At 45.9% G+C, this 144,179-nt stretch overlaps 2 protein-coding genes and 1 long non-coding RNA gene across 6 annotated transcripts in view; 1 reads left to right on the plus strand and 2 right to left on the minus strand.

Annotated features, from left to right (window-relative positions):
* The window catches only part of KCNH6 (potassium voltage-gated channel subfamily H member 6), a 125,915-nt gene extending 97,131 nt beyond the window's left edge, over positions 1 to 28,784 (minus strand). The window contains exons 1-2 of one of the 4 annotated variants that reach the window (XM_081837623.1): positions 28,170 to 28,784; positions 7,655 to 7,885 (exon numbers count right to left, since the gene is read on the minus strand). In XM_081837623.1, coding sequence (XP_081693749.1) covers positions 7,655 to 7,885; positions 28,170 to 28,245 — 307 coding nt within the window. In that variant the 5' untranslated portion in view covers positions 28,246 to 28,784. Of the gene's footprint in view, positions 1 to 7,654; positions 7,886 to 8,494; positions 8,682 to 28,169 lie in introns of those variants that run through there. The other 3 variants (XM_081837627.1, XM_081837625.1, XM_081837624.1) reach the window with 3 other exon arrangements.
* Positions 28,785 to 40,250: 11,466 nt separating this feature from the next.
* Positions 40,251 to 42,448, plus strand: LOC309328308. The gene is made up of 2 exons (XR_014150760.1): positions 40,251 to 40,521; positions 40,935 to 42,448. It is a non-coding gene; the product is annotated as an uncharacterized lncRNA (long non-coding RNA).
* Positions 42,160 to 107,432, minus strand: ACE (angiotensin I converting enzyme). Its single transcript, XM_081837607.1, has 25 exons — positions 107,180 to 107,432; positions 90,289 to 90,456; positions 84,365 to 84,458; positions 83,019 to 83,162; positions 81,980 to 82,171; positions 79,656 to 79,753; positions 78,626 to 78,798; positions 77,266 to 77,489; positions 75,038 to 75,182; positions 71,657 to 71,755; positions 70,151 to 70,273; positions 68,829 to 69,040; positions 62,214 to 62,350; positions 60,544 to 60,702; positions 59,553 to 59,640; positions 56,545 to 56,688; positions 55,552 to 55,743; positions 52,790 to 52,887; positions 50,839 to 51,011; positions 49,599 to 49,822; positions 48,592 to 48,736; positions 46,201 to 46,299; positions 45,129 to 45,251; positions 43,205 to 43,392; positions 42,160 to 42,894 (listed from the first exon to the last, which is right to left on the minus strand). Exons 1-25 carry the CDS (start codon positions 107,402 to 107,404, stop codon positions 42,707 to 42,709), a joined length of 3,855 nt encoding a protein of 1,284 aa, XP_081693733.1. The 5' UTR covers positions 107,405 to 107,432; the 3' UTR covers positions 42,160 to 42,706.
* Between the last annotated feature and the right edge of the window lie 36,747 nt (positions 107,433 to 144,179).

A 144,179-nucleotide genomic window follows, 5' to 3' on the forward strand; every position in this document is an offset into this window, starting at 1 on the left:
GCACTCCTGTCTTCCACTGCCTCCCACAGCTTGGTCAAACTCATGCTGGTAGCTTTGAGAACACTGTCCCACCATCTCGTCCTCTGTCGTCCCCTTCTCCTTGTGCCCTCCATCTTTCCCAACATCAGGGTCTTTTCCAGGGAGTCTTCTCTTCTCATGAGGTGGCCAAAGTCTTGGAGCCTCAGCTTCAGGATCTGTCCTTCCAGTGAGCGCTCAGGGCTGATTTCCTAAAGAATGGATGCGTTTGATCTTCTTGCAGTCCATGGGACTCTCAAGAGTCTCCTCCAGCACCATAATTCAAAAGCATCCATTCTTCGGCGATCAGCCTTCTTTATGGTCCAGCTCTCACTTCCATACATCACTACTGGGAAAACCATAGCTTTAACTACGGTATTCGGACCTTTGTTGGCAACGTGATGTCTCTACTTTTAAAGATGCTGTCTAGGTTTGTCATTGCTTTTCTCCCAATAAGCAGGCGTCTTTTAATTTTGTGGCTGCTCTCACCATCTGCAGTGATCATGGAGCCCAAGAAAGTAAAATCTCTCACTGCCTCCATTTCTTCCCCTTCTATTTGCCAGGAGGTGATGGGACCAGTGGCCATGATCTTCGTTTTTTTGATGTTGAGCTTCAGACCATATTTTGCGCTCTCCTCTTTCACCCTCAATAAAAGGTTCTTTAATTCCTCCTCACTTTCTGCCATCAAGGTTGTGTCATCTGCATATCTGAGGTTGTTGATATTTCTTCCGGCAATCTTAATTCCGGCTAGGGATTCATCCAGCCCAGCCTTTCGCATGATGAATTCTGCATATAAGTTAAATAAGCAGGACTAGCTAGTTGAGGACTAGCTGCCAGGAATTCAGATTGGAGCACATTGTTCCCTGCTTGGAGCTGAAATGATCAACATCTGCCTCAGTGACACCTATTCCCAGTGGTAGCTAGTCCATTACAGCAAGTGGAGCACTGCGCCACCACGCTTGACCTGCCCTCTGCCAGCTTCTGCTTGCCCACTTCCTTGCTTCCAACCAATCTGAGGGGCAGAACTGGGTCTCTTAGCAGTGGCGGACTTGGGTACTATATAAAGTTCACAGATCCTCAGTGTGGGCAACTTGTAGCCAAAGGAGGCTGCAGGCTTCTCTCTCTCTACCAACAAACTATTGCCACTGTTTTAGCATCACAATGCTAAGATGTTCTGTTCGACGAACCTAAATGGCTCAGCAGATCTAGCAAGCAGAAATATAAAAATCGGAAGGATAAACACCCACTGTCTGTTATACAATGGCCCAAGGACCTTGCTGCCTTTGCTACATTATTTTATTATTATGCTGTCTGATATTATGCTTTGTATTATGCTTTTATTATCAGGCTCTGTAAAATGTGTTCTTAATGTTCTTAATGTTGTACACCACCCTGGGATCTTTGGATAAAGGGCGGTATATCACTCAAAACAACAACAACAACATGGCGCCCTGCGCCAGGCAACAATTTGCCCCCTCTCCAGCCCTTGAGCTACCTTCCCAAAGGTGGGTAAGGAGGCACCCAACTTTAGGAAGGATCCGTGAGGCTCTGGCACAGTCCTAGAGCCCTCCTTCCTCCTTTTTCCCAGAACTGGGGAAGCGCTAACTAGGCCTTGGGAAGGAGGCAGGAGGCGTCCAGGACCCTATCAGAATCCACATGCCTCCTTCCAAAAGCCAGGCACCTTGCTTTCTGGGCTTTGAGATGGCGACCCCTCTCAGCTCAGCGCCCAGTGTGTACATACCACTCGCACAGCCCTAAATCTGCCCGTGCTCTCAGCCTCCTCAGTCTTAATGTTGCCCTTGTAAAACTCAGGAGGGAGAGTGGGAGGGCAAAAGTAGAATTTGTGTCTCTGCCTCCCATTGGCTTCTCATTCTGTAAGGTGTTTTCTTTGGATCTCCCTACCTTTTTGCCCTACCATCCCCACTAATGACTAGTGTGATGGCCTGCGAATCTGATTCAGAGGCTGAACCTGAGGAATCCCAGCCTGCACAGGAGTCCCCGCCTCCAGGGCCGGCTGAACTGGGGCAGGGGCTTGAATCAGAAGGGCCCTCACCTGTGCCAGATCCTCAGGAGCAGACACCAGCTGAATCCACTCTGGCTCCGGAGGTGATCGAGGACCCATTGCCTGCGGGTGCTCCTCTCCCAGCCCTGTCAGGGGAAGGTGAGGTAGCCTCTGGGTCCAGTAACCCTCCAGCCTCTCCTGAGCTGCAGAGGCTCAGGGCAGAGAGGCAGAGGGAACTAAGTTCTCTCAGGAGGAGTGCTCGCCTTAAGGCCAGGAGAGGCGAGTCACCTGTGGGCCGGGACCACCCTAGGCCTCAGAGGAGATAAAGGCCAGTCAGCCCAGTCCCAGGTTGCGGGAGCAACATCGTTGGTATCCTGTTCCTGCCTTCACCCTGACCTGCTCTCCTGAGTTCCTGACCACGCCTGACTCCTTGCTTTGGACCTCGCTTCACCCCTGACAGACAGCCTCCTTACCCACAACCTAGGACCGGACTTAGACCACGCTACATGGTAACCCCCCCAGGACCAGCACAACTAGCCTTCACTGCCTACTTTCCATTCCTTACATTCATTTGGCCCTGCAAGCCCCATCCTAACCTCCTTCCTTCCTTCCCACCCACAGCCCAAGATACCATATATGCGCTCACACATAGGAAGGTAGATCTACATTTGCCTCTCTTGCTCTGCTTCCTCCTGCTGCTCCAAACCCCTCATTATCCATGTCCCTGTCTCTTCTGGATATGTTTGGCAACCTGCCGACTGTTTTTCCTTTGCCACTGGAACGAGCTGCTGCCTCTGAACAGCCGCCGCCACTCGCTGTTTTGTCTCCAGTGGGCTGCAAAAGCAAGGAAACAACCTTGCAAGCCGCAGAGCAATAAACTGCCGAACGGGGTCTGGTAGCGTTATGAAACACGGACCAGACGGACTGAAGGTCCGGCTGTCTAATTAAACCTTGGCTGCCAACAACACAGGGTCTTTCCCCTGCCAATAACACTACTTTATAACAGTGGAGCGGGCAATCACAGGCAGAGGGTCGAGCGGAGACAATTATATTCCTCATGCTAGCAGAGCAAGGGTTTTAAAAATAGACATGAAGGCCTCCTCTGGTCTGGCAAAGAAAGAGAGGAAGGAGAGAGAGCTTCACGATTTGAATGATGAACCTGTTGCTCCTCTTTCGCAGCCAGAAGCATCTCAAAGAAAAGCAGGCCAGCATCGGATCTGGGAAGAGCTTGCCGCACCGTACCTGGGAGGGGAGAATCTCACCTGCTTGTCTTCAGCAAATCCATAAAAGAAGAAGCACACATGCCTTAACTGTCAGTGACTCCCCTGATAGGAAGCATATATATTTTTTAAAAAATTGCAGCTACAACCTCTGATCCCCGGATTCTTTTGCTGGGTATGACTGGATTTGACACTGTTTGACCTAGCATACCTCCTCCTCCTTTCTTTTTCTCTGTGCTACTTTCTCTGTGCTCTCTTCCGCTGCTGCAGTCCCATTTACACATGCAAACGTGGCGGGCTAGCCTAGTGATGATTTGGAGCATGAAAGTGTGCAGGATAGACAGCCTTAAGAAAGCAGATGGAAGGCGTCTGACGGCCACCTGCTCCACATTTGAACGGAATATGAACAGTGCTTCCTGGGTTGTCTTCTGAGCCCTGATGGTTGAATTCAGGCTCCGCAGAATGTGTTGGTAACTGAACTGCCTTATTTGCAAGGTTCGTAACTCAGGGCTGCTCAGAAGTCTGAATACTTGGGCCATACTCAAGGGGAAAATTCACCATTAATTCACTGTACCCAAATGCAACATACATAAAGAAAACAGGAGTATTGTGTCACTGCTGGCAATGCCTAAGGCCATGATGGCATTCAGTTAAATCAAAGTCCTTCCACATTTGGGGGTGGGATTTAAACACCATAGTGTGTCTTATATTGTGTCTATGGCAGTGCAGTCTAATAAAGACATTGCTTATTCTCCTTTTGATGGGGGTCCTGGTGCCTTTGTGGGGCAGGTGTCCAAGCGGGCATAATACCCACTGGTTAGTTCCTACATCGCAAGTGCACTTTTGACCATGTGCAGATCTCAGATGCTTAGGTGGGCAAGAGGCAAGGATATGGATCTGCCTTTCATCGTTCCAAGCCAGGAAGGAAGATGAGCAGCCACACACACATACTCAGGCTTTTCTTTTGGTGTTCTCTGCTGAGGCTCATCCTCCACTAGCTCCATTCTTATTCTTATTCTTATTCTTATTACCGTATTTTTCGCTCTATAACACGTACCCGACCATAACACGCACATAGTTTTTAGAGGAGGAAAATCCGTAGGCATGCCACCCGTAGGCATTCCCTCCATAACACGCACAGACATTTCCCCTTACTTTTTAGGAGGAAAAAAGTGAGTGTTATGGTGCAAAAAATACGGTAAGTTGTGGGTGAACATATCAGACGACACAGCGATTCTCCAAACAGCTCTTGTTTATTCACAGGCCAGAACAGAACAGAACTGAACTGAAGGGTTCAGCCAGCCTGCTTATATAGAGCTCCACTACAATGCAACAGTAACAACTTTCTGTAACTATCCAATCACTGAACGTCACTTTCAATTCCTTATTTGTATATGTGGACCTGAGTGGAAACTATCTACAGTATCCCCCCGCTGGCCCAGGATGAGAACTTCAGTACATAATTATTATTATTATTATTATTATTATTACTACTACTACTACTACTACTATTACTATTACTATTACTATTATTAATTCAATTTATACATCGCCCTATACCCGGAGGTCTCAGGGCAGTTGAAAAACAAGACCACAACATATAAAATCAAACCCAAAAAATAACCCAATAACACCCCCCCCCAAAAAAAGAACCAGGTTCTAAAAGGGTGCTGGATGTCAATAAGATCAACCAAAGGCCTGTTTAAAAAGGAACGTTTTTGCCTGGCACCTAAAGGTATCTGTCAGGGACGCAGCGGGAGCGCAGGGAGGGGAGGAGATGGAGAGCGAGGGGGAGCAATCCGAGGGCAGTGTAGGAGAAGATGACAGTAGCCCGAGAGATTCCATGAGCCTCTCCAGCGAATCGGAAGATTCACAGAAGGGGGCGCCGGTGGCCAGGGCAAGGGGGGCCCCAAGGGGGACACCCCAGAAGCAAGGGGCCAGCGGGGACTCCCAGAGCAGCAGTTGGAAATCAGGACCAGCTTCCCCACCAGAGCGTAGTGGGGGGGGAGGAGTCCCAGGTATTGGGGCCAGCGTATTCACCACCAGCAGGAGAAGATGAGTCAGGATTGACCACGCCTCCATCGGAGAGCGAGGGAACGGTCAAGAGGAAGGTTGCCGGCTGGGCGCGCGCGCCAAGTTCAAATGTACAGGCGAGCGGCACAGCAGGTAGCCCGGATAGGGAACCAGGTCCTAAAGCCCGCCGGAAGGAGGGGCAAGAATCAGGGGGGTCAGCGTCAGAAGAGTCCAGAAAAGGTGAAACCCCAGCGGGCAGGAGGGCCCAGAGGAGGAAGGAGCTAAGGAAGAGGTGGAGCAAGGCTAGAGTCTTAAACTGGTGTGGAAGGGGAGGAGACTCAGACAGAGCTTCGCCGGTCTAGGGTGTAAGACGTAGGGCTGCGCGCTACGGCTTTGAAATGGAAACTGAACTTCAATAAAGACTTTTGTACATAACCATAGCCGGGCGTTGGTCCTCTGTGAGCTGGGACCTAAGGGCGGCTCTGACAGTATATAACGAAGGCGCCAGGTGAACTTCCCTGGGGAGAGCATCCCATAGACAGGGAGCCACTGCAGAGAAGGTCTATCCTCGTGTTGCCACCCTCCGGACCTCTCGAGGAGGAAGCACACAAAGGAGGGCCTCAGAATATGATCTCAGGGTCTGGGTTCATATGGGAAGAGGCGGTCCTTGAGGTATTGCGGTCCTGAGCCGTTTAAGACTCTATAGGTCAAAACCGGCTCCAAGTCCTAGGCTCTGTGGTTTAACCCACAGCGCCACCCGCGTCTCTTTTGGCATAGAGTAGGACCCACTATACCAGCAAGGTACCTACATTAGGAACCTGAAATCCTGACTTCCTCCTCACTTTTTGCCTACCCACACATTAGTTCATCCCATTGTCCTTTGTACAGCAGAACTTCTATCTTTGAGGAAATGCAACAATCCATCATCTGCCTGGGGTCATTGGACAGGCACGCGAAGGTGTCACCTTCCTGGATGATGGCAGGAAATAGTGCCAGAAGGAATCCATATTGCTTGCCACAGTAGAAAGCAGATAATAATAATATAATAAAAATAATTTATTATTTATATCCCACCCATCTGGCTGGGTTTCCCCAGCCACCCTGGGCAGCTCCCAATAGAATCTTAAAAACACAATAAAACATCAAACATTAAAAACTTCCCTAAACAGGGTTGCCTTCAGATGTTTTCTAAAAGTCAGATAGTTGTTTATTTCCTTGACATCTGATGGGAGGGTTTTCCACAGGGCAGGTGCCACTACCGAGAAGGCCCTCTGCCTGGTTCCCTGTAACCTTGCTTCTTGCAGGGAGGGAACCGCCAGAAGGCCCTCAGAGCTGGTCCTCAGTGTCCAGGCAGAACGATGGGGGTGGAGACCCATCTGCTTCATCCAACCAACATGCCAGGTGAAGAACACACAGGGATGTCAGGAGAAGCAACCTTTAAATCTGACTTTATATACTAATCAGATGACTTGGGGTCACAAGGCAGAAGTAGGTCCAGCCGCTTGGCTGGCAATGACCGCTCCCCACTTAAAACGGGGGGCGCCTTTTGCGTGGACGTGTGCAGCCCTGGATCTGGAGTGGCCCCATCAGCATAGGCTTTGCCTTCCCCCAGGTGGGATACCTGGAGGTCCCCGCCTACCCCAGCGAGTTGTCCAATCCCACCTGGGGGAAGTGTTGCCAGGGAAACCAGGCCAGGTAAGGGGAGGGATTACCTGCCCACACAATAGAGGGTGGATCTTAATTGTTAATCCTCACTTGGCTCCAGAGCTTCTCCCACCCTACCCACCCTCAGTTAATGTCTTCTTTTGCAGGTTAACTTTTTTTTTTTTTTTTTCATAGGTTTTGCAGGTTAACCTGTCTCCACAGGTATGCGGGCGCTGCTACGATAAGGTCGCTGTTAAAGGGCCGGAAAGGAATTTCCCTGCATTGGCAGGTTTCGCCTTTCCCGTAGCAAAACGTCACAACTTTGGCGGTATCAGGCCTTGGGCGGAATCCTTTAGTCCATCTTCCTCTTTGCGGCGGCGATACCAGGGTTCCCCGTTAAAGGGGTTTTTGAAGGGAGGCTTTGGCCGTACGCCGAAAGGTCGTCATTGCTCTCCCCTGCGGCGGCGTAACGGGGGCGGCTATCTCTGCTTGAACATATGTTCTCCAGAGCCGGCCCATCCCCCCCCCACACACTGGATAACCCTGATGCTCCCTAGGTCCCCGGCTGGGGACTAGGGAGGGAGAACGCCCAATGCCTGAGCCAAGGTCTACCCACATTTGAAATTTAATAAAGTTGTGGCCAATTTAATCCCATAGCACGTTGTCTAGAGTCGTTATTCCACATGACGGGGGGACCACTCGGGATCTGGGGACTCCGCCTGTCCACGCAAATAAATGCATAAATAAAATAGTTGCTTACTGTCTTTCCTGTAGTAGAGGATCTCCAGCTTACACTCATCGGTTCCCAGCAGTGCCTGCCCCAGCTGCGCAATGGAGTTGTGCGTTGTGTCCGGCCCGGTGAGGAAGTCGCAGGTGCAGGGGCGCTGCATCACCTCCACCCGGGAGTAGCCAAACATCTCGCAGAAACCATCGTTGCAGTAAATGATGGCACAGTTCTCCATCTGAGCATTGGCAATAAGGAACTTGCGGTCTTGGGGTAGAAATAAGAGAGACATGCCAAGGGTTACTGTTATGTACTAAGCTTGGCTCCTAGAACAATAGGCAAGTAGGATCCTAGAATGCAACAACTGATTGGCTTGCAGGAAAAGACCAATCAGGCTCCAGGAGGAAGTTAATCAGCCTATTAGGCTGGTAGGATCATAGACTGCAACAACTGATTGGCCTGCAGGAAAAGACCAATCAGGCTCCAGGAGGGAAGCAGAATCAGCCAATCAGATGGGACTCATTGTGTAAATAATGTATATTTACATTATTACATTATGAGGTTGCGGGGGGGGCAATTCAATCGCTGTTTTACAAACTGCAATAAAGAGCATGAAATCACTACAGGACTCTGAGTATATTTCAGTTACCATGAAGCCATCAACTGGGCAATGCAAAAGATGGATCTAGAGGCTGCTGGTGTCAATTCAGAGCATGGAAGTTTCTCTTTTATTTTCTTAAGTATTTATTACATTTATCGGTCACTTTCTCTTGCCCAGGAAAACACAAAGCGACACATGCAAACAAACAAAACCCCAAAACCCCACATGTATAAAATAAAATGAAGGGGGAAAGAAATACATTAAAAACATCGCACCTAAAAGGCCAGAGTTAATTAAGTGTCCCAGGCCTAGTTATAGAGGAAAGCTTTTTGCCTGGTGCCTAAAGATATATATTGGTGGTTCAGGCGAGTCTCCCTCTGGAGAGCAGTCCACAAATTGGGAGCCACCATAGAAAAGGCCTGTTCTCATGTTGTCACCCTCTGGACCTCTCATGGAGGAGACACACAAAGAGGCATGCAAAGAAGGGCCTCAGGTGGTGATTCCCTTCCAACTCTATGATTCTATGACAGACAACAGAGAGGCAAGCTGCATAGAGGAAGCAGATTGTGTAGAGCTTGACCCATGTTGTTAGACAGACAGGTTTCCTCATGATTTTCTGAACTTAAGGCAAGAATGGTAGCAATAAGCACCAGCCATCTCTTTCCTGTGCCCATCTTCTCATTGTATTACTCAGATTTACCTGTTCTGGTGGTAGATGCATGTGATTGGGGGGAGAAAGTGTTCCTCACATGTTAAATGTTTTTATGTGTTTGTTTAGTGTTGATTTCGTTGCAATGGTAGGGAGTACTCCAAAAAAATAAATTCAAAATGGCATGTGGTATATGGCTTTCTTTCTATATAAGATGTATTTTTAAAGAAGATGTGAATCCTTTTAGTGAGGCAATGGCATAAAGTAAAGGTAAAGGTTCCCCTGACTGTTAGGTCCAGTCGCAGATGACTCTGGGGTTGCGCGCTCATCTCATTCTATAGGCTGAGGGAGCCGGCGTTTGTTTTTCCAGGTCATGTGGCCAGCATGACTAAGCAGCTTCTGGCGAACCAGAGCAGCGCACGGAAATACCATTTACCTTCCCACCGGAGCAGTACCTATTTATCTACTTGCACTTTTGACATGCTTTCGAACTGCTAGGTTGGCAGGAGCTGGGACCGAGCAACAGGAACTAACAGGGATTCAAACCACCGACCTTCTGATCGGCAAGCCCTAGGCTCTGTGGTTTAGATCACAGCGCCACCCGTGTTCCGTAAAAGAAGATGTCAATCCTTTTAGTGAGGCAATGTCATACCATGGTACAAATCAGCTCAGCATCAAATCAGAGCCTGCATCTAGCTTTTAGATGCCAGTGTGAGAGCCAGTGTGGTGTAGTGGTTAAGAGCGGTAGTCTCGTAATCTGGGGAACCGGGTTCGCGTCTCCGCTCCTCCACATGCAGCTGCTGGGTGACCTTGGGCTAGTCACACTTCTCTGAAGTCTCTCGGCCCCACTCACCTCACAGAGTGTTTGTTGTGGGGGAGGAAGGGAAAGGAGAATGGTAGCCGCTTTGAGACTCCTTAAAGGGAGTGAAAAGCGGGATATCAAATCCAAACTCTTCTTCTTCTTCTTCTTTTAACTCACAGTGACTCTCATTTTTACGAGGCTGCTCTAACAACTGAGCTATCGCAGCTGAGAAGAAGCTTGCAGATAACCAACGCCATGTGGAGAGAAGCCAGGGACACATGAGCAGAATATCTCTTTCTGCAGGGAACAGGGGTACATAGACACCCACACACCCCGGTACAGGTAACTTCGGTGTAGCATAACATAATGTAAACTCCACAGATTTACCGTGGGTGATAATCGCCTAATAAGCAATTTAATACTGGAGACATGGGCATATTTATTTACTTTACAAATTTATACCCCACTTGACAGGCACACACAGATCAAAGCGCTGTATGAAAATATAAAACAAGAAAGCCAAGCACAATTTACAACAGTAGAATAAATCATACAAAAAGTTAAAATGCTAAAGCAGATTAAAACTATCACAACTCTCTAAGCATCTGTCAAAATAAGAATGTTTTTAGCGCCCCTGAGCAAACACTCTGAAGGTGATCTTGAGATGTAGAAAGAAACCAGGAACGGTGACAAAGGAGAGGCACATCCCCCAGCCCAAAGAATCGTGGGAATTGTAGTTCACCCCATCAGAGCTACAGTTCCCAGGGTTCTAGGGGTGCCTGTTTGCTTTAAATACCTGGGATGTGTGTGCAGCCAAAGTGTTGTAGCAATGGGCTCTGTTATCCTCGTGGACAATTATTCATAAGGATCAGCTAAGGAGATGTCAGGGACGCGGGTGGCACTGTGGGTTAAACCACAGAGCCTAGGACTTGCCAGTCAGAAGGTCTGCGGTTCGAATCCCTGCGACGGGGTGAGCTCCCATTGCTCGGTCCCAGCTCCTGCCAACCTAGCTGTTCGAAAGCACACCAGTGCAAGTAGATAAATAGCTACCGCTCCGGCAGGAAGGTAAACGGTGTTTCTGTGCGCTGTTCTGGTTCGCCAGAAGTGGCTTAGTCATGCTGGCCACATGACCTGGAAGCTGTACACCGGCTCCCTCGGCCAATAAAGCAAGATGAGCGCCGCAACCCCAGAGTGGGCCACAACTGGACCTAATGGTCAGGGGTCCCTTTACTTTTACCTAAGGAGGTGTCAAGTGAAGTAAACATGTGACTGTGTGGTACCACCAATCTGCAGTGGACCAAGGTATGTATGTATGTATGTATGTATGTATTTCCCGCCCATGTATGTATGTATGTATGTATGTATTTCCCGCCCATCTGGCTGGGTTTCCCCAGCCACTCTGGGCAGCTCCCAACAGAAGATTAAAACACGATAAAACACCATACATTAAAAACTTCCCTAAACATTGAAACCAAAGACAATTCTTTCAGGCTAAACAAGGGTAGCTCTGCTGCAGCAGCTGACAAAAGACTTCAAATAAATGGAAGAACACCCAAAAGGCTAGATCTCTTAATATTGTTTTAACACACAGCTTTGCCTTGGGAACTGGGAAAAGAAATAGTTTTTAACATTTGTATTGCTGAAGTGAAATTTAGCTCTCCACCGTGACCATGTGCTTTTCATCATCTCTGTGTTGCATGTCTTGAATAGCCTCATCATTTTGATCTTTAGAGGAAAAGCTGCTTTCTTGTTTCCTGCTTGCTTTGCTTTTAAGGTACAGCCAGGTCTCAACAAAGAGGCAACATTTTATTTTCGGTACAATCAATGACTTTGCTTTAGATTACTAGGTCATGGAACTTGCCAGAGGAGAGGCAACCCTAGACTTAATCCTAAACGATGCCCTAAACCTGGTGGGACACGTCAGTGTTGCCAAACCAAATCAGAACAGTGACCACGGTGCTATGAAATGCAGCACATAAACCAATAGACTGTTACTTAGGTCACATCAGATTTCTAGGTCACAAAAATAAGAACCCTAGCTTCTAAAGAATAAAGGGATCAGCTTATGCAGAGGTACATGTGTTCCCCCAGGCTGTTTTGGTGAGGCCCTTCCCACCCACCTGACCTCATACATGATATCAGATGTGGAACAGGTACTGTCAGAGCTGCCTCTAGGTCCCAGCTCACAGAGGACCAACGCCAGGCTGATGTTATGTACAAAAGTCTTTATTGAAGTTTAGTTTCCATTTCAAAGCCAGAGCGTGCAGCCCTACGTCTAGACTCTAGATCGGCGAAGTCCCGTCTGAATCACCTCCCCTTCCGCACCAGTTTAAGATCCTAGCCCTGCTCCACCTTCTGCGCTGCTCTCTCCTCCTCTGGGTCCTCCTGCCCGCTGGGGCATTCCCCTTTCTGGACTCTTCCGACGCTGAGTCGCTTAGCTCCTCCCCCTGCCTCCGGCGGGCTTTGGGACCCAGTTCCCAATCCTCACTCTCTGCTGTCCCGCGCTCCTGTACATTTGAACTTGCTTCTCGCGCCAACCCAGTGACCTTTCTCCTAACCGTTACACTACTTCTATCACTGCTTCCCTCTTCCGTGACACTGGCCGGATCTGACCTCCCCTCCGTTGTCTGACTCTCCGAGGGAGGCGTGGTCAGCTCTGCCTCGTCTTCTCTCCCTGGTGGGGAAAGCACTGGCCCCGATGCCTGGGACTCTTCCCCCCCACTCTGCTCTGGTGGGGAAGCTGGTCCTGATTTCCAACTACTGCTCTGGGAGTCCCTGCTGCCCCCTTGCTCCTGGGGCGTTCCCCTTGGGACCCCCCTGCCCCTGGCCACTGGCGCCCCCTTCTGTGAATCTTCCAATTCGCTGGAGAGGCTCATGGAATCCCTCGGACCACTGTCCCCTCCTACGCTCCCCTCGGATTCCTCCCCCTCGCTCTCCATCTCCCATCTTCCCTGTGCCTCTGCTCCTGAGCCCCTGACATCCATGTATGTGGCTTCAAAGGAATTACCAGGAGTTTAACAGGTGCTCCCAGCTGCTCTTTTACTGGAACCAAGTGCACTCGCAAATGCCTATCAGCTGACAGGTGGTAGGGATGCATCTTGCGAAAGGAGGAGGAAGCAGTTTGCATTTGATGGAAACTTCTTCTTGCTCCCAGTCCTGCTGCTTGAAGCCACCTCCTGCAGATCCTTTCAAGCTCTGATTTGGGGGGCCCTGGAGCTTGAACTGTTTTGGGTGCCCCTTCACAGCCAGCAATGAGGCTGTTATCAATGGGGTTGTTCCATGACAGATCACTGCAAATTTTACGCACGTTTGAGTTTTTGGGTATCCACCTAAGTACTTTCGTGAATTCACTGTTATTCCTCTAGGGTCCTGAGCTCTGATAAAAGGGTGGAGGGGCTGACATTAGCCACAGCAGAGCAGCCAACATACCGCAACACACTGGTGGATGAAGGTGGGGGCAGGGGGAGCGGTCCGCACTGGGTGCCATCCAGAGGGGTTACATTGCGGCTGCCCCCTTGGGACACGAGCTGCCCGCCGCACCCCCTGCGACATGCACCACGCCCCCTGTAGGCGGCATACCTCCTAGGACGTGCACCAGCCCCACCCCCGCATGTTCGCCGGTCTGGGTGCTGGAGCATGTAGCTCTGCCACTGCCGCAACACTCAACCTTTACAGCATGAGAGCCAATGTGGTGCAGTGGTTAAGAGCGGTGGACTCGTAATCTGGGGAACCGGGTTCGCGTCTCCGCTCCTCCACATGCAGCTGCTGGGTGACCTTGGGCCAGTCACACTTCTCTGAAGTCTCTCAGCCCCACTCACCTCACAGAGTGTTTGTTGTGGGGGAGGAAGGGAAAGGAGAATGTTAGCCACTTTGAGACTCCTTCGGGTAGTGATAAAGCGGGATATCAAATCCAAACTCTTCTTCTTCTTCTTCATCTGCGCTGCTGACTCTCAAACTTTGGGATTGTTGAAACATATCCAACAAAAAATTAATAAATTTTGCCTCATGTGACTCAAATTGGGTCTCCTAGACCCAAATATTTTAAGCAATGTGGAATGAAGTCACTTCTAAGCCCCCTCTGGGATTAGGAGCCCTGAAGCTTAAGCCTTATTCATTTCATAGTAGATCTGCCCCTGGGTGGATCTTGCAAGTAATAATAATAATAATAATAATTTATTTATATCCCGCCCATCTGGCTGGGCTTCCCCAGCCACTCTGGGCGGCTTCCAAAAATAATATTAAAATACTGTAATACATCAAACATTAAAAGCTTCCCTAAACAGGGCTGCCTTCAGATGTCTTCTAAAAGTCTGGTAGTTATTGTTCTCTTTGACATCTGGTGGGAGGGCGTTCCACAGGGTGGGCGCCACTACCGAGAAGGCCCTCTGCCTGGTTCCCTGTAACTTGGCTTCTCGCAGCGAGGGTACCACCAGAAGACCCTCGGCGCTGGACCTCAGTGTCCAGGTAGAACAATGGAGGTGGAGACGCTCCTTCAGGTATACTGGACCAAGGCCATTTAGGGCTTTAAAGGTCAGCACCAACACTTTGAATTGTGCTCGGAAACATACTGGGAGCCAATGTAGGTCTTTCAAGACCGGTATTATATGGTCTCGGGGGCTGCTCCCAGTCACCAGTCTGGCTGCCGTGTTCTGGATTAGTTGTAGTTTCCGGGTCACCTTCAAAGGTAGCCCCACGTAGAGCGCATTGCAGTAGTCCAAACGGCAGATAACCAGAGCATGCACCACTCTGGCGAGGCAGTCCGCAGGCAGATAGGGTCTCAGCCTGCGTACCAGATGGAGCTGGTAAACAGCTGCCCTAGACACAGAATTGACCTGCGCCTCCATGGACAGCTGTGAGTCCAAAATGACTCCCAGACTGCACACCTGGTCTTTCAGGGGCACAGTTACCCCATTCAGGTCCAGAGAGTCCCCCACACCTGTCCACCCCCTGCCCCCCCCAAAAACAGTACTTCTGTCTTGTCAGGATTCAATTTCAATCTGTTAGCCACCATCCATCCTCCAACCACCTCCAGACACTCACACAGGACCTTCACTACCTTCACTGGTTCTGATTTGAAAGAGAGGTAGAGCTTGAAGTCTTCCCTTGCTCCCTGTTTCAGCCTCTGACTTTTCTCCCTTCTTGCAGCAGCAGTGGTTAAAAGCAGGGCTTCCCAAACTTTTCATGCTGGTGACACACTTTTTAGATATGCATCATTTCGTGACACAGTAATTTAGTTTTACTAGCAAACCGGAGGTTAAACTAACCTCCTTTAAGAGTGCGGGGAGCATTTGTGCAACACACCGACACATGGCAACTGACACACTAACGTGTCGCGACACACCGTTTGGAAAGCTCCGTATTAAAGTGAAGCTGAAAGGGAGATACCCTTAAAAATGGGCAAGAAGGACAAGAAGAAGTTTGCAAAACATATATGAGGTGATGAGGCAAGTGGAAAGAAGCCTGTTTCTGATATATTGAAATAATTGTTGGCCTTTAGCAATATGTTCTTTGATTGGTAAAAAATTAAGATGAAGAATAAGTAGCTATTTCAATACATAAGAAGCCAGAGAATGTGTCAGAGCACCAGGCTAAGAAAGGAGGTTACAGCGATTGCAGAGAAGTTCCCATCCATCTTTACTGTGAAAAATATTGGACAGATTCCCATTTCTAAATCACTTTTTCCAGAAGGGTGTTCAGAGAAATGAACCAAAAAGAGGCGATGGGAGATAAAGTTCTAGGGCTAACTGCCAAATTAAAACAAACAAATCACCAGCTCCCGATGGCATATACACGCAGCAGTTCTCAGAGAACTAAAATGTGAAATTGCTCCTCTCCTAACAAAAATATGAAGCATGTCACTAAGATTGTCCTTCCTTTCTAGAGCGTTGGAAGAAAGCCAACACAATGCCAGTCTTTTTTTAAAAAAGGCAGTCAGCTAGCTCAATGTCTGTTTGGGGGTAAAGAGGTGGAAAATATTTAGCATTTTAGAAGAGCAGCTTCGCCCAAGGAGGAATCAATGAGTTCGCCAGAGGGAAGCTTCACCAATCTTGTGTCGTTCTTTGAGAATGTCAATAGGCATGTGGGAAAGGGTGATGCATTAAACAACAGTAAACCCAAACTTCCAAAAATCGTTTGGCAAAGTCCTCCTGAGTAACAGCCATGGAATAAGAAGACAGGTCCACTTATGGATCAGGAACTGGTTAAAGAACAGGAAATAGGATAAATGTAAGAATGCAATGGAGGCAAATAAGCAGCGGGGTCCCCAAGGATCTGTACTGAAACTAGTGCCATTTCAATCAGTGTTATTCGTAAATCATTTGCCAAGACCAGCAAGGAAGCCAACTGAAATATACTCAGAGTCGAGAGTGGATTTCATGCTCTTTATTCAGCTCATAGTGGGAGGAGGAATGAAAGTTTCCCCAAGTATCTGCTTTATATACATTATTTACACAATGGGCTGCACATGATTGGCTAATTCCGGAATTCTCCTGTAGGCCAATCAGGTTGTGGATTCACTTCCATCTGGAGCTGGATTGGGTGGCTCCTGCAGACCAATCATACTGCTGCATTGTTCTAGGACCAATCAGGCTGCTGCATTTTGGATCCTATTGTTCTAGGACCAATCAGACTGCTGCATTTTGGATCCTATTCAACTCAGTACATAACACCAATACTGTGGATGGTACCATTTGCCCAGCCACCAAGATGGAGAATATCGACGCAGGCCCCATTAGCTAAAATGGTGCTTCAGGTTAAGAACAGTTTCAGGTTAAGAATGGACCTCCAGAATGAATTAAGTTCTTAACCCGAGGTACCACTGTATTGTGTGAGGGGAGTGGAAAGTAAGAACTTTCCCTCCTTCTCCGATAGTCCTGGAACTTGAGCTCTCTCCATGAACCTCAAGGGAGCAGGATGGCAGTAGATTCGGGACAAACAGGCAAAAGTACTTATGCATACAAAGCATATTGTTATAGATGGAGGGGGGAGCTCCCCTTTCCCCTATAAATGAATAAATAGTAGGATTTGGGGGTTTGATGGGGGAAATACAAGCTGAAGAGGAATTCCTGAGCTTTGTTGTTGTTTAGTCGTTTAGTCGTGTCCAACTCTTCGTGACCCCATGGACCAGAGCACGCCAGGCACTTCTGTCTTCCACTGCCTCCCGCAGTTTGGTCAAACTCATGCTGGTAGCTTCGAGAACACTGCCCAAACATCTCGTCCTCTGTCGTCCCCTTCTCTTTGTGCCCTCCATCTTTCCCAACATCAGGGTCTTTTCCACGGAGTCTTCTCTTCTCCTGAGGTGGCCAAAGTATTGGAGTTTCAGCTTCAGGATCTGTCCTTCCAGTGAGCACTCAGGGCTGATTTCCTTCAGAATGGAGAGGTTTGATCTTCTTGCAGTCCATGGGACTCTCAAGTCTCCTCCAGCACCGTAATTCAAAAGCATCACTTCTTCGGCGATCAGCCTTTTTTATGGTCCAGCTCTCACTTCCATACATCACTACTGGGAAAAGCTAGCCTATGCAAAAGGACCTGGCCAGTCTAGGGCCATTAAGAAACAATACATCGAGAGCCACTGACAATGCAAAATATCTGTTCTCTCCCCCCCCAACCCACTTGCCCTGAGGTGTGAACCGAGGATGGGGTTTGAAAGGTTGCCAGGGTAGCTGGGTGTGAGGCGACAGGAAAAGAGAGTTTTTAAGCAGAATGTTCTGGGAAGAAGAAGGAAGAAGAAAGACTGGCACCCATCTTGGGCAGGCTGGCTGAAGGCTGGCTACACTGCTGTGGGGTACAAGCCCCTCTTGAAAAGACCATGCTGTAAGATCTGGACTCCCTCCAAGCGGACTGGAAGTGTAAACAGGTGAATAGACTATATTTCTTATCACTACAACAGTCTGGCACAGGGATTCCTTGTCTGGCACAGTTCTGCCGCTTGTAGTTTCATCCATATTCCAATTAATCAAAATCCTTCCCCTCCCCATCTATAACAATATTAAGACTCCAGACAGCATGCGACCACATCATTTCACTTTCCCCCAGCTTATAAAACTATAGCACACAACTGAGAACTTGAGTGATGGAAATGGTGGTGAAAGGGTACTTTGTACAATGGGAGGACTCTGCTGAAGCAGCAAACAGCTAGCTAAAGTCTTCCCTAACTTAAGAAGAGACCTATGGAAAGGTATGCTAAAGAGACTCATTTATGCACAAATGTGGGTATCCTGGCATTCTGAAGTCTACAGCGGAATGATCCCCCCCTTCTATTTCATGTTGTTGTTGTTGTTGTTGTTGTTGTTGTTGTTGTTGTTGTTGTTTTGTCGTTTAGTGGTGTTCGACTCTTCGTGACCCCATGGACCAGAGCACGCCAGGCACTTCTGTCTTCCACTGCCTCCCGCAGTTTAGTCAAACTCATGCTAGTAGCTTCGAGAACACTATCCAACCATCTTGTCCTCTGTCGTCCCCTTCTCCTTGTGCCCTCCATCTTTCCCAACATCAGGGTCTTTTCCAGGGAGTCTTCTCTTCTCATGAGGTGGCCAAAGTATTGGAGTCTCAGCTTCAGGATCTGTCCTTCCAGTGAGCACTCAGGGCTGATTTTCTTAAAAATGGATAGGTTTGATTTTCTTGCAGTCCATGGGACTCTCAAGAGTCTCCTCCAGCACCATAATTCAAAAGCATCAATTCTTTGGCGATCAGCCTTGTTTATGGTCCATTTCTTTATGGTCCATTTCTCCTTTATGGTCTATTTCATAGGTTCCACCAGTTTTTGCAGCAAATTAATTAGTGGCTTTTGGCTCCATGCAAGAGGGATTTTCAAATCATTACACTACATAACAATGTTGTGTATGTTATGCTGGCAGCACTGCTTCCAAACAACATTTCTGACCATTAGCTGCTATGGCAACAAATCACCTATACCAGGCCAACACCATAGGTATTCAAAGGCCTATTCTCTACTTAAAAGAAGCTGGATGTTTTTGAACATGATTTCTGATGTAATAAAAGTGTAATGGAAATGTCTAAATGTACCACCTTGGACTCCTTGGAGTAAAGGTGGGATACGGCTGCAATAATAAATGAACATAAAATCAAGATGTGGGGAAGGATGTGGGGAAACTCTGTACAGGCACCGGGGGTGGGGGGTGGGGTATGACTTGAATTCTCAGCCTGGGATACTCATCTGGACCAAAGCAATTTTTCCCCCTCCCCACTGATTTTGTCAGCCATAAAATCAAAATGAATGTTGTGCGCCCAGCAGCATGGTGCAGTTCAACAGTGTATTGGACCAGGAGATGTATTGGGTGCAATGTATTGGACCATGAAGCGTATTGGGCCAGTTACACTAGCTCTCAGCCTTAACCCACATCACAGGGTTGTTGTAAGCTTAAAACCGGAAGAGGGGGAAGAACCATGAACCATGCCCAGAGCTCCTTGGAGGAAGGGCGTGACACCATAAATGTAACAAATAGGAAGCTAATGGCTTACCATTAACAATAGCCATCTTCCCTCTCCATGCCTGAGTGCCTCTTATATGCTAGCATCTGCTTTGGCTGGAGCCGTAGAAAATTATTCAGTACCGAGAGGCCATTTGGAGGAGGCTCTTAGCACAATCCTTAATTAATTTCTGATTACACGTACTGAATTTATCCATCCGCAGTGCAATTCCTTCCAGCTTCCATGCACTCTGCTTCTGCGTAACATTAGGAGCTGAGTTATTTGTCTTTCTCAAAACTCCGATACAGACGCTGCTAATGGGACAACTCAGGATGGAGCAGCTGCATGCCCTACTTTACAAAGGACATGCCTTTGTTTGAAGGGGCTGTCCTGCCCAGCCCAAGTCCGGTTTAAAAGATAAAGAACCAAGAAATGTAGAGTTGGAAGGGACCACAAGGGTCATCTAGTCCAACACCCTGCAATGCAGGAATCTTTTGCCCAACGTGGGGCTTGAACCCACAACCTTGAACTTAAGAGTCTCATACTCTACCGTCTGAGCTGTCCAATGAGACTTGTTGCAGCCTTCCACAACCTGGTGCCCCTCCAGAGGTTTTGAGCCTGCAACCCCTATCAGCCCCAGCCAGTATGGCCATTAGTTAGGGATGATGGGAGTTGTAGTCCCAATTTTTTTTTGAAGGTTTCACTACTGGGGAAAGCTGTTATAACACGTATTTCTAAATTTGCATATGCAGACATGTGTCTTCTCCTATGTTGGGTTTTGACCCTGTATTTCCCTTTTGCATTAAATGGTCACCTTAACTCAAAAGTAAGTAAGCATTTCTGGCTTGCAACCCAGAGAGTCATGTAAAACTACCAGCATTTAAGGGGTGCTGTGTTCATGCTTCTTGGAGGTCACACCCTCAAAGCCTTTCCACCCAGATGTGTTGAAGGCTGACCCTGACTACTGAGTCTTGCGGGAAAGGCGGTCTTGCCACTGCTGAGAGGCACTCTCCTCTTTCTGAACACTTCACACATTCAAGAGTTGAGTGCTGGCACTGCAGAGAGTTTCTGGGAGCGAGCCCTGGTGATTGTGAACTCAAATTCAGAGCAGATGTTCCCAGATCCCAGATTGAGCACAACCTACAAGCTGATGCCTATGACTCCAGAGCCATTGCCAAAGACAAAGACCTTTCTAAGCTCATCCATGCAAGACAGATGGTGGCTTGAGGTGAACTCATGGTTTCCCACCAATAGCATTTCAAACTTAGACTGGGCATACTCTTATTATTAGCACAATTTTGGTGGCCATAACCCAGTCCCAACCCCCCAAAAAGGTTGACTCAGAGAAGCAAGTCTTCAGAGTTCAATAGGATTTAATGGCTGTCAGCCTAGGACTTGCCTAGGTCGGTGGTTCAAATCCCTGCGATGGGGTGAGCTCCCGTTGCTCAGTCCCTGCTCCTGCCAACCTAGCAGTTCGAAAGCACGTCAAAGTGCAAGTACATAAATAGGTACCACTCCGGCGGGAAGGTAAACGGCATTTCCGTGCGCTGCTCTGGTTCACCAGCAGCGGCTTAGTCATGCTGGCCACATGACCCGGAAGCTGTACGCTGGCTCCCTCGGACAATAAAGCGAGATGAGCACTGCAACCCCAGAGTCGGTCACGACTGGACCTAATGGTCAGGGGTCCCTTTACCTTTATCTATGTATGCTTAGGGTTGCAGCCTTTAGAGGATGGAGCTGTAGCTCTCCAGCATGGGCAATGGTCAGCTGTCATGGGCTGGATGGACAGAGGAGTGGTGGGAGGAACCAACTGGGGAACCCCCAAGGGAAGAAGGCTCAGAGCCTGGGGATTTGTGGTAGGACAAGGATGAGTGGTCAGTGGAAGAAGAGGGAGCAGACTGAGAAGAGGAGGTGTCAGAGGCTGAAGGGGTAACAGGGCTTAGTGAGCTGGGAGAGTCTGGGGCAGAGAGAAGTCAAGAATCAGAGGCAGAAGTTGAAGCAGGTGAGCAGGCAGAGAGAGGACAAGAGGCAGAGATAAGTGAGGCTGGTGAATAGTCATGGGGGTCTCCCCCTCCTGCTGCAACAAGATCCCCTGCTCTCCCAGAACCAGAAGAGAGCTGAAACAGGTGGAGCAGTGGCAGGCTTCACGCAGGCGCAGTCTCTGATTGCTTGCAAGAAACCCTGGAGAGGAGAATACATAGTCGGCTGTGGGGAGGCAGGAACTTTTGTTCTCGGCAACTGATTTCATGGAGCAAGACCTACAGGGCAGGTGAAACTTAGCCAAGATTGTGTTTTCCTAATGAAGAGTTAGCTCCAGCTTGGAACTGTGTTATTTACTGACTGGCTTGCTTTGTGACATCAGTGATGATGGAATCCAGCAAAATCTGGAGGACCAAATGTCCCCCTCCACTGTTTTAGAGGTTATCACTTACTGGAGGGAATCATTACTCAGTGAATATACGTTTATACATCTATTTACAAGATTATATATAAGGACATAGTATTGCAACATAATATAATTTCTCTATATCCCCCTTCGGTTACCGTGTCCTCTAGAGTATGGAGAACAGCACCCAGAGCATAAGATGGTATCTACAGGACCTCAAAGGCTGCCTTTTCCCATACTTTCTTCCCCCTCATGCTGAGGAGGATGTTCTCCAGATTCTGCTTAATGGTGGTCAACTACTAGGCGCAGAGTCTTTTCATTAGTGCCCCCCAAGCTTTACTGTTTTTGATATAGTTGTTCCTTGCTGTTTTAGGGCTTATCTACACCTTTTTGCCCCACCACTTCCCCCTGTGGAAATCCAATATTTAGCAATGAATCAGAACAAATGGCACTTGGGTTATCTGCAGATTGCTGTTTGTTCCGATTTAGTGACAAAGAGCAGGTTTTCCAGGGGAAGGCATTGGGGCAAAGGCAAAGCCACTTGGATTCATGCCTATAATGCATGAGACAAAGTGAAAACTGCTTGGACCCATGCTTTCTAGACACGGGAGAAGTGTGGACTAGCCCTTAGTGATGTTTACTTCAGTAACTGATGGTTGAATTTGATGCTATGATGTAAGGTAAGCCACCTTGAACTTTGTGGAAAAGGCAAGGTATGAGCATGTCAAATTAAAAGAAAAATGAAATAAAGCATGGGGATTCCTTTGGGATTATGTGTGCATCTTGCACATTGCTGGATAGGTTCTGCCCCCCATGCCAGAGAAGGTTTTTGCACCGCTTGTACAACCCGCGGAAACCTGTTTCCGCATGCAGCTGGGTCAATAAGCAACTTTTACAGATAAATTGGACCTTAGAGAGAGTCCAGGTGAAAGCTCTGTGCTGAAGCAGAGCACAGCCAAATGTTATGGCCACGTTTGCTTAGCATGGCTTCCAGAAGTGCAACATGCCAGAGGCTGAGAGGAGGGTATTCCTGCCCCTCTTCCCTTTGGGGCATGGCCACAGCTGTGCTTGCTTGAGCACACTCATTTTGCAGCCAGTCCCCTTTCTCAAAGGGCAATTGCAGAATGTTATCCCTCTGCCCACCCAAATGCATTGCTGCTAAGAAGCCAGCTGGGCTCTGCTCCACGTATCTTGGCAAAGGCACCAGGAGCGGATTAGGGTGCCTACCAATATTTCAGTGAATTAGAGCTTAAAGCAGGGTGGGTAAGAGAGTGGGCAGCTGTGTGTGTGTGTGTGTGTGTGTGTGTGTGTGTGTGTGTGTGTGTAGGGGTGGGTGGGGGAAAGGGATGTTGATTTTGAGGTTGGCAGCACAATTCTGTTTACAGAGAAATTGAATTAAAAGTCCTGGACTGGAAACCACAGGCAATGCAAAGCGTCTGCAGTGCATGCTCCTAAATGCTTCTTTATTTATTGGGGCGGGGCGCATTATATCATGTCCTTCCTTCGTATTCACAGCACCTCGCAAAACATTTATAACAATAAAATGAAACAAAAATTAACAGCACAATTAGGAACGGAAACAGAGAGAGACAGGCATTACCGGTAAAAACAGCCATTAAAAACCACGTATCAACCTGGCAGGTCAAGTGCATGCTAGACTTTTTCTGGGTAGATCAGAGAAAGTTAAGGAAAAAGTGGGGCCAAATGGCCAGGAGTTTCATAATATTGGCACAGCCACAAACATGCAACCAGTCCAAATGGGTGCAATACGATCTGATAGGCAAGAACTCATCAAGACCCTCACTGCGCCAACTGAGATTTCCAGAGGCTTTTCAAAGCATTATATTGCAGGAAGCTGATCTGGATGGTCAGGTCCGACATCAGGAATTTATGTAGTTAGTGAATTCTGGTGCTGGAGGAGACTCTTGAGAGTCCCATGGACTGCAAGAAGATCAAACCTCTCCATTCTTTAGGAAATCAGCCCTGAGTGCTCACTGGAAGGACAGATCGTGAAGGTGAGACTCCAATACTTTGGCCACTTCCTGAGAAGAGAAGAATCCCTGGAAAAGACCCTGATGTTGGGAAAGATGGAGGGCACAAGGAGAAGGGGACGAAAGAGGACGAGATGTTTGGGCAGTGTTCTCGAAGCTACCAGCATGAGTTTGACCAAACTGCAGGAGGCAGTGGAAGACAGAAGTGCCTGGCGTGCTCTGGTCCATGGGGTCATGAAGAGTCAGACACAACTAAATGACTAAACAACAACAGTGTGCCTAGCTGGGCACACTAGCTAGGCAAAAGCATCCCTCGCCACAGCTACTACCTGAATATTCAGGAGCAAACCCAGGCCCAGGAGTGTTCTTCCTAGATTACAAATATGAACCCCCCCCCTGCAAAGGAGGTGCTGCTTTACACAAAGCAGACTGCGACACCTGTCCTTTGAATTGGCCGCTTTCCCGTCCAGGAGCAACTCTGTGGTGTCTGGAGCAAGCTTCAATTTCTTGGCTCTCGTCTATTCCATTACCACCTCCAGGCACTGATTCAAAACATCAACAGTGTCCTTGGAATCCAATGGGAATGAGAGGTAGAGCTGTGTGTCACCTGCATATTGATAACAACACACGCTAAATCCCTGGAAACCTCTCTCAGCAATTCCATGCACACGTTAAAATAGAAGGGAGGATGGAATTCCCAGGTCATCATAGGTCAAATGCAAATAAATGAGCAGGAGTCCCACAACACTCACTAATGGAAATTCCCATTCAGGAAAGACTAAGACAAACATAAAACAGTGCCTCCCATCCTGTCCAGGTCATGCAGAAAGATATCATGGCTAATGGTACTGGGTGCTGCAGAGAGGTGCAGCAGAACCAACACTAGTATAGTACTCTCTTCCAAACTTAAAACTGGAAAGCATAGTGCTGGTGGTCAACAAAAGAGGTTTAAAGACTCTCTCAAGGCAAATCTTTTAAAAATGTAGTATAAACACCGACAACTGGGAAACACTGGCCTGCGAGTGCTCCAATTGGAGAACAGCCTTTGCCAAAGGTGTCAGGGGTTTTGAAGATGCTTGAACTCAGGACGAAAGGGAGAAACGTGCTAAGAGGAAGGCACACTTGGCAAACCCTCACCATGATCAACTCTCACCTGGAAACCTATGTCCCCACTGTGGAAGGACGTGTGGATCCAGAATTGGCCTTCACAGTCACTTACGGACTCACTTTTTAAACCGTGTTCATGGAAGACAATCTTACTCGGCTACGAGTGATCGCCAAAGAAGAAGAAGATGGCAAAAGTGGTCTTGGGTCTAAAGCCAGGCCTAGACTGGAATGAGCCTAGAGAATCCGTTCGGTCCAAGAAACTCTGAAACTGAGCTGCCATCACATGTTCTGGTATCCTCTTCAGAAAGCGAATGCTGTAGACTTGCTAGAAATTATCCAACATAGTGGGATCCAGAAAGGTGGCTTCAGTATGGTAACGTGGAAAGACAGTGTACAGGCAACGGCCATTTTGCACGCATTCAAAGCATTTGCAACCATGCGTGCGTGCATTAGCCACAAACCTGGAAGTGGCAGGGAAAGGGGGCGTAACAGGGCTTAATGGGGCAGGGTATGCTCTGTTGTGTGCAAATTGGGGGTTGCTTGTACAAATTAAATATTAAATGGAACAACAGTGATCTTAAGGCTGAATAGAAGCACTCTCTTCTCTGTGGTGGGAACTTTAATACAACAGCCTCTGGAAGGCACACCTTTCACTAACCCTGATGTACAGTCTACACTCTTGTAGACATATCAACTGCTGGTATGTGGCCCTTGAGTCATGATTGGAAGAGTAGAGAAGCCAAAACAGACTTTGCAGGATTGGTGCCTTTTCCTCCTTGAAGCCCATTCTCCACATCCAGGGAACTACTTTGTTCTGCCTTAAAAGATCTCCAAGACAGCTTCACACATAGATACCAGGTTGTAAAGCCCTGAAGATATGAGTGGCGGTTGCTGGGGTACTAATGAGAGACTAAGCAATATATTTTGGTTCCATGGATATTATGAGATTCTGCTTCAAGGCAAATGGCTTGACTGGAGATTCTTTAAGGTAAGCCTATCATTTGCTCGGAGCCCTCAAGAGAAACATTGAACAGATGATTCTCAGGGGGCAGCCTAGATGGATTTCTGAGCTACAGGGCAATATCAAAAGACCAAAATAAATCATGAGGTCTTTTTTTCTGAATTAGATTTCAGAGTCTGACTGACCTTTGTCTTATCCAGAAAGTTATTCCATCTACCCTACCTTGGCATTACATACCCTGCAACAAAAACATCTTGTTCCACCTCTAATGGTCATAAATGTGACCAGCACATAAAATAAAAGCCCACTCATTAAGACTAGCTCCAATAAAACAAATAAAGGAGTATAAACTTCCAAAATGAGATACATTTTCTTTGTTTGCAGTTTATTTAATGGCTCTAAACTCAATATCAAGAGCAGATGGGTACAGCTTCACATGCACCAATGTTTGACACACAAACAAGTCAGTAAGCTCTTTATAATATTATTCAACAACTTCCAGTCACTTCAACCCAAAGCGTCTTCTTCAGTGGCTCAGAGTTATAAGCAATACATAAAGAGAACATTCACATTCTCTCACATTTTTACAGGGGCAGCTACTTTTTCTTAAGCCATCAGGATTCATCTAGGCAAAGCACCTAAGGGAAACTGATGTGTATTGATCAACTTAAAAACTTATATAAAAATGAATGTAGAGTAAGGCTGTGATTCACCTCAGTGGACAAATGAAAACTCCCATTGACTTGAAATGTGTCTGACACACACACACACACACAGAGCACAGGTGCGCACACACATGACATTTAAACCACATATAAGCCCTCCCAAAGAATCATGGGAACTGTAACTCTGTGAGGAGTAAACAACAGCTCCTGGGAATCTTTTCTCTTTAGGGCTTGGGTGTGGAGCAATACATTTTAAATGTGCTTTATACGTCTGGTGTGTAAGCAGCCTGTAAGTCACAAGTTGGGCAGGATGATATCTACCCTTAGTTATTGGCAATAAGTGCCTGAAAATTACGCTTCTGGGTATCATAAAATAAATTCAGCTTCCATTGCTGATCTAATTCTTTTTCCTTTCCTTTTCCCCTGGCATTTCATGGCTTCCAGTAGCCATGTGTTCCACATGTTTAACTGTGTTCAGGTTGAAAAAGAGAGAGCTCCCTTTCACTAGCTGGCAACTTCACTATTTATTTCACTTGAGGATGTGTACAAATATTTTGGGCTCTATCCAATGTTAGTCCTGCTCAGAGCAAGCCCATTGAAATTAATGGATGTGACTCACTTAAGTACATTAATTTCAATAGGTCTACTGAACGTAGCTGGATGCTAGGCTTTATTCTGATGCCAGCAGACCCCCCTGTGATTCAGATAAATAATAGGACTACATTTAACATTTATACAGTATTGGTAGCTTGCATCTTTATTAGCCTCCCAATATCCCTGTGAATTAGGTTATTACAAATCTGATTTTTTTTGAGATGGGAACCTGAGACTTTTGGCAACCATGCTGGGATTTGAGCTCTTGGACCACATTGTGACATCAGCATAGGCTCTTTAGGAGATTTGGGTTTTATGTGGTACAGCAAATGAAATTAACATAGAAGACACAGATTTCCTCAGGCCAGTCTCCACAGAAGTATGCTGCCACATCCTACAGTCCACTAACGTATGTAGGAAAACCCAAGGCTTAGTCTGTATGTCCATGCACTGCAGATCTGGCAACATATAGGTAGCCTTCTGCTGATCCTGCACTTATCCAGCCAGAATACAGGAAATTCAGATATTGTGCACAAGAAAGAAAGAAAGAAAGAAAGAAAGAAAGAAAGAAAGAAAGAAAGAAAGAAAAGTTTGGAGTTGTGTATGTACAAAAATGTTCAAAAAATGTGCCATAAGCAGGCATGCTCGCAAGTGACAGGCTGATTGCCTGTGGCTTTGTAGTGGTGGTGTTCAGTGAAATTAGACAGTTCTAATGTTTGGGCTAAGGGGCAGGGCTTTCTGCTGTAGTGTCAAGCTGCAAAACTTTAGCGGTGCCGTTTTAATGGAAAGTTCTGACTTATGGGATTATTTCTAGCAAGCAGCAATATTATGAAAGGAAAATACTGAAAACATGAGTTACATGGCTAACCTTTCCCACTCCCCACAAAACTAAGATCCAGTAAATTTATTGAATAGCATTCCACCACCACCCAAAAGGCCAGAAGAGAAGCCTCATTGCCCAGAGATAGATTTTTAACGAAACAGACATTTTTGTTATTTTTGTTTAATTGGATACATTACCCAAAGTCTGTGCTTTTAAAACCAGTGGGATTGATTCCAGGTTTACAATAAAAAACCCGAGACAGTCCCTTTGCAACAATCTGTCACAACACAGGTGCGAGTTGGGCAATGCCCAGGGAAGCAGGCTACCTTAATATCCTGGAAGTTTTAAGCAGCAGTACCCAAACTAGAATGAGGAATGCTCTGAAATATACCCAGGCATCAAGCCCCCCCCCCCTTGTTACTGCCTGCCCCACATTCCACATCAATATCGGCATTCAAAAGATGGAGCTTCCTCGCACTTGCTAGTTCTGACCTTCAAGCAAAGCAAACACAGAGAAGGAAATGGAAACAGAGACGCGCTACTCACTTTGTCCTTCAAATTTTCTGATGATTGTATCCAAGTAGGTATTCTGGGGGGCAACGTGCCCCCTCCTGACAGGCATTGTCGAACTGTCGTTCACATCCAATGGCTAAAAAGAAAGTTCAGCTCTTCACAAGAAGATGAGCTGGCCCTTGGTATGTCCACGCAATTTCTCTCTCTCTCTCTCTCTCTCTCTCTCTCCTGGGTGGGAGAAGAAGACGCGGATCTGTCCTGGAGAAGGGGGAAGCCCTCCCGCCCCCTCCTCTAGGTTCCCTTAGTTTGTGGCCAATGCCATTCCATCAAGGGCGGGGGTGGGTCGCTGTGAATCAAGGGGAAAAGATGAGCGCCAAAGGGAAAGAGATGGGATGGGAGGCACCACGTTTGATTGGGTCCCCCCTCCCTTAAAAAGAAAACGATGATGATGCTTAGTCATCAGTGTCCCATTCCATATATGTCTCCCGAAGAGAGTTGTCAGCAGCAACAGCTGTTAATCTGACAATAGCCAGCAGCCAGCTCCCATCCCTCTTCTTTGGGATGCTAAATAGGCAAGGACCATAAAGAACTCGCTGCCTCTCTGCTCTAACAGCTCAGCACCGTGGGTGCTGGAGGGGAGGCGTGGGGCTGCCTGGGAGGAGGGTGCGGGCGCGTGGGAGGGGTCGGGTGCGAGCGCGTGGGAGGGGTCTCCTCTCCTCTCCTCTCCTCTCCCCCCCACCCCACCCGTTTCGCCTCCTTCACACAGCCAGAGGCAAGGCAATGCTTCACGACCCAGATGAGAGCGGGAGCTGTCCGCAAGCTGTGGTGCTGAAGCGCCCGTCCAAGGGAGGATGCCGCCCGGGTTGCCGGCTGGTAATCCGGGGGCGGAAGGAAGAGCCGGTGGGGTGGGGCGGGGGCAGCGGGGAAAAAAAGGGGGCAGGGAAGCAGCGGCTGACTCCCAGCAGAAGAAACTTGGGAGATGACATTTTGCTTAGTCCGCTTTGTTCAGCATGCTTTTTTGGCACTGCGCTCTCAAGTCTTTTGCTTGGGGGGGGGGTCAGGGAAGGAGACGTGGAGGAAACAAAGGATTCCTGCCCCCCCCCATCACTCAAGAAGAGATGGAGATCTCACCCCCGCTCCTCAAGCAGACACCTCGCCGTCTAGCACTTGGCATCCATCGTAGATTTCTATAGTAATAAAGCTGTAACAAGATTCAGGGTTTGTTCTAAACATGCTGCTAAAAGCATTTTGTGCAGTGCGGGGAAACTGCAATGAGAACTAAGTTTTTGTGCTGTGGAGCTTATGGGATTTGAAAAGGAGCTGTATTTGTTTAAAAAGATGATAAAACATGTTTGCTCTCAACCTTCATAACCTTATTATTAATAGAAGGACGTCATATTCTTCCACCCATCCAAACCTCAACTTTGGTGCTCCTATGACTATCACTTCCACAGTGAAACAGAGACGTCCCAAAACCACAGAATTGTCTAGTTGGAAGGGACCCTGAGGGTCATCTAGTCCAATCCCCTGCAACGCCGGAAACTTTCACCCAATATGGGTGAACCTTTCACCCACTATTCATCCTGAGATGAAGGGTCTCATGCTCTGCCATTGGTCTGGGTGCATTGGTTTGGGTCCTACCCTCTGGAGCAGGAGAAAGCAAGCCTGTTCCATCTTCTATGTGACAGCCTTTTAGATATTTGAAGGTGGCTATCATATCTCCTCTCAGTCTCCTCTTATCCAGGCTAAACATACCCAACTCCCTCAACTGTTCCTCATCAGGCTTGGTTTCCAGACACTTCATCATGTTGGTTGCTCTCCTCTGCACACCTTCCAGCTTGTCAATATCCTTCTTAATTGTCTTCCACATCATCTTTATCTTTGGCGATCACTCATAGCCAAGTAAGATTGTGCTCCATGAATATGGTCTTAACAATGTGTCGGTAGGTGACTGTGGAAGCCCATTCTGGATCCGCACATCTTAAATGTAACAGGGTAGCAGTCTCTGCATATCTTGGGGACTCCCCAGATACAAAGAATGGTGTTAGTTTGTAAATCATAAAGAAAACAAGTTACCCTCATTTCCCAAACAGCCAGACAAACATCTGACCTCAGCAACTTCAAGCCCTATAGAACAGTGTTTCCCAACCTTGGGTCTCCAGCTGTTTTTGGACTACAACTTCCATCATCCCTAGGTAGCAAGACCAGTGGTCAGGGATGATGGGAATTATAGTTCAAAAACAGCTGGAGGCCCAAGGTTGGGAAACACTGCTATAGAATACTGAGGGTGAGTTGTGGGCAGGGGCAGGCATTGGCTAAGATGAGTCCCTAGTCATTTTTAGTATCCTGGGTGAGGCAGATCAGAGTCAGTATAATAATAATAATAATAATAATAATAATAATAATAATAATAAACCTTTATTGTCACTACACCACCTGTGTGTCATGAAGCTTATAAACTCTTCTCTGCACTGTAAGGGGTGGAAGAAAAGGAAAAGGAACAACTTTTCCTTTCCCCTAAATATGAAAACATCCTCCCTCAGATTTAATAAAACATTAAACATTACAAAACTTCCCTATACAGGGCTGCCTTCAGATGTCTTCTAAAGGTTCTCAAGTTACTTATCTCCTTGGCTCGGAGGTCGCATAATTCCATACCCTCCATGATTTCTCCAATGAAAATAGGGACGTCCTAAAGAAAAGCATCACATTCCAGGATCAAATCAGAAACTGGGGTGGGTTCTGTAAATCCAGGACTGTCCCAGGAAAATAGGGACACTAGGAGACTTCTACATACATAGAAACAATAGTTTGTATGTTAAAGAAAAAGAAAACAAAGAGACAGACAACATCCGGAAAAAGCTTTTTCTCTCCATCCTTCATTTCACTTCGTTTTGCTCTCTTGCTTTTCTTCCTTCCTGTGTCTCTGACTCAGTTTCTCTTCAAATAAACCCTGGCAAGTTTTGGCTGGAACATTTACTTAGGACTTTGGTATACCAATCACCTCTGGAATTGGAGCATTGTTGGTTCAAGTTCAAATCCATTTGCAGATTCTCACAAAAGAATTCTCCTTCGGCCTTCCTTTCTAATATTATCTTCACTTCTCTTTTCTTTCAGTCCAAGATTTATGTTGTTTTCTGCACAGTGTCTTGCCAACAGTGTTGAAAGAGGGCAGGAACAGACAGGTCCAGTATGGCAGTACTAAATTATGGAGGGAAGGATTTTATCCTTTCACTGCTGGGTGTACATATTGTGGGAGCTGGGGCAAAATATGCAACCTACTAACTAGATTCCACTTAGTTTCATCATCGCTGACTGAGATAAGCTAGTAAACAAGCACGATGGGGGTGGGGGGTGGGGAGAAAAACAGCTTGTCAAAGAGCCTTGAAATTGAAGCCAGAAATGTTTTTCATTGCATCTGACCCCGTTCAACAGCAACAGGCTTTGACCAATAAAACTTATTACCCAATTTCCTTTCCATCATGCCTTCTCCTTCTGTAGCACTGCAGTCATGGACTCTATAGCAGATATGGGTGAGCTGGACTGTGTTTACTATTCTTCTTTGAGAGAAAAGAGGGATGCATTTGCTGATATAACCCCTTCCTGACTCAGGCTATGTGTAGCTTGAAACACGACGAGGTCGATTCCCGTCCCTCACTGCATTTCAAATCCCTTTCTTACATTGCTGTACACATCAGAGATGGGGTGGGGTGGGGTGAGGCTGTCCAATTCACATATGGCTGCCTGAAACAGACACCCTTCAGCTTATCTGCAGCTTCTGTTTTCTATTCAGATGAAACACGGTTTTAGGCAAAGCGCAGCAGTATTTCTCAAGAAGGTACAGGCTACCAATGGGTTGTGGCTAATGTTATGCATACTCAGTGGTGGGAACATGCTGGAGCTGGAGCAAACACGAATACATGCACTGTTGTGAGTCAAGCAACAGTGCTTGCAATAAATTACCTGAGTCAGTGGGAAGGCGAGAGGCAGACCAGCAGCCTGTTCTTCCCTTACTGATTCTTCTTGAGTAACTGCTACCTGTAGATTGTTTTAATATTCTGCAAGATAATTTCATTGGTGTTTCATAAGGCAACAAACCAGGGGCAGGAGATAGAAACAAAAAGTTCTGTATAGAGAAGAGAAATAGACATTAGTTTTAATCTCTTTTACTCAGTGCATTATCCCTCCATAGTTAGGGTTGCCATATTCTGGAGAGCAAAAAAAGAGGACACATTAGCCAACTTCTACTTTTAACTATGGATAGCTGTGACGACTCTAGCCATGAAAACAAGGACTAAGCAGCTGGGCAGCTGGGGGGGGAGGGGGTCTGATAACAGGAACTGCTGCTGCTACTATTACTACAAGCAAGCAATAAACAACAACAATAATTTGATTATTTATACCCTGCCCTTCTGGCTGGGTTGCCCCAGCCGCTTTGGGCGACTTCCAACACATATAAAAACATCAAACATTAAAAACTTCCCGATACAGGGCTGCCTTCAGATGTCTTGTGAATGTTGTATAGTTACTCATCACCTTGATATCTGAAGGGAGGGTTTTCCACAGTGCAGGCATGACTACCGAGAAGGCCCTCTGCCTGGTTCCCTGTAACTTCACTTCTTACAATGAGGGAACCACCAGAAGGCCCTCGTAGTTGGACCTCAGTGTCCGGACTCAACAATGGGGGTGGAGACACTCCTTCAGGTATACTGAGGTCCAGTGCTGAGGGCCTTCTGGCAGTTCCCTCGCTGTGAGAAGCCAAGTTACAGGGAACCAGGCAGAGGGCCTTCTCGGTAGTGGCACCCACCCTGTGGAACACCCACCCACCAGCTGTCAAAGAGAAAAACAACTACCAGACTATCAGAAGACATCTGAAGGCAGCCCTGTTTAGGGAAGCTTTTAATGTTTAATAGACTATTGTATTTTAATATTCTGTTGGAAGCCGCCCAGAGTGGCTGGGGAAACCCAGCCAGATGGGTGGGGTATAAATAACATCATTATTATTATTATTATTATTATTATTATTATTATTATTATTATTATACTGGGCTGAGGCCATTTAGGGCTTTAAAGCTCAGCACCAACACTTTGAATTGTGCTCAGAAACACACCGGGACCCAGCGTAGATCCATTAGGACTGGTATTATATGGTCCTGGCAGCTGCTCCCAGATCTTACTATCTGAATTAGTTTTCTGATAAAGGGGAACCAAATGGTACCAAATGAGTCATGCCTAACCTGCCCTTGCACCACATGTCTACGTTGTATTAAATGCTCAGAGAGCTCTATATGCCAAGCCTTTCCCATCTATCCCATTTGGTCCTCGCAATGCTGAGCAACTTCCATCCATGCCACAGCTAGCAATAGGGTGACCAGGTCTTTGTGGGTCATCAAAGGATTTGAGGGATTCTCTAAAGTTAACAGGGCCAGCTTTGGGTCAGGGTTTAGTTGCTCACCAGTGCTAACTGAGATGACTTGAAAGATCAGATGTTCAGAATCCAGAGGTGCTGGTGCAGTCCTACCATAGATGCAACAAAGTCCTGCATCCATAGGAAGCTACCTTAGACTGAGTCACAGTGGTCCATCTTAGAATCATAGAATCATAGAGTTGGAAGAGACCACAAGGGCCATCGAGTCCAACCCCCTGCCAAGCAGGAAACGCCATCAGAGCACTCCTGACATATGGTTGTCAAGCCTCTGCTTAAAGACCTCCAAAGAAGGAGACTCCACCACACTCCTTGGCAGCAAATTCCACTGTCGAACAGCTCTGTAGCTCCAAATTGTACACTGGCTGCCAGCAGCTCTCCAGAGTTTCAGGCAGGGTTGAACCTGCATACAAGGCATATGTTCTGCCACTCAGCTATGGCCATTTCCTGCACAGTCAAGGTTGATGGCCTCTTTCCCTTCATGTCTGGTAAAAAAATCTGGCGAGCTGGGATGCTCTGAGCAAGATGAGGTGGCTGGTGTTTTCTGTTTGTTTGTCTTAAGCTAATTAATCAGGATGCTGGCAGCTCAGCTGCTGCACTATGAATAAAATCATCAGAAGCCCCTGGGGAAACAATATAATTTCCATTTCCAGAGACATGATATAGAAGAAAAGTTTACCCTGCTGAGCCCATAGGAGCAGGGATTTCTTTCCCATCCAATGCACCTGGAAATGGAAGCGCCATCGTTTTTCCAAAGGCATTTGAAGACTCAATTTGCAGCATGGCGTTGGAGCAGCTGGCTTGCCTTTGAATTATTTCAGTTTTTAGTCGAAGGAAGGCCACCACCTACCAGCCAGCTCATCTCACAGTAAGACCTCCTGCCATGGATTTGCAAACCCAGGCACCCTATTTATTTACTTAATTGGAAGTGGGTAGCTGTTACTGATGAGCTGGGGCAGTTAATTGGAAGGGAAATGATTTTGGAGCAGGATCTGGGTAGGGGAATTAATTGGGAGCAAATTAACTGTAGAGGAACTGATGGGCTGGGGTGCAAATTAATTAAAGTTTTTTTTTAATTATTCGGTGTGATTTGGCTGGGAAATTAATTGTCTTGCCTTCTGGAAAAATTTACCTACTTGCAATGGTTTATAAATTTGCCTCCATGCATTTGAACTAGCTTATGCAAATTGTATGCAAATTTGTATCACCATCCTTTGAAAAGTGGTGTAGATCCTCTTTGCGGGTGGTGTGCAAGTGGACCACCAGCTTACTGCCCATGCTATCCCCTTCCCCTCAAGCATGACTCTTGAGCCCTTTAGGACTTTATAACACTGTTGGGTAAGTTTCTAGGAGGGTGGGAAAGGAAAGGAAAATGTCTTCTGTGAATTTCTAATAGTGCTATAAGGGACCAGTTCCCAACTTCCTGAGAAGCACTCTTGTTAGGGGCTGGAGATGTGTTGCAGTGCTTTGTTGCAGGTCCCCACTGGTCAATTAGAATCATCTTCCCTTGGCATCAGATCCAGGTTTTATGACTTCTCCTTATTTAACTCACCCCTTCCATTCCTTGCCCCTTCTGGAGCTCCTGCAACACCAGATCCAATAGGCCGCTGCCACTGCAGTCTCCTCCTTGCCAAAATGTCCTTCCTGCGGTTCTCCTTCAGAATGACCTTCAATAGAAAGAGAGAAAACTCTACAGAGCACTCCTCCCCTCTCTGCCTTGCCCAAAGGCCAGAAGAAGAATGGCCATTCTAAGGGTATGCTTTCTTTTCTCAGTTGTTGTACTACATAATTTTTCAGGCATGAAATTGGTCTACGCGAATTACAGTCCATTACCATCTCTGCATTACAGTTTTCCAGGGATCCTTTCAATTAATATTCCAGGGCACTTCACAAACACAAAAGAGGGGCAGATACCTTCTGATGTTAGCCTTCAACGCAGAAGCAGAGGCCACAGCAAGTGCCACGTTTCAGTCAGAGTGTAGCTTTGGCTTTTTATCTCATGGAACTTTTTATTCCTCTGCTGCATTGCTTGAGGAGGTGTGGGGGGTGGGCAGGTATGCATTTGGGGGTAGCCCAAGTACAGTTTTAGGCATGCTGCCTTTTGCAAAATAATACAAATACCAGAATTATTTGCCTCGCTTTCCTATTGCTGCTGGAATTCTTGACTATGGCAGTGATGAACCCCAGTAGCTCAATACTGCCACCTAGCGTGTCTGGGATTTTTCACCCCTGCAGCAAATCCTAAACAGACAAGTATCCAGTGTTTTGCTTCTGAATATACAGCCTCAGGTTAATTCTCCCCTACCCAAGTCTAAATTTTGGCCCAAACCAACTAGCACGTTTCTAAAGTAAGCTCCAAATCATCAGGGAGGTGGAACTAACCTCTAAGCATATTTCTAATTAGTCAAACAGATGCCTGATATCGAAACATATTACAGTGGTACCTCAGTGGTACTTAATTCGTTCCGGAGGTCCATACTTAACCTGAAACTGTTCTTAACCTGAAGCACCACTTTAGCTAATGGGGCCTCCCGCTACTGCCGCGCCGCCAGAGCATGATTTCTGTTCTCAGCCTAGAATCATAGAGTTGGAAGAGACCACAAGGGCCATCGAGTCCAACCCCCTGCCAAGCAGGAAACACCATCAGAGCACTCCTGACATATGGTTGTCAAGCCTCTGCTTAAAGACCTCCAAAGAAGGAGACTCCAACCTGAAGCAAAGTTCTTAACCTGAAGCACTATTTCTGGGTTAGCGGAGTCCGCAACCTGAAGCGTATGTAACCTGAAGCATATGTAACCCGAGGTACCACTGTATAACTGAGCCAAACAACTATTTGTATTCACAAAGGGCATGGATTTTACAGGTCACAGATTTCCAGTAAAACGTGAAGTTTCATTTTCAATTGCTTGCCTTCCTGGAACCATCTAATCAGGAATTCAAAAACTGGTTCTCCCCCGCAACATCTTCTTCGGATACATACAAATTGGTAACACAAGGGATTGCAACCATGGGCAAAATGACTGACTCTCTGTGTCTCTTCGGATTTTCTATTGCTGCGGTTACATTACATGTTTTCTGGGCCTGCAGAGACAACTGATGTGTGCAGAATGTGGAGAAAATTCATGATCAATACATCGCTCACATCAAATCCTTTCATTTCCCTCTTTGCTTCTTTTCATTCACTACCCCCTTTCTCTTGAAAGCCTCCCCCTTCCTTTTTTCTGTTGAAAAAGGCAGGATGTTTGAGAAAGCATCCTGTTTACACAGTGAACCCGACAGACCCCATTACTGTCAGCAAAGTAAACCAGCAAGCTGAAATCAAAGCCACTCCTTCCGTAAGTGGAGTGGTTTGGGCAAATCTTTGCATTTCTAAAAGGAGCTTACAAGCCAAATTGTAATTCCTGGGGAAAATAGCTCAGCACAGTAGGGCTGAAAAGCATCTTGGTACAAGCAAAATGCAATCTCGAAATGGCAGCTGAAAATTCCAACAGACCTTGACACAACCTGTTGTTCTCTCACTCGGTACTGGAGACAACTTTCAAAACAATGCTTACTTTTCCAGTTATTAATGTGCAGTGATGTGGGGTGGGAGGGGGGCAGAAGTAGAAAAGTGTATGGGGTGTGTGTGATGATCTTAAATAAACATGATAGATTTTTGAAAGAGAAATAATGGTATCTATGCTAAGGTTATGTCAACCTTCACTTGTCTTTAATTTTCCAAGGGTCCTTGGGTGTGACTCTAGGGGCAGGCTTTGGTAATATGGAGCCCTGTGTGAGGCCAAAATTTGGCACCCTTCCACCCAATATTTCTTATTTTTGCAGTAATTCCTTTTGGTACAGTTGTAGTTGGTTTTTTTGAATTTTGCGCCCCTTCGACTCGGCACATTGTGTGTGTGTGTGTGTGTGTGTGTGCGCGCACGCACGCACACTGCCCTAAATCCAGCACTGGTGGCTTTCAGTCTAGATGAATTAACTCAAGCATTATCATTAACAGCCTATCAGTCCTGCCTCTTTATGCACTGGAAGAATGGAAGGAATCTATTGTTGTAGTATGATGTTGAGCCATATTATGGATGACACAGCAGATATTAAACAAGGATACTGCAAAGGGGTCATTTGAATGAACAGCAAGATAATGGCAGCAACTAGAGAATCTTATCATCCATAATGCCACACAGTTTTTGTTGGCAGATTTTAGAAGTTCAGACGTTACCCGCATTTTAACAGAGAGGGTTTCCTCCCACCACCACCACCTGAGGCCAGGGTCAGAATATCTCATCTGATCCCTTAAATTAATCTTGACTTGGAAATAGCGTTGCACTTTGCAGAGGTGGGGGTGGGGGACCGCCAAGAGGGAGCCTTTAAAGGGAGCAGCCGTTTGTGTTTCATCATCAAGCACTAAACACTGAATTGCTTTTCAGTCTAGAGCAATTTTCTCTCTCTTCCGTTACTTGGTGATAGGATGGAAGCATCTTATAAAATATAAATGAAAGGCTAGAAGTTCAAGGTTGTAAACTCTGTAGTAAACGAATCCAAACCGTCTTACCAGACTGAGAAGCATTTAGAGGAGCAGCCCCCCCCCCAGTATGTTCAGATAATATGTTTATTTAGCAGTCCAATTAGATGCAAAAAAAAAAAAGGTCTAGTATCTGCCAGTTGTACTCAGGGTTGTGAATGTATTTGCAGTAGAGGAATGTATTTGTATTTATCAGGAGCTGTGGTTTCGGTTCATTCTCCTGTAAGTTTGCAAAATCAAGGTTTGTGAAAAGAAGGGAAGGCTGCTTAAGAAATATTGCTGGTTCGTTTTATGCCCTGTGACTTTCTGCTTGAAACAGAAACCAGAATCTACTTTTGCAGATATCTTACATTTAGATCCCATCTTTCTTCCACCATCGAACCCAAGTCAGTGTTTATGTAGTCTAAAAAGCACACTGGTGTTATTCCTCATTTCAATCTGAGTAAAGAGAAAAGGCAGACCATCCGAAAAACAGATTCTTTCATCATGTCCATCTCCATCTTGCCTGCCTCCTCCAACACCTGCAGTCCAGAAAATATTCAATCTCCTGACTATCCAAATTTTACTTTATTTTCCTCCAGAAGGAATTTGGTTCCAACTTCTCAGTTTTAAAGATAAAGCAGTTTTCTCTGATAAATCAGCTGGCTTAAATGTTTGCTACATTTTTGGGTGGCAGGGCAGGAAAATATCCAGCACACACCCTGTCAATTTAATAGAATCATAGACTTGTAGAGTTGGAAGGGACCATGAGGGCCATCTAGTCCAACCCCTGTAATGCAGGACTTGAACTCACAACCCCGAGATTAAGAGTCTCAGGCTCTACCAAATGAGCTAGGAAATACTAAACTCCTGCCAGCTTCCACCTGAGGATTTCCCCTGCATAATTTACAGTTCCAACTCAGCCCTGCAATCTGTTTTCAAAGCTCATTATTTCTCTCGGTGCATTGGCATTATCTTGCAGTGCTGTTGAAAGCTGCTGGGCAGCTTGCTTTGGGAACAGTTATGAACCTTTCTGGAATGAGTTCCCCGTCAGAAGCCAGGTCTCAAACTTCTAGGATAGACACAAGTCTTGTGGAACATCGAGCAGGTGTAGGGAGCAAAGGACAAAGGCAATTCTCTTTTACTGCCTGTAGTCTGTGCCTTGAGGAATAATGATGGTGTTATTTCCCCCACTCCAACATCCAACTAGCTTCCCCTTCTATCAGTTTCAGTTCACAGCTGTCATGCTTCCCTTTAGCAGCAAATGTGGTACAGCAGAGGGGGAGAATCAGATGGGGACATCTCATGGCCATAGAAAGAATTACAAGCAGGGACCTGCTTTGATGATAGTGGTTTATCACTGCCAAATAATAATAAATAATAATAAATTTTATTTATATCCCGCCTTCCCCAGCCGAAGCCGGGCTCAGGGCAGCTAACAACAATAAAATAATACAACATTCTAAAATCATTTCATTAAAATTAATTCAACTCAATTTGATGGCAACCATTAGGCTAAAGTTCTGTGAAGATTGCCAAAGGAGGGAGTCAGGCTGTGCCCTGACCAAAGGCCTGGTGGAACAGCTCTGTCTTGCAGGCCCTGCAGAAAGATGTCAAGTCCTGCAGGGCCTTAGTCTCTTGTGACAGAGCGTTCCATCAGATTGGAGCCACAGCCGAAAAAGCCCTGGCTCTAGTTGAGGCCAGCCTAACCTCTCTGTGGCCTGGGACCTTCAGGATGTTTTTGTTTGAAGACCGTAAGTTCCACTGTGGGACATACCAGGAGAGGCGGTCCCATAGGTACGAGGATCCTAGGCCGTATAGGGCTTTAAAGGTTAAAACCAGCACCTTAAACCTGATCCTGTATTCCACCGGGAGCCAGTGCAGCTGGTATAGCACCGGGTGAATGTGATCCCGCAGCGAGGACCCCGTAAGGAGTCTCACCACGGCATTCTGCACCCGCTGGAGTTTCTGGGTCAGTCTCAAGGGCATCCCCACATAGAGCGAGTTACAATAATCCAGTCTTGGAGGTGACCGTCACGTGGATCACAGTGGCTAGGTCAGGGCGAGAGAGGTAAGGAGCCAACTGCTTAGCTTGGCGGAGATGAAAAAAATGCCGCCTTTGTTATAGCTGCAATCTGCGCCTCCATGGAAAGGGAGGTGTCGAAGATTACACCCAAGCCCTTAACGGAGAGATGGGAGTTGCCCCCCCCCAATCCCATATCGTCCCTTCCCAGCCAAAGGACCTCTGTCTTCGAAAGATTTAACAAATGATCACAGAATCATAGAAATAAGGAGTTAAAAGGGACCCCAAGTATCACCCGGTCCAGGAATCACAGCTGAAGAAGTCATTACAGTCTTCTTTTCTCTAGTAGAGATATATAGTACTTGTCTGCATCAGAGCAGAGGGTCATTTGACTGGGCATATGTGCCAAATAAGTTACGTGCTGCGTGGCTCTTTTGATTGGGTGATGTGATGGGATAATGAGCTGCTTGTGCGTAAAAGCTTGATCCCTCTGGGGTTTGGCTGGTCAACCAAACCGAGTCACTAACGGAGCCCCCAAAGCATGACTCCGTCAGTCGCTGGTAGAATCTGACAGTGGGCGTCTACGGAACTTACTCCAGCATAAAAGCTGTTTGACGGACATGCGCCTCCTGGACTCTCTGCGTGACAGTTTCCGGCGAAGGGTGGGAGTTCCTAAGGGGGGTCTTGTTACCTCTTCACTATTCTCACTGGAAGTATCCCAGAGCCTCCCCTCCGACTCCCCTTCCGCCGGAGCTCCTGCTCTCCCCCTACTGGTTCCTTCTTCTGCTGCAGAATCTCTCCTATTCTCCTGGAGCCTTTCCACCACCTGTTCCTCCGATGGCAGTTCCCTGACAGGTGAGTTATTTGATCTGCGCACAGCTTTCTGGGGGTACCAGTGTGCCACACATTGGTCTCGACTACATACACTGAACTGGCTCGGTTGCCTTTGATTCCCTTTCAGCTCTTTGATGCAATTATTCAACCCATTTTAAATTCATTGGTATTGTGCCACAAGTCACTCTACAGGTATGCCTTCCTTGTGTTTGGGCTGGTGCAGCATTTCCTGTTGCCCTGGAGGAAGAGATGAGCACAGATGTCTCCCTTGGAAGCCCCCGCCCCAGTCCACCTTGTGTGGAAGCAGCCTTATGGTGGCAACTCTGCCCCAATGGTGCTTTTAATCAACAGACTCCGGGGGGGGGGGGAATCATTTGCTTAATCCTCTTCCTCTCAAGTCCAGGCTGTCAGGATTAAGAGCAAATTCACTTTCTTGCAAGGGACAGACTCAAAACACAGCGCCTAAAGCAATGTTTCCCATCAGTAATGTCTGTGGAACAGCAAACAATGAATACATCGCCCCGTCCGACCACATACTCAGGAACAGCAGACTTCACTTAAAAAAAACAAAAAAACAAAAAAACCCTACCACAAAAACACAACTAGACTGAGATAAAAGTTACCCTTTGAGATTGTAGACATTTCTGATTTTAAGCTAATAATCTGGCTCTTTTTGGTGTGTCTGCTTCTGATGCAACAAGGCAAAACATAACTAGACACCCTTTGTAAAATGTGTTTGGGTTCTAGATTTCCTGAAAGCTGCCAGTTTCTGGTGTGTCTCTGTGTGTGTACTTAACCAGGGAGCAACATTTTTGTTTTCTTTCCTCATATATAGACCTTCTCTGAGGAGCCAATGGCTGGCTTGCAGTCTATTTCGTGCTGTTCCCTTCCCCTTTATCATAAAACGGCAGAGCCACTAAATTTGTGGAGACTGTGATTCATTTTAATTGCCACCCAGGAACCAAACAGATTTTTTTTTTTTTTTTTTAAACTGCCTGATGCAAAACGTACACAATGTCCTTCCAGCTTTCGGAGAAGCCCAACACAGCTTAATGCTGCATAACATTTAACCTGCTAGAATGGCCATAGTCCATATATAATTCACCTGCTCCCCACATGCATATATTCCAATCTTGAGGAAACCCATTGAGTCCATGTTGATTCACCTTGCCCGATTCTTCATTCCTCTTCTTCCTTTTTCTTCTTTCAAGAATCCAAATATTTACAATAAAAAATTGTGTGGGGATTTTGTTTAATGCTTTGGCTCTTGCATAATCAAAAGGTTTGATGAAGTAATTAGAAGGAAGAGTCCTCTCACGCCTCTGTTGACACAATTGCCTGCTTCAGGGAGGCTGCCCCTCCCAGCAGCTCACCAGATCTGTCAGTACATGTGCAGAGTAAATTGTCCACACCTGAAGTAGGCCTTAGGCCACACACACACACCAGATACATGCATGTACATGTACTCACAACCCATCTACATACATGTGCATACACACATTAGTCATGGAACCCTTGTATGCAGGCATGCATTGTGTATATATGCACACAAACATGCATTCACACTCTCTCCAGACCTGTGGGTAAAATAAAGACAGCCTCTGCACCTTTCACAAACACACAGCTCATCTGCATTTCTGTTCATGTCCATTGAACACATTATGAATACACATACACACACTCGCATTCACACTCTCATTAGGACCAGCGCACTCCTCTCTCACACACAGCCGCCCACGGTCTTTTCGTGCACACTCACACACAGAGGCACAGCAGTTTGGAAGCACCCCAGCTCATTTCAGCTCCATTTCGAAGCCGTCTTTGCCCCCTCGCCTGCTCATGACGCATTTGGCCACCAAAACTATTGTCGTAACGAAGAGGAAGAGCCCGATGATGAGCAAGGTCCACTGGCCTGCTGCGGCGTCACTGCTGCTCAATGACATCCCGAGGAAATTGACTCTGTTATCCCCTTGCATCTGGCCTGGGTGAGAACCAAGAAAAACAGAAAAAAGGAAGGGGGCAGCTCAAATGGAATATGGCTTGGATGGCAAAGGACTCAACAGCTCTTTGCCCTCAGCCAGGAGGGGTTAAGTTGCAATGCACTTAAATTATTTCAAAACCTGTGGTCCAGTCTAGTGATTCTTTGAGTATAGGAACGGCCTCCATGGGCCAGTTCCTTGAGCTAATAAAATTAAGAGAGGGAGCCTCCTGCTCCCCTCCCCTCCCCCCCCCACCATTTCCATGTTATAGGGATTTTTGAGAGGAAGACTCGTTTCAGAGCCTTTCAGTACCCGCAGAGGGCATCCAGGTATATTCTGGCCAGCCCAAAGTCTCTCCGTTTCGCTTGTTCTCGTTAGCGAGCCACTCTGTCAGCGGTTGGAAGTAGGTCAGCAAGGCCGCAGCTGACATGTTGCGTTGCCCTGTGATAACTTCCATGGCGTCGGGCCAGGGTTTGCTGTAGCCCAGCTTCATGGCGTTCCTGCGGAAAGCAAAACAGCAACACAAACGTGTGTTGGGTGGGTGTGCACATTCACACACAGGACATGAAGTGGGTGGATGACATGCTGCAACAACCTAAGAACTGCCTCTCTGTCTTTCACTGCAGTGAGATCGATCCCTCTGAGAATGTAACAGGCAGGCTGTAATGTTACCTCATATTGTTTTGTTCCCAGCATCTGATAGACAGCCCTGGGCTCCTGTTATGTACTGAGTTGCAACCTGATTGGCCTACAGGTGAATCCCGGAATTAGCCAATCACGTGCGGCCCATTGAGTAAATAATGTATATAAAGCAGATATTTTGGGGGAACTTTCATTCCGCACTACTATGAGCTGAATAAAGAGCATGAAATCCACACTTGACTCCGAGTATATTTCAGCTCCTTTAGCAGATGTCAGGGACTGACCCTTCCGGGGAGGAGAAAGAGGAAGACAGTATAGATTTACAACAGGGGGTTGAGGGAAGTTGCAGCTCAGAAGCAGATGAGGGGTAAAGCTGGGAAATAATGGGAGAGACAGAACAACACCCAGCTGACACGTTGTCATTAGAAAACATTCCAGACCCACCATCTCCCAGAACCCGGAGAGCCTTAAAAGTAGGAGAGCAAAGAGCTCAAAGACAGAGGTCACGTAGCAGCACCCATAGAGGAGACGATGAGAATGATGAATGAGGAAGTAGGAGAGATGGGGGTGGGGGGTTCACTCAGGACAATGCCATTATCCAAGAGGCTGGGTTCTATAGCCTCTCTCTGTACAGTTTGAAATAAAAGGACTGTAAGAAGCTTTTCCTTGTCTTTATACTTCCCTGGGCAACCAGCTGGGAGCCGCTGACAGCATCCTGACAGCCCCCCAGCAGAATTCAATTTTGCAGTGCTGCCAAGTTGTGGGTCTTATGCAGAATTGCAAGACCTAGAATTGTAACAGGTCCTACTACACCCAAGTCAGGATGGGCTGTGGATATGTCAATTTCGCTCCGTTTCTCATTGTTCAGTTCTCCATATTTCCACATCGATTTTCTTTCTTTCTTCCGGGACTTCCGGGTTAGCGCCAACGACTAATGGCGGATTCCCTCTGAGCTCCGGAGGGATCAGCTCCACGGGATCGGGTCCTGCCGCTGCGGCAAAGCGGGGACCCTCGAGAATAGCAGGCGGGTGAAGCCTGTGAGCGTGGGGACTCAGCGGGCACCATTTGCGCCCCCCCCGAACAGCGAAAGAGCCTTTTTAAAGGCTCTGGAATGGGACGGGGTGAGTGGCGCAGTGCTGAGAGTCGATTGCTTCTTCTGTGGAGTGAAGCCGCGCAGCTGTGGTCGGAGAGCACAGACTTTTTCCTGAGCAATTGGACTCTTTCTTTTTTTAAAGGGGCATTGTGAGTCAAAACAGGAACACCCAAAGGACTGAGAGGGCCCCAGGGGACTGATACCCGAAGCTTCTAACCAAAGGGTCAGAGCAGAGCTTTCCAGACTTTTCATGTCGGCGGCACACATTTCAGACACACATCATTTTGGGACACAGTAATTCACTTTTTACTAGCAAACCAGAGGTGTTAAACTAACCCCTTCCCAGCCCTGGGAGCCGCGCAGGTAGCATTTGCGTGACACACCTCCACACTGCAGCAGCTGACACTCTTAACGTGTTGTGACACAGTTTGGAAAGTAGAGTCTTACAGTGGTAGGGTCTTACAGTGTAGCCCCACCCAGCAGATGTGACTTGTTACTCACGCTAGGATTGTCCCAGCTTTCTTAGACTGGTAGATGTCACATTTGTGCAGGGGTCCTGTGTGGCCAGCAGCATTGCACAGGGCCTGGTGGAACTGGAACTGGATAATGAAACTGACAAAGTATCTGGAAGAGAGATGGAACAGGTGAATGGGAGGTCCAAGGTCACACTGTGCTCCCGGCACCCCCTCTTCTTCTTTATAATCATACTTACATCCAGGGACGTCAAACAACTTACAAAAAAATCCTTTGGTCGAAAATCTAACTATAACATACATCAAAATCATCCTCCTATTACTTATGCATAACAGTATATTCTTTTGTCCCTACTCATTTATCCTAATTTTTCCCCCCTTCCTCCCTCCCCTTTAACCCCTCCCCCCTCAAATTGTTCTCTTTTCAAATCTTTAACCATGTGCACATATTATGCATTCTAATTTGGATGCTTGGGTTGGCTTCCCCCCGTGCTATCCAATTCCTATAACTTGTACATTTATTCAAAATCTCTTGACATTTGTTTTCCCATGTATCTTCCGTCATTACCTGTTCAAATATATCAGACTGTATATATTCAAAAACATAGTCATTCCATTTTTCCATTTATCCTTTTCTTTCAATCCTGATGCAATAACAAGCATACCAGCTAAGATGATAATTTTATACCAATCTTGCTCTTTTCTTTCTATTTTACTATTCCCCACTATTCCTAAGATAAGCATTTCTCTACTGACTTCTATCTTTCCCTGAAATACATCAGAAATAACCGTTATAATCTTTTGCCAACATTCCTTCACACAAATACACTCCCACCACATATGTGCATATACCCCTAACTCTTGACCGCAGTGCCAGTACTTAGGACTCAATCCTTTAACTATGTATGCCAGTTGCACCGGGGTTCTATAACATTTCAATAGGAATTTCCTACTTAATTCTTTATATTTATCCGTTTTTATTTTATCTCTACTCTTCATCATCTCTTGGACTGTATTCAAATGAAACAGCCCTTAAGACGGGACACTCTGGCCTAACCTTTTCTAAATAACTCAGGCTAAGCAGGAAATCACCTCCTTACCGGACATATGGGACATTTGCAGGAATGTGGAATTTAGCCCCTGGGTCGAAATCTTCTTCTGATCTTGGCACAGGAGGACATAAACCTTGGTACTTCAACCTATGCAGTAGGGATAAAAGGAGGAGAGGGAGAGAAGAAGAAGAGTTTGGATTTGATATCCTGCTTTATCACTACCCGAAGGAGTCTCAAAGCAGCTACCCTTCTCCTTTCCCTTCCTCCCCCACAACAAACACCCTGTGAGGTGAGTGGGACTGAGAGACTTCAGAGAAGTGTGACTAGCCCAAGGTCACCCAGCAGCTGCATGTGGAGGAGCAGAGACGCGAACCCGGTTCACCAGATTACGAGTCCACCGCTCTTAACCGCCACACCACACTGGCTCTCCAGAGAAAGAAATCACCAGCCAAAAACCAACACTGAGTGCTGATCTCACAGGGTATCCAACCTAGAACAAGGATGGGAGAACCTGAAGTCTAGGGACCAAACACAGCCCTTCCAGGCCCTTCTCTATAGCTTCTTGGGCTCTTTCTGGGCCACACCTCTCTTGAGTGCTTTTGTGTTGCTGGAATATTCCCTTGAATCGTGCTTAATTGCTGCCTGTTTGTGTCTCTGTGTCTAGGAACCTCTGGCTTCTGCGTGCCCATAAAGTAGTCATTGTTCCACCCACATATGCCTCTGACCCTGCTCACCCCTGGCCTATGACCCACAAGGTAAAAAAGGTTCCTTGCTCTACCCTTGCTCCGGAGGAGCAGATGTCTTGCTTTGGAACAGGATAGGGCCATTGTGTAGCTGGAGGGGCTTGCTTTTCTTCAGATCGTCACCAACCTATTTCCACAATTACTGGTTTGGTTTTATTTGCCCTAGAAAGAGCCCTACTTTCAATACTTTCTTCATCCCATAGAGCAGGGATGTGGCACCTCTGGGGTGACCGGATTACAACTTCCATCTCCTCCAACATTGGCTGGAGCAGAAGGGAAATGGAATCCAACATCTGGAGGGCCACAGATTCTACCCTAGATTATCTGTGGCCAGAATATACACACCATGGGCATGTCTGGAAGGGGAATAACTTCCAAAGTAGCACCCTGGGCAACCCCCAGTAAGGTAGGCTCCATTTTGACCTTGAACACCACCTGGGGAAAGTCAGCAATGTTCTACCCACATTTTCAGAAACCAGGCCATGTTTGCTCTTCACCCTCCACTCAGTTCTGAGTCAAGCTTGCTCCCAAGAGCCAGAAGCTTTGGACAAGAGCTCACCAAAAAAAGGGAAACCAACGCCACCGACTGATATAGACAAACTACTGGGCGCTGTTGGAGGAGAAGCAGAGTAATTACATCATGACACTGCAAGCATTAAGTTGGAATGTGAATGAACTAAACTCCCCGGAAAAGAGGGGGAGAGTATTTCATATATTAAAAAAAGAACATTTGGACCTGATTTGCCTATAAGAAACACATGTGACAAGGCTACATCGGAAAATTCTGAGTAATAAAAGATTAGGAGAGGAATTTATTTCATCAGATAAAGTTAAGAAAAGAGGAGTAGTACTTTATGCAAAGGAAAGCCTGTCACCGAAATTTTTATTTAAAGATGACCAAGGAAGATTTGTCGCAATTGAAATTCAATTACAAGGAGAGAAGTTTTTGATAGTAGGTATCTATGCACCGAATGAGGGGAAATCGGAATTTTTCAAGAAATTGCATGAAATTTTATTGGACTATTTAGACTACAATATGATCTTGATGGGAGATATGAATGGAGTGGTGTCAACAAATATGGATAAAGCTGGGAAGAATGGCAGACGAAGGTGATGGAATATATGGAACTGGCTGAGATGACTGGCAGAATCCGGGACCAAGGAGAAGAGTCGGTGGAAGAAGATTGGAAAAAATTTAAAGTTTATCTTCAAAAATATTGTAAAATTAAGGATTGTTAGAAACATGTTGGAAAAAGAAAATTATGTGGTTTTGGCAGAAATGATATAAAGGATTAAGTAAAAATGAATTGATGAAAGAGAGAACGTAAAACTACAGTATATTAAAACAAATTATTAAGATAAAAACAAGGTTGGAAGGATTTGCTGAAATAATAGCTTGAACTAGAATACAAAAATGGGAAGTGTGAGGAGGTCAAGGAAATAAGTAAAGGAAGAAAGCTATGTAAAGGTTTAATTTGTTCTTTTTCTTTTTTAAATGATTGTATTTTTTCTGTCTTTTTTCTTTTTCTTTTTCTTTTTTTCTTTTTGTAACTTTCAAAATTTTGAATAAATATTATTATTATTATTTTTAAAAAAGCTTGCTCCCAGCATAAACATATGGGCAGAACTCATCCATCATGAAGCACAACCAAATTTTCAGATAGTTTCCTTCTCCAGGCAGCTACCCAGTACCCACCTAAGACTCCACCATTGTTGATTGTACTCCTCATATGGGATGCGCCCATCAAACACTTTCCATCTCCACTGGTCCATCAAGTAGCCAAAGGGTAGGAAGGCTATCTTATCTAGTGCGATGCTCATCAGGTAGTTGATGTTACTCTCTGGCCAGGAGAAAGAAAGTAACAAGAAGAGTCTTAGACCCCAGTTCTTAACCTTCTGCCCCATCTCTCCTGGTGGTCTTACTACATTCCATGTATCCCACCCTTTACCTCCCAACACCTTATTTATCAAATTCCTAAATCCCACAAGCTCCCACAACCAATCTTATGCCTACATTATATGCTTAAACAAGGGCTAGTCAGTCAACATTTATGATGTCTAATTCAGTTTAAGGTAAAGGTAAAGGGACCCCTGACCATTAGGTCCAGTCGTGGCAGACTCTGGGGTTGCTGTGCTCATCTCACTTTATTGGCCGGGGGAGCCGGTGTACAGCTTCCAGGTCATGTGGCCAGCATGACTAAGCCGCTTCTGGCAAACCAGAGCAGCGCATGGAAATGCCGTTTACTTTCCTGCCGGAACGGTACCTATTTATCTACTTGCACTTTGACGTGCTTTTGAACTGCTATGTTGGCAGGAGCAGGGACCGAGCAATGGGAGCTCACCCCGTCGCGGGGATTCGAACCGCCGACCTTCTGATTGGCAAGCCCTAGGCTCTGTGGTTTAACTCACAGCACCACCTGCGTCCCTCTATAATTCAGTTTATTCCGAGCCAATTTGAAAAGCCAATCTGGGTCAAAAGGCAACACAACAATGGTTAAGTGCATCCCTGCTTTTGAGTCTGTGGGATCTGGGGCAAAGTGTGTTGAGACTTGGTTCTGGGAAGCATATGTCCATTTCAATCACCGCTTTGGCAGATTATAGATATCATGAACTCTGGTGTTTTACAAAGCTCAAAAATTCTAAAGAATTGCTGCTGAGAGCACTTTGCAACTAAGTGTCTCCATGTGGTCCCCTCCTGCTTACCTGGGTTGTCTTCCACCTGATTAAGCAGCTTGATGCTGTACAGGTGCTTTGGGGTAGACACCGACAAGGCCATGACATCTCCGATGGCTTCATGAAATCCTGGGTTGGCCCCATCACGTAACGAGATGGGTTGGTCCTTGTACTGCAGGAAGTACTGGACATGGCCCATCTCGTGATGAACTGTTATTAAGTCATCCATATTCACAGAGGTGCATTGCTTAATCCTGAAGCAAGAGAAATATGGGGGAAAGGTGTCACGTCCATGTAAAATAATAGAAGGGAAAGTGAAATAGAAGGGAAATTTAGAGTTGGAAAAGATGAACAGCCAATTTAGTTCACTCACCAGCCAACCGAGAGTCAGCCATGAGAGCAGGCAGATTGCTGAAAGATTTTTTTAATAGAGCAATGGCTCCAGATGATTTATGCAGCCAGATGATTTATGCAAGTGAACTGAGCCACAAATTGCAATGAAGACGTCTGCCTCCTTCTCTCTCGCTTACCTGACCCAAAGCTGAACAACCCACCTGAACCCTGGATCTTTCTGGAGCACTACAGCAAACAGCCCAGCAGACAAGGGTGGGAAACAGAGCTGTATCTAAACCCAGAAAAGATGTGGCATTGGTGCAGGTGGAAATGCGGGGGGGGGGGCATGTACACCCTGATTTTGGGGAGAGTCCTATGCAGAGTGGTGCATAGCAAGTCCCATGGTCCACCTATGTGGTGACCTGGAGAAGCAAACAACCAACTTCAGGAAAAGAGAAGGCAATATCTCTTCGGGGGGGAAAGGAGATTGTTACGTGGCAGTGGGGGTAAACTCTCTCCCTCTGCCAGAAGAAGAAGAAGAAGAGTTTGGATTTGATATCCCGCTTTATCACTACCCAAAGGAGTCTCAAAGCGGCTAGCAATCTCCTTTCCCTTACTCCCCGACAACAAACACTCTGTGAGCTGAGTGGGGCTGAGAGACTTCAAAGAAGTGTGACTGGCCCAAGGTCACCCAGCAGCTGCATGTGGAGGAGCGGGGAAGCAAACCCGGTTCACCAGATTACGAGTCCACCGCTCTTAACCCCTACACCACACTGGCAGCCAAAGCACAGGAGGGTAAGAGGAAAGCCTCCCCTTTATGGATCTACCCAAGGGTCAAGATGGTGGTAAAATGCATGACCACAGGCCCATGGCAGTGGAGGGACAAAGAAGACTCTACTGCCTACAGCCCTTCTACACCCAGTCACCACAGAAGCACCTGAAGTCCTTGCGGTTGAAGAAGTCCCAGGCTGAGGCATGGCACACCACGTCCCTCCCATCTGTTGGCTTCTCCAGCATAGACTTTTCCCAAAACTCAGGTGGCATAGGGATGAGACCCAGGGATTGGAAAAAGCTGTCAGATTGTTCAAACATCTTCTTTGGTGTCCAGCCCTGCAGAAAGGAGAGCAAGTGTAGAAGAGGCAAGCTGAAAAACCAGCAGAGAGATGGACGAAGAGCACATAGAATCGGGACCGTGAGGGTCATCCAATCCAACCCCATGCAATGCAGGGATCTTTTGCTGAATGTGGGGCTCGAACGCATGACCCTGAAATTAACAGTCGCGTGGAACCTGCAAGGTCATTGTGAAAGGCTTGCCCCCTCTGGCTGGATTCTTCCTGCTTTTGCTGCAGCGTAATGTTACATGCTAGCTGAAAACAGGAAAAAAGATCTGCAAAATACAGTGGTACCTCGGGTTACATACGCTTCAGGTTACATACGCTTCAGGTTACAGACTCCGCTAACCCAGAAATAGTATCTCGGGTTAAGAACTTTGCTTCAGGATGAGAACAGAAATTGTGCTCCAGCAGCATGGCAGCAGCAGGAGGCCCCATTAGCTAAAGTGGTGCTTCAGGTTAAGAACAGTTTCAGGTTAAGAACGGACCTCCGGAACGAATTAAGTACTTAACCTGAGGTACCACTGTATTTGGCATGGAAAATCAGGAATGTGATATGTTGACAGATGAGGTATCAGACTGATGGGGTGTAGAGCTGAACCCTAAATCAAGGGCGGAATACAGCCCTCCACACTTCTCCATCTGGCCCCCAATATTCTTGCTAGGCCACACCCTTTCCTCAGGTGTATCCCTAACATGCCCCTGCTTTGTAGCATCCTTGGGTGTTTCTCCCCACTGGCTGGAATGTGTCATTGAACTCTGATAATGCCTCTTGCTTACCTGAATGAAGGACAGAGAAGGGTGTGTGTGTGTGTGGAAACAAGCCTATTGTACAAATTGCTCTACCCACGTTTGCCTCTGGGCCTGCTCACCAATGACATTTGGTCCCATGAAGGTTGCACAGAAGGGGATGCAGCTATTGAGTTGGAAAAGGTTCTCTGTCCTTTCCCTAAACATTCCCATAATCTAAAAACACCCATGTACAAAAGCACTAAGGAAGTCATCCTTGGGGCCTGCCCTACTTCTGCGGAATCTCATTTCCATAAAGGTTTTGCAAAGTCTAAAAGACCTTCCTCTCGATAGCTGCAGGTGAGCAGATTTGGGGTTCCTACAGGTCTGGCTGGGCTGTTACATGCACCAAGAATTCACAATGCTGTATGTCAGATACACAACAAAATATAGTCATACCTTGGAAGTCGAACGGAATCCATTCCGGAAGTCCGTTCGACTTCCAAAACATTCGGAAACCACAGCTTCTGATTGGCTGCAGGAAGCTCCTGCAGCCAATCAGAAGCCACAGAAGCCCTATTGGACGTTCAGCTTCCGAAAGAGCATTCGCAAACTGGAACAGTCACTTCTGGGTTTGCGGTGTTCGGGAGCCAAAACGTTTGAGAACTAAGCTGTTCGAAAACCAAGGTACGATTGTACAGAGAGAAGCAGAAACTAAGGGCAGCAAACTAGTGGTTTGTTTCTGGCCCACCTGGAATCTCCTTTCCTGGCCTGGAACTGTGGATACTAGGCTGGGTAGATATCAAGAAAAGGCATTCTACATGTTCTCCGAAGCACCCTCCTTGAGAGCTAAAAGTTTCAGTACAGTTAATGGGAACTGGATGCTACTTCAACAACTCAACAACCTTGAGCCTCACCTTAAAAAGCTGCTAAATAATTCACTCAGATTTTTGCCCTGGGGAGCTTCTAAACAGGATGAAAGTTCAGGCTAGTCCCCAAGAGAAACCGTTTCAAATAATAATTGAATAAAAACCTAGCTGCACCAACCTGGCTTTTCATGGCGGGTGTTGCATCCACTTTGATCGCGTTGGGGTAGGGCATGACGAGTTCAAAGATGTTTGACCATGATTGTGCCCACATGTTTCCTAGGAAACAGAAAATAGAATTAATGCATAGGTAGGGGGCCAATGAGCCCCCCACCCAAGGGTAGCACAACAACTAGATCCAACATCCACTTTCTGAGGGAAGAAGGGCTGGGTGCTTCAATTTGAATTCATATGGACAATCAATAACTTTGTTCTCCAATATCTTCCTTCCCTTTTCTAAAGAAGAAGAGTTTGGATTTGATATCCCGGTTTATCACTACCCGAAGGAGTCTCAAAGCGGCCAACATTCTCCTTTCCTTTCCTCCCCCACAACAAACACTCTGTGAGGTGAGTGGGGCTGAGAGACTTCAGAGAAGTGCGACTAGCCCGAGGTCACCCAGCAGCTGCATGTGGAGGAGCGGAGACCCAAACCCGGTTCACCAGATCACGAGTCTATCGCTCTTAACCACTACACCACACAGGCTCCCACTATATTAGAGGTACAATGTGTATAATAATGGTCTTTCCACTTGATTGAGAAGTGCATTTTTTGCTTCCCATGTCTTCTCTCAAAGTTGAGCTTCAGTTAGAGGAATATCACATTCTGTGAACCACTCAGAGTGCTATGTTTTGCACCTGGGAGAAATGTGATAAGGTGGCATCCCAGAAAGTGCACCCAGTGCTTATTGCCATTGCCATATAGAAAGCGCTTCTGGAAATGTTACAGACATCTCTTGAATATTCATGAAAGTGTTAGCAGGAGCAAGACAACTCACTCTTTCCCCCTAGCAATTGTTTCGTTCATTTTTTTAAATAAAATAAAAAAAAACCCTTAGAAGCTGCTTGTTCCCCATTCCTGTGCTCCAGCACACAAACCATCAGGTTTTTTTTGGGGGGGGGGGTGCAAGAGGGCAAATGGGAACAGTGGGTCAGCACTCTGTCCACGCTAAACTAGACTTTCTCCTCCATCCACAATGCGGATTGGATATAATACTATAATCAGAGCTTGCAGAAGTAAAGGAAAAGTAGTGAAACCAGGTCATATTTTGTCTAGCTGTGCAGAACAGCTCTAACTCCATTTCTGCATATCTTCTTCAAGAGTCATTATGCAGCAGCCTTCAAGGCGCCGTCTTATGCTTCCTAAAGAGCTACTAAATGCATCATTGGCTGTCTCGGTGGTGACATCTACAGAGAATTAGAGGCCAGTGAATAGCATTGAAGTGTTAGTTCTGTCTGCTTCCACTGAAAGAATCTGTCTGTTCTGTTTAATGATTATTCAAGAACTGCAAAGAGGCTACAGCGCTTAAAAAAGCACACCCAGCAACTCCTGCAACCTGGAGGTGAGTGGAATAGCAGGCACATCAACTGGACCAGGGTAAATATGGAACACAGACAAATGTATATAAAGGCACTTATTGTTTAGCAAGAAATAATTTAGTTTATTATATTATTTAGTTTATTATTTAGCAAGAAAAATGAAACTTCCCACACACTGCCAGAGCTTAAACAATCACGATATTAAAGCAGAATAGACATTTGTCACCTCTGAAAGTGGGACCTCTCAGTCAGAAGAGAAGAGAAGACCTTTCATGAGATTGAGGCATACCTCTTAGAGTTTCAAAAACGAGATAAGTCATTATGACATCTGAATTTTAGGCATTATGACTGGACAATCCTTATTTTTGATGTCATATAAAGCCTCCTTTCATGATCTCACCTTAGCCCATGCTCCCTGGAGTCTTGCTGAGGGTCCAAAACTAGTCAACTTCTCCCTTTTTATGTCTTAGCATGTCTGTTAAAGACCCCAATTTTGGTCACTCAAAATATTTTTTCCATCTCCTGTCTCCATGTCTTCTCTAAGGCCGCAGCTTTTAGTCATGTCCCATCCTGAACCCAATTTCTTGATAGCCTTTGCAGTTTTGATACCTCACAGTTTCTCAGTTCTTCCTGAACTTCTGTGATGCTATAGATAGCAGCTCTTAACAATTTCGGTAATCCTTCATTGCCACTTTATGTCCTATACACCTAGTTCCAAATTGCTCATCCCAACACCTGGCCTACAGTGTCTGACTTTTGGAAAATGTCACTATTCCTTCCTCTTTCCTCCTAATTCCACTGAATTTATTTGCAACTCAGCCTTTTCCCCATCCAGATGTGTGGGGTATAAATATTAAACAAGAAGAAGGAGGAGGAGGAGAAGGAGGAGGAGGAGGAGAAGGAGGAGGAGGAGGAGGAGAAGGAGGAGGAGGAGGAGGAGGAGGAGGAGGAGGAGGAGGAGAAGGAGAAGGAGGAGGAGGAGGAGAAGGAGAAGGAGGAGAAGAAGGAGAAGGAGAAGGAGAAGGAGAAGGAGAAGGAGAAGGAGAAGGAGAAGGAGAAGGAGAAGCATTTTAACACTGTAAGCAAGCTGACTACTAGGTTAGGTGAATTAATAGCATCACAGCACCATTGATTATATTTTCCCTCTCTTCATAACTTTTCTCCATGTGTAAGGCACATATTATTTTTCTTGACCTAAGAGCCACTATATGATATGCTCAACAAATGTGCATTTGGCAAAATATGCTGCAGACCGGCTACAAAATCCTTAATCCTAAAAACCTAGACACTGGGCATGGCTTAATACAAGAAAAAGCAACCATGGAGTAGGCCTCCAGAACCACAGAGACAATGGGGAGTTGCCCAATATTGTCTTCTGGCTCAGGAGTTTGGTGTGGAAAGGCTTACCTAGCAAATGAGCTGGGATAGGGCCCCTGAGGTTGATGTGACCTTCACCATACTTCTTGTAGAGAGCCCGGCGCACATAAGCATGCAGATTGAGGTACAATGGTTGAAGCTCTTCCCAGATTTTCTCCAGAACATCTTCCAAATCCGGTGTTTCATACAGGGATCTCCAGAAAGCACCATTGTCAGAATGACCTGCACACGAACATGAGAACATAGAAGCCCTTCTTCATCTTCTCCAGTTGTGTCCCCAGGGCTGGTGTTACTGCCTGCGGTGGAGCACCAGGTGACACCCTCCCCAAAAGCCAAAACAGATCTAGTTATTTTGGCATCTGAGGCAGAACATCTTAAAAGCCCTTCTCCCCTGCCTGGCAGTCAAAATACAACCATAATAAATGAAATCATGAATGGCTTGCTACTCTTTCACCATGAAACCAAAAAAGCTGCTTGTCTAAGGCAGATGTTTCATGCTGCTTGATGGTAGGTTTGGCCAAACCGCAATGTTGCAAGACCATAGCAGGGAATATCCTTTCTAAGCTCCTCATTTGAAGTATTAAAAGGCTCCAGCTCCCCCTTCGCAAGTCTGACATTCTGCCATGGGAACAGAGTAAGTGAACTTTGTGGACATCTGCATCTATCTGCCTTGTTCTTGAGTGGCTCTGTAGTTTAAAAAACAACAACAACGAAGCAAAACAGTGCATGCCTTTGTTCTGGTGGTTAGACCAGTGGACTTTGCTGGAAAGCTTCAGTTACTGATGGCAATGTAGGCTTTCCATAGAGGGACACTTTCTGCTGTTATTCTTATTAGTCACTCTTTTTTGCCACGGGCAACTCAGAGCAACTTACAAAGAAAAGACCACAATGCTTCCTAAGTCTGCATTGACTTTTGAGGCTCACCTCAAACAGTCTGGGTTCCGCATTCGTAAGAGTCATCCTCTGCCCTTACAACCCACTGTTCCCTTTCTTGGAGCAGTCAGCACTGCAAAACACGCTTACCATTCAATATGGCAGCCGTATTGCTCAGCTCTACGTATTTCTGGTACATGGTTCGGATTTTCTTCCCTGATACATCCCGCCAGCCTTTCCAGGCATTGAGGAGCTCGTTGTAGTCTCTTGAGTGAGCCATGATGTCCGTGAGTTCTAAACAAAGAGCCAAGACAAGCGAGAATTAGGTATGAGACTATGTACCATACGTGCTGTAATGTGTATATCTCTCTCCTTTGGCCTGCCTTTGCTCCCTCTGCACTGTGCAGCAGGGGTGGACTTTGGTAATACTCTGGTAATATGGCGCCTCTGAGCAAGGCCCTGATGGATCTTCTCAGTTTTGCGCCCCCTTGGCCCGCACTGCCCTAAATCCAGCACTGTGTGCAAGCTTACTTATTGAGCTTCCATTATGTTCTCTCCAAACAAACATGGTACACTTCTTTAACTGTGGAGCCACACCCTCTACCTCCCTTCATATCCTTTCTCAAAGCCCACCTGCGCCACAGAGATTTTCCTTCCTACATAACGTGTTTCATAGCCTGTTCTACTCAGTGCTATTTTTCTAGAAAAAGAGGTGTTGGAGTTCACCATGAATGAACGCCTCACTTGTTCTCTTATGATGGAAATGGCGCCCACCTGAGAGGTGCCGGAACTGAATTCCGGTGAGTTCTGGCTGAAAAAAAAGGCCTGGTTCTACTCTTCATCAAAGCACGTCCCCCTCTCTTTTATCTATGTTCATCACACCCAGGCTGCTCTCATGAACTTCATGTGCCTCATATAGTTTAATGGCAGGAACAAGGCTGTTACGCCCCACTACTTCTCATGCTTTGCTAAAATCCACAGGACTTGAATGAAGCTCATGGCTAAGATATTCAAGACACAGTATATAATAAAACAATGGAATTTGCTTCCACAGAAATGTGGTGATGACCACCAACCTGGTTAGCTTTAAAAGGGGATTAGACAAAACCATGGAGGATAAAACTACCATTGGCTACTTGTCACGATGAGTATCACAGAATTGTACCATCGAAAGGGACCCTGAGGGTCATCTTGTCCAACCCCTCTGCAATGCAGGAATCTCAACTAAAGCATCAATGATAGATGGCCATCCAACCTCTGCTGAAAAATCTCCAGTGAAGGGGAGTCCACCAACTTTCAAGAGAGTCTTCTCCAATGATGTATCAGAGGCAATGTGCCTTGGAATACTATGTTATGTACTGAGCTAAATCCTAGAATAATAGGACCCAGAATGTAGTCTGATTGGTCAACAGGAGCCACCCAATCCAGCTCCAGGTAGAAGTGAATCAGTGACCTGATTGGCTGCAGGAGCAGTCAATCAGGCTTCTGGAGGAGGTGAATCTACAACCTGATTGGCCTACAGCAGCAGCCCAGAATTAGCCAATCACGTGGGGCCCATTGCGTAAATAATGTATATATAGCTAGACGTTTTGGAGAAAGTTTCATTCATTGCTACTATGAGCTGAATAAAGAGCATGAAATTCACACTCGACTCCGAGTATATTTCATACTAGTTACCAGGAATCAGGAAGTGAGGAGTGCTGTTGTGGTCATGTCCTCCTTGTGGGTTTCTCATAGGCACCTAGTTGGCCACCGTGGGAACAGGATGCTAGGCTAGACGGACCATGAGTCTGATCCAGCACGGCTCCTCTTACATCCTTATGACTTCTTAGTAGGGATTGACTTCTACATCAAAACATTATGGGGCTATCAAAACTACTCAGAAGTTGCAACATATTTCCCCCCAGATATGTGGAGGTTGTTTGTTGATTACATGATGGTGTGGGAAAGCCACTCAATACATACTCAAAAGCACCTTCTTCTTATTTTTCCATGAAAACTAAGTCCTGATAGAATTTGCCCAGCTCTACTTCTCAGGCTGACAAAGTTATCTTGTCCGGTATGTTTTCATGGCCACTGGGAAATGTGGTGGGAGATGGTTCCTATGGCTAAAAAAGCCACCTCTATTGGTCTGTCTCCCTCCCAACTGTATTACCTGGGTTATGAAGGTGCCCAAAAGATGCTAAAGCAAAGATTATGGGATAATGCACACAGTGACTTGCGATCACGATCACACGCAGTCTGTAGTCCGCTGGCAGTAGGAGTTCAATATGGGTATGTCTTTAAGTTAACATCTTACATTAAAAACCTGACAGCACCAAACTACCGAAGGCTTTTCACCAAAGCCAGACTAAATGTCTTTCCTTCTGCAGTGTTGGATGGCAGGTTGAGAGGAGTTCCCTACCAGGACAGACTTTGCTCGTGTGCTCAAGACATCGATTCCATAAAACATATTTTGTTGCATTGTGCAAAATATGAGCAGGCCAGGGCTGAACTGATATAACCCTTGCTGGTACCTTTCCCGGGAAAATCAGAGGCTCACTATGTCAGGTTCCTACTGGAAGACTGGACAAATGTTAGAACATTAGCAGTGGCAAAGTTTTTATCGGTGGTTGCAAGATCAAATGAGCCCTATATTCTAAATAAAATGCTTGTTTAACCTGGAGGTAGGCTGTATGAATTGTGTATTGCTTTGTAATGATTTGTTGGGTCTCTGGACCGTAATAAAGATTGATGATGATGATTCCTATCAGCCAGGAGATGTATAAAGCCCTAAATGGCCTCGGTCCAGTATATCTGAAGGAGCGTCTCCTCCCCCATCGTTCTGCCCGGACACTGAGGTCCAGCTCCGAGGGCCTTCTGGCGGTTCCCTCACTGCGAGAGGCCAAGTTACAGGGAACCAGGCAGAGGGCCTTCTCGGTAGTGGCGCCCGCCCTGTGGAATGCCCTCGCATCAGATGTCAAAGCGATAAACAACTACCTGACATTCAGAAGACATCTGAAGGCAGCCCTGTTCAGGGAAGTTTTTAATTTGTGACATTTTAGTGTATTTTTCATCTTTGTTGGAAGCCGTCCAGAGTGGCTGGGGAAACCCAGCCAGATGGGCGGGGTACAAATAATAAATTATTATTATTATTATTATTATTATAAATGGCTTACCAGGATCCAGGGACTTGCAACTTGTGTTTCCAGTGCAGGCTTTGGCTATGCTGTAAATTGTCTCCATGTCTGAGAGGAGCTGATTATACTGAAAGAAAAAAAAGGATTCATTTGCTTAGGAGGTAAAATATGGGCTCGTCTCCTCGCCATCATTTGCCTGACAACAAGATCCAAGGACTATTGGCGGAAACTGTATTATTATATGCATTTGAATTGAACAGAAATATTTTATTGTTATGGCTTGATCGTGCATCTGCTTCCTGCTTTCATTCCCCAGACAAATACTTGTGCCAACATGCTGGATGAGCTCTGCTATGCTGAATTTGTGCAAGCAATGAAACACAAGTGTGCTCATATTCTGGTGCCCTGTGCTTGCCTGCCTCTCAGAATGCTCTTTATTTATGTCTCCAGCTTAATTTTCAACACATTCAATTCCAAGGATCTAGGGCCTCATTACAGAACTGCCCCTTGGGGACTTAACTACACATTATTTATTTATTCCAGGTTTTCAAGTTCTGTTTTCAACAAGTCCCCAAACAGCCTGCAATTAAAAAACACCCATAAAACATCCCATACAAACATCATCGTTAAGAAAATACATGAAGAGCACCCAAGTCAGGATAATAACACCACTCCTTCCACCTTAAACCTCTACCAGATGGAAACCCCCAAGAGCTTCCCTGAAAGCGAAGAACAGGCCAATTCTGTAGGTCTCCATGGACAGGAAGTTCCATAACTGATCTGCTATGTCCTGGGCCCAATACATTTTGGCACCTGGTGTGAACCACAAGATGGCACCCCTATCTCCCCGACAGGGAAGAAGGGGTGAGTGAAGATCTACATCAGGAACAAGGCTGGAATGAAGGTTTTAAAGCAGAGGTTGAGCGGTCATCTGTCGAGCTGAGATTCCTGCATTGAGGGGGGTTGGACCAGATGATCCATGGGGCCCCTTCCAGCTCTGCAATTCTACAACTCTATGGTTCGCTCTCACCTCCCTCAGCTGTGCGTCAGGTAGGGCTGCCCGCTCTATGTCACTCAGTTTCTTCAGGATACGTTTTATAGTGGGGTCTTGGAAATCAGTGGGGTCAAACATCCGAGCCCGAAGGCCATACTGCAGGGTGTGGTTTGACATTTCCATGTTCTTTTGCAACTGCAAGGCACATATGGGAGAGAGAGGGAGGGGCATTAGCCAGCACACTTGTATCACAGAGGGGAAAAGGACAAGCTCATTCTCTAACTCCAGCACTCCCACAACTGTCTAGTCACCCCTATTAACACAACAACAACAACAACAGCAACAATTTATTATTTGTACACCGCCCATCTGGCTGGGCTTCCCCAGCCACTCTGGGCGGCTTCCAACAAAGATTAAAAATACATTAAAATGTCACACATTAAAAACTTCCCTGAACAGGGCTGCCTTCAGATGTCTTCTAAATGTCAGGTGGTTGTTTATGTCTTTAACATCTGATGGGAGGGTGTTCCACAGGGCGGGCGCCGCTACTGAAAAGGTCCTCTGCCTGGTTCCCTTTAGCTTTGCTTCTCGCAGTGAGGGAACCGCCAGAAGGCCCTTGGCATTGGACCTCAGTGTTGGGGTAGAACAATGGAGGTGGAGACGCTCCTTCAGGTATACTGGGCTGAGGCCATTTAGGGCTTTCAAGGTCAGCACCAGCACTTTGAATTGTGCTCAGAAACGTACTGGGAGCCAATGTAGGTCTTTCAGGACCGTTGTTATACAGTCTCTGTGGCTGCCTCCAGTCACCAGTCTAGCTGCCGCATTCTGGATTATTGATGATGATAAAATTTATTTCCCACCCTTCCTCGTGAAGGAACCCAAGGCAGCATTCCCTTGGGCTCAGGGCAAACAACAACACTAACCCCACAATTTAGGGTTTCACAGATCTGTCAGTTTCTGTTTATTTCTCTATGTTTGCACATCCGTTTCTGATGTTTTATTTTTTATTAGAAAAGAAGTCCTCATGAAAACTCATCAGCATTTTTGTTCAAATCTATCCTGTTATAAACAGGATAAATTGTATGCAATTTCCCCTAACACATACATGTTTTTCAAAGCCATTTCACTAATTTATATGCATCTTCATATGCACATAATGCATATTACTTAGCTGCAGAACTCTCTTGCAAAATTCGGAGGTGGCTGCATTTCGAAAGGTGGCTGTGTTTCGGTTCACATATTATTTCAGGAAGCGTGAATTAATAATATATAATAATAATAGTAATAATAATAATTTATTATTTATACCCCGCTCATCTAGCTGAGTTTCCCCAGCCACTCTGGGCGGCTTCCAATCGAGTGTTAAAAACAATACAGCATCAAACATTAAAAACTTCCCTAAACAGGGATGTCTTTTAAAGAGAAGATAGCTTCTTATTTCCTTCACATTTGAAGGGAGGGCGTTCCACAGGGCGGGTGCCACCACCAAGAAGGCCCTCTGTCTGGTTCCCTGTAACCTCACTTCTTGCAATGAGGGAACTGCCAGAAGGCCCTCGGCGCTGGATCTCAGTGTCCGGGCTGAACGATGGGGGTGGAGATGCTCCTTCAGGTATACAGGACATTGGGTAGCTTCCCCTTTAAATGTGAATTGAACTGAGTTCCCCACCACCACCACTGACCCTACCACACACTGCTGGTTTTCCTACCATCATCTGTCTGTTGGGCTCCGTGATGTTGGTGTTGTATGTCCAAGAAGCCTCTGTGTAAGAATTCCATACCACTTCGGCTGTGCTGTTGTAGTCCGCCAGGAATGTTTTAGCCTCGTTTTCATCAGTTATTTTATCTGGAAAAGGTTAAAGGGTGGGGAGGGAGAAACAAAAAGCTGGAAAAAGTAGGGAAATTAACTCACCTCCCTGTCTTTCTTTTAGTCTAGCATGTTAACTCCCAGTACCTAATTTCTAAAGAGACAAGTCCCAGGTTCCTGCAGAAATTTTACATTCTCTGATGGAATCAGAAGACCTTTCCCTACCTATGATGTGCAATTATTGGCTGTGGTTACTCATGGATGAAGACAAGGCATTCTGAACATGCTTAGGGGACCTATCCTTCTTAATATTATAGTTCACACTTCTAGGACAAACCCTATCACTTAAAACACACTCCAGGGCTGAGACCTGGTAATTCTGAAGACTCACCTGAGGCATTTTCATTCCCTGGCGTCCCCGTCCCCTTAAAGAGAAATGTTAGGAGAAGCCAGCAGGTGAGTGGTAGGTAAGTACTAGCTGAGCATCTACCTTTGCTCATTGGGAAGTTAAAATGAGCACACAGGTGGAGATGCCCGCATTCTAGAATCCGCTGCTCAGCCAATTCACCAGGCGGCAACTCATCCCACCTTCCAATTCATCTGTTACATCAGGAGCATGGAACTCCATTGGTTGGAGAGCCATCTCACGATGCTGACAAGGGTTGCACTCCTCATCAGCAGAGAGACATAACAGCTGGCCTCCCACTGCTTTGATAAGGGCTGCACTCCCCCTTATCAGTAGATGTATCACCCGGTCTTGACGAAGGGGGTCGATACCCCTTAACAGCAAAAGTCAAGTCAGCAGTTCGCTAGCCAAATCTCAACTTCAAAAAGGCTGCTGCCTGGCTCCTGCCCTACCAAGTGCCAGCCCAGAGGCAAAACAGCAGGTGCTTTAAGGATCAATACTTGTGGTTTATCAATGCTAGAAGGAAAGTACAGCCTGCTATCTCCCTATTCCTGGTCTCCCTAAAAGCCATCCTGCAGTGAAGACAGTTGTTCACCAGGGCTCTCACAGTCCTCCTCCTCCCATAGACAAACAAGACAAAAACCACTCCTTATTCCAGTTGCATCAGCCATTTCTTCCCAGTCAGATGTCCTGTGTTGTCCCCCTGTTTATGTAAGAGATTGCCACTTCCATTCCTATGTTCCGCTGCAAAATATAAAACAAGCTGAGTGCCCCCTTGTGGATTATAATTGCCCTGGTCCAATGGCAAAGCCAAGCAATGAGGTGGTCATCTAGTACCACCTCTTTTTTCTTTGGACACCTGCTACCGTTATGCCCAAGCACCAGGGTCATAGTGAAACCACCCTCCTGCAGGCCTCCCCCCCCCCCGTGACTTTGTGCCTTGGAAACTTTTGTTCAGTTTCTGTTAATTGATTCTCACGAAAACTTACAGATTCTGGCTTCACACAATTAACTCAAGGCAGTGTCAATTTACTCTTGGCAGAAAGCCAAGGTCTGCTTGACCTAGAAACTACTTACTCTGATTGGTTAACGACCAGCACTCAACTCTGTTATCTAGGAATGCTAGCACAGTTTGTGTTAGGTGTGTTAGGAGTAGGAGTGCTGTGTATGGTTAAGAGAGAGAGAGAGAGAGAGAGAGAGAGAAAGGATTTATTTTACTTTGTTTTGTATGCAGAGGCTCTGCTGGTTTCTTTTCCTTTTAATAAATCCTGTAAATAGTTATTCTGCGTCTAGCTGACTAGTCATTTCCACCTCAACTAGCTTCTTTGCTGTGCAGGAAAACTCTTCTACGTTTGGGCTAAAGCCATTAGAGCTATGCCTGACACTTCCAAGTTCCATGAGGTTATGGGTATTGTGCTGCCAGCCTGAGTTGTGGTGGTGTCAGCATCAACGGTGTTGGTTCCAGTAGTTCCAGAAGTTGTTGTTCCTGTTGGTGCAGCAGATGGACACTGGCTGGTTCCTGACTGTTGTGAGCTGGTGACGCAGTGGACACAAGGACAACAGCTGCAGCGTGTGAGTGCTGGGTGCTGTGGTTCCTGTTTTCTCTCTCGGTGGTCGTGAGTAGCTGGTTCCCGGTTCCAGGGACATTGCTCTCAAGATGGCCTCACAACCAGTTCAGATGGCTTTTGAGCGACTGAATGACTCCAATTACTTGCTGTGGTCGGAACGCATGCAGGCAGTGCTGCAGAGGGATCGTCTCTGGCAAGTGGTGAGTAAGTTTCCTGATGATGAAGACCTCGATAAAGACCAAAGAGCAAGGGCCACAATTGTTTTGGGGCTGGAAGATTCCCAGTTGCCGTATGTGAGGGGAATCAAGACAACTAGAGGTGTGTGGCAAGCACTTAAAGAACTTCATGTGCGTGAGACAGCGGTTTCCAAGCTGTTCATTCGCAAGGCATTGTACAAGGCAATGTTACAGCCTGGGTACAATGCAGGAACACCTACACAGTTTACAGTTAAAGTTTGCTGCGCTACAGGAAAGAGACTGTGCGTTAGACCAGCAGGAGAAGGTGGCTATTATTTTGAGTTCTCTCCCGGAAAGCTGGGATAATTTAGTTTTGTCTCTAGAAGGCATACAGGAGCATGATTTATCAGTCAGTTACGTTACTGGGCGTTTGATTGAAGAATGGCAGAAGAGGCAAGAAAGGTCGTTTTCTGCAGAGGCTTCTACAGGCAGGCGGTTTGGAAGGAGTTCTTATGCCGTGCCAGAGGTGAAGCAAAAGCAGCGTACCGGTGAGGAGTCAGCGTTTGCTGTTAGGCGTTGTTTCCGATGTGGGTCTTCAGCGCATCTAAAACGACAATGTCCGGAGTTGGTCAAGTCTCAGTGGCCGGTGCAAGAGCAGAGACGAGATCATCATCAGCAGCAGCGAAAAAAGAAATTCTTCAAACGAAAACAGTCGGCTCAGCTGGTGACCGCCGAGGTCAAGATTGCTGATGAGAAACAAGCTGTCTGGGTGGTCGATTCGGGAGCGTCTCGGCACATCGTAAATTCAGATGAATTGTTTGTTTCCAAGAACTCAGCACAGCGCAGCCAGGTGGCCCTAGCAGACGGAAGTACTTCCGAAGTGATTTGGGGGGGTGCAGTTTTTGTTGCTTGTTTTCGTGAATGCCTGCAAAATGTACTTTGTGTGCCTTCATTAAGGAGCAATCTGATGTCTGTAGATTGTTTGCTAATAGCTGGGTTTAAAGTGTGTTTTGAAGGAGACAGTTGCATTATTAAGAAGGCTGGTGAGATTTTAGGCACTGCTAAGTCAGAGGGAGGCTTGTTTTGGCTTAAAGCAGGATCTCAAGTTGCAGCAGTAGTCAGTAAATCTCAGCCTGCAGTGAATAACAAAGCTATACATGACAACTGTGTGCACTTATTGCATAGGAAAATGGGGCATACTGGCTGGAAAAGTGTACTAAAAATGTCTGAATTGGCTGATGGGGGTAATTTAAAGAGTTGTAACAAGTACCTTGATTGTAATGTTTGTAAAAAGGTTAAAACCCAAAGAGTCTCTTACCCCAGAAGTGACAGAGTTAGTGAGTCACTGCTACAGCTGGTTCACATGGACGTAATTGGTCCATTTGCTGTAAGCAGGGGTGGATCACGTTTTTCATTAACAATTGTGGATGACGCCACGCGTTACTCTTGGGTTTTTCTCATGAAGAATAAGGGTGACGTGTTCACTAAGTTTAAAGGCTGGGTGGCATCTGTGGAAAGATTTCTGTCCATTAAACTCAGAAGGATTCAGACGGACAGTGGTGGCGAATTTATGTCAAATGCTTTTAGAGATTGGTTACAAAAGCGTGGCATTGGGCATAGAAAAACGAACGCTTTTTCCCAAGAGGAGAATGGCGTTGCAGAGCGAAAACACAGATCTTTACAAAATATGATGTTTGCCATGCTTGATGATGCTGATTTGCCCATGTCTTATTGGGGGGAGAGCATGCTCACCGCTTGTTATCTCCAAAATAGGCTCTTTCATCAAACAATAGGTACAACTCCGTACTTTAAATTGTTTCAGAAATAACCCAAAATTGACCATTTGCATGTGTTTGGATCAAAAGCCTGGGTATTAATTCCAAAACAAATGAGAAAGAAGGGAGATCCTAAGACCAAACAGTTAGTGTTTGTGGGTTACCAGGAGCTGGGAAAAGGTTTCCGCTTTGCTGAAGGGACAAATGGCATTGTGATCTCCAGGAATGCCAATTTTTGTGAACATAGTGGCTGGGAGAGACTACATGCCAATACTGAGGTTTGGTTTGAACCTTCCCAGGAGCTTCATGACTCTGAAGGTAAACATAGAGAATCAGAGTCTGAGGGGGAGGAAAGTTCAGATAAGAGCTCTCAAGAAAGTGGAATTAGCCAGAGACCAGTTGCTAAGCAACAAAAGAGAGGTCGTAGTTTTGAGGAGGAAAGTGGGTCAGAAGAAAAATTTTCTCCCAGAAGATCTAAAAGACAAAACAAAGGAGTGCCTCCGGTGCGTTTTTCTCCAGATACTGCAAATGTGTTTAGTGTAATTGCAGAGCCCAAGAGTTTTCAGGAGGTGTTAAAGTTACCAAAAGAGGAGGCAGAGCTCTGGAAACAGGCAATGGAAGAAGAGATGTCCTCTCTGAATGAGCACAGGGTCTTTAAACCAGTAGCAGCGCCTGAGGGGGCAAAGATTGTAGGCTGCAGGTGGGTGTACAAACTTAAACCTCGGGTGACAGGAAAGTACAAATACAAAGCTCGTTTAGTGGCTGAAGGATACTCTCAGAGGCCTGGAAAAGATTATGACGAGACTTTTTCCCCTACTGCTAAGGGGGACAGTGTAAGGCTGATTCTAACGCTTGGAGCAAAGAGAAAACTCCTGTTAAACCATTTTGATATCCAGACTGCATATTTACATGCATCAATATCAGAAGACCTGTATCTAGCCGAACCGCCTGGTTATGAGACAGGTTCCAATAGAGTGTTGAAATTAAACAAAGCTTTATATGGTCTCAAACAGGCGGCAAGATCTTGGAACAAATGTTTCCATGAGGCCTTAGTGTCATTTGGTTTCAAGCAGAGTACAGCTGACAATTGTGTTTATGTACGTGGTACAGGCAGTGATCAAGAGTTTTGTCTGATTTGTGTAGATGATGTATTGTATGCTTGCAAAACAGATAAACAAACTAAAAGGTTTGCCAAGCAATTGTCCAGTAAGTTCAAAATGAAGGACTTAGGCCCGGTTAGGACATATCTAGGGTTGGAAGTGTGCTGGGCCCAAGATGGCAGCTGCCTAATTAGTCAGCAGAACAAAGTTAAACAACTACTGACTACATACAGGATGCAGGATTGCAAAGGGGCAGTGGTGCCTATGGATCCAGGTTTCATAAAAACACTTCATATAGATGAGAGTCCTGAATTTGAACATCCTGATATATATCATCCTGTAATTGGAAGTTTATTGTATCTAGCACAGTGGTCCAGACCTGATATTAGCTACGCAGTAGGCATATTGAGTAGATTGGTCTCAAAACCCACACTAAATGCCTGGAAGGGGGTAAAACAAGTTCTGAGATACCTCAAACAGACAATTGGCTATATGTTACAATTAAATTTTTCAGAGGATGAAATTTTGAGTTGCTACTGTGATAGTGACTGGGGAAATTTGCCAGATAGAAAATCTGTCACAGGACTAGTCATAATAGTCGGTGGAGCTTTAATCAGCTGGCGGTCACGCAAGCAAGACGTTGTAAGTGTGTCATCAACGGAATCCGAGTACGCCACATTGAGTGAATTGTGCAACGAGGTGATTTATTTCAAGCATTTGTTAGCAGATTTAAATGTAAATTGTGGAGAACCAGTACGAGTTTACATTGATAATCAGGCTTGTATAGCCTTAAGTAAAACAGAGGGTTTCAAATCACGTTCCAAACATATCTCTGTAAAATACCAAAATGTACGTTGCTGTGTACAAGACAATATAATCACATGTACTTATGTATCAAGTGAAGAAAATGTAACAGATGTATTAACTAAACCATTGGCAAAGATAAAGAACAAGCAAATGTCAAGGGTTTAGGTTTGCTGGAAAAATAATCTCCTACATAGGTGTTATTTGATGTTAATTGTCCAGCAGAATCTGTGAGGGGGTGTTCAGTTTCTGTTAATTGATTCTCATGAAAACTTACAGATTCTGGCTTCACACAATTAACTCAAGGCAGTGTCAATTTACTCTTGGCAGAAAGCCAAGGTCTGCTTGACCTAGAAACTACTTACTCTGATTGGTTAACGACCAGCACTCAACTCTGTTATCTAGGAATGCTAGCACAGTTTGTGTTAGGTGTGTTAGGAGAAGGAGTGCTGTGTATGGTTAAGAGAGAGAGAGAGAGAGAGAAAGGATTTATTTTACTTTGTTTTGTATGCAGAGACTCTGCTGGTTTCTTTTTCCTTTTAATAGATCCTGTAAATAGTTATTCTGAGTCTAGCTGACTAGTCATTTCCACCTCAACTAGCTTCTTCACTGTGCAGGAAAACTCTTCTACGTTTGGGCTAAAGCCATTAGAGCTATGCCTGACGCTTCAAAGTTCCATGAACTTTACCAAGCCCTTCTGGGTAGCCCTCTGGGACAGGGGGACGCCACTCAAAGTCCGGCCAGCCCAGCGTTTCATTGGTTCGCTTATTCTGTTCTTCTAGCCACTGAGTCACGGGACTGAAATACTCCAGCAGTGCTGACGCATCCATCTTATTTGTGCCAGTGAGTTGTTGGAGAATATTCTGCCAGGGCTGGGAAGAGCCAACCCTCAGTGCCTCGCTGCAGCGAAGAAAACAAAGAGAGGAATGGGTAGTGATGTAGAAGCAGCTACTGTACACATGTTGATAGCCACTGTGGAAGACCTACAAGACCAGGCGACTCCAGTCTCCGCCTGCTGTGGACTCCTCCACCACACAAGGGATTTGAGGAGACCTTGCAGTTTGGGTTTATTTTCTTGCCACATCTTCTGAAGCAGCCAGCAACCAGGCAGGGCAAACTGAAGCCAGTGCCAGCATCTTTGGGCAGCTGCCAGTGCCCCAACACCCCCTCTTTTTTATTGTATTTTTAAAGTGTGAGTTTTTGTGTTTGTTTTGTCTGGTGCCCTGGATGGCTGGGTCCCGTTAGCATTTAAATTTCCCACTACGCTCCCAGAAGAAGCATGACTGGGATATTTTGGGAAAATAAAATGGCAGGTCCTAGCCACCCAGTGTTGCTTGGAGCATCACCACTGCCAGGTAAGCTGGCCAGGGTCTGCTTTGCCCAGCCCCTCCCCACATGGTGACCAGCCATGAATAGTTGAACTTTTATGTCCTGCAGACTTTTGCAACTCCTTGCTCTGCAAGCACTTCAATTCCTGCTGCTCTTTGCTTGCAAGGTGCTTTGCATTATATGGTCAGTGGGAGTGGTAGGGGTGAGTTCAGCCCTTGGAACTCATGGAATCTGCTTCCCTAGGTGCCTAGGTGGCCACCCCACAAGCATGATAGGTGTCGGAAGTACCCTTCCATTGAAGAGTGTTGGTGATGCTATTCTTAAGGTCTCTCTCCAACACTGCATGCTTGTACAGTCACCTTTCCCAGGGTGTTTGAACATCTGGTTCCCGCTAATGGGTAAGTGCCCAGTGGCATTCAAGCTACGCCAAGATTATGCCAGGGGATCACTTCTGCAACCTGAGTTTGGTCACACCTGTGTGATCGCAGTCCTCAGGTCTGCATGTCACAGCCTTCTTGCTTTTTCCAACACAGCTGGACCCCTTCTTGTTACATCAGGGTGCCAGCAAGGGGGAAATGCCCCCAAGCAGAGAATTGTTAGCCTAGGTCTTCCCACCCGCTTCTAACGCCGTTTAGGTAGGAGACCACGCCTTGCTGTTTCCCCATCTCTCCCTGCTGTCACCTGAGCTTCTGTCCGGCTTCTTTGGATTGGTAGATGTCACAGGTATGAAGATTGCCAGTGTGGTTGGCAGCTTGGCAGAGCGCCTTGTGGAACTGGAACTGCAGGATGAAACTGACAAAGTACCTGCCCCAGACAAAACAAAAATCCATATACTTCTGGTACCCATCAGTTCTTCAGTAGGACACCCACTCCCACCCCCACCGCCCAATACTACTACTACTACTACTAATAATAATAATAATAATAATAATAATAATATCACAGCAAATTCTGTCATACTGAACAAGAGTCAATTTTTGAAGGCATAATATTAAAAAAAATGAAGCATGGAAGGATCTGCCAGTTTGGTTCTTAGGTTTTCATTTTTCAATTTTCTGCAGCAAATTGGTGATTATTTTTTTTAAAAAAGTTCTCTTGTAGGATTATCAACGTTTTAGGGCAAATTTCTCCTAAATATGCACAATTCCACAAGCAATTCCCACTAATATAAGCAGTTCTGCAAACAAAGTTTGCACCACAAAATTCAGATAAGTGTAAATTTCAAAGGAAGACCTTGCTTAGTTTCTGATATTGTTTCAGAAAGTATGAATTTGATAGTCACCTTTAAATGTGAACAACTTCATACAATTTCTCGCCCAGCCTTAAAAAGAATATGCTAGTCAAGAACTCTCCGCAAGTTCTGCATTTCTAAAGCAGCTGGGGAAGAAGTAGTCTTTGGATCTACAAATGTTATTGGACTCCAACTCCCATGATCCTCAGCTGTGGGTCATTCTGTCTTGGGGGAAGCAGAAGTCCAACAGGAACTGGAGGGTCAAAGGCTCCTCGTTCCTATACTAAAGAGTATGGAGTTCAGAATTGATTTTGGGGGACCTAACTCCATGCAGCCTTCCTCTGCCACTAGGGTGTGTCATTTTAGGGGGTGAAACTTAATTTCTGCAAATTTCTTCAGTGTGGAGTCTTGAAAATATGTTTTTGGGTGTGAGGAATTCAAATCTGCTATTTATTTTTTGTGATTGAGCAACATTTAGCTTGGTAAGTCTAGGTTTGATGGAAAAGCACATCAACTGCTTTTGGAAAACCAAAGAGTTTCAATTTTACCTTCTGAAAATGTCAGATAATGATTACTAATAATAATAATATAACTGCAAGTACTTTGCAAAATTTTAATGCTCTCTATGCAATTTTACACACGTTTTACTTTCCAGGCAAAACTAAATTATATTAATTTAACCAATATATATATTGAATTCCCATGTCATATTACAACTTTTTAGCACCGCTCATTTTGGGAATTTGAAAGTTGAAAAATTCAACACGTCCTTCTCTACCACCTTAGATCTGCTTGTCAGAACCTTTAGGTAGTTCAACACTGTAGAACATTGCAACGTACTCGACGTTCCATGATTAATGAAGGCATATACACCAGCCTCACTCAAGAACATCCGTGAAGCTCACCATGTTTCATTTACACATTCCACATTCCCCAACTCTTTCAGCTCCCAGTACCTGATATAAGGTGTGTTGCCAGGTATATGATATTTAGCACCAGGGTCGAAGTTGGTTTCATCTCTTGCAATAGGAGGGCAAATTCCCTGGTATTTTGTTCTGGAGAAAAGTCAGCCATGTGGGCAGAGAAGAAACGGAACAGCATTAGCACAAGTCTCTAGAAATGAAGAAGATTCCAGGTTGTTTGTTCTTAATCTAGATTTGATGCTGATCATGGGTATGCCGTTTATTATTTTTATTTATTTATTCGTCGCATGTCTATACCATGTTTATCTTCCAAGGAGCTCAAGGTGGTGTACTTGGTTCTCCCCCCCACCCCATTTCATCCTCACAACAACCTTGTGAGGTAAGCCAAGAGTGTTGGAAACACACCTGGGAAGGCTGCCAACTTCCCAAGACTCTGGGGCCTCTCCCCGGTGGTCCTCCCTGGCTATAAATCTCCTTCAGTCCAGAGAGACCGGGATAAGCGACCCCTGCCTCCTGAGAGGAGCACACTTGTCTTCTTGCATATCATAGCAGAAGAGTCAATTGTAGTTCTAAACTACTGATTTTTCGCTCTATAGGACGCACCTGACCATAGGACGCACCTTGTTTTACAGGGGGAGAACAAGAAAAAAAAATTATCCCCCTCTCTGCTCAGCGCCCCTTCAGCGAAGTGGCAGGAGAAACAGAGCCCCTTCCATTTCTCCTCCCACTTTGCTGAAGAGGCACTGCACAGCTCTCCCTCTCTCCTGAAGCCAGGAGAGTCTTGCTCTCCCGGCTTCAGCAAAAGGAACCCGAAACCTTCGGAGTACAGCGCAAGTTCCTACTGCACTCCAAAGGCTTCAGGCGGCTATCCCTGAAGCATGGAGAGCGAGGCTTCAGCGAAAGCAACGCGAAGCCTCTGGAGCGTGGAGGGGGCGCTCCCTCTGTGCTTCGGAAGCTTCGGTTGCTATCGCTGAAGCCAAGGAGCCTGCATTCGCTCCATAGGATGCACACACATTTCCCCTTCATTTTTGAAGGGGAAAAATTGCGTCCTATAGAGCGAAAAATACAGTATTTTATTTTACAGTCTATATACAGAGAATCAGTCAGCATGTCTGTGCTCTTTGAGCACCAGTACAGAACCTGCATCACAATCAGAAGTTAAAGTAACTTCCAACAGTACTGAGACTTCTTGTCTCACGCTCTCTCAGACACTAACATGATATAACCAAACATAGTGCTACTGCTGGAACAGCACAGATGGATAAAAATCCTAACAAAGAGATGGCGACTGGCCCAAGGTCACCCAGTGACCTGAGTGAGGGACCTGACCTGAGTGACCTCATGGCTGAGTGGGGATTTGAACCCTGGCCTCCCTGGTCATAGTCCAACTGGCCTCCCTGGTCATAGTCCACAGCTTTCTGAACTGTGTGTTGCGACACGTTAGTGTGTCGGCTTCAGTGTGTAGCTGTGTTACACAAACACTCCCCGTGCTCCTCCTGAGGCTAGAAAGGGTTAGCTTAACCTCCAGCTTGCTAGTCAAACTGAATTACTGTATTGCGAAATGATGCAAAACTGAATTACAGTCATAACTTCATGTTACGTCCACTTCATGTTACGTTCTTTCAGGTTACATCCGGCGGCGACCCGGAAGTACCGGAAAGGGTTACTTCCGGGTTTTGCCGCTCGCGCATGTGCAGAAGTGCAAAATGATGCCGCGCGGATGCGCAGAAGCGGCAAACCGCAACCTGCGTGTGTGCAGACGCGCCACTGCAGGTTGCGCTCTTTTCGTGTTGCAAACGGGCCTCTGGAACGGATCCCGTTTGCAACCAGAGGTACCACTGTAACTGTGTCGCAAAATGATGTATGTGCAAAAAGTGTGTTATCAACTTTTGAAAAGTTCAGAAAGCTCTGGTCTAACTATTATGCCACACTGGCTCTCTTGCCTTGCACCCAGTTGCCCCTTCTTTCTCTGTCACTGCATCATGGATTACTCTGCCTCCACCCCACATGCTTGGCTGTTTGGGAGTGCCTGATGTGATGACATCATGTCACCCATTTCCCTTACTAAGCACCGCAGTTTATGTCTAGCTTTGCCCTAAGAAAGTGGCACAAAGAAGGGAGCAAACTGAAACTCACATCAATCAATGTCCGATCAACATGTATACAGGTGCGTGCATTTCTCTCTTCCTCCAGTAATTTATATTTTTCTCAGACCATCTTCCTATCTGCTAGTGAGGGAGGACCTCCCTCCATCATGGGCTGAGCAAGATCCAGCTGCTCAGCCCCACTTCCTTGCCTCAAGAGATCATCAGTGGACTGCTGCCTAGTAGTCTGTTCCTGACTTGAATATGACTTTTATAGGGAGCGGGTGGCGCTGTGGTCTAAACCACTGAGTCTACTGGGCTTGCCGATCGGAAGGTCAGCAGTTCAAGTCTGTGTGATGGGGTGAGCTCCCGTTGCTCTCTTTCAGCTCCTGCCAAGCTAGTAGTTCGAAAGCGCGCCAGTGCAAGTAGATAAATAGGTACCACTGCGGAGGGAAGGTAAACAGCGTTTCCATGCGCTGTGGCACTCATCACGGTGTCCTGTTGTGCCAGAAGTGGTTTAGTCATGCTGGCCACATGACCCGGAAAGCTGTCTGCACACAAATGCCAGCTCCTTCGGCCTGAAGTGAGATGAGTGCTGCACCCCATAGTCAAGATGACTGGACTCAACTGTCCAGGGGTCCTTTACCTTTACCTACCTCTGTAGGTTTGAGGATTCTTTGGGAAACTGCTTTGAAAACCTCTTGGGGTTATAAAGTGGAATACAGTGGTGCCTCAGGTTAAGTACTTAATTCGTTCCGAAGGTCCGTACTTAACCTGAAACTGTTCTTAACCTGAAGCACCACTTTAGCTAATGGGGCCTCCTGCTGCTGCCGCACCGCCAGAGCACAATTTCTGTTCCCATCCTGAAGCAAAGTTCTTAATCTGAAGCACTATTTCTGGCTTAGCGGAGTCTGTAACCTGAAGCGTATGTAACCTGAAGCATACGTAAGCCGAGGTACCACTGTATAAGCAATATAACTGATGGGTCCCTTGGCCAATAAACTGAATAAATTCCTGAATATTTTTCCTTCTTAACTTTGTGTATACTCACACATACTCATACATTTCTTTCTCTTTCTGTCTCTCTTTCTTTCTCTTTCTCCTGTCTCTGTCTGTCTGTCTGTCTCTCTCTCTCACACACACAGTTGTTGAGAAGATATATGGGTCCCTCAAGCAAATATGGACTTCCTCCTTCCCAATTTTGAAATTCAGTCCTATCACCCGAAATCAGCTCCCCTCACACAGATTCTTGAAACAATGGCTTCCCTTGCTCAGACATTATGGCAGCCCTCTACCCGCCACAGTTGCATTGCTGAGGGGGGGCCTTTACCTCAAGTACCACCAGTCATAGTTGTAGCGGTTGGGAGGGGTGCGCCCATTGAAGACATTCCATCGCCACTGGTCTATCAAGTAGCCAAAGGGCAGGAAGGCGATCTTCTCCAGGGCCATTTTTAATAGGTAGTTGATGTCGCTCTCTGCAAAGAAGAAGGGAAAGGGGAAAGAAGACTCAGAGCTGGAATAAGAGCAGAATAAGTACTCTGTAGATCTTGTGCCACAAGTCAAGAGCAGAGTAAGCCGTTTGAGATGACCTGGGCAAGTGACCCACAAGCCTTGGGGCACAAAGACCTACCTGACTTTATAGGAAATTCCTTTCCAACCCAACGGATGGCAGCAGTCAGACCTTGAGCATGCACAAAGCTGCCCTCTGGGTTGCCCAAGGGGAACAGGTGTGGATATGAAGGGCTCCCCAATCCCTAACAGCAATAAAGAGTGGAGAGCAAATTTTGGGTTTCAGTCTAGGTCTGGCATGGCTGAACTTGGCCCTCCAGATGTTTTTGGACTACAATTCCCTTTTTTCCTATTTAAATTTTATTAACATATAAAACACATACATATACATTTACACAATACATATACACAACACACTACCTTATTTTCATAATATAAAACATACCTACATTACTCTATATAATACCTACCTATACTGTACATATCAACATACCTACACACCTACCCCACATGGACACCCACCAAGTGACTTGACTTCCAGCTGTTCTTGTTACACTACTTTATTTTTCCAACTAGCTTAAACACATTTAATTATTTCTGTAATCTCTTCTTCTCTCTTGACTTTACTCTCCTTTCACTCTAATCGTTTTCTGGATTCACTCAATATTTGCCAGAAATTCTACTTTTTCCACATAAATTTTGATGTATTCCTTAAAGATAGCCCACTCCTTATTCACTTTTTGTACCATATCTCCTCTTATCCTCCCTGTTAGTTCGGCAATATGGAAGTATTCCATCATTTTGGATAACCAGTCTGCTTTAGTTGGGACGCTGCTGCTTTTCCAATTTTGGCCAGTCAATAACCTTGCTGCTGTAGTTGCATACATAAATATTGGTCTGACAGTTCTTTTTATTTCCTCTGACATGATACCTAGGAGAAAGGATTCTGGGTTTTTTCCAAATGAAAATCTAAACATATTTTTCAGTTCGTTATAGATATTTTCCCAGAATCCCACTATCTCTTTGCACTCCTACCACATATGTAGAAAGGTTCCTGCCTTGTTGTTGCATCTCCAACAGACATCACTACAGTTTTTATACATTTTTGCCAGTCTGACCGGGGTCAGGTACCATCTGTATTGCATTTTCATTACATTCTCTCTTAAATTATAGCACGCTGTAAATTTGATATCTCTTTTCCACAGCCGTTCCCATTGGCTCATCATAATATTTTCTCCTACATCCTGGGCCCACCTTACCATCACTGTCTTCACTTGCTCCTCCTTTACCTCCCATTCTAGGAGCAAAACATATAATTTGGAACTATGTTTACTTTTAGATTGGATTAAGTACTCATCCAGTCTTGAAATTTCTTTCTCAAATCCTTTTTATCTTTTGCCAATCTCTGATTAATTTGAAAATATTGCAGCCAATCGTTCAAATATTTTTTAACTTCCTTATATTCTTTCAATTTAAGTTTGTTATATTCCTCTTCCAATAATACCTTATATGTTGCCCAATTGTTATTCGTATTCTTTCTCTTTACAGTCATGATTTCTAAGGGTGAGGTCCACCAAGGTGTTTTGGGTTCTAGGATCCCTTTATATTTCATCCATATTTTATACAATGAATTCCTTATAATATGGTCCATAAAACCCTTGTGGACTCTCACCTTTTCATCTATTAGGTATGCATGCCATCTAAATTGAGTGCCTACTCCCTCCAGATCTAACACATCAGTGTCCTTTAACTTAATCCACTCCCTGGGACTACAATTCCCATCACCCCTGATCACTGGTCCTGTTAGCTAGGGATGATGGGAGTTGTAGTCCCAAAACATCTGGAGGGCAAGTTTGGCCATGCCTGGTCTAGGATCTTCTCTTTCTTCTTCAGCAGCTGGGAAGCCCTGGAGTGATACAAGTCTGGCTCCACGTCCCAAAAGCAACTAATCTCAGCTGGAAACCTGACCCTTGAGAAATGTCCCATCAACTCTATCAATTACTTATTCAGCACAGTTCTCCTACATCACCCACAGTGCTCAATGGTTACCTATATCCTCAGTGGCTTCGTCAAGCAGTCCAATTTTCTTGAGGTGGGTGGGGGTGGAGACGGACAAGCCCATGACATCGCCAATGGCTTCATGAAAGCCAGGGTTGGCCCCACTGCGGAAGGAGACGGGTTGGTCCTTGTACTGCAGGTAGTATTCAATATGCCCCATCTCATGGTGTACTGTGAAGAGCTGCTCCATGGTGATGGTTGTGCACTGCTTTATCCTGCAAAGCATGGAGCAGAAAGGTGAGGATGCAACATTGGTTCTGTTAAAATGCACCAGTTGAGCTAATAGGGCACCTGCTTGACAAACTGGAAAGGTTGTTCCTGCTTCCCTTTTATACAAGGAGTCCTCAGAAGAGTTGAAAAGGAAGTCCCCTCTTCAGTTTCCCTGCACAGGGCACTGAGCCAAGGGGGTGCTAAGCTATCATCATCACCCTGTATTCATACAGGTACCTATTTAGAAGATCCATTAAAAATAGCAACTGCACCAAAAGGAAATACAGTCATACCTTGGGTTGAAGTTGCTTCAGGTTGAGTGCTTTTGGGTTGCGCTCTGCAGCGATCCGGAAGTAACGGAACACATTACTTCCGGGTTTCACTGCTCGCGCCTACGCATATGGTCAAAATGATGTAACACGCATGCACTGAAGCGGCGAATTGCAACCCACGCATGTGCAGACACGGGTTGCGTTTACTTCAGGATGCGAACGGGGCTCCAGAATGGATCCTGTTCATATCCAGAGGTACCACTGTATTGTGAGAATAAGAAGTATTTGTCCTCAGCAAATCTTGTCCTCACTCAGGGCACCTTATTACCAAGGTCTGCCCCTGCCCTCTTGTCAATATAGAATTTAAATTGCTTAAAGCTCTCACAGATGTAATCCTTGGAACACCAGTCCTTCTCGGTAGCTTCGCAAGGGATTCAAAGACATCTTAACATATTAAGTGCTCCCATACACTATAGTTCCCAGGGTTCTCCAGGAAAGATTTAGCACACGGAAAAGGTTTTCAGAACTGGTTTATACGTTTAGTAGATTTATCACTGATACACACTATAAATTTAAAGCACATCGAAGGCACATGACTTCCTCCTAAGACTCCTGTCAACTGCAGTTTGTTAAGGGTACTGAGATCTGTAGCTCTGAGAGGAGGAAACTAGTACCTATTATCATTATTCATTTCATTTCTATACCGCTTAAATTGAACCACATGTTGTTACTAAAACTAGACGTTGATATTTTCCCCAAGACCTATGTTTCTTTAAAAGGACCTGCATAAACGCATTCTGTGGTTCTCTTCCAAGAAGGCATTTGGTTCCCCCTTTCCAAGACAAGGCCCTTTCACATGCAGTAGGCACCTGAAATCTTTGCGGTTGTAGAAGTCCCAGGCCGACGCATGGCACACCACCTCTCGGCCATCTGTTGGCTTCTCCAGCATAGAATCCTTCCAGAATTCAGGTGGCATCTCAATCATGCCAAGTGAGGTGAAGAATGCGTCCGCCTCCTGGAACATGCGCGTTACATTCCAATTCTAGGAAAGAACCCACCCACAGAATGAGATACCATGAATTTTTTTGGATCCAGACATAGCCATGCTTAATGAAATCAGCAGGGCTTAAGTTTTTGCTTAGTCGTTTAGTTGTGTCCAACTCTTCGTGACCCCATGGACCAGAGCACGCCAGGCACTCCTGTCTTCCACTGCCTCCCGCAGTTTGGTCAAGCTCATGTTAGTAGCTTCGAGAACACTATCCAACCATCTCGTCCTCTGTCGTCCCCTTCCCCTTGCGCCCTCAGTCTTTCCCAACATCAGGGGCTTCCGCTGCTGCTAATTCAAGCCCCACTGATTTCAATGGATCTACTATTCTAAGCATGGTAAGTTGAGATTCAACCCGTAATAGATAACAATACAGGCGTTCTCTTGTTGGGAGTACTCATTGTTCCCCTAATGTGTGCACTTATTCTGCAGCATCTCACTGCAGAATGGCAGCAATACCACCCCACCCTCAGTGATGTTTAGGTATGTACCGTATTTTTTGCTCTATAAGACTCACTTTTTCCCTACTAAAAAGTAAAGGGAGATGTGTGTGCATCTTATGGAGTGAATGCAGGCTGCGCAGCTATCCCAGAAGCCAGAACAGCAAGAGGGATTGCTGCTTTCACTGCGCAGCGATCCCTCTTGCTGTTCTGGCTTCTGAGATTCAGAATATTTTTTTTCTTGTTTTTCTCCTCCAAAAACTAGGTGCGTCTTGTGGTCTGGTGTGTCTTATAGAGCAAAAAATATGGTAGCTGTTTTCACTCGCAATCCCTGCTGTCTATATGAAGGCTGCAGTCAAAGCAGCAAAAGTGTAAGAAGAAAATCGTATGTAATAACAACACGGATGACCTTACTTGCTGCCTCATAGTATTGGTGACATCAAGGTTGGGCTTATTTGGGTAAGGGATCATCATATCGTAAATGTTGTTCCACTGCTGGGCCCACATGTTACCTGCAGGGGGCAAAGCAGTACAGCTTAGCTTGAGACGAACAGTTAGTTTCAGCCTTTTCCTACCATAAGGAGTAATAGCAAGAAGAAGAAGCTTATGATGCAATATCACCGGGAAGCTATATTTGTCAATTTTCCACATTTGGGGCATGGAAGGAAAAAAATAACAACTGTGGTTTTCTTCCCAAGTCTTGTTAGATCCAATAGGGCCATTGAAGATATCACATTAATTATGTGGAGGCAAGCAGTGTGCACTTTTTTAGTTACCGTATTTTTTGCTCTATAAGACTTACTTTTTCCCTCCTAAAAAGTAAGGGGAAATGTGTGTGCGTCTTATGGAACGAATGCAGGCTGCGCAACTATCACAGAAGCCAGAACAGCAAGAGGGATTGCTGCTTTCACTGCGCAGCGTTCCCTCTTGCTGTTCTGGCTTCTGAGATTCAGAATATTTTTTTTCTTGTTTTTCTCCTCCAAAAACTAGGTGCGTCTTGTGGTCTGGTGCGTCTTATAGAGCAAAAAATACGGTATGTTATTAGTAACTTAGGGTGGGTAGTCTGAACAGCTTCAGGTCTATGGGGCAACCATGATAGTTTCCCTGGTTTGCAGATCATAGAATTGTAGAATTAGAAGGGACCCCAAGGATCATGTAGTCCAGGCTTCCTCAAGCTCGGCCCTCCAGATGTTTTGAGACTACAATTCCCATAATCCCTGACCACTGGTCCTGCTAGCTAGGGATCATGGCAGTTGTAGGCCAAAAACATCTGGAGGGCCATATTTGAGGAAGCCTGATCTAGTCCAACCCCCTGCAATGCAGAAATATGCAGCAGCCCCTTATGGGGATCAAACCTGCAACCTTGGCACTATCAGCACCATGCTCTAAACCAGTGTTCCCCAACCTTGGGCCTCTAGCTGTTTTTGGACTACAACTCCCATCATCCCTCGCTAGCAAGACCAGTGGTCAAGGATGATGGGAATTGTAGTCCAAAAACAGCTAGAGGCCCAAGGTTGGGGAACACTGCTCTAAACAACTAAGAAACCCAGGCTGCCCAAAGATCCAGAAAGACTGGCAGCACCTACTCCAAGGCTTTTATGAGAGTGAGAGATTATGATTCTTGTGAACATTGTTCTCCCACCCTTTGGAAGATGCATTTTGGAAGCACTGCCTCAAACTCATAGAAATAATGTAGTTGGGTCAAGAGAGCGGTAGACTCAAAAAGGTGGGAAACCTCTGGCCGAGGCTCTGGCAACCTCTAGGTTGGGTTATTGCAACACATTATAAATGGGGCTACCTTTGAAGATGGTTCAGAAACTGCAACTGGTGTAGAATTTGCTGCCCAGATTGTTGACCAGGACAGGCGAAACTTACACCAATTCTTCCACAACTGCGCTGGCTACGAATTAGTTTCCAGGCTCCATTCAAAGTGCAGGGGAGCTGTGTAAGACCCCAATACATCAAGGACCACATCTCCTCATACAAACCCAACCCTTTGATCGTCATCTGAGGCCCTTCACTGTGTTCCCCTGTGTGCACAGGTCTGGAGGGTGGCAATGTGAGAATAGGCCTTTTCAGTGATGGCTGTCCCCTTGTGGAATGTTCTCCCCATATGGAGGCTCTGCTGACTACTGACCGAGCTATGATCCCGTAATCTTTACCTGTTTTTAGGTGCCATGCATTTCCCCACCCCCTTTTTACCTGGACTTTTAGCCCTTGATGTGATGGTGTGATTTAAGACCACAGTTTTATTGCTACAGATGCTTCAGTTTTATTGACCACAGACGTTTCAGGTTCTGTGTTTTCAGACTGCGCACCACGCCAAACTCAGAAGTACCGGAACGGGTTACTTCCGGGTTTCGGCGCTCACGCATGTGCAGAAAAACTAAATCGCGCTTTGCGCATGTGCAGAAGCGCTGAATCACAACCCACACGTGTGCAGACGCAGCGCTGCGGGTTGCGAACGTGCCTCCCGCATGGATCACGTTCGCAACCCGAGCGTCCACTGTAAATCGCTTTGGGTCACATTTGTGAGAAAAGTGACTAGATCATCATCTCTAGCACTGATGAGACTCAATTGAAATGGACCCTGTTCACTCTTAGGCATGGCAGCTTCAAACAACCCAACTGGTCAGCCTGTATAGAGTGTGGCAGGACACTTCATGCATTCAGAAACGAGCCATCATGATTTTCTATAGCTTGACCTCCACTTCATCCCCTTTTTATTGCCATCTTACCCAGTAAGTGAGCTGGAATGGGGCCTTTCAGGTTGATGTACGTAGGGCCGTAGCGCTCATACAGTTTCCTCCTGACAAAAGCATGCAGGTTTAGGTAAAGGGGTTCCAGCTGATGATAGAGTTGCTCCAGGTCATCCTCAAAAGTTGGTGAATCATACCAGGAGCGCCAATAGTCACCGGTATCCTTGAAGCCTGGACGCCAACAAGAGCACAGAACCCAAGGAAGTCACACATGCATAATCTCAACACAAGGTTGGAGAATCATTCCCCCACCACATCGTATATCCATGTTGTTCAATGTCTGTCTGTTCTAAAGGCACAGAGCACACAACCACAAACTGAAAGCCAATTCACATGATCATTTTTGGCATGGTTGTTGTTAAGTTGTGGGTGAACATATCAGATGACACAGTGATTCTTCAAACAGCTCTTGTTTTATTCACAGGTCAGAAAAGAACTGAACTGAAGGGTTCAGCCAGCCTGCTTATATAGAGCTCCACTACAACACAACAGTAACCATTTTCTGTAACTATCCAATCACTGAATGTCACTTTCAATCCCTTATTTGCATAACTATCTACAGTATCCCCCTGCTGGCCCAGGGTGAGAACTTCAGTACATAACAGTTGTGTGGCGGGGTAAGTCAAAATTCATTGTTGCAGTGATGACCCTCTCCTAAACACATTGACACATGCTCACCATTCCCTCAAATATTTTCAAAATGGGATGGAAATCAGTTGAGAATGTGCGTGCTGAGGTAACACACCATAAATCATCAGATCACAGTGGCTTCACTCTGGCATTGCAGACCCATTCTCCAAATGGGTCCTCTCTTAGGAAACATGGGGAATACATTTCTAAAAGGAGGGCAGTAGGGAGAGCTACAATATTCAGGCCTTCTCTGAAGCTTTCAATCACCTTTTTTGCCTAAGCTAAAATGCCCCAACTGCTTGCAACTTTCTCCGTAAGGCAGTCTTTTGATCCCATGAATGGCCCATTTCCTATTTACACCTCCCAATCCATATTTAAAGCATCTCACCATCCATTTTGTAGGCCTCGTTGCTTAGCACAACAAATTCCTCATACTTGGGCCGCTGGGGATTGCCGGCTGCGTTGTGCCACCCTTCCCAGGCATAGAGCAGTTTCCTGTAATTGTGAGAGGTGGCCATGATGTCCGTTATCTCTGAGAAGTGAGTGCAGGAGAAGAGACCAGAAACAAAAAACAAAACAAAAAAAGACAGAAAATGGTCATAGGTTGAAAAGAACCCATTTTGTGGGTGATGTGCTTCATCACAAGGGCAGTGCTATTTATTCAGTGTTATTGTTCAGGGACAAAGGAGTCCCCTCCCCTCAAGTTTGGGGCTATTTTTGATTCGGTGGTAGATTGAGAAGCATCTCAACAGCACTGGTTTCTGTCTTTCAAATTGGGAAACATTAATTCTGGGTTTGCTGGCAGCTGAGCGCTTGTAACTTCTCTCAAAAGTGCCCTAGTTTTTGAAATGCAGTGGTACCTCTGGTTGCATACACTTCAGGTTACATACGCTTCAGGTTACAGACTCCTCTAACCCAGAAATATTACCTCAGGTTAAGAATGAAGTAATATGCTTCAGGATGAGAACAGAAATTGTGCTCCGGCGGTGTGGCGGCAGTAGGAGCCCCATTAGCTTAAGTGGTGCTTCAGGTTAAGAACAGTTTCAGGTTAAGAACAGACCTCCAGAACAAATTAAATACTTAACCCAAGGTACCACTGAATGTAAATCTTTGGACACAGCTGCTACACATAATTTCTATTCTAGCCCTTATCAATGTACAATGATACATTTGGTGGCCAAAAAAATGGCTGAAACACATTAAAGGAAGACATCATTTTTAAGGGCCCCAAATCAATCAGGCTCTTCAACTCTTGCAGTGTCAAGAGTTGTGGGGGCAAAATGGTCTCACACTTGAAAAATAAGCAAACTGTTGAACAGGAGTTAAGAACTTGTGGGTCTCTGAGTGTTTTTGAACCACAGCTCACACTATCCCTCACCATTGGCTATGTTAGCTTCCTAGAGCGGCTAGGAGTTGGAATAATAAAACAACAACAACAACAACAACAACAACAACTGGATGGCCCCATGTTCCACAAGTGCTGTAGAATACGAACTAAGACAATCTGTGGCATGATAAGCACCACGTAAATATTTGTAAACATCAAAGCAAGCATGTGACATTTTACGCCACTACAATGTCACAGTTATCTGTGACCATGGGACTTGTGGTATTTCTGACACAGCCCTCAAATCTCAAGAAATCACCTCCCCCTTGAGGTGCTCCTGTGTTGAAAGCAGTCACGTAGATTGGGGTGTGGGAGGGTTACGCTAATGAGAAGAGGAAGATACACACCTGGTTCTAGAGCCCAACAGCTGGAATTCTGATTTGGCAGACATACTTTGGAAGTGGAGTAGATATTGTCCATCTCACTCAGAATAGTGTTATACTTAGAAAGGAAAAAGAAATAGTCCAGGTTAGTGTGATAGTTCCATACCTGCTAGTTCTAGTTACTCCTTTTCAGCCCAGCCACAGTGTCACCTGTTCCACACCTCAGGTCTGCTTTGCACCCTATAATCTTTTACAGTTTCAACAAAGAATGGCTGCCTGGTGGTAATAGCAAAGACACCCAGGGAGGCTGCCTCAAACACAGGCTTCCTGAGTAGTGTTCAAAATTATTTATTTTATGATGAACTTGAAACTTAGGTGTCTGTAGCCAGCCAAGTCAGGAAGGGGAACAAAAACGCCTTCATTTTCCCTGTAATCTTGCATTATTGAAAGTACAAAACTATTGGGCGAGTCCCTTTTGTTTCAGCATAAAAGCCTGCGGTTCTCACATGACTTTGATGTGACACTTCCACCACACTGGGCGCTGCAACTATGACATAGTGAATTGAGCAGAATGGAAGACGAGAGGCACAGGGGGTGCTCAATTTTGGAGTCTCTGAAATCTGACAGGCCAAAGTCCGCCTCTGTTTAGGGTAAGGTATATAAGAGAAGAGGTATATATGTAAGAGGTATATAAGAGAAGGTATATAAGGGATGTGGGTGGCGCTGTGGTATAAACCACAGAGCCTAGGGCTTGCCAATCGGAAGGTCGGCGGTTCGAATCCCTGTGATGGGGTGAGCTCCTGTTGTTCGGTCCCAGCTCCTGCCAACCTAGCAATTTGAAAGCACGTCAAAGTGCAAGTAGATAAATAGGTACTGCTCCGGCGGGAAGGTAAATGGCATTTCTGTGTGCTACTCTGGTTCGCCAGAAGCGGCTTAGTCTGCTGGCCACATGACCCGGAACCTGTCTGTGGACAAACGCTGGCTCCCTCGGCCTATAGAGCGAGATGAGCACGCAACCCCAAAGTCGTCAGCAACTGGACCTAATGGTCAGGGGTACCTTTGCCTTTATATAAGAGAAGAAAGGAGCTCTGGAAAAAAAAAAATGGCACAGTGGTGGGGGAAGGGAGTTGTGTTAGGATGAGGGCTGATTGCTGGAAGAAGAGATTGTGAAGCGTGCCTGCATTCAGGGCACATGAGAATGTGAAAGAGAGCAAAAGGAGTTGGCAAGTGCTTTGATGTTAGATAACCATCTCCAGTAGGTATAATACTCCGGGGCAGGGGGTGGGGAGAAGGGTAATAAGTTTCAGGGAGTAAGACTGGGCACCAAGGAAAATAATAATAATAATTTATTATTTATCTTAAAAAGCAGAGACATCACCTTGCCAACAAAGGTCCGTATAGTTAAAGCTATGGTTTTCCAAATAGTGATGTATGGAAGTGAGAGCTGGACCATAAAGAAGGCTGATTGCCGAAAAATTGATGCTTTTGAATTATGGTGCTGGAGGAGACTCTTCAGAGTCCCAAGGACTGCAAGAAGATCAAACCTATCCATTCTGAAGGAAATCAGCCCTGAGTGCTCACTGGAAGGACAGATCCTGAAGCTGAGGATCCAATACTTTGGCCACCTCATGAGACGAGAAGACTCCCTGGAAAAGACCCTGATGTTGGGAAAGATGGAGAGCACAAGGAGAAGGGGACGACAGAGGATGAGATGGTTGGACAGTGTTCTCGAAGCTACCAGCATGAGTTTGACCAAACTGCGGGAGGCAGTGGTAGAAAGGAGTGCTTGGCATGCTCTGGTCCATGGGGTCATGAAGAGTCGGACACGACTAAACGACTACAATTATTTATACCCTGCCCATTTGGCTGGGTTTCCCCAGCCACTCTGGGCGGCTTCCAACAGAATATTAAAGTACAATAGTCCGTCCAACATTAAAAGCTTCCCTAAACAGGCCTGCCTTCAGATGTCTTCTAAAAGTCTGGTAGTTGTTTTTCTCTTTGACATCTGGTGGGAGGGTGTTCCACAGGGTGGGTGCCACTACCGAGAAGGCCCTCTGCCTGGTTCCCTGTAACTCGGCTTCTCACAGCAAGGGAACCGCCAGAAGGCCCTTGGCGCTGGACCTCAGTGTCTGGGCTGAACGATGGGGGTGGAGATGCTCCTTCAGGTATACTGGACTGAGGCCGTTTAGGTCTTTAAAGGTCAGCACCAACACTTTGAATTGTGCTCAGAAAAGAGGTCAATTAGAGCAGTAGGGTTCATAAGGCGCATTGCAGCCAATCATCTGGGACATGTGGGCCTTCTTGTTGGCTGTGTCTTTCATTGATAGATAGTGAAGGGCCAACTCGCCAGGATCTGGGGCTGTGAGCTCCCATTCTGCCACACTCTTTGTGCCTTTTCAGTGCAGAATCCCAGGTGGCCAGAATGTGTATTTGGTACCACTGGCTGATGGTGTGCTAACAAAGCTGAGCTAGTCCCCAGAAAAGCTCGGCAGCAAAGCTTTGCATGCAGAAGGTTGCAAGTTCAACCCCTGAGATCCCCAATTACGGCTGGGAAGGAACTCTCCTTGAACCCCTGGAAGGCTGCTGCCATTCAACACCAACAATGTGTAGCTCAGTGGTCCGACTCACTTTAAAGGCAACTTCCAATGCTCCTCTATCACTGAGTTAAAGTTAGTAAAAACTATTTATATATAAAAGACACCGAACAAAAGCCACTTGGGTAGAATTCCTAGCTTGCAGATGTACTCTGCTATGCAGCTGTTTGTTTTATTTTTAATCTTTCCTTATATCAACTCAAAAATAAACAAAGTTCAGATGGGTTTTCCATTCACAAAACAAGCTTTGGATGGGTTGGGATATGTTTACCCTGAAAGTACAAGGAACAACTTTATGACAGTTTCTTTGGGGGGGGGGGGGAGGCAAAATGAAATATTTGTCATCATTGCAACTACAGTCTCAGCTACAGTTCCCATGTTTTTTTAGTTTTGTTTGTTTGGGTTTTTTTTAAAACAAAAAATCAATTCCACAAACTGGCTTCTTGCCCTGGGAACTAGATTGGCAGGAGTAAATTAAGCTCACGGATTCTTCCTTATCAAGCAGGAGAATGAGGAGTAGGGGGTTTTTCTGGGGGGGGGGCGTAATTTGTTCTTTCTTGGCTACAACTAAGCATCTTAGCTGTACCATTACCCATATAGGAACAGCAGGAAGATAATATTCAAATCCAGCCATTTTCGAGTAAATGGCAGAGCTTTATCTTGTTTGAAAATAAAAACAACATCAATAATAACAGCCCCCGTGAAATATACTAGTCGTATCTGGAATAGCAGACAATTCGTTTCCATCCCTCCCCCCCCAAAAAAAAACCCTTATAATGAAAGTTTTTCTAGGTAAAGATATAAAAAAGAGGAATAATAATATGCTTTCCTTTAACGTATGATAGAATGTGCTATCTTCACACACTTGTTTGCTCCCTTATTTAAGCTTGCATTGCTTTGTAGTTATTATGCATACAGACATGTGGGAGGGGGGAAGCAAGGCTGATATCTGATGCCCCCCAGCCCTTGTTCTGCCTTCCCAAAGCTGGAGAAGTGGGAACCTGGGCTTTGGCAAGGAGGCACGAAGCTCTGCAGGGCCCTAGAGCCCTCCCACTTCCTTCCCAAAGCTTGGAAAGCACTAACTAGGCTTTGGGAAGGAGGTGGGAGGACTCTAGGACCTGTCAAAGCCTCACGGCTTGGGAAGGCAGCGCAAGGGCTTGAGGGGGCCATCAAATGTTGCCAGGGGCCACCAAGAAAAGGCCTTGCGGGTGAAATGTGGCCCTCAGGCTGTGCATTGGATCACCTTGATAATACAACATGTTTCTTAGGAATGTAGACTGATGGATTTATGGGAAAGTAGGCATCTGTGGGAAAGAAACATGTTTCTTAGGAATGTAGACTGACGGATTTATGGGAAAGTAGGGACGCGGGTGGTGCTGTGGTCTAAACCACTGAGCCTAGGGCTTGCCGATCAGAAGGTCGGCGGTTCAAATCCCTGTGACGGGGTGAGCTCCTGTTGCTCGGTCCCTGCTCCCGCCAACCTAGCAGTTCAAAAGCACATCAAAGTGCAAGTAGATAAATAGGTACCACTCCGGCGGGAAGGTAAACAGCATTTCTGTGCACTGCTCTGGTTTCGCCAGAAGCAGCTTAGTCATGCTGGCCACATGACCCGAAAAAACTGTCTGTGGACATACACAGGTTCCCTCGGCCTATAAAGCAAGATGAGCGCTGCAACCCTAGAGTCGTGCACGACTGGGCTTAACTGTCAGGAGTCCTTTACCTTTACCTTTTTAGGCATCTATAACATGCTGGCATGCAAAGGATAATGCCCCCTTTTCCCTTCTCTCTTTTCTTTCCTGTGTTATAAATTACATTTTTCAAACTTTCAAACTTTTATTTAACAGTGGGGAATTTTGCAACGAACCAAACAGTTAATAATAACATCCCTTTTTTTAAAAAAAGTTTTCTTTTTTGTTTAATAAAAATGATTTTTTTAAAAATGAAAAGAAATCCAGTCCGTTTTATGTTCCCATGTTCAGCTGGTACATAGTGATAAATTTCCGGCAACAGCATTCCATTTGGATCGGGACCCTGGGGCTGAGGAAATGATGCATAAACGCCGCAGCTATTTTCCCACTGAAAATCACTCCTCAAAGCTGCTGTTTGCCCATTGGGGGGGTATGTTAACCACTGCTATGCTGCCACAACTGCTATAATTTAGAAACGAGGGACCACCTAGTTTGACCTTGGATTAAAACAATAGGGATTCCCATACAGGGATGATGGTTAGATCATTCTATCCACAGAACTGAAAAAAAGGGACTGAGGGACTCTCTTTCCAGTTTGAAGCAACATCACTGTGAAATTGCTTTACATGCTCCACTAGACTAGTTGGAAAGAATTAGCTGCAGAACACTAAGAACAGGCAAAGAGGGTGGATTACTAGCAGGAGGGGATAAGAACTCCTTTGAGCTCTCTCTCTCGCTCTCTGGCTTGGCAGATTTTGCTGCTAAATGCTTCACTTAGCTCCATGGCATATTTGGAAAACCTAGCAGGATTTTAGCCTCCATGGCCAGTCTCTCTGACACAAGACGGTAGTCCCCGTGGGACAGCCCTGCAGTAGCTTACATACATTCTTTGGTCTCTCCCTCCAACCTTATCATAACTTTTGGACGCTGCATATGAACTAAGACGAAGAATAACGCAAATGGCTCCTTTGGTGGAGACTTCAACATCAGGCTGCAAATGCTATATCCCCTGACTTGGGAGTAAGCCCTGTTGAGCCTAATGGGACTTCTTGAGTAAACCTATATAAAATTGCACTGTTAATGTAGTTTGTGGAATCCCAAAAGGCTGGAGCTGGAACATACTTTACCTTACCCCAGCAGATAATCAGCTTCCTCAGAGATGTCACTAGGAATTTATTTATGTATCTGTATTTTATTTTAACAATATATATACTGCTTAAGGGACACGGGTGGCGCTGTGGGTTAAACCATAAAGCCTAGGACTTGCCGATCAGAAGGTCGGTGGTTCAAATCCCCGTGACGGGGTGAGCTCCCGTTGCTCGGTCCCTGCTCCTGCCAACCTAGCAGTTCGAAAGCACGTCAAAGTGCAAGTAGATAAATAGGTACCACTCCGGCGGGAAGGTAAACAGCGTTTCCGTGCGCTGCTCTGGTTGCGCTGCTCAGAAGCGGCTTTGCCATGCTGGCCACATGACCCGGAAGCTGTATGCCGGCTCCCTCGGCCAATAAAGCGAGATGAGCGCTGCAACCCCAGAGTTAGCCACGACTGGACCTAATGATCAGGGGCCCCTTTACCTTTACCTTACATATACTGCTTAGTATGTAAGCCTGAATCATCCATACCCACTGCACAGGTGTAGACTCCCTTTGTCTGGAGTTGTGTCCTTACCCGTTGCCGCTTATCCATGGGTAGGTTGGAGGGCCCCAGGGTCTGGATAGATCTGACGATTTCCTTCAGCTGAGGATCAGTGAAGTTCTGCCAGATGTTGCCGAAGCTCTCCTTTGCTTTCTTCCCCCAAACCTCTGTGAATTCTTGCTCCTTCAAAGAGGCTGCTACCTGCAAAGGGGTGGTGGTGGAATACATAGATACAGGTAAGCACACAGTTTCTGGGTACCTTCAACGGTCCATCTTGGTTGGTCCCAGACAGACTGGCAGCCACCAAAACCTTGGCACTAGTGCTGTTCTGAAATCTGCCCTGCAGTTTCTGAAAGGTCTTGCAAAGCAGCAGTTTCCTTTTTAGGGGGTTGTTTTGGTCTCATCCTCAATACATTTTAGAATTTCTTCAGACTTCTGATAGAAGCGGGGTTTTGAGCGTACCTTATTATTATTGCAAGGAGCTCTGCTGCTTCCCTGGCTGCCCAGTCGTTCTCATCTGAAAACGCCACACGGGAAGGAGCGACCTCATGAAGTATGTGCACCTGGGAGGGCTGCAGGGTGCAGACCACTGGCGAGCTGATTTGTACGGTGGGCGAAAGGGTGCTCCAGAGCACCCCTCTGCCACCCCAAAAGTAAAGTAAGTGCAACAAAAGCACTGCACCTGGCTCATGAGAATTTCACTAAAATTTTCTCCCCCTTCTGAAAAATTTTAATTGCACTTTATTGTCTCATTAAGTAACTGTGTGTGTGTGTGTGTGTGTGTGTGTGTGTGTGTGTGTTCAGCACACCACTGCCTGCCATTGCTGCATTTTTCAGCCCTTAAAAATCAGGAAAGGAGATTGTGGTAGCTCCATTGTGCTCTTTCCCGAGGATAGCAAAAGCACAGTGACAGAATCATAGAACTGTAGAGTTGGAAGGGACCCTGAGGATCATCTAGTCCAACCCCCTGCAATGCAGGAATATGCAGCTGTCCCATGCAGGGATTCGAACCTGCAACCTTGGCGTTATCAGCACCACACTGTAACCAACTGAGCTAAATGATTAGTTTTGGCTGGCTTTGAAGCACCTATGGGCGCTGGCGGTGGAGTTGGGGAATTTCATCCTCTTTTTAGACATGGATCTTCCACAATATTTATTATCAACATTACATTTTCGAATTTTGCAAGAAGGCCTTTCCATCCAACAATAAGCAATACAGTGGTACCTCGGGTTACATACGCTTCAGGTTACATACGCTTCAGGTTACATACGCCACTAACCCAGAAATAGTGCTTCAGATTAAGAACTCTGCTTCAGGATAAGAACAGAAATTGGGCTCCAGCGGCGCGGTAGCAGCGGGAGGCCCCATTAGCTAAAGTGGTGCTTCAGGTTAAGAACAGTTTCAGGTTAAGAACGGACCTCCGGAACGAATTAAGTACTTAACCCAAGGTACCACTGTAATTTACAATGTAATAAGTAAAAGCTTTTTCACATTTAACTGAGACTGTACCCTTCTGTCAGTATCTTTAACTGAAATTTTGAAATATAACAGCAAAACGGTTGATTGTTATTTTTATTTTCTATAATAGGGGGTGAATCCGTTATCACCGAAATCCTTCCTTCTTTTCCCCTGTAATACTTTTAAATATATATTTTTAAGAAGCCAAAAAGAGAGCAGTAGCAGCATAATCTGCCAGATACAGTTCTCATCACAGATCAAGGAGTTAGGGAGTAGGAAGATCAGAAGTACCCCCACTTCCCCAGGGACTGCCCAAAATAACCCAGAACCTACAGATTTAGGAAACCCTTATCATAATGAAACTGGAAAGAAGCGGATCAGATCAAAACAGGTGGTGTGGGTGAATTGTACAGATGCAAACACATTAAAAAAATATATTGTACACTCAGTTCTAAATGCACATTTCACTGAAGATATGTATGAGCCAAGGTAGAAATGTGGGCAGCTTCCCATTCCACACCCCCACCCACTGAAATGAATAAATGAGGGCTCTATTTCTAGTACAGTGGTACCTCGGGTTACATACGCTTCAGGTTACAGACTCCGCTAACTGAGAAATAGTACCTCGGGTTAAGAACTTTACCTCAGGATCATAGCTGTCAACTTACAGATTTGAAAATAAGGGACCAGCAGCCTCGAAAATAAGGGACCAGCAGCCTCGAAAATAAGGGATTTTAGTCAACCGACAGCCAAACAAAGCCTCAAGTGGTGGTTCCCATAGCGCAGCAACCCGTCAAAGGGGATGCAGCAAGGAAAACCACCGTCACCTCTCCGCTGGGAAGCGCTGAGCAAAGGCGAGTCCCCAGGCAACGCGGCTGATTTGATTGGCACAAGGCATGCAAGCTCCACCCCCCAGTCATTCTTAGACTCCTTACTGGGTGAGCAACGCAGCCAAGCAACCCAGTTGGAGCTTTCCTCCTCCCTGGCCGGCAGGGAGGGAGGGAGGGAGAGGAGCTGCTTCCTTTGAAACCCGGGAAAATTAAGGGATATCATCAATAAGGGACAGCAGCGGGACACAGCGCTGGGATAAGGGACTGTCCCGCCAAATAAGGGACGCTTGACAGCTATGCTCAGGATGAGAACAGAAATCGTGCTCCAGCGGCGTGGCGGCAGCAGGAGGCCCCATTAGCTAAAGTGGTGCTTCAGGTTAAGAACAGTTTCAGGTTAAGAACGGACCACCGGAACAAATTAAGTACGTAACCAAAGGTACCACTGTATAGGGGAACTCTTTAGGTGTTTTGTAGCAGGAGGGTCTAGGACAGAGTGATAATCCAAAAGGCTTACTACCCCTGTAGCTTTCCTAGTTGATTCCACACTAGTGATTTAGTCTGCAACCACTTGCTTGTTATGCGGAATCCAGGCAATGTTATGGCCAACCTGCTGCATTTAATTTGCTGTGGCTGCTGTTGTCCTCCCATCATTTTTAGACCTATGGGGATGATTCCTACCTGCCCCCACCCCGCCCATGCAATTGCGGCGCCAGCTTGGATTAGAGTTTTGTTTTTGGGTTTTTTAGGGCTTCTGTGTCTGAATCAGAAACTTGCACTTTGTAGCTTCTGTCTCTCATTGCTTCCTGTTCAGCACGGCGTTGCATTAGTGCCGTTGACCATTAACTGGTTAGTTCCTGTTCCCTGAAGGAGAGTGGATTGATTTACTGAGTTTTTCCTTTTCCTTTTCCTTTATTAAAGTGTGAAATGACAGTATTTCGCCATGAAATAAAAAAAGGAAAAAAACAATGAGAGGGAAAGACTGTTTGAAGCTCTCCACCCCCACCCCAAGGAATGAGATCTTACTAATTAAGGGGCAGCTCATCACTAATGCCATGCCACTTTAACAGGAAGCAATTGGAGGCAAAAGCTGCAAGGAAGAAGTGTTTAATCAAAGTTGCAGGGTGCTGCTGAATGCTATTTGCTTTTGACTAGGGATGGTGTAGAAATTTGATTCAATCTGCATTTAAAGATGAATTGCATTTTCCAAAACAGGAAGAGAAAACAAACCACAGCCGTCCTTTGAAATCTCCAGTCAAGTAACGTGTACAAAAAGGCATATAACAGTGGTACCTCAGGTTAAATACTTAATTCGTTCCGGAGGTCTGTTCTTAACCTGAAACTGTTCTTAACCTGAAGCACCACTTTAGCTAATGGAGCCTCCTGCTGTTGCCGCGCCGCCGGAGCACAATTTCTGTTCTTATCCTGAAGCACTGTTTCTGGGTTAACAGAGTCTGTAATCTGAAGCATATGTAACCTGAAGCGTATGTAACGCGAGGTACCACTGTATTAGTGAAAATGACATACAACAACCCATTATATTACGGAAAAATGGTCTGCAGAAATATGTATATTAGACAAAATTGCATAGAAAATATGTATATTTTGAGAGATTTGCACTAAAATGTGGATGAACTTTCATGAGAGTTTGTTTGTTTAAATGGCAAACTAATGTGGAAATGTGAACTTAAGGCTGGAACAATGAAAAATAAAGAGAACCCAGAACTGCCAATTTCACCCATCCCTACTTCTGAGTAAACAGGATAAAAGGATCACCCTTTTAAATTCCACTTCTAGCTGATGACAGAAAAGGAATCCCCTCAGCTGTAACCTCTGGGTCTGGATACCTCAAGGATATGAAAGAATAGGTCCTCAAAATGTAACAAGAAGTCCACAAGTGTAAGAGTTCCCAAACTCATACAAAAACTGCATGCTAGAGTAAACTGAAGTCCAGGAAAAATATGCTACCAAATCAGAAAGTGGTGGATGGGTGCGAAGTTTGTTACCAGGAAATGTGCTTCCTTGCAGATTAGAAGGCAATTTCCAAAAATAACATGCCACTTCGTAGGGAAAACAAACTCCCAATGTAGCAGGTAATTGAGAGTTACGAAACAACAAACAGAAAGCCTGAACAGAAATATGGGCAAACTGTGCCAAAAATAAATAGAAAGGAAATCCTGTGTACCAAGCCTATTTGCATGCAGAAATCCATCAGTTACAGTACATCGTTTTTTGCTTAAGATAAAAGTGTCCCCTCCTCCACCACAGCTTTGAAAGGCTAGGGTGACAGAACTGAAAGATTCCAAGAAAATAGGGATTTGTGGCAGAGCTGCAGTCTGCAACCACACTTAATTACTGAGCCTATGACCACATTTCAATCTATTTATTTGTTCCATCGCATTTCTAACCTGCCCTTTTGCCATAAGGTTCCAGGGTGTGTTACACAAAATAAAAATAACACAATATTAAAATCTACTTTGGCCACCTCATGAGAAGACTCCCTGGAAAAGACCCTGATGTTGGGAAAGATAGAGGGCACAAGGAGAAGGGGACGACAGAGGGCGAGATGGTTGGACAGTGTTATAGAAGGGACCAACATGAGTTTGACCAAACTGCGGGAGGCAGTGGAAGACAGGAGTGCCTGGCGTGCTCTGGTCCATGGGGTGACGAAGAGTCGGACACGACTAAATGACTAAACAACAACAACAAAATCAGCTGGGGGCGGAATTAACAGCCATATTTCAGCAGCTTGCTTCATAAACCTAAACAATCCTGTTGTCAACTCGCCGTCTTGCCCAGCCAGACCTCCGCCCCTGAAAATTTTTTATTCCCAGCCAAAGCCAGCCAACAGTCCATACAGCACACATTACAGAGGTACCTCAGGTTACATAAGCTTCAGGTTACATACGCTTCAGGTTACAGACTCCGCTAACCCAGAAATAGTGCTTCAGGTTAAGAACTTTGCTTCAGGATGAGAACAGAAATCGTGCTCCAGCGGCGCAGCAGCAGCAGCAGCAGCGGCAGGAGGAGGAGGCCCCATTAGCTAAAGTGATGCTTCAGGTTAAGAACAGTTTCAGGTTAAGTACGGACCTCCAGAACGAATTAAGTACTTAACCCGAGGTACCACTGTATCTGGGCCGTGCAGCTGTGCCTTAAAAATATATTTATTTTTTGGGTGCTAGGACACAAATGGACCAAGATAATCTGCATTATCTTTGAGGGCAGAGGGCTTTAGCCCTTTGCTCCTGGTTGTGGCCTTTATCAAGATTGTGCGTGCAACTGTATACCCCCTCAATAGTCCCAAGTCCTCTCATGTTGTCTGCGTATTGCAAAAACAGCACAATAAAATGTCAGTAATATCTACAACATATGGTTCATCATCAGTGGCCAGCACAGAAGTTTTTGGTTCATGAATTGGTTTAAACAAAAAACAAAACAAAGGGAAAGCAGGATAGAACAGAGTTAACAGATAACATTAAACATTGCATAGCTGAATGCCTCATCAGGAGAACTTATGGTTGTGCTTAGGTTAAGTATGAGTCATTTTTCCTGTTAGGTTACCAATGAAACAAAATAAAGTGTTGTTCTACTAACGAACACAGGAAGTGGGTTCAAAGTGACCCACTTTCTGTGTTCATTAGTAGAACCACACTATATATATATGTTTGAATATAAATGTAGATCAACCATGTTGAGCAAAACACTGATGCGTGGATTGTTCATTTCCTGAAGTACTGGCATATGTTGTGAAATTAACCCACACACAGATCTTTCTTGATCTATCTATGTGTCAACCATAGCTTATTTGTTATTCTCTCAAGGATGGCGGTTTCCCAGACTGGCCTATCTTTGTGCCAGAAAGGTCTTCCCCGTGTCTGGTTGTGTTGTATCTCACCTCTTATAATAAATGGTTTATTAATTCTTTATTAATCCAGACTGTTGTCTTGAAATATATTTGATAAAGCCAATCTCAGCTGCCTTTGTTATCTGTAGAGTTACTTTGCCTGCAACCAGCTGATGGGCTAGAAATATAGACTTCACAATGGCGATGCCTAATCTTATACCTCATTAGCCTTTATTTACAGCTTCTCCACCAATCTCTGACAGGGCCACCTTGCCTTATTTTAATCCCCAATGGGAGCACTGGTACAGCATGAGGCCATCAGCTCGCTCTGTAGTTAGTATAAAACTGGCTACACTTCCTCAAAACAGTCTAAATCCCCAATCAATGTAAACTGTCTTTGGTGCCTGAGAGCAAAATAAATAAAACATGATCACAGTCACAAACTGTAGCCACTTAAACTGAGGAGAGAAATCTGGATTCATAAATAGGTGATCTAGAGTTGACTGGCAGGGCTGGAAAGGTCTTGGGGGGCAGCACCAGATCTGACCAGCTCATCCACCCCACAGATTTGCTTACTGGCAATCCACACCACAATTCACCATAAGCAGAGAGAATGAACCCAACAGAAAGCGGATTGCAGACCAAATAGCTTCAGATGTCTCCATAAAATGAGTCAAGCCACGTCCTGCAGTTGGAAGTCAAGACTAGAGCTCATCTACACTTTCGCTTGACCCACGCCTAGAAAGCGTGGGTCCAAGCGGTTTGCGTTTGACTCATGCTTTCTAGGCCCAGGTCCAAATGGTTTTCCCCTTGCTCTGCTCCTTTCCTAGGGAAAACCCGCTCTTTAGCTCTGAATGGGTATTAATAATGGTATTATAAATTGGTATTGTTATAATTAGGCTATTATTGGACTGTACAGTCGTACCTTGGAAGCCGAATGCCTTGGTTCTCGAACAAATCAGCTCCTGAATGATCAAAACCTGGAAGTGAGTGTTCCAGTTTTCGAACGATTTCCAGAAGCCGAACGTCCAGCGCGGCTTCCAATTTGCTGCAGGATACTCCTGCAGCCAATCAGAAGCCGTGCTTTGGTTTTCAAACAGTTCCAGGAGACGAACGGGCTCCCCAAACGCATTCTGTTCGAAAACCAAGGTACCACCGTAATTGAAAACTAATAAAAATTATTATCAAAAATAGGAAAAGATGAAACAAATATGAAACAAATATCGTCATTTATATACATCAAAAGTCACCAGGAAATTTTTGAACTTGAAATTATTGCTCTAACAGACAACATGCTTTCTTTAAAAAGAAATTTTATCTTTGAGTTTAACATCTACATTAAGGGTGACCAAAGACTTTGTGGAAATAGAGCAAGTCTCTTATTGTGTCTGAAGATAACATTTAGAAAGATATCTATTGGAAGAGTTTCAGAATTTAAAAAAGAGTTAATTATAGCATTCTGGACTTGGACCACAGTTAAAGTGCAACTTCTGCATAAATAAGAGTTGATGAAGGACTAAGAGAGGAAACTGTGTTAAAAAAAAATCTGTAGAGATTCCAAATTCATAATATGCATAATATGCAACAAAACCTGAACCGTTTATTTTGCTTCCATCTATATTTTTTCCATTAAGTTCCATTAAAGGCTAGAAGTGATATACTGAAATTTTCATTACTTCCCCAAATTTGCATAACAGTTATAAATTGGTTATACAAAATGATTCTACTAAAATCACATCAAACATACACCCCCCCCAAAAAATTGTGTGTAACTTGCTAAGTTTAAAGTAAGTATATTTCAAGGTGTGTGTGTTAACTGCTTCCTGTATTTTGCTATTCCAGAATAAAATGAACAAAATTATTATTCTGTTGCCTGCCTTCTCTGACCCTTATTATATTAGTTCGTTTAACCATATGAGCTATGATTAACTTAAGGGTACCAGATTTTTTTCAATGAATCTGGGGACACTTTTCAACTTCAATAGATTTTATATGGGGACTGATTTGTAAATCTGGGATACGGGGACGTCTAGTAACCTTAGATTAACCATCACAATATGAATTCCCCGTTCCCTTTTTTAACCAACCAGCATTTATTGATTTTTTTTGCTGTACTTTCATGGAAGTATGGCTTATAAATATTTAAATAAATCAGCATTCCATATCTTTGTCTCTCCAAGAGTCTCACGATAGCGAAGAATCTGGCGTTTTCCACTCTTGACATATAACTATCCAGGCTTCTGCCAATAGGAGGTTATCTATACTGTATTAGCGTTACCTAACTTGCACCATAAATGGTTTCTATCAGCTGAATCACATGCCATAGCTAAAGTTCACAAAAGCCACATAAAGATGTTTATTAGGGCCCTTAGTACTTTGTTGAGCAAGATGGTGGAAGGTCACAAAATCGTCAGAAGTATTTTGGCCCTATCTGACTGCAGCTTGTTTAGTGTATAAAACAGGTGTCCTGCCAGACAGAGGAAGAGGATGCTATTTAACCCCATCTGTCACAATGCACCTGTTTTTAGTTACTTTCAGGTTTCACTGATTTCAATGAGAAAACATTTTCCCGTTGCAGAAATCTGTGCAGCTTTAGCTGAGAGTGCTGTGTTCTGTGTGCCGCACACAAGTGACACAGATAAAGCTGAGGGTTGGAGTGGGGAGGCAAAATATTTATCCTATCTGGGGAGGAAACTAGTTCCTGACCTCAAACATGAAACGTCATCTCAAAAATCTGAGGGATCTCTTTCTGCACTACTTCTTGTTGTGCCTGCCTCCAACATCCTGCAAGAAGAGCAAGACAAAAATTGATGCTCAGTCAAACACACACACACACACACACGGTCTTGCCATTGGACTCCACCACACATCCACACTGGTTGTCAGCCTCTGCTGGGGTCCATGACAACCTTTTCGTAGACAAATACCCAGAGCTTTTTTTCAGCTGGAACTCGCCGGAACTCAGTTCCGGCACCTCTCAGGTGGGCACCATTGCCATTATAAGAGAACAAGGCAGGCGTTCTGGTGATGAGTTCTGGCACTTCTTTTTCTAGCAAAATAGCACTACTAATACCCCTGGCCCCATCCCAAATCCTCAAGTATTCTAGCATCTCTCTTCTTTTTAAATTAGGGGTTCCCCCCTTCTTTTTTGAATAAAAGAAGAAGAAACTAAGGAACTCATATAACAACAAATTACAAAACACATCCTGATCAGTGTACCAGCTTGTACAATATCTTGTGATAAACATTTGAAAAAATAATTCCAAAAGGTCTTGTCACATTCTTATGTACGCCGAGGGAGGATTTCTGTCACTGTTAAGTTGTGGGTGAACATATCAGACGGCACAGCAATTCTTCAAACAGCTCTTGTTTATTCACAGGCCAGAACAGAACTGAACTGAAGGGTTCAGCCAGCCTGCTTATATAGAGCTTCACTACAACGCAACAGTAACCACTTTCTGTAACTATCCAATCACTGAATGTCACTTTCAATCCCTTATTTGCATATGTGGACCTGAGTCAAAACTATCTACAATATCCCGCTGCTGGCTCAGGGTGAGAACTTCAGTACATAACAGTCACTTTCTTGTTTCTTTACAAAATTATTATAAAATAATAAGGGACTAGTATTTCCTCTGGCAGTTTTGGGTTGGCATGTCAGTTTCCCAGCTAACACTATTGACGATACTCTACTGTACCAGGATTCGACATTTAAATCTCCTCCATGTTTCCAACACCTTCCATTCTTGCTTAGCCTCTCTCTCTTCGTGGCTAGCCCCTTTGCATGCCACCTGGCTTCTCCTAGCTCCCCTGCAACATCAATTCCTTTGCCCTTTGTGTGAGAAGAAAATATCCCCAAAAGACATACAGGGAAGGAAAAGTCCACCTCATCTTCTGCCCACTGCACAAAGCAGTCAAAAGGCATGTGTTCACGTTACAACTTTAGAGCACAGTGAACACACCGAAGGGTGTTGATGTGCAGGGATGTCTTTGCCCTGTACAAAGTTGTTCACATCTTGGCTAGAGAAAAATTAAAGGTAAAGGTAAAGGGACCCCTGACCATTAGGTCCAGTCATGACCAACTCTGGGGTTGCGGCGCTCATCTCGCTTTATTGGCCGAGGGAGCCAGTGTACAGCTTCCCAGTCATGTGGCCAGCATGACTAAGCCGCTTCTGGCGAACCAAGCAGCACACAGAAACGCCGTTTACCTTCCCGCCTATTTATCTACTTGCACTTTGATGTGCTTTCGAACTGCTAGGTTGGCAGGAGCAGGGACCAAGCGACGGGAGCTCATCCCGTTGTGGGGATTCGAACCGCTGACCTTCTGATCAGCAAGTTCTAGGCTCTGTGGTTTAACTCACAGCGCCACCAGCATCCAAGAGACAAATTAGGACTGCAAATTATGGACTGCAGACAAATTATGGACTGCAGACAGGACGAAGCTGTTCTGAGACACAACAAACTATGCATCAAACAGTAGTACCTTACAACAAAGAACAGAATACATATGCACTTTGAATATCATTGTGGGAATGTGGATTAAAAGCCCAGAAGCGGAAATGCAGTCATTGTGCAAGAAACAGCTCTAGACTACCTAGACTTGTTGGAAGCGCATGCCTGGAAAATGTATACGCCACCAGCTCTTACTTCTATTTGTTCTTTGGCAAGCCATGTCACTTTGCTGTCCCGTTAAAACACACAATTAAACACTCTCTTCCTCTGTTAACTCCTAGATCCTGTATGCAAGCTGGAAACAGTTCGTTCTTCATTGTGAGCGCTAACATTGAAGGAAGTTCCCTTCCTGTGCTTGTACATCAAGAGAGGAGGCTGCAGAGAGTTCAGAAGAGGTAGGCTAGGAGCCAGACATTTGCAGCAATTCTCAGATTGCCACCTCCATGCTGGCAATCAACTGCAACGGCCCACAAAGCAGGCTGCTGCTGTTTAATGTTTAATCTTTTCTGAGGACATCTTTGCTTTTTGCACAGAGTGCACTTTCAAATCTGCATTACCAACCATGAGAACTAAATTTGACTTGTGGGGGCACTCTGGATTACTTAACATGGAACAGAAGGCTAAGATATCAAAAACAGAAATCTGCTTTTAGTATGTGGCAAAACTTCCTCTTCACTCATAACCTGCTCCCCTTGGACGCAGACCTTCCAGCCACAGCTTGGAGAAGAAGCACAGGGTGGAAAATACAGCCCAGTGATTCCATACCATTTGACTTCACACTACATGCCCTTTGCTTGCACCAGCTTGCCTGGCTGGCATGCTCACTTGAGTAAGAACATAGGGCTAAACCTTGCAGACCAAATGTAAGAGTCCTTCTTATTTAGTATCTTGTGTGGGTTAAACCACTGAGCCTAGGGCTTGCTGATCAGAAGGCCAGCGGTTCGAATCCCCGTGACGGGGTGAGCTCCCATTGCTCAGGTCCCTGCTCCTGCCAACCTAGCAGTTCGAAAGCACGTCAAAGTGCAAGTAGATAAATAGGTACCGTTCCGGCAGGAAAGTAAACGGCATTTCCGTGCGCTGCTCTGGTTCGCCAGAAGCGGCTTAGTCATGCTGGCCTCATGACTCGGAAGCTGTACTGGCTCCCTCAGCCAATAAAGCGAGATGAGCGCCGCAACCCAAGTCAGCCACGACCGGACCTAATTGGTCAGGGGTCCCTTTACCTTTACCTTATTCCACAGTGGTCAGACAGATCTGTCTAGGCAGCCCAAAAACAGCACACTAGAGAGCATAACAAGAACCCTTCTTGATCTCACCCAACTTGTTCCTTCTACTAGGTGGCCAAGCAGATGCCCACAGGAAGCTCACAAACAGGACACAAGAGGAACACATTCCTCCTGCTGTTGTTTTCCAGAAGCTTGTATTTGGAATCAGGGTCCATTCCGAGAAGTAACACCACCCCAGAATCATGTTCTGCTTTGCAGGGTTGGAAGAAAAAGATGGGGTGAATGTGGCCCTTGATTCATGGGGGCACCATAACCATGATAACTGTAAGGTGTCTATGTTGAAACGGTTGGGATGCAACTCAGCTTGTACCTAATGCTGGTGGGGTTTGCATGGGGAGAAAGGAGATAGAGCTCCCTAGACCTTTGAGCTCACTGCCCTTTGCCAGTGCTGACCTCTCTTTTGATCCTAGACTGGTGTTTTTAGGGTTGCTGCCCTAACTTCTTGCTTCCCCGCTCATACTTCTGAAGTCAAGAAAGAGGAAGAGATATCTTCTTGTGGCTCTCCCATAAGAACGTAAGGCGAGCCTGCTGGATCAGCCCAAAGACCACAGCATCCTGTTCTCACAGTGGCCAAACACATGCCTGTGGGAAACCAAGAGCACAAGAGCACTTTCCCTTTGTGCAGTTTCTAGCAACTGGCGTTCATTTCTGAAGCATACTACCTTTGACTGCGGACGCACGGCATAGCTGCCAAAGCTAGCACCAACTGATAGCCAGTGTGGTGTAATGGTTAAGAGTCTCGTAATCTGGGGAACCAGGTTCGCGTCTCCGCTCCTCCACATGCAGCTGCTGGGTGACCTTGGGCCAGTCACACTTCTCTGAAGTCTCTCAGCCCCACTCACCTCACAGAGTGTTTGTTGTGGGGGAGGAAGGGAAAGGAGAATGTTAGCCGCTTTGAGACTCCTTAGGGTAGTGATAAAGCGGGATATCAAATCCAAACTCCTCCTCTTCTTCCTCCATGAATTCCTCCAGTTCTCTTTCAAAGCTGCTCAGGTTGGTGACAATCATTGTTTCCTGTGGGAGTTGAGCTGAACTGTGTGCTGTGTGAAGGAACACTTTCTCCTGCAGAGGTCAAAGGGCAAGCAAGGCTCCTCTGCATCTCCAACTTAGTTAGAACAGAAAGTCTTCATTATCCAATTATGTATTACTTATAATAAACTTTCTTATCTTTCAGTCTTAAAGTCTGAGTGTGGTTGCTTTGAATTAAGGCAACAACTATTTCATACGCAGCCAGCTTTTCTTTTTTTATAAACTGCTCTGAGGTCTTTAGTTTTTTCTTTTTCCCTTACAATCAAGCAGTACATAAATTTTATGATACAAATAAAAGGTGTGCTAACTCTGCAAAGTAATTCAACAGCGTACACACATACGTTAACAAAAACAGAATTTGTTTCTTTTAATAATGTGTTAGTCGAAATCATTGGTAATGGGCAGTACTAAATATTATTGTGGTTGGGGGTGAGATGTCGCTGCAAGGAAAAAAATAATGTGTACCACTCAAGTTAGTGGCAGCTGTGTAAACATTATGGTAGCATTCTGTGAATGGAGCTTCAGCAAGGGAGAATTAATTAAAACCTACCCGGGATCAAAGGGATGCAGGTGGCGCTGTGGGTTAAACTGCAGAGCCTAGGGCTTGCCGATCAGAAGGTCGGCAGTTCGAATCTCCACAACGGGGTGAGCTCCCGTTGCTTGGTCCCTGCTCCTGCCAACCTAGCTATTCAAAAGCACGAAGTGCAAGTAGATAAATAGGTACTGCTCCGGCAGGAAGGTAAATGGAGTTTCCATGCGCTGTTCTGGTTCGCCAGAAGCGGCTTAGTCATACTGGCCACATGACCCGGAAGCTGTATGCCGGCTCCCTCGGCCAATAAAGTGAGATGAGTGCAGCAACCCCAGAGTCGTCCGCGACTGGACCTAATGGTCAGGGATCCCTTTACCTTTACCTGAGATCAAATATGACAATCTTTTCAGTTGAACATGAAATTGCAGAACAAATAAATTTCAGCCAAGTGAAAAACATTTTTTTTCTGCCATTAAACCTTGGAGGGTTACATCCCAAATAAATCTGTATAATATTGTGATTTTTTCCCATATTCTTTTTTATGTTCTGTGAGATCTAATAAGTGTATCTTCCATTTTCCATTTTCTGATTTATTCTAGTAATACTGTCATATATTATTAAATAGTCTACATTACATGGATTTACTTGTTTGTCCAAACTTTTTCCAAAGAGGGCCAGATTTGATGAAGTGAAGGGCCGTGAGGGCCAACAAAAGTTGTTGACCTTTTTTTAGGCTTGATGTTGTTGAGGGTTTTTTTTTTAGGATTTTACCACAGAAAATAAACTGCCACAGGGGCCAGATTAAACCAACCAGTAAGCTGGATTAGGCCACTGTGGTAGGACTTTGGACATGCCTGAGTTAAAGCATCAGACTAGGACCTGGAACACCAGGATTCAAATCTGCACCCACACACCCCAAGCCATGGTCATTGAATGACCTTGGGCCACTCACTCACTCTCAGCCTAACCTACCTCACAGGGTTGTTGTAAGCAGAAAATTATGGGGAGGAGAATTATGTACACCAACTTGAGCTCCTTGGAGGAAACACTGGATAGAAATGTAATAAATAAATAAATATTTCACATTGTTTGCTCCAGGTGCCAAGATACAAATTATGGCCCTGCTGCCTTGGGTCCTGGAGGAGGCAGTCATAGATAGCCTTATCACCTGTGACTTTGTCTAACCTAAAGCTGACAGCCAACACATCTTGTGGCAATGAGTTCCGCAGTTCAGCTAGGCAGACTCCTCTTCTTTCTCTTAAATCTCCCACCATGCGGCTTCACTGGACTGTTCTAGCATCATGAGACAGGGAGGAAATCCTATCTCCGTCCATTTTCTCCACACCACGCAGACTTATGGAACCATCTATATATGCCCATCCTTAAATCCCCTGCTTCCTAAACGGAAGGAAGTCACCACTCTTGCAAGCTTTCTTCATTGGAGAAGTGAACCACAACCAATCATTCTGGTTCCTCTTATCTGCACCTTTTCCAGCCCTACAATGTCCTTTTTTGAGATGCAGGAAATGAACAGGGATTGTTGTTGTTTAGTCGTCTTCATGACCCCATGAACCAGAGCACACCCCAGTTCATGCAGGGTCCATTTAACCACCAGCCCTTATCATCTCCCCTCAGCACCCAAACTTCTATCTAAACTTGTGGGACATCCTCCCCTCTCAACAATATTTTATAGTAATGAATATCAGTAATTAGTTCTCCATTGGATAGAGAGGTATTCTAGCCAAATTACCTGGCTTACTGGTTTTTACACTCTCCCCCACAATCCCTCACCACCTCATTCCAATGCAGGCTCAGCCCAGGAACAGAAGAAGCCACAAGAGATCAATGCCTCAGTAGGAGGGATTCTGCGTGGGACTTCAGGCAGTGAGCGGGGGGAACAATAGCTGCGCACCAAGAACGCATGATACCGTTAAACGGTGCTTGAAGTACAGCCACCCCCTCAAATAATTCTGGGTGATGTAGTTTGTTAAGCACTGCTGGGAATTGTAACTCTGTGAGGGAGAAACTACAGCGCCCATAATTCTTTGAGGGAAACAATGAGCTCCGAATGGGCTTTGAAGGTGTAACTGTGTCCATAGCTCTCCATCGCTGCGTTTTCTGATTCCTTAGTTTGGGGGTCATTAAGGAAATCAGCTCTGAGTGCTCACTGGAAGGACAGATCCTGAAGCTGAGGCTCCAATACTTTAGCCACCTCATGAGAAGACAAGACTCCCTGGAAAAGACCCTGATGTTGGGAAAGATGGAGGTCACAAGGAGAAGGGGACGGCAGAGGACGAGATGGTTGGACAGTGTTCTCGAAGCTACCAGCATGAGTTTGACCAAACTGTGGGAGGCAGTGGAAGACAAGAGTGCCTGGCGTGCTCTGGTCCATGGGGTCACGAAGAGTCGGACACCACTAAACGACTAAACAACAACAACAAGGACCCTCAGGGAAACCTTTCTCAGTTTCTCCATCTGCAAAATGGAACACCAACAGCATCACGAGGAGGATAAATGGCATACAAAGGCAGGGCATGCAAAAATAAATGTTGACTACCACAGCTGATTATCTTTAATGTCATGGCAGTACTCCCGACAGGTACTGTATACAGGATATAAAAGGCTACCAGAAAAGCCCACTGCAGGAAACATCTGACTCTATGTTAAAATGAACAAGACAGGGTCAGATCGGGAGGCAACGGGAAAGAGCATCAAGACAGGGAAACCCCAGGCTAGTCTAGGCTTTGCTCAAGATCCAGAATTTGCTCCAGGGTCCTGAAGTTAGAAGCAACAGATATTATTCTGTGACAATAATATACTGTAAATTATATTTAATTTACACACACATATGTTGGCACTTTGACATCAGAGGCAACTGATGAGATAAACTGTTGCGTTCACTGTGGCAGGGTAGAACAGGGATGTCAACTTGAATAAAATATTGGGGTGGGGGACACACACAGGTAAGCTCCGCCTGCAGAACTGATAACATGACCTGGCGCATGTGTACCATTTGAACAGCAACACCCATCAACTTTGGAGAGGCGACCCCCTCAAATATTTTATCGGCCCCTAGGATTTGGCTCCTATGGGGCAGAAGGAGAGCTTTAGGCCCAACTGAAGGTGGATATTTTGCCCCATAGGAGCCAACTCCTAAGGGCTGTGGGGGCTTCTGTTCCCCCCACAATAAAACATTTGAGGGGGCTGGCTGACCCCCACAAAGTTGATGGGCGTTGCCATTCAAATGGTGTGCACTGTGTCATGTGGTTGCCTATGCTTACCTGGGGCCCCCCACAATATTTTATTCAAGTTGGCACCCCTGTTTGCCCAGGCTGGTGCTGTGACCTTTCAGCTTGGCTCAAGTGTCAAAGTTACAGAAGGAGGGCCAAAGGAAGGACGCAGCAAAGTGAGAAAGATGCACCCAAAAGAAAAGTCTGGTTTGGGGGCTGAGGCTGGGCAGGGGCTTCGCCTCAGGTGTCTGCTTGGGCGGCCGGAGCTTACCTGCTGCTGGGAGTTGAAGTCTGTCAGGTTGGTGTTGTAATTCCAGCTGGCGGAGACGCTCTCGAAGAAGACCGTCTCGCCGGTGCTGTTGTAGTCCCGGGCGAACTGCACGGCTCCCTCTTCGGTGTGGTTGTATTCTCCGGGCATGAGAGGGTCCTCCAGGGCGAGCGCCCCTCCGCCGCCGCCGAGGAAGAGCAGCAGCAGGAAGGTGGTGACCGGAGGCATCTTGGCGCCAGACGAGGCCGTCCCCGCGAAGAGCGCCGGCTTATAAAGCTGCCGCCGGCTCCCCGGAGACCCTGCCCACGGCCGCGCCTGCCTCGCTCCTCCGAGCAGATAAGCGCCAAGGCTGCCCTCGGGGGCTCGCCGCCGCCGCCGCCGCCGAGCACTCGCCGCAAGGGCGGCCCCTCGCCTTGCCAAAGTCCGCTCCGGTGCCTCGCCGCCGTCACGGGCAAAACAAACGCGCGCCCAGGCGAAGAGGGCGCGCGAGGCGCGGAGAGCTGGAGGAGAAGCTTGGGCGCCCGTCCTCAGGAATGGCCGGGAGATGGGAAGTCGGTGGGGTGGGGTGGGAGTCCGGAGGAAGAGAAGGGACTTCAGGGCGGGAAGAGGCGCCTCGGAGAGCCCGCTGCTCTCTGGCCGGAGGAGAGCGGCGGCGAGCCGGACGCAGCTCGCCTGCTCTCCTCAGAGGAAAGCATTCCATGGAGGGAGCGAGCGAGCGAGCGAGCGCTGCCTTCCTCGCCTTGCCAATTGGCCTCCAAGTCGCCGCCAGGTCTGGGCTCCGGCCTCTCGCCCGCGCTCGGGGTTTCCCCTCGCGGCGCCGCGAGACCCCGCTCCTGGGGGGCGACGCCAGAGGGCGGGAAACACACACACCAAAACATCCTGAGGCGAGGCAGGCACCAAAGGAGCAGCGGGGGAGAGGCGCTTTCTCCTCAGAAAGCCGCAAGGGTCCAGGGACAGGAAGGAGTGAGGTGAGGTACCCTTGCCTCCCCCCCCTTCCAGCACCGCATGGAATCGTCCACTGATTGGGGATAAGGTGATGTGGGGAACCTGTGGGGCCCCTCCAGGTGTTGGCCCAGAACGACTGCCAGCACCAGCACCAGCACTGGCCATGTTGGCTGGGACCAGGGCTTCTTTCCTGACAGGATCCAGTACCAGCACCTCTTCCCCACCTCCTGCCCATGGCAGCCATTTTGTGGTGGTCCCCTTGGCACTTGAGTACAGTACCAGGACTTTAAGCGATGGCTGAGGCCAGGGGTGCCAACTTGAATAAGATATTGGAAGAGGGAGGTAAGTCCCACCGCACATAATTGATCGCAAGACATGGTGCATGGACACCATTTGAATGGCAGTATCCGTTAACTGGGGGGGGGTGCTCAAATATTTTATGGAGGGGGAAAAGGGACCTCAGCTCCTAGGAGTTGGGCTCCTATGACTGAGGCCGAAGAGAATTCTGGTCCAGTAACATCCGGAAGGCCACAGGTTTTCCCATCTTTGCTGGAAGGAAAGCGAAGTGTGGTCACCATGTGTGGTGCAGTGGTTAAGAGCGGTAGTTTCGTAATCTGGGGAACCGGGTTCGCGTCTCCGCTCCTCCACATGCAGCTGCTGGGTGACCTTGGGCCAGTCACACTTCTCTGAAGTATCTCAGCCCCACTCACCTCACAGAGTGTTTGTTGTGGGGGAGGAAGGGAAAGGAGATTGCTAGCCGCTTTGAGACTCCTGAAGGGGAGTGAAAGGCCGGATATCAAATCCAAACTCCTCTTCTTCTTCTTCTTCTTCTGCACCTAGGTGTTCAGTCAGTATTGTCGGTGCCTCATCTACCTGTCTCTCACAATCATTTCCCCTTCACCTTTCCCTTTGGGAGAGCACTTTCCTCCCTCCAGGGTTTCCTCAGAGGCACCATCCCATATTCTAGTCTTACCAATAGAGGCGCAGGGTGCCAGGGCGCCAAGTTCTGGAGGGCACCAGAGAAGAGGCGGAGGCTGGATGTGGCGCCTCCCGGCATCAGCTCGCCGCCCTCGCCTGCCTCCACCATGCCGTGCCGCACCCGGAGCCTCCTGCCATGGCCACCTTGGCATGAAGTGCCGCGTCCAGTTTCCGCCTCTTCCCCACCAGAGCCACCCTCCAGCCGCTGCCCACCTCCTCCAGCCCCGCCGGCAGCGCCATCCTCCCTAAAAAACTCTGGGAAATGGGGTGGGGCGCTGGAGGGAGCTTTGCACCACAGCGCCGGATATGCTTAAGACGGCCCTGTCAAGTACCTTTGAAAAGCCCTCCTGGATCAAGCAAAGAACCATCTCGTCTAGCATTCTGTTCTGACTGTGGCCAACCAGATGAAGATGATAATTTTATTATTTGTACCCCACCCATCTGGCTGGGTTGCCACAGCCGCTCTAGGTGGCTCCCAACAAAATATTGAAAACACAGCAAAACATCCAATGCCCCCAAGAAGCTCACAATCAGGACAAGAACATAACGACCCTCTCCTGCTTATGTTCCCCAGTGACTGGAAGCAACTGCTTCTAATGCTGTAGGTGATATAGCCATCTTCAGTAGTAGTCACTGAGAACCTCACCTTTGCAAGCTGTCCAAAGATGGTTTTGGGTGGCTTTGTTCAAACACACTTCCCAAAAGGTGCCTGGTGTGCATAACAGTTACATCAACTGGGGCCCCACAATGTGGGTGCCCAGTACATGCGTGTCACACTACACTTGCCATGATATCGCTGCAACACGATGTTATGAGGTCACGGCACCACACCATGACACGCGACACGCTTGTATGCTCCAGTGCTGTGGTGGCGGCTGGGCTAGGGCCTGCACCTCTGCTGTTGGGGCCTCTGTTGAAGTACATCCATGGCTGCAGCAGGCCTCAACAGAGGCCCCACGGTGGAGGCGCAGGCTCCGGCCCAGTTGCCACCGTGGTGTCAGAGCACCAGAGGTAAGGCGGTAGCCACCACCAGCTTGCAGAGCACGGTGGGTAGTGCATGGCTTTTTTTCAGCCGGAACTCACCAAAATTCAGTTCTGGCACCTCTCATTGCCATTGTAAGAGAACAAGGAAGATGTTCATTGGAGCTCCAACAACTCTTTTTTCTAGAAAAATAGCACTGGCTAAACTGGCTTAAAAGGAAATGAGAGAGGGGAACCAGGTGCCAAAAGAGAAAGAAAAAATTAATGTCTTGCCAAGGATGTCAGACCATGAAAATGGGAAAAGATGAATGCCCATTGCGAAGCACGAAGCTCGTTGAGAAGCTCTCTACCTGTGAAGTAGCAACTATGCACCACTGAGGTCAACTCCTGGGGGTCCGAGCACACACACAAATTTTTCTGTGGCTGCCTTGCCTCTGTCACTGCCACCTGCTGCCGCCTGCTGACAGCTGGATGGAGCCAGGTTCTCAACAAAGGAGATGACAGTAAATCCAGAGCATCTTTCAGTCTCAGTGGTGCAACAAGAGGCATCCAAAGGCTGATTCCTACTTGAGAGGAAGAACCATGGACCAGGAAGGGAGGTGTAGCCAGATTGTTCAGTTGCTGCTAGTATAACAGCCTCACCGATTGGCTCCTAGTCCTACAAACCTCTGCACAGCTCTTCTCCTGCACATAAAACTCTCAGACTGTTGGACAGCTCCCTCGCTTGGCTGGATTATGACACATTTCTGATATTTGGGGACACAAATGCTTCTTAATAAAACAATTGTCCCATTAAATACTATCTGAACTAGGATGAAATACCCTTCTGGATCTCCTCTGGAGTCTAACACTATGCAGTCTAGGTCTTGATTATTATTGTTCCCATTCTTTTTGTTTTTGTTTTGTGTTGGGTAAAGCAATGTACACTTTGCCTTTGAAATCATGGGTTCTAGAACAATGGTTCTCAATGGTTTTTCACCCTGAAACTTGGTGTGGGAGTCTTGGTGGGCCGCTTAATAAACTTGGCTTTTTGTTTTGCAAATCAAAGTACATACGCAGACTGTGTTTTAACATCATTATAAAAATTATGGATCCTAGGCCTGTTCAATAATTTCATATGGGTCAAATATATATATATATAGAGAGAGAGAGAGAGAGTGAGTGTTCAGGATTGCATACAGATATTCTTGACTGTTCTGCAACCTCTCCATGGACCTCTCATGAATGGAGTGTGGACAACCAGTGGTCCATAGGCACAGTATGAGAACCTCTGTTGCAGAAGATGGATGTCCCTTTCCCTAATTGTGTCTCCTGAAAGAAAGGCACTCCTGGTTTTTCCCATTCCAGCAGTCTGCCACTTTTTCTTCAAATTATAAAGTCCTTTAAAAGTGATTGTGATAAATGCTCTTTTAATGTCCACTTAATCAATCAATCCACCATCCCTCGCATACAGTTTAGGTGGGTGTCCTTGATGAAAGTGATGAAGAATTCTAAGGGAGGCAGTTGAGTTTAATTACCTTCTTCTGGCAAGAAGGTATCCCTATGTTCCGAAAAATTAATCAGTCAACTGGAAAACAAGAGAAAATTCAAAGTATAAAATACACCAGTCCCAGGCTCAGTGAAACCAATTATTATTATTTAATTGGCAAGCTGAGAATGATCAATCGTAGCACACCCAAGAGCACTGGTAACATTCAGATATTTTACCTCCAGCTCAGTAATGAAATGTATTGGTCCCGTCAAGAAAAATACTCAAAAGAGTCTCTAAAGATCAATCAGGAAATCATCTCACAAGATGGTTAATAAAAACAAGGATGAAATAACACATGGGAAGCCATTTCAGCCTCTGAGTGGTTGCACCAGCAGCATTTATGTTTAAAGGGAACCCTAGCAAATCTGCTATCGAAAATCTTTGAAGGTAAAGCATTTAACCAGAGTGAGGAAAATAGCTCTTCTATATTTGGTTATTGTTTAAAATATTAAATATTGTTGTTGTTGTTTAGTCGTTTAGTCGTGTCCGACTCTTCGTGACCCCATGGACCAGAGCACGCCAGGCACTCCTGTCTTCCACTGCCTCCCGCAGTTTGGTCAGACTCACGTTTGTAGTTTCCAGAACACTGTCCAACCATCTCGTCCTCTGTCGTCCCCTTCTCCTTGTGCCCTCCATCTTTCCCAACATCAGGGTCCTTTCCAGGGAGTCTTCTCTTCTCATGAGGTGGCCAAAGTATTGGAGCCTCAGCTTCAGGATCTGTCCTTCCAGTGAGCACTCAGGGCTGATTTCCTTCAGAATGGAGAGGTTTGATCTTCTTGCAGTCCATGGGACTCTCAAGAGTCTTATTAAATATTAAATATATAGTTTGCAGTTATTGAAAGCAGAACAGGTCAGGGCCAATGACTGCACATGGTCCACTGACTAGTGCATGTCACTCCTGAACATCTATGCCTCTTGTTCTCTGCTTAACCATAGATTTGGCCTCCACTAGTTCCAGTGGCAGCAGAAAAGAATGAATCCATTGATTCATTCTCCTACATCAGGACAAAATAGTCAACCAGCACCTGATTTGCCAAGAGGAGAAAGGCAGAGGGGAAGATTTTTGAAGCCAAAAAAAAAAGGTTTTTCGAGTTTATTTAATTCACGAAAAAGAACAAACGAAGGAATGCAAGAAATAAAATTTGACAAAAGGACACACAGTTCCACTGAGTCATACAGACAACTGTAGATAATGGTTAAACATTCAGGATTATGTAATATTATTATCAAATTTGCCAAACAACTCCAATTGCTGCTGTTCAATGGCTCTGTAAGCTGTTATTAGAAATATACGTAATAACATTTCATCAGGTAATGTAAAATTTGAAGCCAATAATGAATAGAATATATCTATGCCAAACTAATGAGCTAAGATGAGCTCATAAATTAAAAGTAGTACCAGAACGACTAAGTATGCCCAAAAGAGCTCTTAAAAAATGTTCCAAACAAAACCAGTCACAACTTTTGCAATGCATACTGAAATCACTGCTGGGACAAGTTGACTTCTTTTTATGAATAAAAATAAAAGCAATGCTCTTACCATATGCACTATGACGGCGTTGTTCATTTATCCTGCATGTTCCAGATAGGTAGACTCACGAAAGCAAATCCTGATATTCTTAGAAGAATGGACTTGTTCTATTATATGGTCAGCCAGAGTCCAGGGTTCCCTGACCTTCCTTATTTTAAAAAAATACCATGACCTTTGACTTATCATATTTAATAGCTAGAATTTCATTTCTACAATAATCTGCAAAATCAAATAAGACATTGTAGAAGACCCAAATAGCTTTGCAAAAATCAAAACAGCACTATATGCATATACTAAAGTGTAAGCTTTGGTGGTAATTAAAAGTGTGAGAAGATACTGAACACAAATTTGAGGGGGTATCAGTTAAATAAGATGGGAGCAATGGAACATACTTGCCCAAATTCAGAGAGGGAAGACTACTACTGAGAAATGACATATGCCTGGCCCGATGAGATTTGATATAAACCCTAGATCAAGAAAAACACTGTCCATAGTAGTCTGATTCAACTTATTCCATAATCTCTCATGGGGGAGATCAAAGGATGATATTGAACACACAAAAAACCCCTGCAAACAGCTTGTGTTTGATTTTGGAAGGTTGTCTTTTTAGTAGATGTGCTTCAATATTAAATATGTACAATTAGCTAAAAGAGCACCCCCCATATCTACCATCCCTGTTTCCCCCCCAAGCATGTAGTTAGAAACTTATGCACTCTTCTTCTTAATATCCCTGGATGGATATTAACATTTGAACATCTTTCCACCCTAAACTAATGTTTCAGCTTCTTCTCTAACACCACCTCCTAGCAAGCTTAATATTTTTTGCAGCCACATGAGTAATCCAGAAGACACGCTCTATTTCTACTGTTTTGCCATTTCTCAGTTAAAATAAAACATGAAGCTTCCCTTCCAAATTGAAAACAAGTCGGACCTTCAACCCTCCTTCAAGAAGACCTCTTGATCTGATACCTGCATTTTCTGAAAAGCATTTTTTGTTCAGCTCCTCAGTTTGTTTAGCTCTGTTAGCTCCTGTAAGTGCTATTTGTGTTCCATGTAGTTTTATTAATTCATTAGGTTTATCATCGTTGTTCTTATCAACAACCCTTATATTTCCTCCAAACTAGATTAGGTTAAGCTATTTTTTCCCAGTAGTGATGTACAGAAGTGAGAGCTGGACCATAAAGAAGGCTGATCGCCAAAGAATTGATGCTTTTGAATTATGGTGCTGAAGGAGACTCTTGAGAGTCTCATGGACTGCAAGAAGATCAAACATGTCCATTCTTAAGGAAATCAGCCCTGAGTGCTCACTGGAAGCTGAGACTCCAATATTTTGGCCACCTCATGAGAAGAGAAGACTCCCTGGAAAAGACCCTGATGTTGGGAAAGATGGAGGGCACAAGGAGAAGGGGACGACAGAGGACGAGATGGTTGGACAGTGTTCTCGAAGCTACCAGCATGAGTTTGACTAAACTGCGGGAGGCAGTGGAAGACAGAAGTGCCTAGCGTGCTCTGGTCCATGAAGTCACGAAGAGTCGGAAACGACTAAACAACAATTTTTTTTTCCACACACTACCTTGCCTTTCAAAGTTCCCCCCTGTTGTTGTATAATGTAGTATACACAGTGTATACAATTTAAGTTTCTCACTTCTTCACATCAAATATCTTCTCCCTCTTCAGCTTTCTTATTTAGTCTCTTTCCAAGTATTCATAGAATCATAGAATAGAATCATAGAATCATAGAGTTGGAAGAGACCACAAGGGCCATCGAGTCCAACCCCCTGCCAAGCAGGAAACACCATCAGAGCACTCCTGACATATGGTTGTCAAGCCTCTGCTTAAAGACCTCCAAAGAAGGAGACTCCACCACACTCCTGGGCAGCAAATTCCACTGTTGAACAGCTCTTACTGTCAGGAAGTTCTTCCTAATGTTTACGTGGAATCTTCTTTCTTGTAGCTTGGAACCATTGCTCCGTGTCCGCTTCTCTGGAGCAGCAGAAAACAACCTTTCTCCCTCCTCTATGTGACATCCTTTTATATATTTGAACATGGCTATCATATCACATTTTTCAGTGCAAGTATTGGGGGGGGGGGGAGAAGGGGGTGTGACAGTGGAATTCCTTTTCTTCCTCCCGCTAACCCAAAGCCCCAGAATACAGTTCTTCATAATTTTATCCCAACTGCAGTAAACACTGTCCATATAATAACTGGGCCCAGGCAAGAAATAAAAAAGGTTTATAGGTCCCCTACATATACATGCCCCCGTGGGATCATCATAGGATCAAAGAATGATAGAGTTGGAAGGGATCCCAAAGGTCAACTAGTCCAACCCCCTGCAATGCAGGAATGTCAACTAAAGCATCCGTGACAGATGGCCATCCGACCTCTGCTTAAAAATCCCCAGGGAAGGAGAGTCCACAACCTCCTGAGGGAGTCCATTCCACTATTGAAGAAGCTTTTACTGTCAGAAAGTTCTTCCCGATGTTTTAGATGGAATATCCTTCCTTGTAACTTGTCCAACCCTTCAGAGCAGGAGAAAACAAGCTTGCTCCATCTGTCATGTGACAGCCCTTCAGATATTTGAAGGCGGCTATCATATCTCCTTTCTTATAGATAGATAGATAGATAGATAGATAGATAGATAGATAGATAGATAGATTTTTATTAGTTTTTTAACATATCATTTTCAACAGTAATTAAACATACTTTTACATCTTACATAATTTTTTTATTTCCATCAATCCTGCCTGAAAATTTCCCAGTCTAATCTCTTAGTATACATTTCTTACTTTCCCTATTACATTTAAATCTCATAACTAACATCTCTATTCTTTTTCTTCTTTGTAATGTTTCATATATTTCTCCTTACAAAACTTCTTCTAGTCCTACTAGCGTAATTTGTTGATTACAGTTGCTCTTCAAATAGTTCATGTACTTCTGTAAATCTCTGGTCCTGCAGGTTTCGAATCCTTCCTGTCATTTTATCTAATTCTGCATAGTCCATTAATTTTATCTGCCATTCTTCTTTCGTCAGAATTTCTTCTTGCTTCCATTTCTAACAATACTCTTGCCGCTGTTATTGCATATAAAAACAATTTGGCATTCTGCCTATTAATATTCTGACCTGTAATACCAGTCTCCTTTCAGTCTCCTCTTTTCTAGGCTAAACATACCTGGCTCTTTCACCCTTTCCCTCATAAGGCTTGGTTTCCAAACCCTTTAACATCTTGGTTGCCCTCCTCTGCACTTGTTTCAGCTTTTCAACATCCTTCTTAAATTGTGGTGCCCAGAACTGGACACAGTATTCTGGATGTGGCCTGGCCAAGGCAGAACTGAGGGGTACTATTACTTCCCTTGATCTGGACACGATACTTCTGTTGATGAAACCTAGAACAGCGTTAGCTTTCTTGCTGTTGCTGCATCATCATACTGTTGGCTCATGTTAAGCTTGTGGTCCACCAAGACCCCGAGATCCTTTTCACATGTACTACTAGTAAGCCCAAGGACGTGGGTGGCGCTGTGGGTTAAACCACAGAGCCTAGGACTTGCCGATCAGAAGGTCGGCGATTTGAATCCCCGCAACGGGGTGAGCTCCCGTTGCTCGGTCCCTGCTCCTGCCAACCTAGCAGTTCGAAGCACATCAAAGTGCAAGTAGATAAATAGGTACCACTCCGGGGGGAAGGTAAACGGTATTTCTGTGTGCTGCTCTGGTTCGCATGACCCGGAAGCTGTACGCCGGCTCCCTCGGCCAGTAAAGCGAGATGAACGCCGTAACCCCAGAGTCGGCCACGACTGGACCTAATGGTCAGGGGTCCCTTTACCTTTACAACTAAGCCCAGTGTCCCCATCTTATCTTTGGCAGGTGGAGTGAGGGAGTAGGACATGGTTGAGACATGTCCATTTTCAGTGGCAGGTATGTGTAGAGAATTGCTCAGGTAGAGATAAGTTTACATGCACTCCCTTAGGCATACTTGGGAGTTAAGAGAGCACCCCAAAGCTTGCTTTCAGGACTACAGGACCTGTTGGCAGGGTAAAGGTCAGCTTTAGGGCTAATCTGTCTCTCCCAACAGGATTTGTGAGACCCCCATGTGATAGACCCATTCATTCAAACCAGGTTCTAGTTCTAAGTCCTGATGAGCATTGGCTTAAATTAAACACTTTCCTTTGTTAGGTTAAAGAGACCCTAACATCTCCTGGTATTTTGTATTTGTGAAGCGGGATTCCTGGAAAACAGTTACCTGGAAGTCCTATTGAAATTAACAGAACTTGCTTTTGAGTAGACATGCTCACGCTCATAATATGTTCCCCTAGCCTAGCATGCCTCAATGTAATCATTATCTGAGACCTTTAATACCAGTGAATATTGCACTATTTTATCATTTTTAATGATGTTTATTGATGTCTTACATAACCAGCTTTAGAGAGCTGCCCTGACAAATGGCTGCACATAAATGCTTTCAATAAATAAGTAAGGCACAGTTCTTAATTAGTCCGCAAAGGCTTATTTATTATTACCTTAAAGGATGACACACACTAAATCAGGGGTCAGCAAACCTTTTTGGCAGGGTCCACTGTCCCTCAGTCCTTGTGGGGGGCCGGACTATATTTTGGAGGGGAAATAAAAATGAACAAATTCCTATGCCCCATGAATAACCCAGAGATGCATTTTAAATAAAAAGACAAATTCTATTCATGCAAAAACATGCCGATTCCCGGACCGTCCACAGGCCGGATTTAGAAGGCGATTGGGCCGAATCAAGCCCCCGGGCCTTAGTTTGCCTACCTATGGACTAAATGCTATGTCCCTTCCTAAAAACATCTATTTCCCCCTTTTTTCACTGCATCCAATCAAAGGAAAGAATTTTATCTAACTCACATGTCGCATTGTGAACTTGTGAACCTCCCAGTAAATAAATAATTTTACAGCCTTTGTATTTTTTTCCCCTTGCTGTTCTTCAAACATGTAGCCTCACATGTTCTTTTTTCTTTAGCTGTAGGTATTCACCACCTGTTCACCTATCCTTGCTAGGAGGTGGGGCGAAATCCAAGGCAAAGGAAGCTGTGTGAAAAACAGGTGCGTTATGCATGTGAAGAAGGGAGAGGGGGTAACTTCATAATATACATTTAAAGCACATTCAAATGCTCATGGTATCCTCCCAACCTGGGGAACAGTAGTTTGTTAAGGGTGCTGGGAATTGTTGCATGGGGGGGTTAGTTTCCCAGGATCCTCTGGAGGAAGTCACATCACATGCTTTGCATGTGTGGTGCTTGAATGTGCTTTAAATGTATAGTGTGGATCTTGCCAGAGAGAGAGAGGAAGAGATATTTTTAAAGCCGAATAAAGCATCTGTGGTAGATTACAGTCTCTGCTGCTGAATTTTATTTCATTTTTAAAACATTATTTATCATTAGATTTTATTTCTCAGTTTCTGAATACAAAACTTATGCTAAATAGTAAAAGGAAAATAGACAATTACAATATAAAGCAAAAGAGATATAGAGCTGGGTATTGACCTGAAATACATCACTGAAGAACACGGTAAATAAAATCCATCATTCTATAAACTTATTCCTTATTGTAGCTTTATTTTGAAGCTGTGAGAGTGGGCAGAGATTTGGAAACAACTACCTGCGACTTAGTTTGTGTTTATTTGAGCCTGCACTGCTCTAGGAACAAGGTCCTTATTGCCATTGTGGATGGTTTCGCTTGGAGCTAAATAATAATAATAATAATAATAATAATAATAATAATAATAATAATTTTTATTTATATCCCGCCCTCCCCAGCCGAAGCCGGGCTCAGGGCGGCTAACAACACTAAAACAGTACAACATTATAAAAACATTATAAAAATTAATTAAAATCAAAATTGATGGCAACCATAAACTAAAGTTTTGTAAAGATTGCCAAAGGAGGGAGTCAGGCTGCGCCCTGACCAAAGGCCAGGTGGAACAGCTCTGTCTTGCAGGCCCTGCGGAAAGATGTCAAGTCCTGCAGGGCCCTGCAGGTGCTCCTCCTGCTTATTTTAATTTTAGGGGAGAAATTTTGTAACCCAAGTTCTATCAGCAAGGTCTGTTGGCCATCTGAGTACCAGGTTCTGTTCTGGTCTCATGTTTCTTTGTAGATTTACAGTCATACCTTGGGTTGAAGTAGCTTCGGGAGGAATATTTTCAGGTTGCGCTCCGTCGCGACCCGGAAGTAATGGAGCGTGTTACTTCTAGGTTTCGCCGCTCGCGCATGCTGAGACGCTCAAAACGACATCATGCGCAGAAGCGGCGAAACGCGACCTGCGCACGTGCAGGTGCTCAGTCACGTCTTACGTTTGCTTCAGGATGCGAACAGGGCTCTGGAATGGATCCCGTTCGCATCCAGAGGTACCACTGTACTCTAGTTTTGTTTCTTCATAGAAACGGCAGATTTGGCTAGCCTGTGAAGATTCAGGTCAACCTGAGATATCATTGTTTTGGGGATGAGATAAGTTCTGAATGACGCCGGTTCGGAACTGATGCACCTGTAGCAGGGTTGCCATGTTTCAGACAGCGAAAATCCAGATAGAAAAGTTGTTGAGCTTTTTTTTTATTTGGGGAGGGGCTTTCTTGGCAAAATTGCAAATAATAATAATAATAAACGCCGTTTTGAGCTATTCTTATGGAAAATCAACACTGCAGGCATGGGCTGCCACGGGCCTGGATGTCCCCAGACTTTTAATGCTGATTTCTGCCCGGAGACACTACTGCCCACTGCGGTATTGTTGATATGTCCGGGAAATTCCAGACGTATGGCAACGCAGGGCTGTCAAAAGGATGGTGGTCTGGTGGTGAAATGGGCAGGAGGAAGAGTACTGGCAGCCTTCATGTGCCTTTTTCTCCACCTCACCCCTGCTTCTGACCACATGTCCATACCAGATTCCCAAATCAGATTGGAGGTCGGATCAACTTGAGTCAAATTAGGGCCACTCTGAAGTGCCAAATCAGATTGGAGGGGGGAGGGGTCAATGCACAGTGAAAAGGCTGTGTGTTTTTGTTTGTTTATTTGTTGTGTGTGTGTGTGTGTGTGTGTGTGTGTGTGTGTGTGTGTGTTTGCTTGCTTGCTTGCTTGCTTGCTTGCTTGTTGACTATTATTTTTACTCTGAGCATCTGAGACTGAAGCAGAATTCTGCATGCTTAAAAAGCACCCTTCCAGCGATTTCAAAAGACTAGTATGTAAAAAATATCTCCTCATTCATAGCCTGTCAGAAGTGAATCTGGCAAGGCAAAAAAAAAGGTGCTTCCAATCCCATTTTACTGCATACTGCTGTTATAGAATTATACAGTGCTTTTTTTCTGGAGGAACGCAGTGGTACGAAAACCCCTAAACATTTTCTAAATGTAAGTTTGACATCATTGAGGGGCAGTATTTCAATATGGAAATCAGCCCTGAGTGCTCACTGGAAGGACAGATTGTGAAGCTGAGGCTCCAATACTTTGGCCACCTCATGAGAAGAGAAGACTCCCTGGAAAAGACCCTGATGTTGGGAAAGATGGAGGGCACAAGAAGAAGGGAACGACAGAGGACGAGATGGTTGGACAGTGTTCTTAAAGCTACCAGCATGAGTTTGACCAAACTGTGGTAGGCAGTGGAAGACAGGAGTGCCTGGCGTGCTCTGGTTCATGGGGTCACGAAGAGTCGGACGCGACTAAACGACTAAACAACAACATTTCAATATGAGTAGGAAAATGAGAGAACCCCTAAACATTTTTAAAAGAAAAAAAAAGCACTGGAATTATATACTTATGTATGTGCGTTTACCTTGTGCAATTATCAGCATTTATTCTATATTTGAGACCTTCAAATTCCTATAACACTGCCAACGCCTACAACAGTGTATGTAATACTTAAATCCCAAATCATATGCCTACTTTTAAGATAAATTCGGCTCTGGTAGTAAAGCATCAGACTCAATGTTGTTCTAAGCCCCATTACTTCTATCATTGCTGTCAATGGGTGACAGGAAAGTTTTCACTCCAGTGTGTGAAAGAGAGCCTGAGATTAAGAGTATAATACTCCACCGATTGAGCTATTCTGCCTTTGGGCAAGTCTAGGATTCTGCAAAGCCTACTGCTGCCTCTTGTCTCCCTTGCATGGAGTACGTTGGCAATAATGAACTACAGCCACTTCCAGATGTCAGATTAGAGTACCGTATTTTTCGCTCTATAAGATGCACCAGACCACAAGACGCACCTAGTTTTTGGAGGAGGAAAACAAGAAAAAAAATATTCTGAATCTCAGAAGCCAGAACAGCAAGAGGGATCGCTGCACAGTGAAAGCAGCAATCCCCCTTGCTGTTCTGGCTTCTGGGATAGCTGCGCAGCCTGCATCCGCTCCATAAGACGCACACACATTTCCCCTTACTTTTTAGGAGGGAAAAAGTGAGGCTTATAGAGCAAAAAATATGGTAAATCTCTCCCCCAACCCAATTCACTGGCTGCCTGTTTTAAGAGGCAAGGAAAGGCCTTTTCCCCTCATCCATCGATCTTGTTGGAAGCAGGGCAGGGCAGAAAAAGGCTTGTTTTCACCCTCAAGACCCAGAGGCTGTTATCATCCCCAACCTTCCACACAAAAACAAATAAATATAGGGTCTATCTTCAGCTACATTCCCCTTTATTGACCGACAGTTGGCAACAAGTTTATCTACGGAAAAGTTGCCTCCACCCGCGAGGAGCAAATACCTGCTTCTGTTTACAGGAATGGCTTTATCCAGGGTGAAAGGACGGTGACTTAGGGTTGTTGATTTCCCTTTTGCTTACTTAACTTTTACTGCAACCCTTCAATGTGCGAACAGATCAAAGTTTCACATCTGGTTGATTCAGAGGCCGGGCGGCAGCGGGGACATCTGAGAACTGGGAACAGACAGACTTATATATACTTTCTCCCCAGCATAGTAATTATTGTGTGTTTTTTATTGTCTATTACATATATTGCAAGCTGCCTTGAAAACTTCGGTTAGCCGGTGGGGTATGAATACTTCAATTATTGTTGTTGTTGGCCTCTGTCTATCTCGGGTGACAATGGAGTGTGCCTCTGGGGGTGAAATCAAATCACTGCATATGCAGCACTGAAGTGACTTATTCTGGGTGCAAGCCTGGGCAGTGTGCATGGAGGTCCTGGGCTACCCAGATGACAAGACCCCTCTCTCAGCCTCACTGACAAAGGAAAGCAGAGCAAGATGTTTGGCACCAGTTTGGCTGCAGCAGTTGCTGGAAGGAGGCATACAAGGCTCCAGCCAACCATCTTAGGGACTCCACTCCGAATTTGTGTAGGGTTTACTCCTTAGCCTTTTCTTTTCCCAAAGATAACCCCACAAGGCAGTGAAGGTTTAGGATCAGAGTTTTCCTTCTCCTAGATGAGCCACCTTCCCAAGTTGACAGCATGCCAGCAACTTCCAGGAGCCACAGGTGAGAGCTGAGTGGGGCCCAAAGGTGGACAAACTGCTCCTAGCAACTAGTACAGTCATACCTCGGGTTGAAGTCGCTTCAGGTTGAGCGTTTTCGGGTTGCGCTCTGTGGCGACCCGGAAGTAACGGAACGCGTTACTTCTGGGTTTCGCCACTCTCGCATGCGCAGACGTTCAAAATGACATCACACGCATGTGCACAAGCGGCAAATCGCGACCCGCAGGCGCGGGTCGCGTTCGCTTCAAGATGCGAATGCGGCTCCACAACTGATCCCGTTTGCATCCAGAGGTACCACTGTATTCAGAGGCTTATTGTTTCTGACCACAGTCATCCTGGCAAGTAGCCATTGACAGCCATTGGTCCTCTTTCAAAGCCATCCATGTTGGTAGCCATCGCTGTATCTTGTGAGAGTGGATTGCATAGTTTAACTATGTGCTCTGTGCGGGGGAGTGACATAGGCTAAGTCTCAATCATATCTCCCCTTACTTGCCTTTCCCCCTAAGCCCCTTATGTTATTGTGATGGACAGCAGAGCCAGACCAGTGTCTGGTGAGACAGCCCCCCCTGAAATTCTACCAGAGTGCTGGAGCCTCTCTCTGATGGGCTTCAAAGTCAACTAGCCACAGAAGGGGGACAAACAGCACCTTGGGGGGTGGGGTAGAGACTAAAAGGAGCAGTTTCTGAGGGAGAGAGGAGAGAGTTAGATGGGGCTGGATTTAAGATGAGAGATGGGGCCACGGTTCAGGTTAAGAGCTAGGGTTTTATTGGGAGTTGGGAGTGAGATAGGGAGAACTGGTTCTGAGTTAAGTTAAACATCCACACTGAGGAGACTATCTGTAGCAAGAGGACAGAGGCTCACAGCTTGAATAGGGAGACCAGGTTGAGGGTCTGGGGAAGGTATACAGACAGGAGTGTCCTGGGAGGTCTGAGTCTGAGCCTGTGGGAATTCAGGCTACCTGTATCTTGGTATAGCCAGGAGGGGAGTGTTCTTCTAGGTACAGAAGACTCCCAACCCAGTAACAAGGGGTGCAGTGATCCCCTGGTGATCTGTTAGTATACCTCAGGTGTGGGATTGTTAATGGTAACTGAGGAAAAGTGCCTCTCGCTCATGAACCAAAGTATTAAGTTATGAAGGAAACTGTATGGTCCTGAAAGCATTTAACTGTAATACCTAGGTAACGGAAACCAAGTTGAGCATTTTACCATCTATTCTAGAAACTTGAACCTCTACCACCTGAAGTGTAACAACTGTTTTTTGAGTAACCAAAGTTTAAGAAGAGCTGTGCTTGTAGTATTGTGTTTACGCCTGAGACTTCTGCCCGAAAGAACACATTTCCTGACCCACTTTGTTTAATAAACCTCTTTTAATAAAAACTTTTCGTTTGTTTAATCAACTCCAGCCTGAGACTCTAATCACTAAGTTTTCCCTCACACAAGTCCCCCATACAATAGCCTTTGGTAAATTGTAGAAATCTGTCTAATTGGTGCACAGTGAGGTGGGTGCACCATATTTAATAAGGGGCAGATAGCAGGAGTGGATCCACCACATTATTAATTGGTGGTATTAAGTGGTGGGTCCACTACAGTTTTGCACAGAGATATGCTTTTCTTCGGCTATTGCCAGTTGTCCAGAATTCTCCTTCTTTTGAACTGAATTGCCTCCTGTTCAGGGGTTACAAATAACTCATTGCTAAACGCAAGTATAAAACACAGCTTTCTGATAAGCCAAAAGTGGGGGAAGCAAGCAGCTGTATGCTGCTCAAAGAGGTACATTATATGTCCAGAACTCACTCCATGGAGTCTCGTGCAAACTGCAATTACCAGCCCCCAACCTGACCCACCAAAAAAAGGCACAAAAAAGGTTCACAAATCTTATTGTATCAAATCTCACTAAGCTATTGAGCTAGCGTCCAACTAATAGCCTGGCTTAATTAGTAGCTGGCAATTGGTGCGAAGAAATGCTTAATGGCAGTAGATGAGAATGGCATTAGAAATAACAGAGGCAATAATGACGGCATTGCAAATGTTGGGGAGAGTTAAACTTCTTATGAGAAGTCTGGGCTGGCACCTGCAGGATTTGTAATGTTATGGTGGATAAGGAGCAAAGCACACTGTATGACATTTACAGGGAAACCAAAATGCTTGTTTACAAAGCTATTGTACTACCAACCTTACTGTACGCTTGTGAAACATGGACCACTTATAAACCCCATCTCCAACTCCTTGAAAGATTCCATCAATGGTGTCTCCAAAAATTTTTTACACATCACTTGGGAAGACAGGCAAACTAACGCCACTGTACTGGAAGAAGCAAAGATCACCAGTGTCGAAGCAATGATTCTTCAACATCAGCTTTGTTGGACTGGTCATGTGGTTCAGATGCCCGATTATCGTCTTCCAAAGCAATTATTCTATTGCAAACTTAAAAATGGAAAGTGTAATGCTAGTGGTCAACAAAAGCGGTTTAAAGACTCTCTCAAGGCAAATCTTTAAAAATGTAGTATAAACACCAACAATTGGGAAACATTGGCCTGTGACTGCTCCTATTGGAAAACAGACTTTACCAAAGGTGTCATGGACTTAGAAGATGCTCGAACTCAGGACGAAAGGGAGAAACGTGCTAAGAGGAAGGCATGCTTGGCAAATCCACATCATGATCAACTCCCGCCCAGAAACCAATGTCCCCATTGTGGAAGGACGTGTGCATCCAGAATTGGCTTCCACAGCCACTTACAGGCTCACTGTTAAGACAGTGTTCATGGAAGACAATCTTACTCGGCTACGAGTGATCGCCAAAGAAGAAGATGATTAATTTAGTGGAAATAACAAGTTTCCCCGAAATCTTCCATCTTTGTTCTTTTTTTAGGGATATATGATAGCTATACTTCCTGTTATCAGCTTTCTTTACATCAGAGGAAAGAGTGGGGGGCTCTTCTGCATTTTCCAGAGTTAGGAGAGGCTCAGGGAGTCCCTGAAATGGTTGGATGGCATCTTGTACGCCTCCTTCTGGCAACTCCTGCAGCCAAGTTGGTGCCAAACCTATTGCTCTGCTTTCCTTTGGACAGTATCAGCGAGGCAGAGAGGGGGATCTTGTTGTTTTGCTACCTGGGCAGCCCAGGACCTCCATGCGCACTGCCCAAGCTTGCGCCCCAGGGAGGTCACTTTGGTGCTCCTAACACAGCAGTTTGACTTCAACCCCTTCCCAAGGCACGCTCCATTGTCTCTCGAGACAGACTGATGCCAACAACAACAATTGGTGATGATGTAGGAGAGAGCTTTCTCAGCAACTGTTCCCTGTTTGGGGAATCTCCTCCACTTAGAGAAACATAAGGCAGTGATAATGTTGTCATTTTGGTGCCAGGTGAAGGCATGTTCAGTTACTCAGATTTTTTTTAGGTTTTTAATGTGGCTGCTTTAGCCTTCTCTATTTAGATTTTTTTTCCCCTTTCCTTTTTTTTAAAAAAAAACACATGAATCACTTGTTTTTATTCATGGTTGTTTTAATTAATTTCATATCGTACCCCATCCCTGCATAGATGCAGCAATCAATCAATCAATCAATCAATCAATCAAATGCTTAGACATCAGAAATAAGAGCCACAGTGTTTTCAAAGCTACCAGCATGAGTTTGACCAAACTGCGGGAGGCAGTGGAAGACAGGAGTGCCTGGCATGCTCTGGTCCATGGGGTCACGAAGAGTCGGACACGACTAAACGACTAAACAACAACCCTAAGCATGTAATGGTTAGAGTGTGGGATTCAACTCCTCACTCACCCATGAAGCACAACAGCTGACCTTGGGCCAATCATAGATGCAGTTGAGGTCATGCTAAAATCCTAGCTTAACACGAGGAGACTTAGCCACATCAAGCCTTGGGCTCAGTGTGAAAAAATCATCGTATTTCATATACACACTCATGGGGTCTGAAGTGGAGGTCATGGACCAGGAATGAGATTTTGAGGTTGCAGTGGATGGCTCAAGGAAGATGTTGATCCAGTGTGTGGCAGCTGTGAAAAAGCCAAATTCCATGCAAGGGATTATCTGGAAAGGAATTAAAGCAGCAACAACAACAACAACCTGCCAAGACTATAATGCCATTATACAGATCTATGGTGTGACTGCATTTGGAATATTGTGTACAGTTCTGGCTGCTTCACCTCAAAAAGGATATTGTAGTGTCGGAAAAGGTTCAGAGAAGGACAGCCAAAATGACCAAGGGACAATATAAACTCCCCTATGAGGAAAGTTCACAGTTTTTGGGAGTTTAAAGTTTAGAGAAACTTGGACATCATTGATATCAAGTAAGAGGCGACAAGGTATAAGTTTACAGAACTATGCATGGAGAAGTGGATAAGGAAAAGATTTTTCTCCCTCTCTTATGACACTCGATGAAGCTGAATGTTGGAACATTCAGGACAGATAAAATAAAGTTATTTGCCTAGAACATAAACTATGGAACTCACTCCCAAAGGAGGCAGTTGTGATGGACAGATCTTGGGTCATCCCCCTTGAGACCTAGAAGCCAATCAGTGCTGGGTGGAGTGCCAACAAATCAGGAAGGAGTTGAAAGACCCTCATCATTCCAGCGTAATATTGGCGGGGGTGAGGAGAGAAATAATGGCTGCAACAAAAATAATGTGGAGAATATTTGAGAAGAATTCTGCAAAGAGGCTTTCCTCGATTTAGCATCGGACAAGATGAATTCACACCCTGTATTCCAAACAGTTGTCGGCAAAGACACCAACCCCCTGTTTCTCTCAACTTTGCTAGATCTCCAAGAACAGCCTTAAACCACAACTTCCTATGTTTAGGCTCGGTAATTATTCTCACCACCTTATCAGCATATAACTGGGTTTGTCTCCTTAGCAGATTTAACGTACCGCCAGTCCACAACACGAATCCCTCGTTAGGACAACCATGTTCATATTTTAGGGCTGTGCCTGAGAAAAACAAGCAACGCCAGTAGCTGATCAGAAGAGATAATTAGCTGAAGATATGGGAATTGCTGACTTGTTGTTAAAACCTGCACACTCAGCACAGGCTGAGCTAAGCAGAAGTGACTCCCTGGATATGGAATCCTCCCCTTTTTTCTCCAGTTCTTGATTGCAAGGAAAACAAGTGAGAGACACTGAACAGCTTTCCTGAAGCAACTGGTGTCTTGTGCCGAAGACAATCATTTGGGGTTGGCAGGACTCATCAAAGAAAAGGGGGAAAAGACTTACTATCTCCTTCCCTTCACATTGCATGTTCCTCTTAAACACCTTAAGATGGTGGGGTCATGCCAGAGGTGGACTCTGGTAATCTTCTATAATATGGCGCCCTGTGCGATGCCAAAATTTGGTGCCCCCGAATGGATCTTCTCAATTATGGATTTTCTCAATTTTGCACCCCATTGGGCACCCAAGGCAAAGGCAAAGGGACCCCTGACCATTAGGTCCAGTCGTGACCAACTCTGGAGTTGCGGCGCTCATCTCGCTTTATTGGCTGAGGGAGCCGGCGTACAGCTTCCGGGTCATGTGGCCAGCATGACTAAGCTGCTTCTGGCAAACCAGAGCAGCGCATGGAAACGCCGTTTACCTTCCCGCCGGAGCGGTACCTATTTATCTACTTGCACTTTGACATGCTTTCGAACTGCTAGGTTGGCAGGAGCAGGGACTGATCAATGGGAGCGCACCCCGTCGTAGGGATTCGAACCGCCGACCTTCTGATCGGCAAGTCCTAGGCCCTGCGGTTTAACCCACAGCGCCACCCGCGTCCCGTATTGGGCACCCAAGTCACCCTAAATCCAGTGTTGGTCATGCCAGCCCTACGACACTACAGGAATAAGACTGGACAACTGACTTCGCTTGTAGCACCAGAATCTTGAGGTGAAATGAATGCAAAAGCAGTTATCCCAGAATGGAGTTGGCACAGCCTGCAAAGTCATCTTCATCTGATAGCAAACCTGACTGAATTTGGCTAGGCAGGCCTACCCGCTCTTTTCTCCCAACCCTAGGCTGCCATGCTCCTCCCAATACTTCCCTCTCAAATTAAAGTCCACCAATAAGTGGAGCAAATAGACTATGAAGAGAAAGATTCTCTTTGAAGAGAGGCAGTTTCAAAGTAGCACTCGGAAGTCATTTACAGTTCTTTAGTGTTGAAATATCACATCCCCGAAGGGTAAAATGGACAGCACTTACTATTTTCAGAGGATTGGGTCCTTCGGGACTAAGCGTGGTTATTCAAAGCAGAGGCACAGCTCGTTTGCTATCAAACCCCTGCCTACTCACAACATCATGCCTTCTTCTGCCTATGTCTGCTAATCAAATAACTTCCCCATGTCTCAGTCCCTGTTCTCTATTTCACCCACATGATACACAGAAACTGCTGTTGTCCTGGCCAGGGACCACATCACATTTACTTTACCTACATTCTGTTAGGGTGTGAAACCTAAGACGCTGGCAAGTTAGCAACGTCATGTGACTTTAAGTAGTCAAGCTCGTTAAGTTGTTAAGTTGCTCAGTATATAAAGAGTGTTTGTTTTCTCTGCCTGTGGGGCGTGAAGCAAAAATGTCTGAAAGCTCCGGAGGTGTTTCTGTTATCTTCCTGCAATAAACCTGTCTTTGGAAAGACAGGCTTCCCTGTGTCGTTATTTCTTTGCTGCTAAGACTCTGAAGCTTGTACTGCAACAAGAATCTCTGCACTGGACTTAATTAATGCTCTGCAAAGAGAACTGTCGCTGGTTGCGCAGCGGAAGCGTTTACTGGACCAGTACACAAACTCTCTTACATTCAGCAGGATGAATCTAGGACAGTGGTAGCCAACGTGGAGTCTCGTAACACCTGGAAGTCACCAACTCCTAGCCATTGGCCATGCTGGCTGGGACTGATGGGAGCTGTAGTCTTCAACACTTGGTGGAAACCACATTGGCAACCCCAGAGTAAGGCACTGCTAGAAAGACACACAGCTTCCATTTGCCCGTTGCACAATAAAGCTGTAGGACTCACAGCTTTTCACAGAATCTGCCTCGGCTGCAGTGAATGCAAGACCTAAGGGCTAGAACCATTCAGACCTTTTCTTTCTTTCCATTTGTAAATGCTTGTCAGTCCATAACATAAAGGAAGACATATGTTACTAGAAAGTGGATCAAAACAAAAAATTCCTTCCAGTAGCACCTTAAAGACCAACTAAGTTAGTTCTAGGTATGAGCTTTCGTGTGCATGCACACTTCTTCAGATACATAGTGTGCATGCGCACGAAAGCTCATACCTAGAACTAACTTAGTTGGTCTTTAAGGTGCTACTGGAAGGAATTTTTTGTTTTGACTATGGCGGACCAACACGGCTACCTATCTGTAACTAGAAAGTGGATCGTTCTTGAAACAAAAACAAAATCTGGTTGGCTGGGAGAACGAGAAGCTAGACTGGCTGATGGGCTATTGGTCGGATCTCACCTGCTCTTCTTGTGTTCTTAACTGGAGTCCTTGAGGATCTGTCGTAACCCTGTACTGCCAGCCATGGCAGAGCTCTGTGGAGGGCGAAGCCAGCCAACCAGCCAAGTCTCGGGGGGTACTTGACTGGAGGCAGAGTCCGTATGCAAGGTTCAATCCAGTCCTAAGGTCAGGAGTATTTCAGTTCACATAGTCAGACATCCAGGGGTCAAGAAAGCCAAGAGTCCAAGGTCATGAAAAGCAGTAAGGTCTGGCCAAGAACGACAAATATTGTTTCTAACAACTGACTGAGGCTGGAAACCTTGCTTAAGAAAGCTGGAGCCAGCTGGGACTCATCAGGAGCAAGAAGGCTGATCAGCATCAGGTGGAGTCATTACACCTTCTGCTCCTTCAGGCTGCTGCTCAGCAGGTGAAGCCGACTCCTGGCCCATGGCAGGATCTTGACCAAAACAGCCAGTAGCTTCTTCCATAGATTTCTCCTTCAGCTTTTCTCTATGGGCACTCAGCAAACACAAGCCAATCGGTCTATTGAATGGCCTCACCCTGCTCAAAGTGCTAAAGAATTGTTCAATGGTGCATGTTTTGACTGGGATGGAAAGTGCTGTAAGGGTGACCATTTTAATAGCAGGGAACAGTTTTGTGTGGTGCAGTGGCTCAACAAGGTTCAGGTTGCATATGTCATATGATCACGGATATATTTCTTTGGTACTTTTTTTTCTTTCTTGTTGTTCTCTGTTATTGCGCTAAAGGTCTCCCCACTAGTTTTTCTGTGTTGTTCCATTACTTCCAGCAACTCTTGGTGTACAAACACTTTCATTCCCATTACATCTAACTTCACAGACTGCAGAACTTGGGTGATTGACGCCAGCACTGATGAATATCTGCTTAGGATCAAAAGATAAGGCCATGAAAGATGTTGCCGGTGACACGCACACAATAACTGGTGCAAAAGTGGTGTTGCTTTGATCCTGCTAATTGCTTTAGTTGCAGGACAGCACTTGTGTAATTTTCTGCAAACACACAGACTTTTGTTGTTGTTTAGTCGTTTAGTCGTGTCCGACTCTTTGTGACCCCATGGACCAGAGCACGCCAGGCACTTCTGTCTTCCACTGCCTCCCGCAGTTTGGTCAAACTCAGGCTGGTAGCTTCGAGAACACTGTCCAGCCATCTCGTCCTCTGTCGTCCCCTTCTCCTTGTGCCCTCCATCTTTCCCAACATCAGGGTCTTTTCCAGGGAGTCTTCTCTTCTCATGAGGTGGCCAAAGGATTGGAGCCTCAGCTTCAGGATCTGTCCTTCCAGTGAGCACTCAGGGCCGATTTCCTTCAGAATGGAGAGGTTTGATCTTCTTGCAGTCCATGGGGCTCTCCAGAGTCTCCTCCAGCACCATAATTCAAAAGCATCAATTCTTCGGCGATCAGCCTTCTGCACACAGACTAACTGGGTGTAAATTAACAAATACCTTTAGGATTCCAGGAGGGGACAAGTAGCCTCCCTTGCAGACACCCATGCCTCTACAGAAGGCAGCAGTAGGAGTGAAACAAAACTCAGATTGTGCTGTGCAAAGTATGGAAGGCATTTTCTGCCACCAACCTTCCCAGGAAGGCCAGGGTGAAAAACCCACATCTTCCTTGGTGCAATTTCCTTCCTCCTCTGGCATCTTGCTTACTTGTGGCCTTGCTTTCTGTGATGTCCCCTTTTCTCACCCTTGACACTGTCACTGTCTCCACCAACACCATCCCACTAATTAATAGAGATGGACAGCATCCCCCAGACTTACATTGGACTGAGTTAGAAAATAAGGCAAACTGCTCTCCCCGCTCCAATGGAAGAAGCTCAGGCTAGCTCACAACAGAACATCACTCACTCATGACTTTGATTATGGATGAAGAGGTTGACCTGGCAGGTACAACTGGGGCAGATCAGTGGCAAATCACCTGGTTGGCATGCAGAAGGTCCTCAGTTCAATCTACCAGTATCTCCAGTCAGAAAGATCAAGTAGTAGATGATCCACCCCATATATTTAAAGCCCATGTATTCCATCAAAGAATCCCAGTACTCAGCTCAGTTCTACAGGGGCCGTCCGCAATGTGAGATTCCCTATGATGCTTGGGGAATCTGTCTGATTCCCACCCCTGATCTCCATGGAACCACTGAGTGAGTTCCTTAATGGGGTTTTGGAGTGTGTCGTCATCAATATGGCACACAGTTCTGCTGCTCCTTCTCTTCAGAGCCAGGTGCGGCTATGAGAATGAACAAACTGAGGCTCAAACTGAGCCAAAGGCATGGTTTGTTGGTGGTTTCTAAATCCACATGAGTGGGATTCAACCTGGGGAAAGAACCAAACAAGGCTCTGACAAGTGCATTTGGGAGGCAAAAGAAGCCCATAAGAAACGTGCACCATGTATATATGCAAGCATTTTTTCCCCATGGCTCTCTTCTTGAATCATGGGCAATGCAAAAGAAGCAGAGGTGATATCTCTGGAAGCCCATGTATTTCTTAGAAGCTGCCAGCTTTTATGAGTCCATATAATGTGCCAAAGTTCATTATTTTCTCTTAAAGAGAAGATTAAAAATATCACCCAGAGGGCTGATTAGCATGCCTGTTCTCAGAGTTGCAGTCATCAAGTTTAATTACCGTGTGGCTATCAATGCTGCTTATCAGAATGGCCACAAATGCAAAATGCGCTCCTGTTTTGAAACAGATTAAATATTGCTTTCCTTGCAGAGCTTTTGCTATTCCCTAAGAGGCACATTTCTTAACCATAATCAGTGCATCATAACTCACAACGGGGAACCACAGGAGTCTGTGGGACAAAGGTGAAAGGCAGGTGTGGGGAATGCTTGGCCCTCCAGCGGTTGCTGTGAACTAAGCTCCCTTCACCCCTGGCCATTCTTGCTAGGGCTGATGGGGAGTGTAACATCTGGGGAGTCAGTGAGTCTCAATTCCTGATGAAAGAGGTGATGTGCTCCCCAACATTTCTCCAATGAAAATAGGGAGGTCCTAAGACAGCATCTTAAAAAGCAAAGACATCACCTTGCTGACAAAGGTCCGTATAGTTAAAGCTATGGCTTTCCCAGTAGTGAAGCATGGAAGTGAGAACTGGACCATAAAGAAGGCTGATCACCGAAGAATTAATGCTTTTGAATTATGGTGCTGGAGAAGACTATTGAGAGTCCCATGGACTGCAAGAAGATCAAACCGCTCCATTCGGAAGGAAATCAGCCCTGAGTGCTCCCTGGAAGGACAGATCGTGAAGCTGAGGCTCCAGTACTTTGGCCACCTCATGAGAAGAGAAGACTCCCTGGAAAAGACCCTGATGTTGGGAAAGATGGAGGGCACAAGGAGAAGGGGACGACAGAGGACGAGATGGTTGGACAGTGTTCTCGAAGCTACGAACATGAGTTTGACCAAACTGTGGGAGAGAGTGGAAGACAGGAGTGCCTGGCGTGCTCTGGTCCATGGGGTGACGAAGAGTCGGACGCAACTAAACAACTAAACAACAACAAAGGAAAAGCGGGGTTTCCAGGATCAAGCCAGAAACCAGGACGGTTTCTGTAAATCCAGGATTTTCCCTGGAAAATAGGGACACTTGGAGGGTCTGCGAGTGGGTTTTTTAGCACAATGGACAAATGCAGAGTTTAGCTTGGTGCAATGGGTTAGTCCTCCAACAAAAGGCATTACCAGGGAGACAAAAGGCATTACCAGGGAGTCAGTGAGAGATGTGGCTGTGAAAAGGTCACGATGTGGGGGAGAGTCCTGAGAACCAGAGAAAGGGACTTCTGGAGATACATCTAAGATTCCTCTTCACATCTGCTACATGGCAGATTTTGATGCTTCCTTTGTTCCAGAGAACAGAGGCTGGTGGTTAAGATCTGACACTTGACTTTTAGTGCTTAAAAATAGCATACATGGAGTTCAAGCCTCTTAGTGATGAAAAGGTACTCTGAGCATGCTCTTCTTTCTTATTACGTGAGATACTCCAGCACTCAGCCAATTCCAGGACAGAGTCCTAACTTAATGCAAGTCCTGCAGGGAGGGCTGAACAAAAACAGTCCTCTCAAGTTCAATGTCCAATGTCCAGTTTTAGGTGGTGAACTGGGGGGGGGGATGGGGCGATTCTGAATGATTTGTCATTTGAAATACCCTTCCACATCCTTTGAGCCAGGCATTCTAAAGGTTAGACTTTTGGTTCTCCTTTATGACACCCTGTCTCCCCTTGAAAACACACGGAAAACTTCCATTTTCTTCCAGAAATGAGATTCTTTTACTCTAGGAGAAACGCAAGCGGCTTCTCACTGAGAAACTACAAGCTTCTCTCATTGGCAGTAGGGCAGTCATTTATATGGTTATATAATGGCCTGCCGCTTTTGGTTGAAGGAATGTTTTGTGACTGCTCCCCCCCCCCCGCCACAACGCAAGTCTTGTGCATTAGCCACTAAAGCAGACCCCTAAAAGCTGCTGTTCTCTGCCTCTCCCTCTCTCTCTCCACGATGAGCCATGTGATAGCTAAGTTAACAGCAGTGGAGTGTGCTGAGATGCTTTTTGCGATTACTGAACTGTCAGCAACGCAGTTGTTTCTGTTAACTCTGCCGAAAGGAACACTCTGGGGAGGGAATGCCAGTGGCCAGGGAGAGAGGGAGAGAGAGAGAGAGAGAGAGAGAGGCTTTGCTGTTTTCTGGTCGTGACAACATTGGAGGGCTCCTGTTTGGTTCTAGCCGCTGGAAATGCTCACAGGCTGAAGTGGTGCTTTTTGGGTGCATAATTTGCCTTCTGTAGGAAGGGCCATAGCTCAGTGGTAGAGCATCTGATTTGAGTGCAGAAGGTCTCTGGTTCAATCCCCAACCACAGGCTTCCTCAAACTCAGCCCTCCAGATGTTTTTGGCCTACAACTCCCATGATCCCTAGCTAGCAGGACCAGTGGTCAGGGGTGATGGGAACTGTAGTCTCAAAACATCTGGAAGGCTGAGTTTGAGGAAGCCTGCCCAATGACATCTCTAGGTACAGCTGCCTGTAACCCTGGAGAGAGGCTGCCAATCCGTTTAGACAGTACTGACCTAGATGGACCAACGGTTGTTGGTATCCATCTGCCTTGAGACAACAGAGTGCGTTCCAGGGGTGAAGTCAAATTGCTGGGGAATCTCAGCGCCTGATGTGGCTGCAGAGGCCAGTAACTCATAATTGCCACCTCCTGTGCTGTTTTTGCTGCATTAACACCAAAATGACCTCTCTGGGGTGCAAGCCTGAGCAGTGGCCAGACTTCCATATAAGGCAACTTCCTATGTTCCTAGTATGGCCAGCTAAGACTCAATAACCTAGACTGCATCTAACACGTGTGTGTGTGTGTGTGTGTGTGTGTGAGAGAGAGAGAGAGAGAGAGAGAGAGAGAGAGAGAGATCACATTTCACTCTGCCTTGGCTATAACCATCCACCAGCTTTCTTTGTCTTGTCAGACCTTTGAACATGTTGATAATGTTTCTTAAGAGCAAGCCTCCCCACTAGCTTAAGTTCGATTGGTGGAATTTGCACATACGTGTCTGCTCATTCATTAATAAAGTAACCGCTCTGAATTACTACATTGAATTTAGAACTTCATCCAGAAAACAACACATGGTACCAGGAGTGACTTATATTGTGTGAAAGTACAGTGGTATATTTGAGGGCTCTGAGTCCTTTATCTTTCTCGCACTAGGGAGCTGAGGAATGGAAGACATTTCTTATTTGCTACATAGATTATAAGACAGATGTTCAGAAAATTGCTATTTTTCTTAATGTGGCAGGCACTGATGCGTGAAACTTGTATTATTCCTCTGAGCTGACTGCTGACGAGAAAAACAGCTATAAGGCACTGGTGGGAAGCACTGTCTTCCTAAAACTGACAGTGGAAAGGTATAAATTTAGATAAAGGTTTCAGCAAGACGGAGAAACTTTTGGAACATTTCTCTCAAACTATGAGTCCAATCCTTTCCCTCTTAACTTTCAAAGAGCTGAGAAGCTTTCACAAGAGATCTGATTGTGCAGAGCGTAAACCATTCTGGGTTGCAATGACATTTGTTGGAGGAGCTTGAGTTGACGTTGAATAGAGTTGTGCAGTTATGCTAAGAAGCAGCAGAATTAAAGCAGCAAAACTTTGGGGTGAAGAAGATCAGCAGACATAAAGCTCAGGCAGCGGTTAACAGAATGTTTCAGTCACCTACACCTGCTCTCTGCAGACAGGGTTGTAGAATGCAGGGTTCAAGAAGCTGCGCAGCCCATGCAGCAATATGTTTCTGCTATAAGGATGGCAGCAATTGCAAGAGTTTGCAAGCAGAAATTCGCTAGCAAAGCAGTTGAACTAGTGAATCAGTTAGATGGTGTGGTGTCGTTGCAGGCGATGGGGTCTTGATGACTCACCACGTAGAACAGCAGCAGGAATTGCTACACAAGCTGGAGGAGGAGAATGTCCTCTGGGGAGGGGCATCATAGACAAGCCAAAATCTAAGTTGAACTGGTTTGTTTAGAGCAGGCATGGCCAAACTTGGCCCTCCAGCTGTTTTGGGACTACAACTCCCATCAACTCCCAGTTGTGGACAACTCTGGGGTTGCGGCGCTCATCTCACTTTACTGGCCAAGGGATCCGGCGTACAGCTTCCGGGTCATGTGGCCAGCATGACTAAGCCGCTTCTGGCGAAACAGAGCAGTGCACGGAAACGCCATTTATCTTACCGCCAGAGCGGTACCTACTTATCTACTTGCACTTCGTGCTTTCGAACTGCTAGGTTGGCAGGAGCAGGGAGCTCACCTGGTCGTGGGGATTCGAACCGCCGACCTTCTGATCAGCAAGTCCTAGGCTCTGTGGTTTAATCCACAGCGCCACCCACGTTCCTAGCACTATGATAAAGATACACAATTCTTGCACACACGCAAACACACATAGATTGGCTGAAAACCTAGGGGTGTTTTTGTTTGGGCTTGTGTATTTTAAACACAAAGCTTATTCCTGCTTGAGTTGGAAAAACTATGTAATCAAGCTTCAACTATATAGGAACAAATTTGAGAGGTTGCGTCATAGTGCATTAAATCCCAAACACAATCTATTCCAGGCTGTGGCGCTTAAGTCCTTTTCCCATAGCTGGATTAATAGCTAGGATTCACGAAGAAAAGTGTCCTTGCCATTACATCTTTATACTGAGAAAGGCTTTAGCACAGCTGTTACTGGCACATGAGCCTCACCAGACAAATGAAAAACCCACCCCATGTTCTGTTGTGATTCCCCCATGTCCTGTCCCATTATAAATACACTTTCTCTACTTATTCATTGGAGAAAACAAAAGCCTGCAGGAAGACTTGATTAGTTATCTGTTAACTGTTGCAAAGACAGTGATCTTGCACACATGGAAGAACATAGAGGGGCTTAGTTTAAAATATATGGTACAACCAAATCTGGCAGGTGGCCTTGGTGGAAAAATGGTTAGAAAAGTGAAAATTGGCAACTAATCAAAAGGCAATAGATACCTCCCTCCCCCTCAGGTTTGGGATGATTTTATTGTTCATAGGAATCAACAAGAAGTTGTTGGATCCCCACCGTTCAGTGTGCTGGTCCCAAGAGTTCACCGTGCGGCGAGGTCCGATGTCGAGGGTGCAGTATGGAGGCTGTTTGTCAAAGCTGAAGCAGGGTCCAAGGCAGGGAGTCGGGTGAGGTCAGGAACTCTGGCAGGAGAGCAGGACAAGGTGCAGGCAGGAACAGGCTACCAACAATGTTGCTCCCGCAACCTGGGACTGGGGCTGGCTGGCTTTTATTTGCCCCGAGACATAGGGCGGCCCCAGTCCACAGATGACTTGCCTCTCCTGGCCTGGAGGCGAGCACTCCTCCTGCGGGAACTTAGTTCCCTCCGCCTCTCTGCCCTGAGCCTCTGCAGCTCTGGAGAGGCTGGAGGGATACCGGACCCAGAGGCAACCTCAGCTTCCTCTGACGAGGCTGAGACTGCAGGCAATGGGTCCTCCATCACCTCAGGAGCCAGAGCAGACTCACCTGGTGCCTGAACCTGAGGATCCAGCACAGGTGAGGACCCTTCAGGCTCAAGCCCCAGCCCCAGCTCAGCTGGTTCTGGAGGCGGGGACTCCTGTGCAGGCTGGGTTTCCTCAGGTTCAGCCTCCGAGTCCAAATCCCAGGCCATCACATTCAGCTAGGACCGGCATAGTTAGATATGGTCAGTGGTGGCACCAGAAAAATAATAATTCTGGGAGGGCACAGAAGGGGCAAATTATATTTCTAGGTGGGCGAGAAAGAGAAATAAGAACATACGTGTCACAAACTGGTTGGACACAGAGGAATGATGGGAGGAACCAATTGGGGAACTACAGGGGAAGAAGTCTCAGAGCCCGGGGAGTGGTGGCGGGACAACAATGAGTGGTCACAGGGAGAAGACTGGGAAGAAGAGGTGTTGGAAGCTGAAGGGGCAACAGGGCTCAGTGAACTGGGAGAGTCTGTGGCAGAGAGAATTCCAGACTCAGAAGCAGAAGCTGAAGCAGGAGAGGAGGGAGGCCAAGAAGTAGAGATGACTCAGGCTGGTGAAGAAGCCAGGGCGTCCCCCCCTTCTGCTGCAACAAGCTCCCCAGTCTCCCAGGACCAGGTGAGGTATGAAGAGGGAGGAGCAAAGAGAGGCACTTGGCATAGTCTCAGGTTGCTTGGGAAGGACCTGGGAGAGGGGGTGACAGGCAGCTGTGGGAAGGCAGGGACCTTCAGTCTCCACAACAGCCACATAGGGGCAAGACCTACCAGTGTGCTGGTCCCGGGGAGGTTACCGTGCAGCGTGGTCTGAGTCCAGTCCTGGGTCAAGGGTCTGGAGGCTGTCCATCAAGGGCGAAGCAGGGTCCAAGGCAAGGAGCCGGGCATGGTCAGGAACTTCAGAAGAGCAGGTCAGGGTGCTGGCAGGAACAGGTTTCCAACGATGTTGCTCCCGCAACCTGGGACTGGGCTGACTGGCCTTTATCTCCTCTGAGGCCTGGGGCGGTCCCGGCCCACAGGTGACTCGCCTCACCTGGCCTTAAGGCGAGCACTCCTCCTGATAGAACTTAGTTCCCTCCGCCTCTCTGCCCTGAGCCTCTGTAGCTCAGGAGAGGCTGGAGGGTTACTGGACCCAAAGGCAACCTCACCTTCCCCTGACAGGGCTGGGAGAGGAGCACCTGCAGGCAATGGGTCCTCGATCACCTCCGGAGCCAGAGAGGATTCAGCTGGTTCCTGCTCCTGAGGATCCAGCACAGGTGGGGGCCCTTCAGATTCAAGCCCCTGCCCTGGCTCAGCCGGCCCTGGAGGCGGGGACTCCTGTGCAGGCTGGGATTCCTCCGATTCAGTCTCTGAATCAGATTCCCAGGCCATCACAACCAGGAAGAGTTGCTGTGCTCATTGGCTTGGCACTCCTGAGCTGACTTTGTTTCTTCTAATAAAGAGTTAACTCTGTTTACTCTGTGTGATTTGTTGCTGGCCTGCTCCCGACACCTGGTCTAGGAATTGTCCAGTGGCTAAAAAAGCCTGGGACAGCCAAACTTTGCAAGTGAATGAAGGGATTACCTCTGACACCCAAAGCTGCGTAGTCCAGGGAGCAGAGGAGGGTTGAGCCCAATGCTGTGGTTTCTGATGCTCCTCCTTATCTTTCAGTGCAGGTGGAGTTGATTGTGGGGGAGCAGAAAGTCTATACAGTCATACCTCAGGTTGCGAACGCTGCGGGTTGCGGACCGCGCCGAACCTGGAAGTACCGGAACAGGTTACTTTGGAGTTTTGGCGCTCGTGCATACGCAAAACCACAAAATGACATCATACGCATACGCAGAACCACCGAATCGCGTCACGTGCGTGTACAGACACAGCACTACGGATTGTGAACGTGCCTCCTGCATGGATCACGTTCGCAACCTGAGGTATGACTTGTGAGGAAAGAAAAGTTTGTTGCATTTATAGCTGAAGTTAGCAACTGCAGACTGAGAAAAAAGGTGATGATATTAAGGACCCCTTAGAAGTATTTGGAAGTGAGCGTGTTTATGAGATCTTAGGGTGCTTAAAATCAGAGCATGGTTGGCCTGGAGCTACTGAGTTGGGAGGTTCATAGTTTAGTGGCTGGTGGCCAGGAACTGAAACATTTGCTGACTAATTTGCAGGTGTTCCCAGACTTGTTCCGAGCACAAGAAACATGTCTCTGGAGTTCAGACTTACATGGCTCTTTGGAAAGATAGGGGCAGCAGGTGTTGCAATTTTTGTTAAAGAAGGTTTGAATTATGCTGAGCTGGGGTGGGGTTTGGAGACCTCTCTTGAATATCTTGCTTTAGATACCCCTTTAGTTAAGTGTTGATATTTTAAGGGCATTTAATTCGTATAATCTCTGTCTCCCTCTAGACACCGGTGGTTTAAATTGTCTCCTGGAGGTGGTGTTGGGTCCTTGTATACTGTGTGGTGATTTTCAGTCACAGTTCCCTCTGGGAAAGTTGGAAGGCTGACCAAAAAAATGAGCAATTCCTGGAAAAGCTACGTGAAGGTTTTGTACTAGTGGTTTAGAGTGATGGAATTCCCACTTGGTTTGACTCATTTGCTCGACTGTCGCCCTGTCTGAAAGTCTTGCAAGCTCAGGGTGAGTAAGTAGTTATTGAGGAGAGCAGTATGGATAGCGATGCCCAGGTCTCATATGAGGGCTGGGGAATCAGAAATGATATAGATGTGGCTCAAAGGTCTAATGAACTTTAAGAAGGCTAATTCGGAATTGTTTATACGCCTGGCTGTTATTGAGGATTATGGCGGCTGCGATGATGTGGAGTTTTATGAATAGTGGGTGCAAAGTATACTGGGGCAGCCACTCCAGCTATTCCTAAGTGGAACAAAACGAGAAGCGGTTAGAATATGTCCCCATGGTGGTTGGATGAATGTAGTGAGGAGATTAAGGAACATAATATGGTTTTTCAAACAGACGTATCCTGGCTGGGGAGGACTTACTGCAATGGAAATATTAAAAGGCAGTGCTTAAAGGGGCACTCAGGCCCCAAACTGGAAATCACAAGAAATTCCTACTAATGCGGAATGGCAGGCAAAAATGATGGATTATGTGGAGTTAGCCAAGCTGACCAGCAGGATTCGGGATCAGGACGATCATAAATTCCAGGATAATTGGAGTAAATTTATTGTATACTTAAAGGATAACTGTAAAAATTTAAAGACACTAGCAGGATTGAAGTAGTTCCTACAATGTAGATAAGATGTAAAAAGTTAAAATACGCGATTGGATTTGATAAGGGATACCAGCTGAAGGATGGGACATGGGTGGTGCTGTGGGTTAAACCACAGAGCCTAGGACTTGCCGATCAGAAGGTTGGTGGTTCGAATCCCCATTACGTGGTGAGCTCCCGTTGCTCTGTCCCTGCTCCTGCCAACCTAGCAGTTCAAAAACATGTCAAAGTGCAAGTAGATAAATAGGTACCACTCTGGCAGGAAGGTAAACGGCGTTTCCATCCGCTGCTCTGGTTCGCCAGAAGCTTAGTCATGTTGGCCACATGACCCGGAAGCTGTACACTGGCTCCCTCGGCCAGTAAAGCGAGATGAGCGCCGCAACCCCAGAGTCAACCATGACTGGACCTAATGGTCAGGGGTCCCTTTACCTTTACCTCTACCTTTACCAGCTGAAGGGAAGAAGGGAAGTCGCAAGCTCGGCAGAGCAAAAAGGTTTATATGTTGATTAATGTATTGTAAGAATGACTGTGTAAAGAAAATAATACAAAATTATTGGGGGGAAATAAAAATAAAAGGGCACTCAGGAAGGCTAAAAGAAGAAGTTAGGAGCAAATTTCCTGGTGTCTTAGGTCAATATGGATATTCTGGTAGCATTGGTGTCTAGGCAGATGAGGAAAATGAAGAATATTCAGTATCAACTGAAGGAAACTCCAGCTTTACTTGCTAAGGTGGGGTGCTGTCTATAGGGCATGTGGAGAAGGCTGAGGGGCTGGCAGATGCTTTTCAGAGAGTAAGCAGGGAAGATCACTGGTCTGAGCAGTTTTGACAATGACATGCTTCCTGTCTTAGAGACCACAGTGACATGTTAAATGCTTTTTTATGCAGGGATGATGATTCCTTGAGTTTGGACTTTTCTGTGTGCAAACTGGAAAGAGTTTCAAAAATCCAAAGGAAATATCAACAAAGATACTTGTTATGCCCACTTGGATGTGCAATAAAAATCTTTCATATCACTTTCTTGAATACTGCACAACACCATGCTAGATTTAATGGGCCCAAAATATTTGCTCCCTGAACAAAAAAAGGTCCACAACATCTCAGTTCATCGAACAAGGAGGTCAAAATTTGCGGGATTTAATCAGCTAGGAAAAGCTTGGTGTCCGGCGGCATTTTCCTCAGATTGATCTCCCTGATCTGGCTGCTTCCAGGATCATCTCCAGTTCAGAAGCTTTAGACAATTCCAGTCAGAAACAGCAAAAAGACAGGGAGGAATCAGCTCAGTGAGAATTTTGTTACGGGCTGTTGGAAGTTCATACGCTAAAGAGCCAAGACAGATTTAATAAAATCAGGCCTACGTTAAATGAAAGAGCTATGTGCAGGCTGCTCATTAGGGATAGATTAAAAAGAAATGAAATAATAATAATATAAAAAGATTCGAAAGAACCACGCCCCCTCCCAACATGCGAGCTGCTCAGCAGAAAGAAACTGGTAGGCTTTTATGTAACGCTTGCAGCAATGAGCTACACTGGAAGCCAGATGCTACCCATTAGCGTTGATTAGGTGTTGAAGACTAAAAAGAGTCCATTAGTAAGGTTGGCTGAGTTTAAGACAATGAGTGAATACAGGCAGCTAACCTACCGCATGGGTAATACAGGAAAGTTTGCCAATTTTTAAAATGTGTGCCACAGTATGATAAGGTGTAGCTTTGTAGTATACTGTGGTTCTTTAAACTCTATCCCCAGTAACTTTGGCTGGATCTAGACATCTAAATAATGTATGGAAGTGAAAGCTGGACCATAAAGAAGGCTGATCGCCGAAGAATTCATGCTTTTGAATTATGGTGCTGGAGGAGACATTTGAGAGTCCCATGGACTGCAAGATCAAACCTTTCCATTCTTAAGGAAATCAGCAATGAGTGCTCACTGGAAGGCAGATCCTGAAGCTGAGGCTCCAATACTTTGGCCACCTCATGAGAAGAGAAGACTCCCTGGAAAAGACCCTGATGTTGGGAAAGGTGGAGGGCACAAGGAGAAGGGGACGACAGAGGACGAGATGGTTGGACAGTGTTCTCAAAGCTACGAACATGAGTTTGACCAAACTGCGGGAGGCAGTGGAAGACAGGAGTGCCTGGCGTGCTCTGGTCCATGGGGTCACGAAGACTCGGGCACGACTAAACGACTAAACAACAAGACATCTAAAAAAGTGTTACAGGAAAACGCATTCTAAAGCTCATAATGGAAAATCGGATTGCCCAAGGTTCAAACATATAATAATAATAATAATAATAATAATAATAATAATAATAATAATAATAATTTATTATTTATACCCCGCCCATCTGGCTGGGCCTCCCCAGCCACTCTGGGCGGCTTCCATAAAAACCAAAAATACAGTAAAATATCACACGTTAAAAACTTCCCTGATGTCTTCTGAATGTCAGGTAGTTGTTTATCGCTTTGACATCTGCTGGAAGGGCGTTCCACAGGGCGGGCGCCACTACCGAGAAGGCCCTCTGCCTGGTTCCCTGTAGCTTTGCTTCTCGCAATGAGGGAACCGCCAGAAGGCCCTCGGCGCTGGACCTCAGCGTCCGGGCAGAATGATGGGGGTGGAGACGCTCCTTCAGGTATACTGGACCGAGGCCGTTTAGGGCTTTAAAGGTCAGCACCAACACTTTGAATTGTGCTCGGAAACATACTGGGAGCCAATGTAGGTCTTTCAAGACCGGTGTTATATGGTCTCGGCGGCCGCTCCCAGTCACCAGTCTAGCTGCCGCATTCTGGATTAGTTGTAGTTTCCGAGTCACCTTCAAAGGTAGCCCCACGTAGAGTGCATTGCAGTAGTCCAAGCGGGAGATAACCAGAGCATGCACCACTCTGGCGAGACAGTCCGCAGGCAGATAGGGTCTCAGCCTACGTACCAGATGGAGCTGGTAAACAGCTGCCCTGGACACAGATTTGACCTGTGCTTCCATGGACAGCTGTGAGTCCAA

The sequence above is a fragment of the Podarcis erhardii genome, assembly GCF_964252035.2.
Source record: "Podarcis erhardii genome assembly, chromosome: 13".
Lineage (NCBI taxonomy): Eukaryota > Metazoa > Chordata > Lepidosauria > Squamata > Lacertidae > Podarcis > Podarcis erhardii.

Excerpts from the sequence above, each read along its gene's own strand:
- ACE (XM_081837607.1), bottom strand. The coding sequence starts at position 107,404 with ATGCCTCCGGTCACCACCTTCCTGCTGCTGCTCTTCCTCGGCGGCGGC. Across the intron at positions 71,756-75,037 it reads TATGACTGGTGGTACTTGAG|AACAAAATACCAGGGAATTT; the intron begins GTAAAGGCCCCC and ends ACTTTTCTCCAG. Across the intron at positions 49,823-50,838 it reads TTCAACCGCAAGGACTTCAG|GATTAAGCAATGCACCTCTG; the intron begins GTGCTTCTGTGG and ends CTCTTGCTTCAG.